This window comes from Chrysemys picta, chromosome 9 (assembly GCF_011386835.1).
Source record: "Chrysemys picta bellii isolate R12L10 chromosome 9, ASM1138683v2, whole genome shotgun sequence".
In the NCBI taxonomy this organism is placed as follows: Eukaryota; Metazoa; Chordata; order Testudines; family Emydidae; genus Chrysemys; species Chrysemys picta.
Window position 1 is genome coordinate 4,569,440 of NC_088799.1, and position 143,719 is coordinate 4,713,158.

The following is a 143,719-nucleotide window of genomic DNA, read 5'->3' on the forward strand; positions in this document are numbered from 1 at the left end:
CTCGAGGTCAACCCCAGGCTCCCTAGTAGGCTTTAACGTGAGCTGCTAGGGTGAGCTCAAAGCTGAACCGCCATGTCTTCACTGCTGTTCTAACCTGAGGTAGCTAACCTGGTCTTCTGCAATGAAGACAGACCCATCGTGTAAATCCGCACTGTAGCCAAGGGACCTCACTGAGATCAGAATCTGTCCCTTGGTCTTTGATTGTGAGTGTTCAAGGCGGCAACATGCTAAATCATTTCACGTGGCTCAACTGATCATCAGCCATGCTAGCCCAATTCTGTGTGGCTCACATGTTCTAGGACTACAGAAGGGATGCTGTCAATCAACTAAAGGACAAGGAAGGGACAGTGGATTCACAGGACTGAGCCAGATCTGGGAACTCCACTACACAATGCCTGGTGTGACGGCATCAGCCGTGACCACGCAGGCTGGCGTTACAATCCTCAGTAGGCTAGGCGCGTTTGATGATGTCCCATCAGGGGTTAGTGTAGAGTAGTTTCCCTAGAATACTGCGTATACTCCAGCACTTTTGTAGTCCAGTGTCCGACAACTTGTGCAACAGGGCTATTCCAGTGCCTAATAGAACTCATGAGCAGGAATTCTTCGCTGGTATTCGGCCTACATTCCTTTTCATTTTCTGCCCTTGGTTGTTTTCCAGCGTTGCCGTGCATGGTTAAACAGTAGCTGTGTCCTGCTCCAGAAGGGGTTGCTTTCCAGTGGGTGCCTGTGTGATCCCTCTCAATGGCTTGTCAAGTGCTTGGAAAATCACTGGGAGAAGGGGCACTGAATAAATGTCAGTCTTTAGTATTACTCGAATAAAATGAACCCAGGCATAGACTTCCATAGGGGTGCATCTGCCAGGAAAATCGCTGGGCTTTGATGGATGGCTGGGGCTTGGGTTTCTCGAGTCCTGGGGGCAGGGGGAGGCCAGGTAGGAAAATAGCTTCTGGAAGATCAGGTGAAGCAGGCTCAAAATGTTTACTCTCAGTCCCAGTGGCTGCATCCACGGTCCCTAAGAGAGAGAGAGCGATTGGGGGTGCTAGGAACCTATTCTTCAATGCTGCTTATTGCGTGGTCAGAGGTAAGTATGGATTGATGCAGGTTACTCCAGATTGACGCTGTTACTGGGAGCAGTGTGACCAGCTTCACATTGCTAGCGAGGCCTTCACGGGACAGGAAGGCGTGGGAAACAGGGGAGGGCCAGGACAGACGCGCGGCATCATAACAGTGATGACTGAAAACAATATGTCTCACCTCTGGCTACAGAGTGATAGTGTGGTGGGGCCACAGCTCGGTCCTCGCTCTGCCTTGGGGGCTGCCGACAAGGGGAGGGAGGAGGTGGCTTGGCTGGGACCTGGGTTTCACTTCCTGCCGTGTGTGGGGAGAGATCATTATAAATATCTGTCTAAGGCAGCTGGTGCACTCTTCTTTTTTCTTGGTATTAGTACAACCCCCCCACACACCCCCCGCAACAAGAGAGACGTGGCCAGAGCTAGTTCACTTTCCCCGGTTCACGTGGGGGTGTTGTGGAGGCAGCCAGGTGCAGAGACGCACGGGGGAGGGGGGTGAATTGTGCTTCAGAGCCTCACCCTCCCTGGAGCGACCTACAGTAGGATCTTTGCTCCCAGAGGCACAGTTACAAGGGCCACATTCTTTCACCCTGATGCAGGCTGAGGAGTAAATTACGGACCCTTACTTCACAGCTAGTGGGCCAGATCTTCAGCTCGGGTTGCTCCACTGCGACTGATTTACACCCGCTGAGGATCTGACCCAAGGACTCCACACACGGCTTAAGGTGCTGCTCTGACAGACTCAGCCCCTGATTCACTGATCAGTCCTGGGTCCAGCTGTATTCAAGGTCACCGATTCCAAGGCCAGAAGGGACCATGGTGATCATCTAGTCTGGCCTCCTGCATAACGCAGGCCGGAGACCTGCCCCCGGATAGTTTGAACTACAGCATCTCTTAGAACAAACAGCCGGTCCCTATTCCAAGGTCAGAGCCCTTTCAGTTGGTTTCTCTAGGATGACAAGCACCGCCGCAGAAAAAAGAAACCTTTCAATATCCGCCTCTGTGTCTCTGATACTGCCGGGTGCCTGGGTTTAATGATAATGCTGGCAGAGTGCTACACTAGGAAGCAGGATTCCTGCCCCGAGGTGCTTCCAGTCTCATTCAGATACGGACAATGCAGCTCGGACACACACGCAGTGGAATGGTGTTTAATAATCTAAGTCAGTGGCTCTCAAACTTTTGTACTGGTGATCCCTTTCACATAGCAAGCTTCTGAGTGTGACCCCCCTTCCAAATGAAAAACGCTTTTAAATATATTTAACACCATTATAAATGCTGGAGGCAAAGCGGGGTTTGGGGTGGAGGCTGACAGCTCGCGACCCCCCCCATGTAATACCCTTGCGACCCCCTGAGGGTCCCAACCCCCAGTTTGAGAACCCCTGATCTAATGGATCCCATTGAGACTCATCAAGCCCTGTGGTGCAATTAGACGCTCTCTCTCCTAAAAAGCTTCTCCAATAGTCTGGACAGTGGGAACGGGGCAGGGCATGAGGGGTGAGTCCAGGTAAGGTCACAGTGGGTTGCTGAGTGGTTCTCTCCGTTCCGATCAATAACTCACACACTATAACAGCGCTCGGCCGAGTGACACAACAGGTCAGCCGGAAAGACTTTTTTTTTTTTTTTTCATTCTTGCCTTTCTAAACCTTTTATTGATTTCACTGCAAACAACAGAATAACCACCCCAGAATGCCACTGGGCTTCCATATGCACAACCCGGCTTCATGTTTCAGGCTGGGTTCCAGGTTCTATATCTATGTTTTAAAGATCATGAGTTTGGCGTTTGCTGTCGGTTGGTTTTTTTATTTTTATTTTATTCTCTGCATTTCAATCCCTTTCCTTCCCGCACCCAAATGAAGCCATGCAGACGGTCTCTAAAGAACCCATCAGACACTGGATCAAATTCCCTGGGGGGTAACATCCATCCCTGACAGAGGCTCTAGGCACCACTTGCATCTCATTTAAGCCCCATCAGGATTTAAGTGGTGCTTTGGCTTTGCACATTGACAAACTTGTGTGGACGGGTGATAACTTTGGCCGCTTGGTCCTTTGGCCACAGGACTGGAGGGCAGTGGGAAGCACTGCTCTCAGGAGCCCATTTGCAGGGCTGTGCAACAGCAAGTTTCTTGAACCCTGCAGACTCTCAGTTCCACAAGCCCCAGGGCGGGGAGCCAGAGTCCATCCCCAAAGTATGGGTGGCAGGGACAGGCGTATAGGAGGGTAGCTAAGCAGAAAGACCCATGTGCAGATCAACCGACGTTTCCTCACGGTGAGATCTATGACAGCATGGAACTGTCTCCCATGGGTCAGGTGAACCTACTGTAGGAGAACAGTCCTACTTTGGCAGATGGGGGATGGATTGCATGTCCCAAGACAACTGTTCCATCTCTAGCTTCTGTGGGAACATGGTGGTATGTGTGTGAGGGGGGTCTGGAAAGCTGAGCCCTGCAATCAGGGCAGTTTGTGGTTTTGTTTTCCCCTACACAGAGGCTGCATGATGGGAAAAGAAACTGATGAATATGTGTGGAGGTTACGTGTGGGGGCGTTGAGAACAAACTCACTGTGGGGGTAGAGGAGATGTTTCATTTTTAGGCTGGAAGAACTTGCAAACTCAACCTTTCTTTTTCCTCACGTGAGTGATGAGAATACTAGCGGAGACAGGGTTTTGTCCACCGGGTTGTCTGTCCCTGCTCGGAACAGGTCTAGGCAGTTAAAATCCCATTGGCGGCCTGTCTTAGAATCATAGAATCATAGAATCATAGAATATCAGAGTTGGAAGGGACCTCAAGAGGTCATCTAGTCCAACCCCCTGCTCAAAGCAGGACCAATTCCCAGCTAAATCATCCCAGCCAGGGCTTTGTCAAGCCGGGCCTTAAAAACCTCCAAGGAAGGAGACTCCACCACCTCCCTAGGTAACGCATTCCAGTGTTTCACCACCCTCCTAGTGAAGTAGTTTTTCCTGATATCCAACCTGGACTTCCCCCACCGCAACTTGAGACCATTGCTCCTTGTTCTGTCATCTGCCACCACTGAGAACAGCCGAGCTCCATCCTCTTTGGAACCCCCCTTCAGGTAGTTGAAGGCTGCTATCAAATCCCCCCTCATTCTTCTCTTCTGGAGACTAAACAATCCCAGTTCTCTCAGCCTCTCCTCATAAGTCATATGCTCCAGACCCCTAATCATTTTTGTTGCCCTCCGCTGGACTCTTTCCAATTTTTCCACATCCTTCTTGTAGTGTGGGGCCCAAAACTGGACACAGTATTCCAGATGAGGCCTCACCAATGTCGAATAAAGGGGAACGATCACGTTCCTCGATCTGCTGGCAATGCTCCTACTTATACAGCCCAAAATGCCGTTAGCCTTCTTGGCAACAAGAGCACACTGTTGACTCATATCCAGCTTCTCGTCCACTGTGACCCCTAGGTCCTTTTCAGCAGAACTGCTACCTAGCCATTCGGTCCCTAGTCTGTAGCAGTGCATGGGATTCTTCCGTCCTAAGTGCAGGACTCTGCACTTGTCCTTGTTGAACCTCATCAGGTTTTTTTCTGCCCAATCCTCTAATTTGTCTAGGTCCCTCTGTATCCGATCCCTACCCTCTAGTGTATCTACCACGCCTCCTAGTTTAGTGTCATCTGCAAACTTGCTGAGAGTGCAGTCCACACCATCCTCCAGATCATTAATAAAGATATTAAACAAAACCGGCCCCAGGACCGACCCTTGGGGCACTCCACTTGAAACCGGCTGCCAACTAGACATGGAGCCATTGATCACTACCCGTTGAGCCCGACGATCTAGCCAGCTTTCTATCCACCTTACAGTCCATTCATCCAGCCCATACTTCTTTAACTTGGTGGCAAGAATACTGTGGGAGACAGTATCAAAAGCTTTGCTAAAGTCAAGAAATAACACATCCACTGCTTTCCCCTCATCCACAGAGCCAGTTATCTCATCATAGAAGGCAATTAGGTTAGTCAGGCACGACTTCCCCTTCGTGAATCCATGCTGACTGTTCCTGATCACTTTCCTTTCCTCTAAATGTTTCATAATTGATTCCTTGAGGACCTGCTCCATAATTTTTCCAGGGACTGAGGTGAGGCTGACTGGCCTGTAGTTCCCCGGATCCTCCTTCTTCCCTTTTTTAAAGATGGGCACTACATTAGCCTTTTTCCAGTCATCTGGGACCTCCCCCGATCGCCATGAGTTTTCAAAAATAATGGCTAATGGCTCTGCAATCTCACCCGCCAACTCCTTAAGCACCCTCGGATGCAGCGCATCCGGCCCCATGGACTTGTGCACGTCCAGTTTTTCTAAATAGTCCCGAACCACTTCTTTCTCCACAGAGGGCTGGTCACCTTCTCCCCATGGTGTACTGCCCAGTGCAGCAATCTGGGAGCTGACCTTGTGCGTGAAGACAGAGGCAAAAAAATCATTGAGTACATTAGCTTTTTCCACATCCTCGGTCACTAGGTTGCCTCCCTCATTCAGTAAGGGGCCCACACTTTCCTTGATTTTCTTCTTGTTGCTAACATACCTGAAGAAACCCTTCTTGTTACTCTTAACATCTCTTGCTAACTGCAACTCCAAGTGTGATTTGGCCTTCCTGATTTCACTCCTGCACGCCTGAGCAATATTTTTATACTCCTCCCTGGTCATTTGTCCAATCTTCCACTTCTTATAAGCCTCTTTTTTGCGTTTAAGATCAGCAAGGATTTCACTGTTTAGCCAAGCTGGTCGCCTGCCATATTTACTATTCTTTCTACACATCGGGATGGTTTGTTCCTGCAACCTCAATAAGGATTCTTTAAAATACAGCCAGCTCTCCTGGACCCCTTTGCCCTTCATGTTATTCTCCCAGGGGATCCTGCCCATCTGTTCCCTGAGGGAGTCAAAGTCTGCTTTTCTGAAGTCCAGGGTCCATATTCTGCTGCTCTCCTTTCTTCCTTGTGTCAGGATCCTGAACTCGACCATCTCATGGTCACTGCCTCCCAGGTTCCCATCCACTTTTGCTTCCCCTACTAGTTCTTCCCTGTTTGTGAGCAGCAGGTCAAGAAAAGCTTTGCCCCTAGTTGGTTCCTCCAGCACTTGCACCAGGAAATTGTCCCCTACGCTTTCCAAAAATTTCCTGGATTGCCTGTGCACCGCTGTATTGCTCTCCCAGCAGATATCAGGGTGATTAAAGTCTCCCATGAGAACCAGGGCCTGCGATCTAGCAACTTCTGCTAGTTGCCAGAAGAAAGCCTCGTCCACCTCATCCCCCTGGTCTGGTGGTCTATAGCAGACTCCAACCACGACATCACCCTTGTTGCTCCCACTTCTCAACTTTATCCAGAGACTCTCAGGTTTTTCTGCAGTATCATACCGGAGCTCTGAGCAGTCATACTCCTCTCTTACATACAATGCAACTCCCCCACCTTTTCTGCCCTGCCTATCCTTCCTGAACAGTTTATATCCATCCATGACAGTACTCCAGTCATGTGAGTTATCCCACCAAGTCTCTGTTATTCCAATCACATCATAGTTCCCTGACTGTGCCAGGACTTCCAGTTCTCCCTGCTTGTTTCCCAGGCTTCTTGCATTTGTGTATAGGCACTTAAGATAACTCAATGATCGTCCCTCTTTCTCAGCATGAGACAGGAGTCCTCCCCTCTTGCGCTCTCCTGCTTCTGCTTCCTCCCAGGATCCCATTTCCCCACTTACCTCAGGGCTTTGGTCTCCTTCCCCCGGTGAACCTAGTTTAAAGCCCTCCTCACTAGGTTAGCCAGCCTGCTGGCGAAGATGCTCTTCCCTCTCTTCGTTAGGTGGAGCCTGTCTCTGCCTAGCACTCCTTCTTCTTGGAACACCATCCCATGGTCGAAGAATCCAAAGCCTTCTCTCCGACACCACCTGCGTAGCCATTCGTTGACTTCCACGATTCGACGGTCTCTACCCCGGCCTTTTCCTTGCACAGGGAGGATGGACGAGAACACCACTTGCGCCTCAAACTCCTTTATCCTTCTTCCCAGAGCCACGTAGTCTGCAGTGATCCGCTCAAGGTCATTCTTGGCAGTATCATTGGTGCCCACGTGGAGAAGCAGGAAGGGGTAGCGATCCGAGGGCTTGATGAGTCTCGGCAGTCTCTCCGTCACATCGTGTATCCTAGCTCCTGGCAAGCAGCAGACCTCTCGGTTTTCCCGGTCAGGGCGGCAGATAGATGACTCAGTCCCCCTGAGGAGGGAGTCCCCGACCACCACCACCCTCCTCCTCCTCTTGGGAGTGGTGGTCGTGGAACCCCCATCCCTAGGACAGTGCATCTTTTGCCTTCCAATCGGTGGAGTCTCCTTCTGCTCCCTTCCCTCAGATGGGCCATCTAGTCCACTCTCCGCATTAGCACCTGTAGAGAGAACATGGAAACGATTGCTCACCTGTATCTCCATTGCTGGTGCATGGACGCTCCTCTTTCTTCTTCTGGAGGTCACATGCTGCCAAACCTCCTCACAATCCTTCTGTCCCTGCTGCGCCTGCTCTGAATCTTCAGAACATTGTGGCCGTAGAAGCATCTCCTGACGTCTGTCCAGGAAATCTTCATTTTCCCTTATGCAACGCAGAGTCGATACTTGTTTCTCCAGCCCTCGAACCTTCTCCTCCAATATGGAGACCAGCTTGCACTTTGTACAGACAAAGTCGCTTCTGTCCTGCGGAAGAAAGACAAACATGGCACAACCTGTGCAGGTTACAACAGCTGATCGCTCACCTTCCATATCACCGTCCTCTTAGGAGCTTCCTCAGCTCTTGCAGGAACTACTCAGAGAAACCTGCAGATGAAAGCCTCAGTGCGCTCTCCCCACGCGAACTCCCAGGCAAACTCCTGCTGTTAGCCTCTGCTGTTCGCCGCTCAGCTGGTTCGCTGCTGACTGCCCTTATATACCAGTCAGGCCCACTCAAGGCCCACCTGGAACAAAGCACTCCCAATTCACACTTTTCAAACAAACAAGCAAGCAATCAAGCACACGGTCAAACTGACCAACTGTCCCAGCAGCAGGCACTCAGATACTCACCTACACAGCCCCCCTAATGCAGCACTTAGCGTACCTCCTCTTGGACAGCTCCCAGGCAAACTCCTGCTGTTAGCCTCTGCTGTTCGCCGCTCGTCTTGGGGGGAAACTGAAATAATGGCTAGTCTAGAGAAGGCCTTTCATGGTGAACGGGTCTCAGATGCTTCACCATCAACTCAATACCGATCGAGCAGTGCCTGGGGAGGCAAATGAAGAGGCCTTTCTGTATTCCGCCATAGTCCACACATGTAGCGTTGGGTGGAGAACCTCTTCTCCCAAGGTCAGAGGATTGGGCTTATCCCCCACTCTGGGCAGAAAATAATTTGGGATTAGGGCTGATGGAAAATTTTCAAAACTTCATCCAAAAATGGGGGTGGGGGAATTTTCAGCCTCTACAGTAATTTTGTAACGCTGGGAAGGTTCTTTCACTTCGACGTCAATGGACACTTAGGGTGCGTGAGGACACGTGCGTGTCTCTTTAAATCTGTAGCAGGCAGGCAAGCTGAAGCAGCAGGGTTGGGAGTAGGTGGAAGAAGTGTTTAGGAAATTCTGCGATGATGCAGAGAGAGAGAGAGGCAGGGCTGCTTTAGAGATAATCCTGTTCTTCAGCCCATAAAGCTCCTTGTCCCGTGCTAGAAGAGGGCAGCTCATTGTGTGAGTCTTTGCCATGGTCATGTGACAGAAGGCACCTGGGTTTCCATCTCATCTGAAGGAATTGCACTGCTGCAAGGCACGCATGGAGAATTTCCTCCGCAGTTTGGATCAGCGACCTTACAACCTTTGCCCCCTGCTCTACACTGGTCCTAAGTAGCATGGGACCTTCCTGTGTCACTTTCCCAGGCCAGCCGCCCCTCTCATCCAAGCGCCTTTCAAATCATACTTCAGAGCAGCATCAGGTTTGGGTAGGCGCCGGTGCAATCAGAACCCACAGCCTCCTGGCCGAGCACTGAGAATGCCACTTCCAAAACCATAGATGATTTCTGTTATTGTCTAAGGGGCGTGTGTTGTGAAACCCCAATAATAGATTCAGAGGACAGTGCTCTCGACAGGAAACTCCTGGCCTGATCCTGTGATGGACTGAGCACCCCCGAAGAGGCACTGAGCACCCCTAACCTGTCTTGAGGTCAACAGGAGCTGAGTGCACTCAGTGTTTGGTAGGGCCAGGGTGCCCGTCTGTGCTGAGATCATGATGGGCTTGGCGTGGAATAGCAGACTCCTACTTTTGACACCACCTCCAGATTTTCCAGGGCAGTGGGTGTTGGAAAGGGCGTGTATGTGGAGGACAATGTAGGTAGCAGAGGTGCCGGGTGGGGAGAGAAATAATGTATGGGGGGGGGGGCGGGGGGTGGAGGGGAAGGTGGAGGCTGGGCAAGGGAAAAAAATGATTTAATCACAAGACAAAACTCTTCTACCTCTTTTTCTCATAAATTGATCTGAGGATGTTTCTGCTAAAGCATTCTCCTTTCACAGCAGCCGCATTATGAAATGACTTTTTTAACAAATCCATCTGCTTGCTTTTTAATAAGCAGGGCTTCGCACCAGTGTACATGTACGCGCTCTGACCTTTTCATAGGAAAAAACATTCATAACCAAAACCTATATATAGCAGTCTTCAGACTGGAGCAGATAAAGATGTAGGTCATATGACTTTTTTTTTTTTGAAAGCATAATGTGGGAGTGAAAGGAGCAGGCTGCTTAAAAAAGTCATAAAGTTCTTTTATTGCCTTGAGCCTTCTTAATATTTACTCAAGCACTTCAGGAATGACTTAAAAGAGTAGGGCTTACAAGACAAACACATATGTCTAGACAGGTACTTTTTATACATGGAAGGAGAAAGGGAGCAGAAGAAATACATTTTGTTTAGAATAAGGATATTTCCTCCCCTCTCCCCCCATGAAATGAAAAGTTTATAAAAGGGTTTATTCCTGGGATGACTATACCTTTATATTTGTTAGGTCCTGGTCATACGACTCCTTAGATACATGAGTGACTTTGCTCCTATGAATAGATCTCTTCGGTTTCAGGGGGACTACACATGTAAGACAAGTGACACAGTGTTGCCAGTTCTCACCATATCTGCTTTTTTTCCTTACAGCTCCAGCTCCTTGAGTCAGGTGATTACACGAGACACTCAGCTTTCATGAGAAAAAAACCTGCTAGGCCTTGTGCTTGTAGAGAAAAGCTGGAAAACACGATGCGCAAAGGCCCAAAGGCAAATTACAAAAAGACGCTCCCCCAAATGTATTATTTTAAAATGTTCATGATTTTTAGGCGAATCTCATGATTTTCGGGAGCCTGAATTGTGATTTTTGAAGGCACGGAGTTGATCACGTGCATGATTCCAGGACTGGGCTCTACATTTGTTGATTTCATTGTAATGGCATTATGAGGATGGGAATAAATGAAGACTGGATTCATGTTATTGTGGCTTATGTGAGCCCCTTTTCCGAAAATCACTTTGTCACATGCTTTGTGCACTTAAATTGATCCCTATTTAGGAACTCTCTTAGCACGTGCTTAACACAAGCACCCGTTTAAGTTCCACTGAAGTCAATAATAAGCACGTACTTAAAGTTAAGCATGTGATTAAGTGCTCCACTGAATCCCATGTCTTAGACCCCCTCCAATATGTAAAACAATACAAAAAAAAATCAACTTGCTCGGTGATGCCTGCATGGAAATAAAGACAGGCCCTTAGCTACAGCAACACAAGCATGACACAATACAGTAATACAAACACAATACAGTAATCAAACCTCCAGCCAAGTTCTTCTTAATGCACTTCACCATAATAAGAAACGGTTACCTGATCCCCTAGCATATTTGATCAATATAATAGGCGGAGCATCTTTTTTTTTACAGCTCAAATAAACGTGTCAGTCTCTAAGGTGCCACAAGGACTCCTGTTCTTTTTGCGGATACAGACTAACACGGCCGCTACTCTGAAAGTTGTGGTGACGATTCTCAGGGGTTGGGTTAGGCTACCTTTAGAAAGACGTCTGTGTTCTGTAACGGCAGTGTGCTGCGCTCCCTTCCGATTAGATCTGACTCCCTGTCAGAGAGGTAGCAAAATAGAGTGGAGCCAGCAATCCCTTGCCTGCCTGCTTAACCCAGTCCAGGAACCCCTGTGTAGTGACACTAGGAAGCACCTATAAGTGTTTATAAATACCAATGTATGAATGTTTCCTTCATCTCCAGCAGCTGCAGAGCTGCTAAGGGATAATGAGAGAGTAGAATGACACAGCTGTACACACACACACACACACACAGTCACAGTGACCTTATCTGCTCCCAGACATTGGCCTGTGTATCTAAAGCCTGCTGAGTTGGAGTGTTTGAAATGATTTTCAGAAACTGAAATTGCTGCTGAGATACCAGCCTCGAAAGACACGGGTGTGAAACAGAAATAAAGGGGGGCGGTTGACAGAGTATCTTTAATTCCGCGTTGGTGGCTTGGGGAGAGGAGACCCCCACCGTCCTTACCCATGTAAATGTGAAGGTCATGGTCTTTAGGCCCTGGTGTCTGACCGATCTCTATTCCCAGGCCTGGCAGGTGGGGAAGACGTGAGGGAGTGTGGAAAAGAACTGGAGGGGTGGAGTGGGCGTGGAGGGAGGTGCTATCTGTTTGGGGGAATGTCTTTTTCTTGCATTCTGTGCAAATACTGTGCATTTGAATAAGTGATACACATTTATTTCCTTATGTTTGTACTTTTAATGTTTATTCCACAGACGCTTACAGGGTGAAATCCTGGCCCCAATGAGATAAGTGGCAACACTTCCACTGACGTCAGTGGATGCTGGATTTCACCTATAGGCTTGGACTTAAGAGATACATGGGCTGTCTGCCCGATGGTGAATTTCCTTCATGAGAGGCACAGTTTAAATCTAACAAATAAAATTAATGCAATTAAATGATACAAGGGTGTTTGAGTCGTGATTTTCATCAGCGTTTCCTTTTCACTGAGTTTGGAGTCTATTTTGAATGTAGCCTACTATTTCAGTCTGCAAAAAGGCTACTGTGAGAATTGGTTTTGAATCAGATGCTTTACATAAACCATAGATTTTACTAAAAACTGAGCCATCCTTCTCTTTTTCACTCCCACAGTGGCAACTCAGCAGGAAGGCATTAGAAGTTTCAGTACTTTCATCTTGTCTCAGAACATCTTAAGGTGGGCAAAGCAGGTTCCAATAATAATAATAATAATAGTTCCAGATAAATCATTCATAACAAATCAGTCATGTGAGGAATTTTACCGCAATTTAATTTGATAAATCATCCAGGAATAGGTTGAGATTTCCCTAAATGTATCTCTGGAGTTCAAAATTATTTGCCACATAATTGATGCAAATCATTCTTTGTCACTGTGAGTTCTAAGTTTGAGCTGTTTTGATTGAATCGCGTGGTAAATTTCTCTTCCCTGATCGGGATCCCAATTCAGTCACTCACTTAAGCACATGCTTAACTTTAACCAAGCACTTGGGTCCGATTGACTTACATGGGATTTAAATATCTGCTTAAAATTAAGAGGCTCACTGGGAATGGAGTGACATCAGCGAGATGTCTGCTAAGGGATTGGACCTTGCTGGGTGGTTAAAACGTGCCCTGATACCCTGAACTCTATCTGAGGCAGGGAATCAGGGAACATGTCTCCCTCTTCCCCAGAGGTTAAAGTTGATTCAGATGGGATGGAGGAGCCTCCTGTATCAACCAAGGTGGTAGGGGAGTAGTGGGGGTACACTGCTCCCTCAAGTCAGGGAGAGGAAGAGGAGTTCTCCCTGCTTTTAGTAGAGCTTGTCTCCCCTTTGCTCGAACCCCTGCTGTACTTGGGTGCCCTACATTCTGTGGTGTATTGAAAAAGATGTTAAAATACCAAGCAGTCACTTTAAGAGTAAGGGATTTCCTGGTCCTGCTTGCTGGCTAGGGGGCTCTGTGGGAAAGAATGCGATCATCTGGCTCTCAGCAGTCAGGCAGCAGACAGGCAGCCTAGAGCAAGGTGGGGTGAGTTGTGCCTCTCTGTTTTAAGGAGCAGCCTGCTTTGTCTCTTTTCTGGTGTGTGTCTGTGGGGGTTCTTGTGTGTTCTGGATTCTAAGAAATAAAGTTGTGTTACGTTGCAGCCTCCCAGCAAGAGTATCCTATATTTCTAACTTTGTGTATGTGTGCTCTGTGAAATATAACACATTCAAATCCTTCCTTTGAGACTGCACCTTCCCTTACACTTAGGAGATCTACAGTGTGGGTAATCTAAAGACAGCATGTCCTTCAGCCCTGGCTTACCTTAGAAGTCAAGTCAAAAGCATAGCATTTCTGGTTTTATTCTTTATTCTGCACCAGCAAGGTTGTTAGTACCTTACAATTGAAGGAGACAAGATTCCACGTCCCAAGGAGTGTGCAAAGTAGTGCAGCCAGAAAAAACCCTCCAAACCACCAAACACCCAGATCAGACACAAGTATTACATGGTGAGCTGTTAGCAGGAGGTCCGATAAAGATCTGGCAGGAGTGCATTTCAGCGTGTGATGTTCTTAGCCTGGTGGGTGTCTCTGGCTGTATTCATAGGCATATTCATGTCCATGGGCCACTTCCCAAATTAGAGTTTAGTGGTACGGATTAGTGTAACCTGCTCTGAGGCAGTGTGGCAATACCAGAGCCCACTGAAGCCAATTGAAAGACTCCCATTGACTACCGTGCTCTCCAATCATCAGACCAAGATGAGATTGCAAGGGCTGGCACAGAGGCGGAATTGGTGGAGACAGTCAAAATTCAGGGAATAAGTGAAATCAGCAGATCAGTCCCTTTCTTTTGACCTCATCCCATAACAAGGCGACATTCGCTGACAGTTGAGGAGGGCGGGCCTGAGTCTCACTTACACCAAGGCCTGGACTTCAAGACAACGTTGTATCGCTGGAACTATCCTGGCATAGTTAAAACAGCACAACCCCCTCTGTGAATGCAGTGTTACCTGTACAATAGGTGTTCATACAGGATAGCTTATTTCTGTATGAGAAGGGGAATACGTTATACCGGCAACAGGCATCTTTATAACTGTGCTCACACTAGTGGTTTTATTGGTGTAACTATAGGTGTGTATGTGCATATTATATATATAAAAATCACACCCTTAACTAACAGTAAGACCAGTTCAAAAACAATGTATAAGCCAGGCCTACAGCTGCTTTATATGACTTTGTCTGTAGGGTGACCAGATGTCCCAATTTTATAGGGACAGTCCCGATTTTTGGGTCTTTTTCTTATATAGGCTCCTATTACCCCCCCACCCCCCGTCCCGATTTTTCACACTTGCTGTCTGGTCACCCTATTGGCAGTATAAAGCGATCTTAAACTGGGCATGAATTACATTTACACTTGCTTTTACTGCCAGAGCAGTGTAACATAGCTGTAGTGTAACGAAGAAGGAGGCCTAGTACATTTCAGTGGCTATACTTCTTCACACAGTCTATAATCCTCCTGAAGAATCCACCATCAAAGGAGATGGTTGAAACAAATACCCAAATGGATCCTTTAGGCTCATTTCCAAAACTTGTAGCTATACTAACTCAAGGCCTAAAACTCATCGAAGCCAGTGGGAAGATTCCCATTGATTCCAAGGCGCTTTAGATCAGACCCTAAGAGCATGAAATAACCTAAACATAATCATAAGGTGATTGCTGGAAAGCAGCCATGGATGAACTATCTTCCCCTCCATGCATAGCATTGCACAGCTGGCAAGGTGCATGATGGACTCTCTCTTTCTTCTGGAGCCTAAGGTGGCAGTGACAAATCTGTGGTCTACGAGACCTCTCTGGTAGTCTCCAGAATGAAATCATTTGAGAGCCGGGTTTGGGGGGATGTTGCCCAAAGAATTGGATTCACGAGAAGATCTCTCTACTCTCAGAATGGAAAGAGTTGGAGAACGATGGGAGGTTCTAGCCGGGCTAAGAGTCTGATGTGGTATGGGAAAGCCGATGTTCCTGCAAACTCTTCCGTTTTTCCCCAGTGCCCTCAAGGAAGTTACTGGAGGCTAGTGTCTCTCCAGAAAAGAAGGAAGGGAATTAAGGGTGTGATAAACTCTTAGAATGTTTCTTGCTTCATTTGCTGAATAAACATCTCTCACACTGCAGAACAGGTACCTTTTAATTCCGTATTAACCTGACCAAATGTTGAGAAGGCCGAGTGACTTCAGTGAGTGAAACCTGTGTCTTATCCCAGGGGCGCTATTGCTGATTTGAGTCTAGAGTGAGATCTGAAGTGAAATGAATTGATGGTTTCAGTTCCGGATCTGGTGGGCAAATTAAAAAAAAAAACAAATAAAAATCAGTCTTTTGTAATTTGATGCTTGCTTTCAGGAAGCCGCACATAACTGAAGCTGAGCATGGAAACTGACTCATCTCACTCACTCTTCGAGATTAATTTCTCTGGCCCCAGAGTATAGGACTGGATGGCAAAACTTCTGCTGCAGCTGTCTGTGCCATACCTGGAGAGCAGCAAGAACTCAGTATCCCCTGGGATTTCCTGACTCTCTGTCCTTCCCTTGCTAGGAAAGAGCCAAGTGGGAACAGAGTGAAAAGTTCAGCAGAAAAATGAACCTCAGATTCTTGCGGATTCCATCCACCGTGAGATCTTTTAAAAATTATGAATATTACTCTGCAGTTCTCTGGCACATTCATCCAAGGATAGCAAAGCAACCAGCATTAACTAAGTCTCCTGGTACCTGAGAAGTAGGAGAGTAATAGATCTTCATTGCACAGCTGGGTAAACTGAGGCAACAAGAGGTTATGATTAATTATTATGATAATTACCAATACTTTGCACTTCTCTATCACCGACACGTTACAGTTAATGAGTCATCACCACACCTCTCTGAGGCAGGGAAGAATTATCCGCATTTTATAGACAGGAAAAGAAAGCATAGAAAAGTAAAACATGACTTAGTGGCAGAGCGTTGGAGAGAATCCAGAGATTCGCTTGACACATAGTCCCTAGTTCTAAGTGGTTGCCTTGAAAATGCAGCCAACAGCAGGCAGTACTGAGCTAAGCCGTACAATGGAAATAACTGTGTGTTGCTGTGTTCCATGAGTGCTGTTATCGCACCATTCGTTTGGGGAACAGAGGGGGGAAAACACAAGGGACAAGAAGCATACGCAAAGCCATACGGTGTATTCGAGCCAAAAGAGACAGTGCCCTGCAAATTAGCTGCCGAGTTGTTCCATATAATTTGTTTAGGCTTACGGTGTTCCACAAAATGTTCTCTCACCTCATCCAGGCTCTGATCCTGTAAGTGGAGCCACGTTAGAAGATCCTCACCCAGCACAGAGCTCCATAGACTTCAGTGGGAGCAAGGGGCTGACCAAGAAGATCCTAACACAGGAGCGTGGCCCAAAGATGGACAGCACCTTGTTCTGAAGGGCCCAAAGCAACGTTTGCTCTACCCTAGGTTTCCACAATGAATCTTGGGATCCTTCACGTGTGTGTGTGTGTGTGTGTGTGTCCCCAAATCAGTAGCCATTTTTAAAGCCAGATCTCCTGGTTTCCATTAGTTTTTAAACCATGAAATTCACTCTGAAATCAAGAATGAAAAAGATATGAGTAGCAAGTTTAAATCCAGAGCACTTTTTTTTTTTTGCATAGCTTTGGTGACAATCATCATTGACTCTAATTTTTCCCACCCATGTGTGGAATTAATTTTGTTATGTGCACCAATATGGAGGTGATGTGTGACATATCACCTCCATATTGGTGCACATAACAAAATTCATGTGGTGGGGGTGGGGCTGAGGGGTTCGGAATGTGGAAGGGGGAGGGCTCCGGCTGGGGGTGCGGGCTCTGGGGTGGGGCTGGGGATGAGGGGGTCAGGGCTGGGGCAGAGGGTTGGGGTGCAGGGGTGTGATGGCTCCAGCTAGGGGTGCAGGCTCTGGGGTGGGGCTGAGGATGAGGGGATCAGGACTGGGGCAGAGGGTTGGGGTGCAGGGGGGTGATGGCTCCAGCTAGGGGTGCAGGCTCTGAGGTGGTGCCAGGGATGAGGGGTTTGGGGTGCAGGGTGCCCCAGGGACTCCCCCCAGAGAGGACTCCCCACAGCTCTCTCTCCCTGCAGCAGTGCCTGGGCTGGGGGGAGGGGCACCTCTCCCCCGGCCGTGGCAGGTCCAGGCCGGGGCTGGGTTAGGTTGGGTTGGGGCTGGGGGAGAGGCATCTCTCCCTGCCGCAGCCCTGAGCACCTGCACGGTGCTTAATGAGCTGCTGCGCACCCGCACAGCTTAGAGGGAACGTAGGTGACAATGTCCCAGACTCAGACTTTAAGGTCAGAAGGGACCATCATGATCCACTAGTCTGACCTCCTGCACATCACAGGCCACAGAACCTCACCCACCCACTCCTGTAATAGGCCCCTAACCTCGGGCTGCAGCACTGAAGTCCTCAAATCATGGTTTAAAGACTTCAAGTTACAGAGAATCCACCCTTCACGCAAGTGTAAACCCGCAAATGACCCATGGGGCAGAGGAAGGCAAAATGAACAAAAAGCAAAACTTAGGACCCCTGCCAATCTGACGTAGGGGAAAATTCCTTCCTGACTCAAATATGGCAATTAGTAGCCCCTGAACTAGGGGGTAAGACACCCCCCCCAGCCAGACCCCTGGGAAGCAATTCTCTGGACCTTGGCTAATGCCCCTTTGCCCCTGCTCCTTGGGTAATGCCACATCGTTTGTGTTTGTGTTGTCTGCTCTATAATCCGGACACATTGAAGGTAAGTACGGACAATTGCACAACCTTTGTTTTCCTAGCAGCCCAGGCCACACCCTAACTAAACAAGGAAAAGCTTCACATTACCTTGATATCCATATCTGACTAGGGCCTTTGTCCGGGAGAGCCCCGATCCTTCTGTCATCAAAGTCAATGGCAAAGTAATTTGAGGCACCCACTGAAAACAAAACAATCTCCATCTAACAAGTCCAGCAGGAATAATATCTATGGGTCAGAACTTCTGCGGCTGTAAATCAGTGTCGCTCTATATCTGGACCTGAACCTTTCATTTTGCTTTGGAAGATCATTGTTGGGGTGGGGGGTGGGGGGGGTTAAGCAACACTTTCCCCTTAATGTGCCAGCTTCTCCTTTGTTTGTGAGCTGCGCCCGTTACTTCGCTCTGATTCCAGAGGCACCAGTTCCTAGAACAGCCGCAGGAAGGTGAAATGGTGAGACAAGCAAGGACTGAGAAGTTCAGCTGGCTTGACAGCAAAGGAAAACAAACTGCACTTGAACCTGGAAATTTACAGGAATGCATTTGAAGTGTTGCTAAGCTGGCTGCAAACCGGCTTTGCTTGGGGCTCTTCCCTTCGTATGTCTGATGGAACGATGTGAGCACTGCCAAGTAGGACATCAGTACTACAAACAAATGGAAAGTTGTTATCCCACCAGCAATCCAGTCATAGTACAGGGCAGGCAGCTAGAATGACAAGAACCCTAGGAAAGGAGAGGCACTATGACACAGGTTATAATTAGAGGTGGTTCAGAGCCTAAACACTCCAATCCTAACCCCCTTTGCAAACTTTGGTAGAGTTAGCAATGTGAACCTGGGTCCCACTGTTGCAAATGGTCCCTATATTTACAAGGGGCTGATCTAGAAACCTGGTTCCAAATGCCGACCCAGATTCAGATATAAATTTCCATGTTTCCAGCTCACCTACAGTTTAAAATAAGTTAACCCACTTCAATATCTGGAAATGAAGGGGCCAGAGAATAGGAATATGTATAAACAGTTGTCCTGAATTTTCCAAAGCTTTAAAAGATTCGCTTCAGGTCTCAAGGGAAGATCGTACTTGATTTGTATTTTATTTATTGTTAATTTCTTTAGATTTATACAAAACTAGAAATGTTATAATTGTGCCTGAAATGGCTCACCCCCATCTACAACTTTTAGCAGCAGGAAAAAATAATTCTGTGTAGAGCATCTCTTAGCAGGTGCACGGTGCTTTTCCAGCGTTAATTTGCACATCCCTCATGTGTGGGAAGCATAATTAACCCCAACCTATAGATGGGGAAACAGAGATGGGAAATGGACTTGGGGCAGTTCAGAGCCATGATTAGAACTCAGAAACTCCCGGCTTCAGGCTCTATCCGTTACAATAAGCTGCCCCTCTTGCTGCCCCATCTAGGCCAAATTAAAGATGCAGAAACCATCCCCAAAGACGAGCTGATGCAATGTGTCACAGGCTACCGCCATCACCCAGCAATGGTCTAGTAGTGTGTAGCACAAGGCAAAGGTGGTGACTGTTGTCGCTACGTCTACACGGCGGCTGGACGGTGGAATTCCCAGCTCGGCAAGACATCCGCACGCTAGCTGTGATCAAGGCAGTGACTCAGATTAGTTGCAAGGCCACAGCAGCGCAGTACGAGTACAAACCCACACACCCGTCCGGGGACGTACATTTGCAGCTAGCCTGAACGGCCCCCACACTGCTATTTCTACCCGTGGGCGAGCACCCCGGTTTGACTCAGTCCTTAGCGACTGCACAAGAACAAGCTAGTCCGGACTGGCAGGTGGGCCTGGGGACATGGCAGAGCGTGGACACCAGGGCACAAAAAGACAGCCTCTTTGCACTGTGGCATCGTTTAATCTGAGTGGGATTCCCACCCCGGCGGCTCAGTGCGAGGAAGACGACTGAGAAAGGGCCTCAATGCGGCTGGATATTCCTCAGGAGAAATTCGGGCTGCCAAGCAGCGAGCCCCCTTTCTCTGAAGCAAGTGCCTCTGATTGGCCCCTCCACGCCTGGCTAGCTCTGCTAGGTGGGGGTGAGGGAGGGATCGAGCCCTGGCCCTGCCCCTCTCCTCCTGCTTTCAGACACCTCCCGCCCATGGAGTGCTGAGAAGCAGGCCCTGGCCAGTCCTTGTGTAGAGGCATTGTGGGGGGGAGGGCTCCTGGGAGCGGTACATGAGGGTCCACAGTGTTTTTCATCCTAAACTGTTGTACAGACAGGCTGTACAGGAACACCTAGCTCAAGCAGCCAATGAGAGACCAGGAAAACTCCAGTCATCTGACAGGGGTTGCCTTGAGCTAAAGTTTGAACACAACATACTGGAGACCTTAGGGCACCTCACAGTGGTCACATAAATCAGGGCATAGATGCTGACTCCATGGGTGCTCAGCACCCACCAGCCACCCGCTGATCAGCACCTCCCCCTCCCCCCCAGCGTCTCCTGCCCTCTGCTGATCAGCTGTTTGGCGGCGGGCGGGAGGCTCTGGGAGGGGATAGGGCGGGAGCAGGGAGAGGTGGAGTGAGGGCAGGGCGCACTTGGGGAAGGGGGCGGAACGGGGATGGGAAGAGGTGGGGCGGGGTGGAGCCTCAGGGAGGGGTGGAACAGGGGTGGGAAGAGGCAGAGTGATGGTGGGAACTTGGGGGAAGAGGGCAGGGCCTCGGGACAGAGAGCGGGTGGAGCACCCCCGGGGAAAGCAGAAAGTCAGCGCCTGTGAATCAGGGTGATACCTAACAGAGGTGGGGCCCTCAGCTGCTGTTTTGCTGTATAAGGCTCGTTCAGTGTCATCATTGCAAGGTGTTTTCCTTAGAGCCCCAGCTCCTGGAATCCTGTGATTGTGTGAGTACCCTCAGCTTCCATTTTAATCTTTTTTTTTTTTTAAGTGTGTGTTTCTAGCCCTTGTGGTGGTGGAGAAAAGCTTGAAAATGTGTCCCGACTGCATTCTCAAGGCACCTGAAAAACAAAAGGCAAATAAAAAGCACCCACCATTTCTTATGTTTTTAATGTTTCATGATTTTCAAGATAATTTCCTGAATTTGGGGGCCTTCCTTGTGATTTTGGAGTGACTGGGGTTGACAACCCCAATTGTGTGTCCATTACTGAAATCCAACCACCTCTGGGGAGGATCATGGTAAGTATTCTGTGCCAGGGAAAGTATAGGTCAGTTTTGCAGGTGGGAAGAAAAGAATATCTTGCCATCCGACGTTATGAAGGGTTTTTGTTCAGGTTGGCAGAATATAATTACCCAAGTTATGAATGGGTTTGGGGGGGGGGAGGGGCATTGTACTTTATAAGGGCTTTGAACTGTGCATGTGAGTTGCTGGGATGACCCTTCAAGAAAGCACCTGAAAACTGGTTTTGCTTTTTCTGAAAGCATCAACATTTTCAGGAGTCATTAATTCCCGCTCTTGTAGTAACAGGGACGGGGCAGCAAGCAAGCAAGGAAAACAAACAGAATTGTATTCTTCTTTAAAGGGTTCCCTTCAAAAATAGCTCCTCGATCCAGCGCACAGAACGTAGACAGGTCTATTTGAAGTGGAGAGCACGTGCTGTGTTACACAATGGCTACTGACTTGGTTGAGAACTGGACCTGACTAACGAGCGTCTCTCATTTGTACCAGGGATGCACTTGGGTAAGTCAGAGGTGACGTAGTTTTAAAAGCTCATTAGACATGTTCAAAGCAGCAAACAGCAGAATGTGAGCTGACAGCTTTGACTGTACAAGCCATTCACTTCCGAAGCCCAGGAATTCCCAGAGGAACGGATTTCTAAATTCACAGATTGTCTAGTGATGATTGTCTAGTCTGACCCCCTGCATCGCACCGGCCAAAGCCGTCCACTCAGTGATTCCTGCATCTAGCCCAGAACTTCTGGCTGAGTCAGAGCAGTTCTTTTAGACAGAGACGCCCCATCTTGGTGTAGACGCCAACCGACAGAGAATCCACCATGTCTCGAGGTAAGCTGTTTCCGTGGTTAGTTACTGCGAGGGGGTTCACTCGCTGCAGGTGGCGCCTCCTTGTGGCTGCTCTAGGGAAAAGCGCACGCTTGGTCTGGCGCCCTCTTCTGTTGGTAACTCCAGCTGTGACCCGTCTCACCTCATGACTCCGGGTGCTCCTCGTTGGTGGCTGGGCTCTCTGACCAGGTCACTCTTCCTTCCGGGGTAACAAAGTCTTTCCGGACCAGCTGTCTCATAGGCATCTCCAACACCCCAGTGCCACTTCCCAGTGGCTGGTAGGGGGACCCAGACTCACCCTCTACATTCAGTTTCAGCCCAGGGACCCTATAACAGGCAGCTAAGGTCTGCACAAGTCCTACCCCTTGCTGCTGTTGCCCTGGGGTTCTTCCTACCTACCCCCCTCAGGGCTTCCTTTCCTCTCAACTCCCCTGTGGTCGCCCCTTCTTCCAGATCTAGAACCCCAGGGCTAATTCTCCCTCTTGGGCTTTCTCCTCCCCTCCTCTCTGCTCTCAAACCGTGACTGCAGACTCTTTGTAATCCAGCCCACTCCTACCCAGCTGGGCTTCTTGTTCAGTTAGGCCTGGCTCTCCCTCCAGGTGCAGCCAGGTGCCCTACCTGGCCCCTCAGTCCCACAATATCTCCTTCCCGGCCTGTGAGGGGTAAACACCCCCCATCACAATTATCCTTCCTGTTAAAAATGCATATTCAGCCAAATCAACAGCCTGTAAATAGTGTGCTAGATGAAAAGAGATATTATTATTTATCACAGCCATCGGTCGACTCACTGCTATGCAAAACATAGAGGAATTCAACGTAGGGTTACATTTTCAAAAGTGTCTCATGGTACACCCACACTAAACCTTGCAGCAGCAAGTCTCAGAGCCCAGGGCTTGTGGGGCTCATGCCGTGGGGGTGGGTCTCAGAGCTCAAGCTGCAGCCCAAATGGGAACATCTACACTGCTAGTTTTAGCCCCGTAGCACCAGCACAAGTCAGTTGATTTTGGGCTCTGGGACTCACTGCTGTGGGTTGGTTTTTTTGCAGGGTTAGGGGTTTGGAACGGGTCCCATATGAGAAGAGATTAAAGAGGCTAGGACTTTTCAGCCTGGAAAAGAGGAGACTAAGGGGGGATATGATAGAGGTCTATAAAATCATGAGTGGTGTGGAGAAAGTGAAGAAGGAAAAGTTATCTACTTGTTCCCATAATATAAGAACTAGGGGCCACCAAATGAAATTAACGGGCAGCAGGTTTAAAACAAACAAAAGGAAGTATTTCTTCACACAACACACAGTCAACCTGTGGAACTCCTTGCCTAAGGAGGTTGTGAAGGCTAGGACTATAACAGGGTTTAAAAGAGAACTGGATAAATTCATGGAGGTTAAGTCCATTAATGGCTATTAGCCAGGATGGGTAAGGAATGGTGTCCCTAGCCTCTGTTTGTCAGAGGGTGGAGATGGATGGCAGGAGAGAGATCACTTGATCATTACCTATTAGGTTCACTCCCTCTGGGGCACCTGGCATTGGCCACTGTCAGTAGACAGGATACTGGGCTAGATGGACCTTTGGTCTGACCCGGTGCCGCCGTTTTTATGGTAGACATACCGTTAGTGATTTAGGAACCATGTCTCTGCCACACGGGACATTCTGATGGTGCGGAAGGACAGAGATCTTTTGGGAGAACTGGACTCAGGACTGGAACATCAGGAGGGGCAATCAGTCAGGACCGAGGGGCGTCAACAGAGTTGTGTGTGGGGACCGCAGGACTGGAACAGCAGGATGGCCAAATACAGAGTGCATTAGCCGAGATGCTAATGGAAGTAACTTGCTCAGGTCATTTCTCTTAGGGTATGTCTGCACTCTGACTAGCACTAAATCAATTGACAACTGGAAATATTGGTAAAAGAATAGGGACCCCAGTATGGTGCTGGGACGCCTTACCCTCCAAGCCCCACTGTGAAATGCTCTCGCTCACGGGGAAGCTGCCAGCATTGGCCCAAAGGACGAGGGAATTACCCTGTCACTAGTCTGCTCTGCCACAGTCCTCTTAGCAGAAGATTCATAGCACAAACCCAGGCAGGCTGGTGCCCCAGTAGCACCCTTCTGCAATGGGGATGTCCATGGACGTAGCCGTCATTAATGATATGACCAGGTCAGTGAGGTGATAAACCACTGATACCAGCTGTTGTTAGGAAATTGTCTTCTATACCGGCAGCTAATCACTCGGGAGAGACAGGTAGTGCGCCAAAGGCACTCCTGTTGTATGCAGCTGCTGCTTGGTTGGAGTTGCCTTCATAACCTATGAGCGAAGATTGAAAAAATTGGGTTTGTTTAGTCTGGAAAAGAGAAGATTGAGAGGGGACATGAGAACAGTTTTCAAGTACATAAAAGGTTGGTACAAGGAAGAAGGAGAAGAATTGTTCTTCTTAACCTCTGAGGACAGGACAAGAAGCAATGGGCTTAAATTGCAGCAAGGGAGGTTTAGGTTGAACATCAGGAAAAACTTCCTAACTGTCAGGGTGGTTAAGCACTGGAATAAACTGCCGAGGGAGGTTGTGGAATCTCCATCATTGGGGATTTTTAAGAGCAGGTTGGACAAACACTGTCAGGGATGGTCTAGATCGGGGTAGGCAACCTCTTGCACGCGTGCCAAAGGTGGCACACGAGCTGATTTTCAGTGGCACTCACACTGCTCGGGTCCTGGCCACCGGTCCGGGGGACTCTGCATTTTAATTTAATTTTAAATGAAGCTTCTTAAACATTTTAAAAACCTTATTTACTTTACATACAACAATAGTTTAGTTATAGATTATAGACTTATAGAAAGAGACCTTCTAAAAACGTTAAAATGTATGACTGGCACGCGAAATCTTAAATTAGAGTGAATAAATGAAGACCCAGCACACCCCTTCTGAAAGGTTGCTGACCCTTGGTCAGGGCCGGCTCCAGGGCTTTGGCCGCCCTAAGCAGCCAAAACAAAAACAAAACAAAACAAAACAAAAGCCGCGATCGCGATCTGCGGCGGCAATTTGGCGGGAGGTCCTTCACTCCCAGGCGGAGTGAGGGACCGTCCGCCGAATTGCCGCCGAATACCTGGACGTGCCGCCCCGCTCCGGAGTGGCCGCCCCAAGCACCTGCTTGAGAAGCTGGTGCCTGGAGCCGGCCCTGCCCCTGGTCTAGATAATACTTAGTCCTGCCCTGAGTGCAGGGGACTAGACTAGACGACCTCTCGAGGTCCTTCCAATTCTATGCTTCTATGATTTACTCCAGGACTGCCTGTGGAGCATTCTGATTAATATGCTGGTGGTGCGTGTGCTGGGAAAGGAAGCAGTAAATAGAGCTCAGCCTTAAATAAGGGCATTGGTGGTGTCCTGTTGTGTAACATCCATCATCCCTCCTGCTGAGAAGAGCTTCTTGGTATCTGTGCTATGCCCAGTTGGGAGTGGGAGGTTGCCAACCTGCAGGTTCTCTTTCGAGGCCGGAGAAAACAAGCCAGTTCCTCAGTGGGTGTGAACTGGCCTGGCTACATTCCATTGCCTTCAGTGGTGTTATACCGGATTTACACCGGCATAAGCGGGCAGAGAATCAGGTCCACTGTCCAGGTGGAGCGTGGAACTACCTGACCGCTAGGAATTGTGAGTGGTTACCGCACTGGAGCATTCGGGGTGGCAGCGCTCTCAAAGAGTTGCCAATCACAGCTGGAGCTGAGTTGGAAACCTAACCGGGGGGGACGAAGCTCGTGAAACACGAGACCTCTCTCCGTGTGCTGACCTGATTCTTTTGCTGTTATTTATTGTTCTTGTTGTTATTCTGAACCCGTTAAAGCCCTAAAAAGGGACATCGGCCTCGCTGGATCTGAAGGTCTGACAGTCCGTGCCCCGGGGAGCTTTCAGCTTAGAGCTTTCAGCCTTCCACATGCCATTGTGCAGGGAAAGGAGGCATCAGGCAAGGAGGAGTATAATGGGTGTGGTGCAAGACAAAGGAGATAGAAGGGCAGCATCTGTAATTATCCAGTATCTGGGTCTCAAATATAGTTTCAAGATTCAGTTTCCTCAAGGCAATCGGCTCCTGGATGTTGCAAATACCCAGACACCAGCTCTTCCATTCCTTTGACATTATAAATTCCTCCTCTGATGCAGAAAGGCTTATACTAGGGTGACCAGACAGAAAGTGTGAAAAATCAGGATGGGTGTGGGGGTAATGGGCACCTATAGAAGACAAAGCCCCGAATATCAGGACTGTCCCTGTAAAATCGGGACATCTGGTCATCCTGCTTATGACAAATGTAAACATGAATACAAATATCAGCTTGGCGAGAGAATACATCCCTATAGATGGCATGTAAATGCTCGTCATGGGAGTCAATTGATAAAGTTCTTCTGCCTCCTACATGGCTGGGTTGATGTCTGCACCATCCAAACTCGCCGGTTGGTCAATTTCACGCTGAACTCTCGTCTGGAGACTGGTATACGAGATGGTACCTTTAATAAACATTTGCTCAACACAAGTTCAAGAAAAGCAGAGATCTGCCCTAACCAACGTGCCTGGGCCAAACGACCCTGAGCTTGCGGGAAGCTGGGTCCGGATACCGATGAAGATGTAGAACTGAACTTCATGGCTTGGGCCATCTCTAGAAGCTAAAGGTGGTGCCCCCTTGTGGTAGGGAAGAGACAGCTCTAGTGGTTGGTTGTAGGGAGGGTTCTTATTCAGGCTGCTGGACACAGAGAGACCTGTAGTTCTTCTTGGATGTCTCACTACTAGGCTGACTAAACACATCCTGTGCTACCTAATGTCACCACATAGAGGCTTCATAATTCCTGGCCTGGACTTTGCAGTTATGGAAGGGACTGCTGGATAAGTTGCACGGTCCAGAACCCAGAACCATTTATCTGATATTCCTAGAAAATGGGACCTGGATTTGAATCACCCTGAGTTTGGTTTTGAAAAACTAAGATTCCTCCTAAGAGTCTTAATAAACCATCTCCATGTCCCACCTAAAAAGTGACTCCCAGCTGAGATACGCTACTGAATTCATCCAGAGGGGGCTCATTTTTGGCTCACTTGGTAGCGCGGCAAGAGCCCAATTCCCTCTCACTAATCCCAGTCAATGTAGCACCACTGACTTCCTGGATTTGCGAAGGTATATACGGGATCAAAACTGGGGTCTGTGGTGGTTCCGGTTGGCACCTCTTGCACGATATCCCTTGGGAGGCACACATAGTGCATCTGCAGCTACCGGCCAGGAGCTAGCAGTCGGTTAATTTCTCTTGACTATTTCATCACCCAGCAACAGTGGGCCAAATATATCCCCCAGTGGGCCTCCAACTGACTTCAGCGGTGTTACACCACGGACAAATTTGATCCCTTCAGTCACCAGACACAGTCAGAAGCAAGACAGCATCCTGCTGGCCATCCTGCTAGGAGTAAGAAGAAAAAGGACTAAAAGTGATTTATCAGTGATCAGAATTCACTCGTGCTCCTTGGCCTTATTACTAGCCATCTCACATGAGACTAAATGGACACCTCTGTGCCTTCCAGCTGATGGTTGAGATACATGGGTGAGGCACCCGAGGGGAAGCGTGAGCTGCACTAGAGATACATAGAGGAACAATAACACACGGCCTTCCTGTAGCACCGTCCATCTGATATTACCCTGGTGAGCAAAACCTCATTCCTTGTCACAAGGTAGAGGAGGGTTATCGTTCCATTGTTACAGATGAAGGCACTGAAGAAGAAAGACGTTACATGAAGAGCTGGTTGGGAATTTCTCGATAACATTTTTTTCCCATCGATAATGCCAGTGGGTGAAATGAGACAGTCACCACGCTCTTGAAGGCATTCACACAAACATGATACAAGGCAAAAACACCCTATTCCCCATCGGCAAACACTTTTCACAAAGCGATCACTCCGTATCTGACCTCTCAGTCCTTGTCCTCAAAGGAAACATGCACAACACCTTCCAAAGATGAGTCTGGGAGCTTAAATTCATAACTTTGCGAGACACTAAAAATCATTATTACAACAATCTGTAACCTACTAACCTTCCTTTGTCCTTTGACTGCAGAGGAGTTATCTGCCCACTTCACGTGGATTGGTCTCTTGCAACATGCATTAATTGCTTTGCTTAACAATCTGTTCCACCTCGTTTGACACTCTGAATACCTTTCCCAGACCTCAAGAAGAGCTCTGTGTAAGCTCGAAAAGCTTGTCTCTTTCACTAACAGAAGCTGGTCCAATAAAAAATATTACCTCACCCACCTTGTCTCTCAGTTCATTTAAACGGAAACTTTTCATGGGACAGGGTCGGTTTGATTAATTTCACAACGCGAAAAAAATGTTGGGAAAAAGTTTCAGACTTGTCCAACTGTCCTGCGTTGACATTTTGTAAACAAAAGTTTTCAGTTTAAAAATGATTTTTCATTCAGAAATTTAAGCTAATTATACCACTTTTTAAAAAAATAAATAGTTGAAACTGGAAAAAAAAAACCACAGACTTTCAGCTCACAATTTTTTTTTTTTTTGAAATTTTGAGTTTTCAGCCTGATTCAGGACAGGAAACATTTCCAAAAAATCTCAAAATTGTTCCCAGGAGGGGGAAAGCCCTCCTAGCCCACTCTCTTTACAAATGCCAGAGCCAAGGTCCCATAACAAGGCTGTGCCCGAGTCAAGAACAGAGTCCTGATCTTTTGTTCCAGAGTCTAGTGCCTGCTCCTTCATTCTGCAGGTATCTCACTCTGGTACTTTCATTAAACAGAACACAAGCGCTGACTTTTGATTTTGCCCATGGGTGCTCCTCTTTACTCCCTGTCCCCCATGCGTGTGGCTGGCCGGGATTCGGGGGATAAAGGCTGAGTGGGAGCGGGCCTCAGGACAGAGCGCAGGCAGAGCGGGGTTCAGGCCACAGTTTGGATGCCAGGGCCCACAAAAGATTAATTTGGCCCAATGAGCACCCCCTATTTTTTTCGGTGGATGCATGAGCCCTGGAGCAACCATGGAGTTGGTGCCTATGAAACAGAAACTCAATAATTTATAAGCACAAGCAGAAAGACCCTCTTTACAAGCAGCTGTTCCCCTCAATGCCTGCCCCCAATACAGCTGGAAAAGCAAAGAGCTCAGACAGAACAAAACCCTCTCAGCAAAACTTGTCAGGTGTTCAAGCCCTACACAGCAAGAGCTAATTACGAAACTGCGCTCCACTGGTCACTACCCAGGGCCTAGGACCCAAGAACCAGCAAACGCAATATACTGTTGGTCATTAGCGTTACCTAAAATCCACCCTGACCTGGTTCGGGCAGCCATTCCCTGACACTGGAAATTGGTGAGCGTCTTGTTGCTTTGGTGTTTCATTGTCTGAGCCAGAGCAGCCAGCCGCTTTGATTGAATTATAGAACCTTATGCAAGCAGGAGGGAGGAAGGGATAGCTCAGTGGTTTGAGCATGGGCCTACTAAACCCAGGGTTGTGAGTTCAATCCTTGAGGAGGCCATTTAGGGATCTGGGGCAAAAATGTGTCTGGGGACTGGTCCTCCTTTGAGCAGTAGGTTAGACTAGATGACCTCCTGAGGTCCTTTCTAACCCTGATGTTCTATGAACATGAGTCAAGTGACACAGGGGCATCCCTTTGAGTCGGCTTTTTGTGGCAGACCCAGACATCAGCAAAACAGTAACTCTGTGTGTACGCTTGTGTGTGTGGCTTCTTTTGAAAAACATAAAGCACAGTGGCCCTTTTTATAGACACGGGGGCTAAAATTGACCTTTACAAGAAAATCAGGCCCGAGGCTGGATTTCAAAGTCTCTGACTGGGTGAAAAGTGGTGAAAGGAAAAGCAAAATTCCCATGCGACTTCCACCTCTGCTTGTAAATAGCCGCGTCATCGCTTTAGCTTTTTTCTGCTAATGACTGTAAAATATGTGGCCCGCGTCTTCAGAAGCAACTAGTGATTTGAAGCACCCAGCTTGAGGGCCTGGCTTCCAGAAGGTGCCGACCGCTTGCCTTCTGAGAAACAGACTCTTTCAGGTCTGAAAGGTGTGGAGTCAGAAAATCGCAAGTCACTTTGGGAAAGATTGGCCTAGTTTTGTAACAAAAAGGCACTGTGTAACGGGGTGGAATGAGAACGGGTCACCGAGGAAGAAAGTCCTAGTCCCTAACGTGGGGAGAAGTCGCCAGGAAAAGTCTTGTTGCCTCTCAGAATGGAAGCAAGGGTAAAACATTGCGTGAAAGAGACCGGGGTGTTCTTGAGGGTTCTCAGTGTGTGTGTGTGTGTGTGTGTGTGTGTGTGTGTGTGTGTGTATAGGAGTCCCCCTTATCACTCACGATTGGAGTGAGAGACAGAGAGTGAAACAGCCAAAGGAGTTTATGAAGGCGCCTCAGGGTATGTGCACACTTTGAGCTGGAGGTAGAAAATCCTGTCCTAGCTCTAATTGAGCCAGCAAGCTAAAAACGAGGAATTTAGCCACGACGGCCCAAGCAACAGGAGGGTGTCCAGGTACGTATCTAGCATCGTACTGCATGGTCATTCTCCTCTCTTGTGGGAATGAGCCCTGTGACCTAGGTGCAACACCTGAGAAAGTTTGGTCTCCTCCTCTATCAAGCACTCTTGGTCTACTTCGCTACACTGGCAGCCCATTCCACTGAGGATCAAGGGCCGGATCTTGGAAGTCAATGGGAGCTGCACATGCCCGGCACATCTGAAAATTCGGCCACTTACTGAGGTGCCTATAGCAAAGGAGTTGGAAATCACTGACCTAACTGACATGCCTAAGATCACATGGCAAGTCCATGTGGGAATATTCCTGAGTTCTCACCTGTGGCTCTAACCACGAGCAGCTAGTAAAAGCAGGTTCCAGTGAGGAGCCAAATGAAAATAGAGTGAAAAAACACTCAAGGCATGAATAAGTTAGATGCTGAAGGATATAGGCAGTTCTATACTATGGGGGACGTTTTAATCTCGACACGTCAGTAAATCATCGTTAATTTCCTCTCCATAAGAGTTCAATAATTTTAGTGAACATTTAATTTATCTAACGTTATTAAGGAGCTGATCATTTTAAGGGGAAATTGTGTCTATTGGATCAATTCAATCCCAGAGATCATTATTATTTGCCTGTGGTTTTCAATATTGGGCCAAAATTAATCCCTTGGTGTAATTCCCCCTGACTTCAGAGGAGCTACGCTAGAGAGCAGCTTGGCTTTAAGGCCTAGGAGCCTATGCCAAAGGGATATTTTCTGACTTTGAATGTAATGAGTCTGGGCAGTGTGATTCTAGTTTTGCAACCTGGAAACATTCCTGCATATTTTAAGGAAGCTTTGGTAGTTTCAGTGCTGAAGAAACCATCTGTGGCAGTAGATGACATGGCTAATTTTCATCCAGTTTGTGTGTGTGTGTGCACATGCGTGTGTGTGCTTGTTTGCTTGCTGCACCTGCTCTGTAGAGGAAAAGAGAGGCTTCCGTCTTCAGTGTTGTCAGTCAGGTATCTTTCATATGAAGAGCCACAAACTTGGAGGCAGGAAAAATGCCCTGTCTGAAAAATTTGGATCAGGATTTAGAGTGTGTCGAAGCTGCATTGCGAAACATATATATAATCATTCACTAAACACTGCTAATAATCTTAGACCAGCAGTGCACCAATGTCCTCCCCTTCCTGAAGCCTGTGACAACCCAACACTATATAACTTTGCAAAGGAAGCAAATATGGCCTGGAGCTGACAAAATATAAATTCCCAGTATCCCGTCTCCCAGCATACAATAAACAAAGGCTCGGTGTTAAGGACAGCCCATGCCGTTTTAGTATCCCTGGCGTTTTCCAAAGAGTCATTAGTCTAAGCCACTGACCTCAATCCATTGCTGCATTACATGCCATGCTCCACTGCAGAGAGGACTGCATTTCAACGATCATTGAAATGATTACTGAATATGGGCTGGATCCAAAGCCCACTGACATTTGAACCAAAGGGCTAATTCTTGGAGCTGGGAGCCGGAACACATTTGTGTCATCTGTGGATTGGACACAGCAAGGGACATCCAACACACCTGGAACGGACAGAGGATTACACATAGTTAACACTCTGGGGAGCTCTAGATCAAATTCATCCCTAATGTAACCTAGTAGATTTTGTACTAGGAACAAACCTGGCTCTGTGGGCTTAATGTGCTTACTGCAAAAACATTTCATCATCCGGTTCATTTAGACATGACCGAATAAGAAATCAAAAGGTTAATAGCTGCAAATCTGGCTCAGGGCTGCTGTTGGGTGAGGTGGGCGTCTCAGGACGTTTTTCTTAACAGGCTTTGCATTTGCTTTTCTTAATCAAAAGAGATTTCAACCTCGCACATGTCATATTGGAGTGATGACCTCTAATTGATAGAGTGTGCCCAGGGAACACCCTTTGCATTGACCTAATGTTACTTGCCGTTGTCCTGGCATATTACCAAGCTCTGTGCTCGTCTCCTCCTGTGGACCAATAAATCACGAAGCACCTGCTTAAATCTATCTCACAAAAATGCTTTGGTTTTATTAAATAAAGCCAAAGTTTCCAAGGAATGATAGAGATTAAAAAAGCTTAAAAGCAAGCAGTCTTATTTGGAAGCGAACCTAACAGGTAATGATCAAGTGATCTCTCTCCTGCCACCCATCTACACCCTCTGACAAACAGAGGCTAGGGACCCCATTCCTTACCCATCCTGGCTAATAGCCACTAATGGACTTAACCTCCATGAATTTATTCAGTTCTCTTTTAAATGCTGTTCTAGTCCTAGCCTTCACAACCTCCTCAGGTAAGGAGTTCCACAAGTTAACTGTGCACTGTGTGAAGAAGAACTTCCTTTTATTTGTTTTAAACCTGCTGCCTATTAATTTCATTTGGTGACCCCTAGTTCTTGTATTATGGGAATAAGTAAATAACTTTTCCTTATCTACTTTCTCTACATCACTCATAATTTTATATATCTCTATCATATCCCCCCTTAGTCTCCTCTTTTGCAAGCTGAAAAGTCCTAGCCTCTTTAATCTCTCCTCATATGGGACCCTCTCCAAACCCCTAATCATTTTAGTTGCCCTTCTCTGAACCTTTTCTAGTGCCAGTATATCTTTTTTGAGATGAGGAGACCACATCTGTACGCAGTATTCAAGATGTGGGCATACCATGGATTTATAGAAGGGCAATAATATATTCTCCGTCTTATTCTCTATCCCCTTTTTAATGATTCCTAACATCCTGTTTGCTTTTTTGACCGCCTCTGCACACTGTGTGGACATCTTCCGAGAACTATCCACGATGACTCCAAGATCTTTTTCCTGATTCGTTGTATCTAAATTAGCTCCCATCATATTGTATGTATAGTTGGGGTTATTTTTTCCAATGTGTATTACTTTACATTTATCCACATTAAATTTCATTTGCCATTTTGTTGCCCAATCACTTAGTTTTGTGAGATCTTTTTGAAGTTCTTCACAGTCTGCTTTGGTCTTAACTATCTTGAGCAGTTTAGTATCATCTACAAACTTTGCCATCTCACTTTCTACCCCTTTCTCCAGATCATTTATGAATAAGTTGAATAGGATTGGTCCGAGGACTGACCCTTGGGGAACACCACTAGTTACCCCTCTCCTTTCTAAGAATTTACCATTAATTCCTACCCTTTGTTCCCTGTCTTTTAACCAGTTCTCAATCCATGAAAGGACCTTCCCTTTTATCCCATGACAACTTAATTTACATACGAGCCTTTGGTGAGGGACCTCGTCAAAGGCTTTCTGGAAATCTAAGTACACTATGTCCACTGGATCCCCCTTGTCCACATGTTTGTTGACCCCTTCAAAGAACTCTAATAGATTAGTAAGACACGATTTCTCTTTAGAGAAACCATGTTGATTTTTGCCCAACAATTTATGTTCTTCTATGTGTCTGACAATTTTATTCTTTACTATTATTTCGACTAATTTGCCCGGTACCGATGTTAGACTTACTCGTCTGTAATTGCCGGGATCACCTCTAGAGCCCTTTTTAAATATTGGCGTAACATTAGCTATCTTCCAGTCGTTGGGTACAGAAGCAGATTTAAAGGACAGGTTACAAACCCTAGTTAATAGTTCTGCAATTTCACATTTGAGTTCTTTGAGAACTCTTGGGTGAATGCCATCTGGTTCCGGTGACTTGTTAATGTTAAGTTTATCAATTAATTCCAAAATCTCCTCTAATGACACTTCAATCTGTGACAGTTCCTCAGATTTGTCACCTACAAAAGCCGGCTCAGGTTTGGGAATCTCTCTAACATCCTCAGCCGTGAAGACTGAAGCAAAGAATTCGTTTAGTTTTTCTGCAATGACTTTATCGTCTTTAAGCGCTCCTTTTCTATCTCTATCATCGAGGGGCCCCCTGGTTGTTTAGCAGGCTTCCTGCTTCTGATGTACTTAAAAAGCATTTTGTTATTACCTTTGGAGTTTTTGGCTAGCCGTTCTTCAAACTCCTCTTTGGCTTTTCTTATTACGTTTTTACACTTAATTTGGCAGTGTTTATGCTCCTTTCTATTTACCTTGCTAGGATTTGACTTCCACTTTTTAAAGGAAGTCTTTTTATCTCTCACTGCTTCTTTTACATGGTTGTTAAGCCACGGTGGCTCTTTTTTAGTTTTTTTACCATGTTCCTTAATTTGGGGTATACATTTAAGTTGGGCCTCTGTTATGGTGTCTTTAAAAAGCGCCCATGCAGTTTGCAGGGATTTCACTCCTCTGTGGCACCAGGTTTTCTACACAGCTCTGTCTCCTGAATAATCACTTAAACACAGTTGATGGCTAGAATGTCAGCTGCAACAATGCATCATCTTTTACTGTGCTCAGGGTCTTCCGGCCAGTAAAAACACAGCCGCACTCATGGATTTCAGCTTTGCCTTTGCCCCGTGCATGTGTGTGTATGTATGTACGTGTGCTGTAAGAGATTTCAACCGTTAGTTACCGCAAACAACATATCCACCTTCTTCAGCGCTGTCCTTATTCAGTAAGGTTTCACCTGCTGGAGTTACATGCAGACAAGGAAGCCATACACCTGGACACAGCATGCTGGGTATTTTTCAGCATTAGCTGTATGAGCTATTTGCTTGTCCACATGTATATGTTCAGCAGGGACTCAGTATACACTACGGTATATTTGGTGGGGAGAAGCAGAATTTCTGCACTGTCTTTCCTTCTTGGGCCTGGAAAGGACCCAAACTGGACAAGACAGTCCTTCTGGCTGAGCGGCATTGACTGACGCTCCCTCTAAGACCTCCCATTCTGGGTCAGCTATGCCAGATGCCAGGTGCTTTCTCATTTCTCAGTTTGGGTGTCTCTGCAGTGCCTCTAAGCTTCTCCAGCCAAGTAGAAAGGGACTTGAATTCAGCTCCTCCTTTGGATATGGACTGCCAGGTGAGAGATGAGCTCAGATTCACTGTGTGAAGAGCACATTGACATTAAAGCAGAGCGTGAACTCCACTGTGTGGTGACACATTGATTATCTGGTGGAATCTGAGCTCAGAACCCAATAAGTGGGCGACTTTATATACCTCAAATTTCACTCCTGTAACCTTAAAATCCCTTCTTTGAGAGCGTTGCCACTCCATGCTGCCAGATCTGCTCCATCTCCCTCCAGGTTTCCAATCCAAACTTCCACCTCCCGTGTGCTGGTTTCTGATGTGATTTTATGGGCGGCAGTAGGTGGAGATAAGGACACCAAGTCCTGAAATGATCCATCTGTCTTTGCCTTTGTGTTGCAATCTCAGCAATGGCAAATATTAGTTTACATGAGTTTTGCTGTCCAACTTGTCTGACTGCTCTGAATGATGGCCTTTGCGGAGTTCAAAGGCCATCCGCGTACTGAGGAATATCCAGATGGTCCCTGAGAAATATACTGGCCAGCAGCCCCCCATCCTCCCTCCCTGGCATCTCTCAAACACCCCAACACCATATTTGTTTAGAGGTGTCCTTCTCACCTCTTCTGTCTAGATCCTCCCCGGCAGTGGATCCATGACAAAATAAGGCCGTGTGCACCGATGCAAGGATCAAAGGTGTCAAAACAGGCAGTTCAAGCAGTGGAAGGTCAGGGATTTTTTGGCTTTGATGGTCAGTTGTCTAAAAAAATCACAAACATGCACCTCAAAAACAAAGTGCAATGGATGGAACCTTCAGGATCTTTCTCTCTCTCTTTTCTCTCACACACACACATTCTTGTATGTTCAAGAATTACTTCGGGTCTGACAAATGTTTTATTAGCCGCACAGTTCTCTGGAGGGGAAGTTCCCCCAAGATCCCCCCCACATTTATCTTCCCTGTTTCCCAGCTACCCCCCAAGCCATGCTGAGTTTCTTCCCCTCCTGCACATGGCTCCCTCCGGAATGAAAAATGCCCCAGCGGCCGGTAAAAGTCTATTGCAGGTGGGTTTTCAATGAAAAGCCAAATGCAAAGGTGCTGGAACCCCTGACATTATTTTAAAGTAGAGATGGGTCTGAGCTGCATAGTGTAACGAATGGGACCCCGACTTTCTCACAGCTTTGGAGGAGTTCTTCCGATTGGGGGTTTTGGTTCCAGATATAACATTTGGATCTGGACCTGACCTCGCTCAGATTTCAAGGATGTTTGGATCCAGGGTTCTGATTCGGGCTCATCTCTGCTCTCAAGTGATTGCTGGGAACACAGAGCAGCCTATTGGCTTTGCTGGAGGTTCAATTGTATTTGTGCTTTTAATAAGGGCTTCCTTTCCCCCCATTCCAGTGTCTCCTTCTGCACTGGTTGGGCAGTGAAGCCATGATCCTGTGTGTATTACATCACAGCTGGATCCTAGGGAGATGATAGGTCACAAATTCATCAATATGGGGGAGGGATAGCTCAGTGGTTTGAGCATTGGCCTGCTAAACCCAGGGCTATGAGTTCAATCCTTGAGGGGGCCACTGAGGGATCTGGGGCAAAATCAGTATTTGGTCCTGCTAGTGAAGGCAGGGGGCTGGACTCAATGACCTTTCAAGGTCCCTTCCAGTTCTAGGAGATGGGATATCTCCATTAATTTACTATTTATTTATTAGGACTCCCAGACAAGGCCAAGCCATAGTGAAAACACGCAGCACTATTATTCCATATATTTATTGAGATGCATTCTTCTTTCTTTGCTGGATTCTCAGCTAAAGGCCTTGCAGAGGGAGTGTGTTTTAAGGTTCAGTTTGAATGAACAGAGGGTGTTAGTTTGGAGTGGAGGGGGATGCAACCAGAAAAGGTACCATGGAAGAATTTATGAAGACATGGGTGGGAGAAGGAGACAAGAGGAATGTTCTGAAGTGTGGCTTATGTGGAGCAAAGCCAGCAGGTGGTGGAGTAGGAGGAAATAGAGAGCAGAGACATAGGTTGGTTATGCCAAACTTGGATATGATGTGGAAGGTGAGAATGGTTAAAAATCAATGGCTTCAGCAGCAAACATAATAGAACTATGAAAGCACACGTAAAAAGATGAATGGATCTTTGCTTAAGTTGGAGATCCAATAGGTGAAGCAGCAGATTGGGAGTCGAGATTTCTGGTCCCAGGCCTAGTTCTGCCACAGACTGACTGCATGCCCTTGGACAAATCACTCACACTCAAGCACCTACTAATTTTGGGTGCCAACTTGAGACACCTGGGGACTAATTTTCAGAGGTTCTGAAGACCCATTGACTACAAGAGGAGCTCAGCACCTCTGCAAATCAAGCCCAGAGTCTCTCAGGTGGACAGCCCCAAATTAGTGAACACACTGGAAAATTTGGCTCTTAATTTCTCCGTCTATTTATTTACCCATCTGTAAAATAGGTAAAATGTCACTTAACTCAGAGGCTGTAATGAGGCGTAACCATGATATTAACCTCTGAAAAGTGCTTTGAGATCCTCAGGTGGAGAGAGGCTACATAGTGCAAATTATTATTATACTGTAAAGCCAAAATCCGCTCCACTCTACCCCCCAAATGTGTATTAGTGTTGTCTGCATTTCATTTTCAATCCACTGAAAATGCTTTAAAAATATCTCTAGCCATGCAAGTGTGCCCAGAACTCCTCCGAATCAGGCAGATTATAGTATGTTGTTAAAGATTCTGGCAGCCGTGTGCTGGGAGAATGATTCAGCTCCGTTCCTGGAAACTGCAGTGATGGGAAGTGCTCCTGGCTGATTTTACTGTTACTCTGTATTGCAGGGGAAAGTTTTCTATATTTCCAGCCAATTTCATCACCCGGAGCTTTGCCAGGCCCTTCCTCCCTACAGTATGCTGCTCCTCCTCCTCTATCCATTTGGTCTTGCTTTTTGCGGAAGGCCTAGGATTGGGTGCTGGGTGCTTTAATAAATTCATAGATTTTTAAGGCCACAGGAGACTATTGTGATCCCCTAGTCTGAGCTGATGTATAACACAGGCCAGAGAACTTATTAATTCCAGCTTCAAGGCTAATAGTTGTGGTTGAACTCGAGCAGATCGATTAGAAAACGTCCAGTCTTGATTTAAAAATTTGCAGTGTTGGAGAGTCCACCATGGCCTTTGGTAAGTTGTTCCAAAGATTGATGACCTAATTGTTAAAAGTGTACGCCTCATTTCGAGTTTGAATCTGTCTACCTTCAACTTCTGGCCAGGCCTTGATCCAGCCTGGTATTTGCAGCACCCTCCAGCCTATTTTTAGTTCACAGATTGTTCCTGAGGAAGAATTCCTGGTCAGAACTATGGCCTGCCTACAGCAAGAAGCTGAGTACCTCCAGCTCCCGTTAACTTCAATGGACGTCCTCGCATGAGTTACCGCTCATCAGTACGAGCAAGGGATTCACAATCTGGCCTGTGGCTTAGCTAGGCAATGTAGATGAGACCAAATTATGTTAAGAGAATTATGTCAGAACTTAGGCTGGGATTCTGTGGTGAGGCTCATTTACTTTCTAAGCATGTATTTATTGCTGAGTGCCATCCGTGCACATGACCCCGTACAGAAAACATTCTAGCAAAGTTCTAGCATTCAAAACCTGGTCCACCATAGGCTGAAACATCATTTCTGGACATGGGTCTGTGAGGATTTGGTCCTGTAAATAAAAAAATAATAATATATGGAGATATACCTATCTCCTAGAACTGGAAGGGACCCCAAAAGGTCATTGAGTCCAGCCCCCTGCCTTCACTAGCAGGACCAAGTACTGATTTTGCCCAAGATCCCTAAATGGCCCCCTCAAGGATCAAACTCGCAACCCTGGGTTTAGAAGGCTAATGCTCAAACCACTGAGCTATTCCTCCATCCAGTATATGCTAGGTTGGGCAAACTCAGCTAGATGATGACCAGAGCACTGTTTATACATGAGCCCTATCGCCACTTGAGCCAGGCTTGGGTTGGGCCTTAGAGTCTATTTCAGGTGACACGTTGCTCTATTAGCAGCTTTAAGCAGCAGCTTCCTCGTTCTCTTTGTTCCCTCCTGCCATTTCTTCTCTCTGGTTTATTTGAATGAATTCCCATTTTTAAAAGCCTCATTGTTCTAGAGTTCATGAAGTTAAGCAACTGGCAGCATTGGTTAAACCCAGGCTTAATGCCAGGAGGTGCGGTGTGAATTTCCCTACAATAGCTTTTATGAGTACACCTCACTACTGGCTTCATGCCTGGTCCCTCCAGTCCTGAGCATCTCCTGAGTTCAAAAGGTCCAGTTATGGTGAACACCGTGGTGCGTTAACGCCGGTGGGACTTTTCAAGACCACCAAAAGTTCGTATCTCATTGCAACCTAAGCCAAAATTTGATCCCAGCTGTCCAGAGAGAATAGGTCATTGCATTAATTAATTATAGGGTGACCAGATGTCCCAATTTTATAGGGACAGTCCCGATTTTGGGGTCTTTTCTTATATAGGCTCCTATTACCCCTCACCCCCATCCCAGTTTTTTGACATTTGCTGTCTGGTCACCCTAACTAATTAGGCCACCAACACCTTATATTAACAATGTTTCTCAGTTCTGACCAGGAAGAAGAACCACAGTCCATCCTTGGCCCAGTCAAACCTTTCCCTCTCTGTTGGCCTGCCTGCCAGAATATTGGTTGTGATGTAGATACAAGGAATGTGACTAAGACAGCAGACTCATTTCACATAGGCCACCCAGAAGCCATCAGATAGTAACAACCTTTAGTCACTGCTGCTGTTAGCTAGATTTTAATCGCTCACCTAGAAGCAAAAGTATCCCATTGCAAATCTCGTGAGTCATCCAAACTCCCCTGTTCATTGGTTGGTTTATAACATTCTGATCTGGAAAGTTTCACCCATTGTCTTTCCTCACCAGGGAACTGAATGTTCTGGTTGAAAAGAAACACCCGATCTATAAACCTGCCTCCTCTTGCTCTACCCTCACGCTCCTTGAGAGGGAAGGTGGTATTGTGGTGAAGACATCTATGTTGACACCTTGTCTGAAAGCAAGTAGAAACAGTTCCCCACTTGTGAAGTGGGGACAATAGGTCTTCTTTTCTGTTTAGTGTATATGTTGTGTGGGGCGGGTCTGTCACTATGTGTTTTCACGGTGCCTATAACAACGCGGTCCGTTTCCTAGGTCATACCCAGTGGAAGATCACAGATTTGTCAGCACCCTGGGTTTAATAATAATAATAATACTGTGCATCTCTGTGGTATCTTTCAGATGAGGATAATCAAGACCCTTAACAAAGGTGGGTAAAGTACCATTATCCTCATTGAGAGATGGGGAAACTGAGGCACAGACACTGCAGCATTCAGCCAGTGCTGGATTCAGGCCTCCGAGCTTCCTAACACCTATGCCTGAGACCAAATGTGTGTTATTGCCCCTTCTTCTCCAGTCATTAAAACACATCACCATACACTAAAAAGAATTTAAATGTTTTGAAACTAGGCTGGGAAAGGCAAAGGGCATTCAAAGTGACGGGAGCATTGGCAGGCTGCCTTCAGCTCATACAGCCAAGCCTTCCTGTGTACAGCCAGCACGCACCGTCCATTATGTAAGGTCTCACAGGACCGTCAGACCGCTGCAGTACCCAGGAATGAAGCTATGATTCACAGATAGCGCACAAGCCTGTACTCAGAAAGCCCTGGCTTCTCCGGGGTATGTATCACAGCCCCTCGCTTACAACCTGCTGCCAGTCTCTTTTGCTGATCTTTTTCGTTAAAGCCCCTGTTCTTTTGGAAGCCGATGAGGGCTGTTAATGTAACAAATTCTCCAGCGTCTAACTGGCTAGCGGAATGCCACCGCTACAGCTGTGATGCAGTGCTTCACCCCTTGGGGGACCGGGTGGCTGAGGATCTCCAGGGTAGCAGAGAGATATTAACAGGACCCTGTTTGAGTGTAGGAATGGGGCCAGGCTACGCTGCCCGAATGGCAGGGTCACTAAAGCCAATGGGGTTGCATAGGTATAAATGAGAGCAGAACTTACCCCCAAGGGTCTGTCTGTATTTCGCTCTTCCATCAGTCAGTTGATAAAAAGTCCATAACGACGGCCAGACTGGGTCAGACCAGTGGTCCATCTAGCCCAAGATCCTGTCTTCCAACAGTGGCCAGTGCCAGATGCTTCAGAGGGGATGAACAGACCAGGGCAATTATCGAGTGATCCATCCCCTGTTGTCCAGCCCCAGCTTTTGGCCATCAGAGGTTTATAGACACCAAGAGCAGGGGCTCAGTCCCTGACCATCTTGGCTAACAGCCACTGATGGACCTATGTTCCATGAACTTATCAGAATATGAAGGACTGAAAGCTAACTCCCAAATCTACTCCTGCAACATGGATTCCTAAAACCAGACCATCAACCATAGTCTAGAATGGAAACAAAGAGATCATCTGGAGATCATCAGACAAAGTGACTTATGAGGGGAGGCTGAGAGAACTGGGATTGTTTAGTCTGCAGAAGAGAAGAGTGAGGGGGGATTTGATAGCTGCTTTCAACTACCTGAAAGGGGGTTCCAAAGAGGATGGAGCTCGGCTGTTCTCAGTGGTAGCAGATGACAGAACAAGGAGTTATGGTCTCAAGTTGCAGTGGAGGTGGTTTAGGTTGGATATTATGAAAAACGTTTTCACTAGGAGGGTGGTGAAGCACTGGAATGGGTTACCTAGGGAGGTGGTGGAATCTCCTTCCTTAGAGGTTTTTAAGGTCATGCTTGACAAAGTCCTGGCTGGGATGATTTAGTTGGGGATTGGTCCTGCTTTGAGCAGGGGGTTGGACTAGATGACCTCCTGAGGTCCCTTCCAACCCTGATAGTCTATGATTCTATGATTCTATGAAAGTGGGGAGAGGATACAGGATGGGAGCAATTTGTTCACTTTGGACCATTACAGCTGTCCAAATAGAAGGGCTAAAGAAACAGTGATTGATAGTTTGGGGGCAGGGGAAAGGGGAGATTATGGTTTGTAGGTGGATCCTACAGAGAGGGGACCTTACCTTTATCAGGCATTTGTCTTAAATGCCTCTGAAAGAAGGAGTAGGATACAGTACATACAACCTACATTGTTACTGTTATTATTTATCATTTATATTGTGGTAGCACCTAGAAGAGTAAACCACCTGCGGCCTCACTGTGTTAGGTGCTGTAAAAACATATAGTAAAATGTTCTTCCTGCCCCAAAGAACTAACACTCTAGGAGCCTGATCTTTAAGGGACGGAACTATATGCGCAATTACTGTGATTGCAAGAGACATAATTATCGTTGCATGTAAAGGGCACAGTTATCTGTGTGCACACACAATTCCCTAATTTGTGGCAATTGCATGGGGAAGTTGGGCACATAAACATATGTGTGCAGTTGCACACCCAACTTACTTAAAAACCAGGCCCCAAATGCTCTTTTGCCCGTGACACTGCTCAGGATGGATGTATCCACAGAGGTTAAACTCTGTGAGGCTCAGACAGAGGGCCAACTCCTTGGTCATAAATATTCAGTCCAACAGCCACAGGGGCCCATTTGCATCATGTTCCAGTCTCCTCTGCCTTGACTGTCTAAACCATCTTTGCTTCCCTCACTCTCTTAACCCTTCTTTCATCAGAGTTTCTGATAAACCTGATCAGATTTTTACATTAATAAAATGCCGGTGATAAAGCACAGAAAGTAGATCAGCCGAATGTAAATGGCTTTTTTGACCAAATGGATTTTTCTCTCATTTTCAAATTAACAACAACCAAAAAAAAACCTCTCGAAATGTTTGTTTTCTCCAAAATTGTTCATGGGAATTTTTTCCCCAGCCACCTCTAATTATTATCCCCATTTGATAGATGGGGAAACTCAAGAATAGAGCGGTTGGGTGATATGCCCAGAGAGACACAGTGGCAGAAACAGGAATAAAGCCAATCTCTCGATGCCCAGATCTGTAGTTAAATCCTCTTCCCCAGTCCAATGATACTGACAACAGTGGTGATGATCAGTCATCAAGAGGTAATAGGTGACAACCAAAGGTTCCTAGATCAAATTCTTCTCCAATTTAGCTCCATCGATTTCAGTTGTATATATCAAGGAGGAAATTGTCCTAGCTTGTTTATCTGTACTTCAGCTGAACTCTTTGACCCTACAAAATCCTGCTGGCACTCTTGACAGGACATCTTTTCTCATGAAAAGTCCAGTGGTTTCTGCTCTGGGATGAGGCAGACGTTACCCCAAGAACAGCCGGGTTTTACTGATTGCTGCTCTCAACCTTAGTTCTATCTCAATGCATTTTGCTATGGTCATTTAAATGGTTATGATCCCCGCCGGAACCCAAAAGTGCTGAGTTAATGAATAATAATTCACCTTAAAGTTAATCAAACAAATTAGGACCTCAATAATTGTCTCATTTGGGTTCAGTGCAAGCACTGGGTGAAAATCTGGGTCAGTTTTTATTTGGTCTGCACCTGTTTGCCAGCGCTAGACAAGCCGTTCTAACAAGAAGTTCTAACAAAAGGGAACATCATGAGGACAAAACAAGACAAACTAGGGCAGTCTGAGACAAACCGAGACAGGACACGAGAGAGAGAGACACCACAACAGACTGGTACACTATAAAACTTCCCTGAGCGAGAGAGAGATCGGCAACCCCTGTCAGTGGTCCATCCGGTTCTTCTTCTTCATGTGTCTGTGTGAAAGGCTGCACCTGGACCCCAGAGTATTGTAGTTTTGACATACAGCACCCCAGACCACTTGTGGTTTCCTCTCCTAGTCTCACCTCTGCCCGCAGTGACACACAGAAAGCAATGGTATTGAGATGAGATATGACTGCAGCTTCCTGAGACCACATGCCAAGCACCTCCATCCACGCTTTGACTAGTTTAGCCGAGTTGTGCAGTTGGGAAAGAAGGAAGAGTCTTGCCGTTTTGTGTCCCTTCCTGCTCACTGCCCCTTCCGAGTGGGGAATCGTCTGATGCACCCCTCTTCTTCCTCAGTGCTGTGGGGCTTGAGCATGAAATTCTTCTACGGTGGATTAAACCATCTCCCTTCCCCCTCCAGGAAATAACATGAGCAAGAATTAAAATGACTCATGCACACACATACACACATACATTGTGGGCATAGATTAGAATTTCAGCAAAGTTCTCAGCTCTGGTTCACACAGTCCAGTGAACTTAATAAAAAAGCTAGTTAGAGAAAGCAGAATGGTGCCAAATTTCCCCCAGAAGCAGCAAAAGTGAAAATTAAGTGCTGTCACCACCTTTCCAAAGCGAAATGAAAGCATCCTCCCCACAGCCACTTTGGCATTCATTTCCCCTCAGAACAGGGCAACTAAATTAAATCAGCAGGGGACTGGGTCATCCAGGGGATTCTTAATGGTATACGGATTCTTTGGTACACAGCTAACTGGTTCAGTCCAGGTGGGGTTAGTGGAGACGGTAAGCTTCCTAGCGGACCGGTGACTGCATCACTAGAACTAGCTTCCTTCCTCCCCCTCCCCCGAAAGTCTCCACAGAGAGATGAAAAACTATGTTAGTCATGGCTACTGACGCACCCCCTCAATCCTAGAATTGGCTTGGGGTTGAGGCACCGTGTGGAGAAGCTTGCTAGTTCCTGCTCTGCAGGGGACGCCAGACTCTGTGAATCCATCATCTTCTGCTGGCACTAACGTCCCTAGGAACATGGGTAAAAAGCAACGTTCAAGCAAATGCAGCGTGGAGCCATTGTGAAGTCTTGCCACTGTGTCTGGTACTGTCTTGTCTTCATCTTGACCATGAGTCTCCATACTGGTTAAAGTCATTCATCCATCTAGAGGGGTCTCCTTCTTCTAGCAGTACACACAAACAACTATGCAACACCACACCTGGGGAATTAGTTCCTGGCACCATTCCCCTTCCAGCAGGCAATCAACGTAGGCCTTGTCGTGTGTGGTTTTATATCCCCTCCCTTCTGCGGGCAGAGGAAAATAAAATATTATTCCTGGTCCCAAAGTTACAAAGCTCTTTAAAAATCCACCCACGATGGTTGAGCTGATGGATGGCCTCTCTCTGCACAATGCGGCAATTGCATTGGCATGTGCAGCAGGGAAGGGGAATTAATTAGTCTATTTGAGACTGGCACGACAAACATCCCGAGGTGGTTGTGCCTGGCGCAGAGTCATCCATTTACTTTTCCTTGTGAGCACAGCTGCTTCCATCCCATGTCATCAAAGCCTTTTCTCCCACATCCAGTACTGGTGGCAGGTGGTGGAGGTGTGAAGATGACCTTTATTATTCATTCGGAGGAGGCTATGCTCAGTGATGCCCCCTACTGTCTGTGCTCCCCACCCCATGTTCCCCAGCCAGGCTCTCTTCCTTAACACAAATGACGGTGATAGCTTGTACCAGTTGCATGCTGAGTTTATTGTTTGATGTCCAGCAGCTGCACGCTTTGACCACCCCCTCCTTTGCCATTCCTTCTCTCTCTCCTAGGGTTACCAATCCTCCAGGATGGTCCTGGAATTTCCAGAAATTAAAGAATAATCTTAATTAAAGATTATATCGTATGATGAAACCGCCAGGAATACAGCCAACCAAAATTGGCAGCCCTACTCTCTCCACCTGCAGCCATGTCACCACAAACTGTTATCTTGTCAGCTTTCTCAGGATAAGTAAGGCAAGGCACGGCCAGTATGGGGATGGCGAAATCTTCCAGGAAGACTCAAATGCTGCAGGAAGTGGTGTTGCTTATTCAGCAGAATGCAGTGTTCCCTCTGAACAATACCTCATTGAGTGGCTAGAGCAGGGATGTGGCCAAGGCAGGGTGTTGGGTGAAGGAGTCAGAAGGGTGTCTGTTTGCTTTTATCTTATCTCCCCAAATAGGTGGAACTGTTGCACCATATGGATTGTAACAAATCAAACAGATCTTAAAGTCCAATTAAAATCCTTAGACTCAGAGCATGGAAGATCTCAATCTATCTAGATGCTTATATGACCCTGTCATTGTGTTGTCTGAGCTCACACAACGAAGAGTCACAGACAGCATTCCTGTTCCTAGAATGCAAAAGGAAGCCAGATGCACTATTGCTAAATGGCTGGTTCAAGAGGTTACTTGATCCAACTGGTATCTCTCAGGTAATGGAAATCCAGCCTGAATTCAGTAGAGATTCATTTAAACAGTGGCACGTGAAATGTAAGAAGGAAATGAGGATGGGGAAGAAATTTGTTGAGCACATAGCCAAAGTGAGAAAAACAAATAACCAGAAATTCCTTCAGTGTATCACAGATTCAGATTCAGATATTCTAAGGGGAGAAGAGACCACCGTGATCATCTAGTCTGACCTCCTGTATAACACACACTTAGAGCAGACCTGTTAGAAAAACCTCCAATCCATCATGACCCGTGTTCCGATGGTTAATTACACGCGTCGTAAAATATGTACGCCTTCTTTCCGGTCTGAATTTTTCTAGCTTCAACTTCTAACCACTGGATTGTGTTATATCTTTGTCTGCTAGACTGAGGAGCGCATTATCAAATCTTTGTTCCTCGGGTAGGTACTATAATCAAGTCAACCCTTAGTTTTTCTAATCCTTTAATCATTCTCGTGGTTCTTCTCTGAACCCTCTGCAATTTATCAACATCCTTCTTGAATTGTGGACTCCAGGACTGTACACAGTGTTCCAGTGGGTAGAGAGGTAAAATAACCTCTTCACTCCTACTTCAGGTTCCCCTGTTTATGCATCCAAGTATTGCATGAACCCTTTTGGTTATAGCATTGCATGGGGAGCTCATGTTCAACTCGTTATCCATCCCAACCCCCAAATCTTTTCAGAGTCACTGCTTCCCAGGATAGAGTGCCCCATCCTGTAAGTATAGTCTACATTCCTTGTTCCTAGACGTGTACATTTATACTTAGCCATATTAAAACACACATTGTTTGCTTGTGCCCAGTTTACCAAGCAATCCAGAGCTCACTGCATCAATGACCTGTCCTCTTCATTATTTACCAGCCCCCAAGTTTTGTGTTACCTGCAAACTTTATTAGGGTTGATTTTGTGTTTTCTTCCAGGTCATTGATTAAAATGTTAAAAGCATAGGGCCAAGAATTGATCCCAGGGGGACTCCACGAGAAACACACATGCTCAATGAAGATTTCATGTTTACAGTTACATTTTGAGACCTATCAGTTAGCCAGTTTTTATTTAATCAGTTAGCCATTTAATATTTACCATGTTAATTTTATATCATTCTCATTTTAATCAAAATGTTGTGCAGTACCAAGTCAAATGTCTTACAAAAGTCTAAATATGTTACACCAACACTATTACCTTTATCATCCAAGCTTGTAATCTCATCCAAAAAAAGATGCCAAGTTAGTTTGACAGGATCTGCTTCACATAAACCCTTGATGAATGTCATTCATTTATATTACCCTCCTTTAATTCTTTATTAACTGAGTTACATATCATTTTGCCCAGAAACGATGGCAGACTGCCAGGCCTATAATTACCTGGGTCTTGTTTAGCCTTTTAAAATATTGTCAAACATTAGCTTTCTTCCATTCTTCTGGAACTTCCCCAGTGTTCAAAGACTTGTTGAAAATCAACATTAACAGTCCAGTGAGCTCCTCAGCCAGTTCTTCTAAAACTCTTGGAAGCAAGTTATCTGGACCTGCGGATTTAAAAATGTCAGACTTTATTAGCTGCTGCTTAACATCCTCCTGAGATACTAGTGGAATACAAAGAGTGTTATCATCATATGAGATAATCTTTCCCCCCCAAAAAAAATAGATACAAATATTTATTGAACACTTCTGTCTTTTCTGTATGATTATTGATAATTCCACCATTTCCATCTATTAATGGACCAATACCATTGTCAGGAGTCTTTTTTATTCCTAATATAGTTAAAAAACATCTTTTTATTATCCTGAACTCTGCTGTCCATAGATTTCTCCTTGTGTCTCTTTACTTCTCTTATCAAATTTCTACAATTCCCAGGTCTGGATTTACATTCATCACTATCAACTTCCCCTTTCTTCCATTTGTTATTTATTTATTTATTATAGCTAAATTCATTTCCCCTTTAAAGCAGTTTGTTTTTTTTAACCAGTACAGACTTATTTCTCAATTGTGGGATTGGGGTTTATAGGGCCTTAAACAATTCCCAATGATCATTTACATTTTTCTGATTACATTCTTTCTCCCAGCTGATCTGGCTCATAAGTGTTTTCAGCTTTGTGAAATTAGCCCTGTTAAAGCACCAAGTATATACATCTGAGCTGGTCTTTATTTTGTTTGCACATAATAAATGTGATCCCTGGGACCTAAGCTACCATTATTTGTTTGTTCTGTTGCAGTTGACACGCTAACAATTGCCCTCCTTGCTACCCCCTAACGCCAGCCCTCACTTTTATATGCAGAAAGCCAGTTATTGTGGCACAGGTGGGCTGTGGAGTTTTTATAGCCTGTTTGGGGGGCCTCAGAAAGAAAAAGGTTGAGAACCCCTGACGTACACCATTTTCCACCCTAGTTTATTGCAGAATCCCTGTCAGAAGCAAACAGCCTGTGAGAAGACTTGTGGGTTGGCTGGAGATAAAAAGAACAGTTAAGGAAGATAAAGGCATTGCAGAGAAGCTAAATTATTCCCTTACTTCAATTGTCACCGGGGAGAATACTGAGGAGATACCTGCCATTTACAGGTGGAATGATGAGATGCTGTCAGATTAAAGGGAAAAGGAAGAAATGTTGGAAACAACCTAATAACCTTAGGAGCGAGAGTCACCAGGGCCTGGTGGCACATGCAGGAATTCAGAACCGATTTAAGAATGAAGTAGCTGAGTTGCTTAAAAAATATATAATTTCCCATTAAAATACCAAAGGCCTGGAGGGTAGCAAATGTTGTACCTATCTCACCTGCTTTGGGGGAGTGACAGAAACATGAAACGCAGCCTTAAATTGAAAACTGTCGTGAGGGTTTCCTAGAGCCCGTGGGCCCAGCGTGGAGCAAATCTGCACCATCTCCGCTTGTGTGGCAGTTCCGCTTATTTCACTTTCAATATTTGGATTTGTTGGAACCCTAAACTGAAAGCAAAACCTCAGGGGGCACAAAAGTGAGTGAGCGGAAAGTGACTGCACAAACCACTATGAACTGAAACTGCCTGTGTCGCACAGTTCAGGCATCACAATGCCATTGCATTGGAGTTGCAACATCTCGATGCAACAACTCTGGCCTGGGGTCCACAAGCCAGAATGGGCTTCTTTACTAATTCCGGAAAGCAACCCCTGGGGCTCTTCCTCTCCCCACCAGGACAATGCCTCCTGTCCCAGAGGTATTGTTATTAGCAAAGTTGGACCAGGGTAGTATTGGGCCCCCAGGGGTCTCTCAAACCTCCAACAGCCTCTATACCCCTTTATAGGCCCCAACTTGTCTGGGGCAGTGTAGCCCAGGGACTAGTGCACTGGCCTGGGACTCAGGAGTTCTGGGTTCTGCTGCTGGCCTGCTAGGCAACCTTGAGCAAATCACTTCTCCATATGTAAAATGGGGACTCTGCTCTGTATAGGTTCTTGTACAGTGCCCATCACCATAGTATCTGGGCACCTTCCAGCCACGCATTAAGCGACATGACTAATATGTGACTTATTCTTTTTCTCACCCTCTCCCGAGGGTTGTGTGCACAGTGGAGTGTTTGTTTTGGTACCTTTCTGTCGTTGGTTGTTTCCTTGTGGACGCGTTGCTCTGTGTTGACGTTAGAGGAGGCAGGTTGGAGAAGTGGGAGCTCATTTCCACAGTCTCGTCTTGACATAGTTACAGGCTGATGTGGGTGGCCTCGATCTGCAAGGGGCTACGGCCCATTGGGAATGCCTTGATGATGATGATGATGATGATTGATTACACAGTCTGGGACCGGCCTGCGAGAAAGCTCTGCTCCATATACACATGAGCTTTACTCTTATTGTAGGAGGCTCCAGTGTGCTGGAGGAGCAGAGCTGTCAAACATGGTCTTCATTCTTGAGCTTTAGGCTATTTTAAATATCCTGGGCACAGGCCACTGGGTTCCTTGAAGATAAAGGTCTGAGACGTTGAACTTGATTCGATAACCTACCCTCCTTTGGAAAGTGTTTTGAGTTCTGTGCATGAAAAATGCTGCCTAAGAAATTAGGTATTCTTATTCTGCAGACCCGCTCCGGAAATATAATAGCTAGTTCTGAGGCTATGTCTACACTACCGCCAGATCGACGGTCCCGTGATCGATGCACCAGGGGTCGATTTAGCGGGTCTAGTGAAGACCCGCAAAATCGACTGCAGATTGCTTTCCGGTTGACCCCGGTACTCCACCTCGAATGAGAACAGTGAGAGTGTCTCCTGTCGACCCAGCATGGTGTAGTCAACCTAAGTTACATCAACTCCAACTACGTTATTCACATAGCTGGAGCTGCATAACTTAGGTTGACTTACGCAGTAGTGTAGACATAGCCTGAGATAGGCTATTCCTAGGGTAATTTAAAATAAAGAATCACCATCCCAGAGCTGAACCTTGTGGTACGTACATGGTTACCTTTCTTCACTCCCAGTTCTTTCCTGCTGAACCCCCTCGACCCCGATTCTGCTTCTTAACCATTTTAAAAACAAATGTAGCATCCCTTCCCCTTTTGGTAGCTGTTCTTTTGCAGCATTGTGGGTTTGGGGCTTTTTAAAACCAAAGCGGGCGTGAGCCTATTTGTATGTGTCATTCCCCTCAGCCCGCTGCCCTAGGCTAGCAAGTCTGGAACAGAGCTCGGCCAGAAAGTCATAATGAAAAAGGAGATATTGCAAAAGAGAAAGCTGACCACAGCTGCTTCTGTGAGTCTCACACCCACAAGGCTCTGCAGATTCTGGAAGGATCAACCTGTAAGGTTGTGATTCCAATAGACAAAAACGCGGCTTTAAAGAGATGCTGCCTGATGAACATAAGCCCCCAAAATGTAGGGTTTTCCTTCACAACGTCTACTAGTCACAGGTTAAAAGAAAAAACGCAGTGAAACCAACTCCCTCCCCTCAGGTCCTGTTGTGAACCCAGACACAACAGCCTTGTGCTAATACGTAAGATCCAGAAAGTAACTTTATGCAAAGTGGGACACGCTCGTTGACCAACATGAGCAAATATCAATTATATCTTTCAAACTCTCTGTTTTTAATCATCTACAGTTTTCTTCTGAGAGCAGGGAGAAGCATATCCCTCCCCCCTCCTTCTCTCTCTCGCTCTCTCTCTCTCGGATTTTTTTCCTTGAGTGTCCATTTAAAATAAAAACTCCTTTACTTTGGAAGTCATCACGCCTAGCTAGACCCATCTATTGACTTGAAGAGTCAGTGCCAGGGTGTTCACCTAGGGGTCAAAATGTTGGCCAGCTGGTGGGTGTTGGTCTATAGCTAGGAACTGGAGATGACCGCACCAGGATAAATTCACAAGTGCAGGGGACTGAACACTCTTAATGGCCATGGAACTCTTTTTCAGCAGAGATCAGAATTCCTACAGATTTTACCAACTTCAGAATAAAATATATGAGCCTGTCAAACTAGGACCCCTGCAGTTGGATTCTGCAGAGGTCTATTTGGGTCCAGCACTATTCAGTAATGCCTTGGATAATAGTGTGGAGATTGTGCTTATCAAATTTGCTGATGACAGCAAAGTGGGAGGGGTTGCAAGCACTTTGAATTCAAAACAACCGTATCAAATTAGAGAATTGGTCTGAAATCAGAAAGATGAAATTCAAAGACGAATGGAAAGTACTTCACTGAGGAAGGAAAAATCAAATGCACAACTACAAAATGGGGACTAACTTGGGTAGATGGTAGCACTGCTGAAAAAGATCTGGGGGTTACCGTGGATCACAAATTGAATATGAGCTAACAATGTGAGGCAGTTGCAAAGGTTAATATCATTCTGGAGTGTAGTAGCAGGACTGTTATATGTCCAGTTCTGGTCACCATACTTTAAGAAAGATGTGGACAAATTGGAAAGAGTCCAGGGGCAAGAAACAAAAATGATAAAAATTTCAGAAAACCTGGCCTGTGAGGAGAGGCTAAAAAAACTGGCCATATTAGGTCTTGAGAAAAGCAGATGGAGGGGGGACCCAATAACAGTCATCGAATATGTTAAAGGCTGTTCTAACGAGGGCAACGATCAATTATTCTCCATCTCCACTGAAGGTAGGACAAGAAGAAATGGGCTTAATCTTCAGCAAGGCAGATTTAGGTTGGATACTAGGAAAGATTTTCTAACTCTCCGGGTAGTTAAGCTCCGGAACAGGCTTCCAAGGGTGGTTGTGGAATCCCCATCCTTGGAGGTTGTTAAGAACAGGTTGGACAGACACCTGTCGGGGATGGTCTACGTTTATTTGGTCCTGCCTCAGCGCAGGGGGCTGGACTTGGTGACTTCTTGAGGTCCCTTCCAGCTCGACATTTCTAGGACGCTATGATAACATGAAGCTAGATGGAGAATACCATCTTTCAAATGGATTAATTGCTTTGAATTATACTCTGATACCCTGGATCAGCATTCGGTAGGCTGGCAGGCAGGCCACGCCTCTTTTGGCACTTGGGAGGCTGTGGAAGCAGAACTCTGGATTGGAACAATGAACAACACAGCACAGTCCATGCCTCAGTCAGACGAAGCTGATGGTGCTGATATCTTCCCTGAGGCAACGAGGAACTGTCCAGCAAAAGAACAGCTCCTTAGTGCTGCAGGGCAACAGGAAAAATCCAGATATGCTGTTGAACAACTGGAGGCAGGCTGGGCTGACTCTGGGGGGGACGCTGTGGTAGTCGTCCCCCCAACTCTGGGCCAGCACCAGCAGTGGCACCAATGGACTCCAACAGAAGTAGCATAAGAGGAAGCTCCCACGTGGGGGGCTTGAGTAAGGGAAAGAGAGAAAGAGACCAGAGAGTTCCCCTGGCTCCCTGCAAAGTAAAGACAAATGATTGTAGAAATAACAGGAACCAAAAGGCCACCCCTTAGCAGCAGTTCCCAGACTCTGCCCGTCTACAGAACGTGGTATATTCCAGACCGTGATCCTTAGCAGACTGAGGCGTGAAGGGGGATAAGGGAAGAGAAGGGAATGGAGTATGCTGAGCTACCCCAAGGAAAAGGAAATAGAGAGACGGAAGGAAAAGCAAAGGGGAGGTGTATCAGGGCGGCATTCTGCCTGTTAGCACAGAAACCGGCTCAGACTCTGCCAGGTAGGTAGCAACATTGTGGTGTTTATTTATGTTCCCTCCACCCACACCTTTACAGTCCCGTGCAGCCATGCTATTTTCCCCTGTACCTCCAGCCCTTTCCCCAGGGCCTGGGAGGAGCAGAGAGCTCCCTTGCCTGAGGACTCCGTCGGTCTGGGCTCAGCTGGCCCTGTTCTCCCCCAGCACTTCCTTCCTGTCTCTCTTTATCAGTCTCCAGCGGGGCTAATTAGTTCTTGAGCTCCGCACAGCCTCCCAATGTGATTAGATAGCTCCCTTCCATTCCCCACTCTACGAGATGCCACAGTGATCAGAGTGCTGGCTCATAGCACTCTGTCACACACCTCTCCCCCGCCCCCCTCCCCCGGCTTAACAGGGAGGTTTTTCTTTCCCCACACCCTCCCTTCTTCAGGTGGGGGCGGGCGCGGAACTGTTTTAGTTCACACTCAACCATCTTCCCCCTGCAAAAGTCACATTTCGTGGGCGGGGAATGTCCTGATGCTTCTGTTTCTACCCCTCCATGGACAACTTGTTGGTTTATTCTCCTTACTCTAAGTCTGTTGCTGTCCCCCATTTTTTCTTATTAACTAGTGGTTCTGAGTCTCCCAGCCCTATAAACTGTTCCCGGGGCTCTTCTTTCCACCGTTCTGTTTTTTGTTCAACTCCTATCAATAATCTAGAGTTACTCTCTTCCCTTAAGTCTTGCTCTGAATTACCTTCTCCTCCACTCCTTTTCCCGAGGGAGGTTCCATTTTCCTCCTGGCTTGTTTCCTTTGGTTTATGGGTTTCTAATTGGTCTAATTCTTGCCCTTTTTCCTCATTCCCTGTTGACCCAGATTTCTGCTGCGCGTGACCCTGAGCCCTGTTTTCCTTTTATAAAGGCTGGGGCTCCAGTCTCTCCCTATAATGACTGGATGAGGCAGTCTATCTACTACCCCCATCTGCTTCCATCTGAACTTCCCCTTAACTTCTAGGGGTATCTCAGCCATTGGGCAGAGTCTCACCATGGCTGCTTTCTAACACTGAACTTCGACCTGACAGCATCCAGTGGGGCTTCACCAAGTCCTTCCTAGCTGCGAGCATCCCAAGATGGTGTCCACCAGTCCCTGCTGGAGTTTCTTCCTGATCTTACAGAGGTGCTGGGGGTTTTCTTTATTCATCCTTGACAGTCACCGTCCAACCACAGAATTCCATGAATCCCACATTCCATAACAAGCCAGTCTCACTTTATATGCCCCATGCTGTCCCAGACAGGTCATGGGTAGCCAGGCCTAATAGTCAGAGCCAGAGGCCATGGTCATGAGACAGCTGGGTCGGGACATCAGGAGGTCAGAAGCAGGAGACAAACTGGAGATGAGAACCACAAGTCAGGAACCAGGATCAGGCCGGGTCAGGATACCAGGGGGTCAAAGGCAGGAGACAAATTGGAGGTTGGGAACCACAGGTCAGATGCCAGGAGTCAAGTTGGGTCAGGAGGCCAAGAAATCAAGCCAAGGAAGCAGGGGCTGGAAGCAGGAGGAGATGGCAGCATCAGCAGGAAGCACAAGGCACAGTTATTCAGACAGTTTCCTGTTACTACTGCTGGCTTAAGTAGGGCCAGCGGGCCAACCAGCCGCTTTGGGACTCTACCAGTTAGACCTGAAGGGGTGGAGCCTCATACGGGGTCAGGGCTTCCTGGGTCTTAGATAAGCTCTTGCCAGCAGGCTACCAGGAGCATGGTGACTCCCATGGTCCAGGTTCGAGACCCCTGGGTCATGCCATGGAGCCCCACGCTAGTAGCAAACCAGTCCCCAGTTCCTTGAAGTTCTTCTAGTCTCAGCCTTTTTTTTCCCCTCTGTCCTTCTTGATGAGAGCAAGTTGCCCCCTTTCTTCCCCTGAAATGATCGCACCTCTCTCTTGGGAAAGTCCACTCCCACAAACTCTTCTGAGAGTTTGATCGCTGCTTCCAGGGTCATTGGCTGGTGGCTCTGGACCCAGACACGGGTGTTTGTCGGGGCAGCACTGGAGAAGTTGTTGCAGTATTGTCACATTTATTATTTCCCCCACACTTTGGGGGTGTGGCCTTAGCCAGCAGGTAGCCTACTCAGTTAACTTTTGCACTAATGCCCTGGGCCATACCTCTCCAGTCCCTTTAGTGGCCTGAAATTTCTGTCTATATTGTTCCACCAGGTGGCCTACCTGATCCAGGATGGACGTTTTTACAACCTCATAGTCCGGGTCTGGTCCTTGATCAGGACCATGTAGGCTGCCTAGCCTTCCTCTTACAAATCGGGTGCTACCCAGAGGGCACAAAATCCCTTAAAATCCTGTCTGGCTCCCATTACTACTCTCTCAGAAGTCTCTCCAAAGACATGTCTGGGTCACCCGCTGGGCCCATCTTGCATAGGTTAACCCCCTGTGTCCTACTGCTGTTCCCCATTGTGAGACTCACTTTAGCAGTTGGTGCTCCACCTGCGTCTGTTCCTTTCTGAATTCTTGCAAGTTCTTCTGCCATTCAGCCTGCCGAGTGAAGAGGGGCTGATTTTCCCTGTGATGGGACTGCCTTGTGGACTGTGATTGTGGTTTGTTCAGACTTACTGATTTAACTGGTTCATGGCTACTACATATTTTGATTGACCACCTGCCCGTTCATTTTGCTTCGATTTCCTTGTGTTTTGGGATTGCTGTTCTGGAGTGCCTCAGAGTGTAACAGTCCCACAATACATGACATTAGCCATCCTGGAGCCACTGATGGCTGTCCAGATACCCAGGCATCCTGGCGATCAAATTCAGGATTGAGCAATTTAAATGACCCAAGTGATGGCGCTTCCGGCACTTGCCTTGGGAGGATGCCCCCTAGAGCTCACTGTCAGAAAATATTTCCTGATCCTTATTCCAGGTGTCTCCCCTCCCTGTTCATTTTTGTCCAGTTGTTTCTAGTTATACCCCCTTTGTGTGGCAGCACAGTTTTTGCCCACTCCCCCTGCAGCTTGCGGAAACACTGAGTCCTTCTGGATGTGTTAACGTGACTCTGTTGCCAGGCCTAGTCTTCATAAGAAGACAGTGCATCCAGCAGTTAGAGCCACTGACAGTCAGAACGACTGGGTTCTAGTCGCAGCTGTGCCATTGGATTGCTGTATGACCTTTGCTAAATTCGCTCTCTGTGCCTCAGTTTGCCCATCCTTCAGGCGGACAATTCTTAAGTACCTCACTGGCCTGGTTGTGAGGCTTCATTCATGAGTTTGCGGTAAAGCCGTTGCAGATTCTTTGACACAAGAAGCAATGAGAGTGCAAAGTCTCCTACTAGGCATGGTCCCAAAGGGACTCTTTGAGGCCTCCATCACAGAGAATCTGAAACGCATCCTCGACACTAGTTTTAGGAGTTGGGGGGATGGGGATAGAAGGCTTCCACCACTCTCTGCCTCTAGCTTTAGCTTTTCTCTCTGATATCGATGAGGGGCAATTGCCAGGATTTGACTTTGTTTGGACACATAGGACATGTGGTGTTTTACAATGCTCCATATCAGGGGTCGGCAACCTTTCAGAAAGGGTGTGCCGAGTCTTCATTTATTCACTCTAATTTATGGTTTCGTGTGCCAGTAATATATTTTAATGTTTTTAGAAGGTCTCTTTCTATAAGTCTATAATATATAACTAAACTATTGTTGTATGTAAAGTAAATAAGGTTTTTAAAATGGTTAAGAAGCTTTATTTAAAATTAAATTAAAATGCAGAGCCCCCCCGACTGGTGGCCAGGACCCAGGCAGTTGAGTGCCACTGAAAATCAGCTCGTGTGCCGCCTTTGGCGCACGTGCCATAGGTTGCCTACCCCTGCTCCATATCATCCATTGCTATCTACAGCATGCCTTTGATATATTCTATACATTTATTATATGCTGAAAGCTTGTTTATTATATGCACATTTTTGTGCCGATATGGAATATTTATGATAGCTAACGGAGCCAAATCTGGCCTCAGTTACACTTTGGTCCAAATTCTGGTCTGGGAAAAGCAAGTGCAAGCTCCCATAAAGTCAATAACGTTTGCATCCACCTGCACCAGATCTGATTTTAGCCACTGGACTTCAATGAAGTTGCACCACTTTACAGGCCAACATCTCATCCTACTTCCTGTGTTTCACCACTGGAGATTTTCAGTAGAAGTATTGTAGAAAGGAACATAGTGCAAACACTTCATCATCGTGACAAATCCAAAAGCCCAGGGACTCCTTGCAAGTTTGAGCACCATCCAGATCAAACTCTGGAAAGGTGCTTCAGGTGCTCTGGTTGTATATTCAGTTTATGTCCATCACTGGTAATCTTGTTGGGCCACCAAAGCTTTTGATGCCCACATGATCGCTGGCCATGTCTCAGCATTCCTTGGTACACACGCTTTGGAATTCATTGGTCTTCCATTCTAATAACATGTCCATACCAAGAAAGCAGGCGAAACTGACCAAGTGCTGATGGAGGTGGTTGTTGAGTTTGGCTTTGAATATCCTCATTTCTGATCTTGTACCGATCCCGGAGGTCCAGTACAAACAAAATGGGTCCTTTTCCAGATCTGAAGTTAGACACTGCAGTGCTGGGAACCTGAGGGGCATTGTGGGTATTGATATGCAAAGAAATGCACTGAGCTCCTGGCTTTCCTGGGCCTGATTCTGATCTGATTGACACTATGTCAGGAGTCACTCCATTGAACTCAGGGGAGTTAAACACGTGTAAACAGGAAGATATAGGAACACTATATCTAACTGCCAGAAACCCACAGTGAAGTGGGTCATTCTCCAGCCAGGTAGGTCCTGTTCTGTTGCTCTCAGAGTCCAATTGCAAACGTATGCGTATTGTCACATATTTTTCACAATCGCTTAGGGCAGATCTACACAAGAAACATTTGCTGGTATAATAATGCTGGGTTCAAGTGTGATTTTTCTGACATTTGTACACTGGCAAAAAGCCCTTGTGTAGATGCAGTTATACAGGGCAAAGTGCTTTTGCTGGCATAACTTATTTGGTTTGCGGAACTGATAGGCATATTGGCAAACTAACTCTGCATCTCCACTAATCGGTTTGGCTGGTATAGTTATACCTGCAAACCCTTTGTAGTGTAGACGTCTCCTTAGAGAATCATTACAGAAGTTAGAAATGGAAATTATTACTGTTATATATTAGGTGTATTTCGATAGTGCCTAGGAGCCCGAATCATGGTCCAGCGCCTCATTGTGTTTGGCACTGTACAAACACAGAACTAAAAAAGCTTATCATCTATTGGGTCCTTTTGCAGTCCGTCTGGTGCCAGGCAGAGTTCTTCCCTGGAGTAAATTGTTCAGTGCTTTGTCCAGTCTTCCTGTAAATAACTTGCGCAATGGGACTTGCGCACCCAGGCAAAACCGCAGCATTTTGCAGTACAGGAGACAATCAGTACCTGTGTATCTAAGATCAGAATTGAGCCCTGTAGTTATACTACGTGTATTTAGACACGTTCAATGAATCCTGTAGCAAAATGCATTTAATTTCTATATGTACTTGTCTTCCAAGAATTTTTAAGAGCTTGCAATAAACACAGCCAAAGCCATCACTCAACAAATTGAAATCACAGCTGTGTTAATGGGGCTACTATATTTGGATGAAATTTAACCCTAATGACTTTGTCTTGTAATCCGGCAAAGTGAATGGGTCAACAGAAGTTATGCTCAGAGAGCTGAGTGGACATTTCTCCAGTGACATCACCCCTGCTGCTCTCTTGATTTAATGCTCGTCCTTGGTTAACGACTCATCTATCCAAACACCCACAAACTAACACATTACTGTAGATTTCCCCTGCCCCTCCCCAGCAGGTCAGTTTATTCTGGGTTTAATAAGCATAATGAATTCAATGTAATTTTCTAGAGTTTGCTTATTAATCCCTTCCTTTGCTGCAGTGGGCTGCTTTGAAAAGGGTTAATATCCCACCTCATGCAAATGAAGGGCTGCTGGTGCCAGGTTTGAATACCAGAGATGTACTGTTATCTTCTTTCTGCTACCCTGGCCTGTTCCACTAAAGGCAGAAAGCAAGGAGCTGTGACAGACTGATGAGAATGTGAGTGGGATGTCTCACCCTAGTGACTGGGCCCACGGAGGGTATAAGGGACCTATGGGCAGAGACTTGTAGGTTTGAAGCTGAAAGGCCCAGGTTGTAAGTGATGTATCTTTATCTAGTAGTTGGGTCTGTGGTGATCAGCACATGGGTTTTCTAACACTGCCCCTGCAGGCTGCCTGGGGATCTGGAGCCAAATGCAGCAACAGAAAAGGCGTGTGTAAGGCAGAGATTTCCAAAGGCATACAGAGCAGTTAGACACACGGCTCCCATTGAAAATCAGTGGGCGTGGGGGCCCAGTTCCTATGTACGATTTTGAAAATCTCCCCAGAGATACATGGCCAGAGATACACAGCCTAAGCAGATACACCAGGTCTGGTCAATAAGCATCCATGTATCCCCACCATGATCATTAGATGTTATCCCAGGTCTCAGCCCACAGGTGGACACTATACATCACTGCCAGAATTTTCATACCCCGGAATACATCCATCCCTGTGGCAACTCCAGCGGAGTTACATTAGCGGTGAATCTGGCCCAGTGAAACCAGGCATGATGACTGAATCTCACATCAGTTCGGAAGAGCACCCAAAAGTGGGGATGCTTCTCTCAATTATTCGAGTCTCTTGGAAATCTCAAGAAACGCAGCCCTTCAGTCAGATTTCCAGCAGCCACTATTTTGGGTTGGGCTGAAAATACTTATGTTGAAAGCCTCGTTGAAAGTTTTTGGGCACGTTTACTTATGGTCCTGGTCACCCTGGGGAAATACAGAGGCATCAGCAAATATGTTGCCAAAAAAAAAGTCATCTGAATATTTTCAAACTTGCAAAAAGTTTTCATTCTAGTTCAGTTCAAGTGTGGGGTTGAGGTTTGGGTCAGTTTTAAGTGTTATCCAAACTTATATTCACACCTCCCTAGGAGAAACATTCAGCGAAATTCTGAACAATGGGCCCAGATTTGTGCACGGTCCAGGAGCCATCTTGGTGGCACAGGGGGAAAGGCCTCAGAGTGGGTGGGCTGGGAATGCAGTACCAGGCTCATTTTGCTGCTCCTTTAAAATCTATTTGTAACTCTTCCCCCACGTCCCCTTTCCCGACTGGCACAGTCTACTGACGGTAACTAGACAAGGTGGAGGACAGGCCACGCCCTCTAGCAGACCACACCCCTTATAGACTCATAGACTTTAGGGTCAGAAGGGACCATTATGATCATCTGGTCTGACCCCCTGCATGCTGCAGGCCATAAAACCGTCCCTACCCCTTCCCTGGACTCTGCTGTTGAAGTCTCCAATCCTGTTTTTAGTGACTGCAATCGGCAGAGACCCTCCTGCTAGAGATCCCTGCCCCATGCTGCGGAGGAAGGCGAAAAACCTCCAGAGGCTCAGCCAATCTGCCCTGGAGGAAAATTCCTTCCCGACCCCAAATGTGGCGATCAGTAAGACCCCGAGCATATAGGCAAGAGTCTCCAGCCCGGCCCCGTTAGCCATTATACTATTTACCCACCATTGCTTGGCTTTCCTTGACTACTATGTTTTACCATTAAACCATTCCCTCCATAAACTTATCTAACTTTATCTTAAAACCAGACAGGTCCGTCGCCCCCACCGTTTCCCTCGGTAGGCCGTTCCAATATTTCACCCCTCTGACAGTCAGAAACCTTCGTCTAATTTCAAGTCTGAACTTCCCCACGGCCAGTTTGTATCCATTCGTTCTGGTATCCACGTTAGTACTAAGCTGGAATAATTCTTCTCCCTCCCTTGTATTAATCCCTCTAATATATTTAAAGATAGCAATCATATCCCCTCTCAGCCTTCGCTTTGTCAGACTAAACAACCCAAGCTCCTCTAGTCTCCTTTCGTACGACAGCTTTTCCATTCCTCTGATCATCCTAGTCGCCCTTCTCTGCACCCGTTCCAGTTTGAGTTCATCTTTTTTAAACATGGGAGACCAGAACTGCACACAGTACTCCAAATGAGGTCTCACCAGCGCCTTGTACAACGGAAGCAGGACCTCCTTATCCCTACTAGATATACCTCGCCTAATGCATCCCAAGACAGCATTGGCTTTTTTCACCGCCACGTCACATTGTCGACTCATAGTCATCCTGCGGTCTACAAGAACCCCTAGGTCCTTCTCCTCTTCCGTTACTTCTAACCAATGCGTCCCCATCTTGTAACTAAAATTGTTATTAGTCATCCCCAAATGCATCACCTTACACTTTTCACTATTAAATTTCATCTTATTTCTGATACTCCAATTCACAAGCTCATTCAAGTCTCCCTGCAGGATATCCCTGTCCTCCTCCGAATTTACAACGCCTCCCACCTTCGTATCATCCGCAAATTTTATCAGCCCACTCCTGCAATCGGTTCCGAGGTCAGTTATAAATAGATTAAATAAAATGGGTCCCAAAACCGAACCTTGAGGCACTCCACTAGTAACCTCCCTCCAACCCGACAGTTCACCCTTTAATACAACCCGCTGCATTCTCCCCAGTAACCAATTCCTTATCCACTTCTGGATTTTCATATCGATCCCCATGTTTTTCAGTTTAACCAATAATTCCTCATGGGGTACAGTATCAAACGCTTTACTGAAATCCAGGTATATTAGGTCCACCGCATTTCCCTTATCTAATAAATCCGTTACTTTCTCAAAGAAGGAGATCAGATTCGTTTGGCACGATCTGCCCTTCGTAAAACCATGTTGTAATTTATCGCAATTGCCACTACCCTCCAGGTCCTCAACTAGTTTCTCTTTCAGAATTTTCTCTAACACCTTGCACACTACAGATGTTAGACTAACAGGCCTGTAGTTACCCAGATCACTTTTTTTCCCTTTCTTGAAAATAGGAACCACATTAGCTATTCTCCAGTCTAACGGGACCACCCCCGAGTTTACAGATTCATTAAATATTATCGCTAACGGGCCTGCTATTTCCCGCGCCAATTCCTTCAATATTCTCGGATGTAGATCGTCCGGTCCTCCCGACTTAGCCCCATTAAGGCGTTCAAGTTTTGTTTCTACCTCGGATACGGTGATCCCCAATCCCGAATGCCCCTCTATAGTGGTGCTAGTATCCCTAATACCTTCATTGGCCTCATTAAACACCGATGCAAAATATTCATTAAGATATTGCGCCATGCCTAGATTGTCTTTAATCTCCTCTCCGGCAATAGACTTCAGCGGTCCCACTTCTTCTTTTTTTGCTTTCTTCCTATTTATGTGGCTGTAAAACCTCTTACTATTGCTTTTAATTCCCCTCGCTAGGTCCAACTCTACACGGCCTTTGGCCTTTCTCACTCTATCTCTACATTCTCTGACTTCACTTAGGTACATTTCCTTACTGATCCCTCCCCTCTTCCACTCTTTATACGCTTTCTGTTTTTTCCTAATCGCCCCTTTGAGTCGGTCGCTCATCCAGCTCAGTCTAAATCTCTTGCTTAGTAATCTTTTCCCCTTTTTTGGAATACAGGCCTCCGACAGCTCATGCATCTTTAACTTAAAGTAATCCCAGGCTTCTTCTGCTTTTAAATCCATTAATACGTTTGCCCAGTCCACTTCCCTTACCAGTCCCCTTAGTTTGTTAAAATTGGCCTTTTTAAAATTATAAACCCTAGTCTTTGATTTAACTCTGTTACTCCTTCCATGTATTTTAAACCGAATTAGCTCATGATCACTGGAGCCCAAATTGTCCCCTACTACCACTTCCTCAACAAGGTCCTCACTACTTGCTAGAATCAAATCTAAAATGGCCTCCCCCCTCGTCGGTTCAGTTACCACTTGATGGAGGAATTGATCAGCAAGCACTTCTAGGAACATCTGAGCCCTGTTATTGCTACTAGCGTTTGTTCCCCAATCTATATCCGGGAAGTTAAAGTCCCCCATAATTACACAGTTTCTGTTAGTAATTACTTCTCTAAACACATTAAATAGTTCCTTATCCATATCCTGGGTCGATCCCGGCGGTCTATAGCACACTCCAAGCACTATCCCCGGAGAGGCTCTAGTAGTCCTATTACCCAGTGTGAGTATTGCCCAGACAGACTCTGTGTTATCTAATCCATCCACTATTATTTCTTTACAGTTTATTTCACTATTGACATACAAGGCCACCCCCCCCACCTTTACCTTTGTTCCGGTCTTTCCTAAACAGCGCATACCCCTCCATATCTGTGTTCCAGTCTTGACTGCCATTCCACCACGTTCCCGTTATTCCTACGATATCCGGTTTCAGTTCCTGGACCAAGAGCTCCAATTCCTCCATTTTATTACCTAGGCTTCTGGCATTGGTGTATAAACACCCTAATGTATGTCGTTTAGCCCGTCTCCCATTAGCAGCACTATATGTTGCGGGCCTCCTTGTGTCCGTCCCCCCTGTCCTTCCTATGTCCAATCTCATCTCCCCGGCTATGTCTCCTCTCCTTTTACTCACCTTTTCCATACTGGAATCTTATGGACTAGGGTGGGCTAATCCTCTTGCTATTTAGAGTGAACCTGAGCCTGTGCAAAGAGCCAGCGAAAGGCCCATTTACGATGATGGGATGCAAGTGGTGCATTGACTTTGGCCTGTTCCTCCAGGCTTACATGAGCTGGAGTGGGGGGTTTAAATGGCCTGAATTCTACCCTCTGTACTTTAGCCCATCCCCCTACCTGGTGCTCTCTTGAGCATGAGGCTGCAATTCTGTGTAGCTGCTGTGACGGGGGTGCGGCTACACCTTTGCTTCCAGCACCTATGGTCAGGGAGGAATCTGCACCCCTCTCTCCCCACTAATATACCTGTCTGGCAGAAGCATGACCTGGCCCCATCCCTGTTGCTAACTCATACATCCCGTGACATATATTCTATTCTTCCTATTAAAAAAACAAAAACAAACCCCCAGTGCAGAAAGAGAACTGACCACACGTGTTTCTGCCCACTAAAGGGAATCCTTTTGAATGCTGTTTCAAACAAGCCAGAGCTGGGGTGGATTACATCATATAACACCCTCCGCACCTCTTCTCCCCACCCCCACCCCCCAAACAGGAACTTTTAAATTCTGGGACTCTGACAAAGGAAGAGGGGGGCGTTGGAAGTAGCTCCATTGCCTCACGTTGTCTCGGAGTTGCGGAGTTCACAAACACAAGGTACGCAGTCAGAACAGCCCGGGGCAAAGTTTGTACTTTTGCTTGAATCCGAACTTTTGTTTACCAAGGTAATAAACCAGTCTCCTCTTCCAGGTGTAAAAGCTATTCTGAAAAGGCATATTTGTGTTGTGCCCCGCCTCAGCTGTATGGTATGTACTCCGTGTGTGCGCTGCCTGGACTGCTTCTGAGCCGGGGGGGAAAAAACAAAAACCCACAATCTCCGTAAACACATAGGGAGGAATGCGGCTGCTGTCCCAGTGGAATTAGGAGCCTGGGAAACAAATTAGGAGCCCCAAGAAACCCTAGTGCACCACTTATCTAGCTCCTGTACTCCCACCTGGATTCTTTGAAGCCCAGCCCTTCCCTCCTCCACAGTATTTGTTGCATTTGCCATTAGCTTTGCTGTGTAAACCCTAGTGCAGGATCCCAGGCGGGTGCCCTGCCAGCCTGTTTGACAACTCTGTTTAGGCAAGTTGAGCTGCAAACACTTATACCGTATTCAGTTCTCCACCAAGTTATGTACTCACTTTGCCTCCCCTCACAAATTGCCCCAACAAGCCCCACGCATTAAATAACATGAAGGATTAGGTTCGTTCTCACGAAGGTTGAAAAACTGTCAGCGTTGCGGTTTCTTACTCCTCACCTTTTACTCTTGGGGTCGGGCCGTGATGGTAAATATGGTCAGCTCCTGATGGGATATACGGTAAAGTTTAGGGAGAGCAGACTAAACAGATTAAACAGGAAACAATTTCGGATTAAACAGGAAACAATCCAAATGCTTGCCCATCCCTTGCAACCTGTTCAGTGGCCCCTGAGCTTCCAACCCGTTGGCAGTTGGGCCTGGACACTTGGGCTAACATCTGAGCGCTAGAGAAAAAATGGTGTTTGTTTTTTTAATGCGTGGAAGTGGAGAGGACCTTATCCAAAAGATGGCATTTCCTGCCCCACACTCACCCCAGGCCAACGCGTTGGGATCAGGGCTGTCTCAGAGAGATGAGTGCCATCTACTGAATAACCGGCTCCACTTCCTGTAGCACTTTTGGATTTTCCTTGGATATCTCCCATTCAGCCACTGCCCCCACTTAGCTTATCCAATTTTATGGGATGGCATCTGGAATTGCTAAGTGTTAAATGCGGGGCTTGCGTAGACACTTGCATGAGTACACACCAGCTGCCGGTCAGCAGCAAACTCTCCTCTATTACCTGCTATTCCTTTAGGGACAGACTTAAGGGAGCTGCTGCCAGCCAATAATATTTAAGTTGCACCGTTCATGCTATAAAAACCTGCCCACCACGCCAGTGCCTAACATCAAGGCTGAAGTGTTAGGAACTCAGCTGGCTCTGGGCGCTGTTGCCTAGCAACCCAATGAGCTTGGCTGGGCCCAATACACCCTCACTAAGTGACTGTGCTCCTTGACTGGACTGAAGGCCCAACAGATCCCTATTACGGCCGGGTAGCAACAGCAGCCCAGTGGCTGATCAATGCTTTCTGCTCCCCGCAGATGCGCCAGGCCTGCTTCCAGCTTCCTGTCCAGCCCATGCACTGCCCCTTACCTGCTCCGCTCCGGGCCTAGTCCCTGCCTGCCTCTGAACTCCTGATTCCTGGCTCTGACCACCGACTTGCCTCCTGACCACGATGCTGGCTCCGCCCTTTGGCTCTGCCTACACCTCGCTATGTGCCAGGACTGACACTGTGTGTGGCATACAGGAGAAAGGGAATAAACTCAGAACATGAACAGCCTGGGAATGGCGACAGTCATTAAAAGTCAGGGATTCACTTTGCTTAAGCATTCAGAACGCCTTTGGTCAAGAAATCAGAACCCCAATCGCAAGCTGAACCAAATTGGACTCAAAATCTTTTTTTAACATTTAAAAATGTTGGTAGAAATTCCTCTTATCATTTTGTTTTATCTTTTGGTGCCATAATGTTCACCCATGCACCCATGCAACCTCCTTCGTGCTGTCCTAAATTGGATGGGAAGAGGAAATGCCCAGAGTAAGACTATTCTTCTTGTCTCTCAAGCCCAGGCGGTTCCAGGACTTCACTGTTATAAGAGGACCCATTCTCAGGAGAGTTACAACCCACGTGCACTCCAGAGCCAAGCGGTTGAGCGGCAGCTCTGGATACGAATGCAGAGTGAATAAGTTCTCCATTGGTAGGTTAAGGCAGGATCACTGGAGCAACAGGGTCCATGTTTGGAGGGAGTTTCTGAGAACATTACCATGGACCATCGGACTTTAAGGATCCTATCTATAAAGTGGGAACAGCAGCTCACCCTTCAGCTTTGTCTGCTCCAGGTCAGAGTGAACTTCCTGGCGCTCAGATCCTTGGACAATGAGCAGGCACTGGGAACTGAGCACAGATTGGCTAGCTTGCTGCAAACATCTGGTGGTGGTTTGGAACTGCAGAGATCCCCTCAGACATACGTGAAAGACTACGGGATTGATACCCCTGGAGTGTGGATGTGTGCCCACTTCCTGAGCTGGGAAAGATGGACCCAGCCTGGTACCTCCCAAGAAGAAACAAAATGTTGTCCCACTTTGGGTACAGGTCCATTCAGCAGCCAGACCAATTAGAATGGTGCGAGGTTTGGAACTTGCTCTGTATGAGTTATTATTTCATGTCAGCTTGATGAATACATTCCACATCTTCCTTAACCACTCCAACAAGGCAGTGGCTGAGCCTTGTGTTCTTGTAACACATTAATTTGATCTTCCAGAAGTGGCTGGGAGTGGCATCTTATGCAGTGTTATGTCAGAGGCAGAGTAGATTGCATACATTTTTTGATTGCACAGGTCTGAGGCAGATTTTACCGATACTGATTAGAGCTGGGTGAAAAAATATTTCTGCAAATATTGATGCACATTTTCAGTGCATTTGCTCCAGCCAGGTTGTTATGCCCATTTTGCATCCTCTTTCTGCTAAGTTCCACTGCCACCAATGTTCACCCAAAGGGTGAAATTTGCCCCTCTGCAGAAGGCCAGTGAAGGACTGTGGGCATCACTTAAGTGGAATCACATAATGGGCCTGAGTGGGACTTAAAGGATACCTTCTGCTGGCCCTCAGAAATTTGTTTTCAGTTAAAGTCACCCCCGTGCAAAGTCACATGGACACGTGGAGTAACACAGTATGGGTTGATTTCTTCCTACTTCATGCCCGGATGCAGAGCTGGGCCTGGAATGGTTCTCAGCTCTAGAGGGTATGGTCTGTCCCTCACCCCATGTTTTGAAAGCCCATTAATTCAGTTTGTTCAAACAGGAATTATTGTGGGGAAGTTCTATGTCCTATGTTATACGGAAGGTTGAACTAGATGATCACAGAGTTCCCTTCTGACCTTGGAATCTATACCTCTCTTCATGGAATCTCAACTGGAAATGGATACAGGTGCAGAAGTCTTTGTATTGGGACTACTTGTGTAGTCATCCAGTCAGAGAACAGCAACAGTCCCACGCGACATAGTGGACAAACTGCAACTAAGCAACACAGCTTTTCCAATATTTGTGATCGAACCATAGAGTCAAAAGGTTGGTTTCTTTTAAAAGATCCAAAGAAGGAATAAAATCTGAGGAAATAGAGAACTGTTTGGGGATAATTCCATACGCAGAAAAAGCAGTTGCTGTTCAAATCACCAAACCTGGGTGCCTAAGGTTAAGGACCTAATGGCCTGGTTTTCAGAAGTACTGAACACCAAGGGAAGGAGGTTGATTGAGACACAACTGTGGTCAGAATTTGGCCTGTGATGGCTCTGGGGCTGCAGAGACTTACATATGAGTGCTTGACTTTAGGGCACACAAAGCTTCCCATTTAATCGAATCAGCCATGTGAGTCCAACGGGAAGTAGAGCTGGTGTCAGGAGCTAATTCAATAACAAGCACAATCTTTACATCTAGGCAATGGCAGGGCGCCCAGAGCTCTTGGACGGACACCGTCTCTTTATCACTTTTACCAATCTAAAGAAATTAAATGAGTAAATAGATAATAACCAAAGAAATCCCGGATGGAGTAGGGAATTGGCAAACTGCTTCTGACAAAATAAGGATCTCCCCAGCCCTGACCCCAGTGCTTATTTATCCAGGGCTTGCCAGGGCTGATCCTCGGTCCCTCTAGGCTTGGCAGTTCATAGCCCGGGCACCTCTGGGCTTGCCACGTCAGTGACAAAATTAAAATATTGCTTGAGCCCCTAGCACCTAATTGCTTATGCCCTGGCATCTCTTTCATTACAAATTGAACACTGCCTGTATCGTCACCCATTGCAAGAACCAGACCTAAACAGAATCAATTTTTAAGGTTTTGAAGCCTTCAAATAAATGGTGGTTGTTTTTTTTTCTCCCCGTTTGTGGTTGAGACCTGGAATTGGCAAAACACAGCAAGAAATGCTCTTCTGGTGCCGTTTCTACCTCTTACTAGAAGACAGCCACTACCAAAGGTGAATTTGGGAGCAATGGACCCTAGAAGGGGGAGAGGGCCATTCACCCCCAGATGGTGGGTAGGAGTAGTGGGCCTACCTGTGTGGGGGCTGGGAGGGAAAAATGGCTGCTGGGTTTCCCTAGAATAGAATGCTGGAGGCATTAGATGGGACCCCCCCAGGAAAACTTGCAAACTGGGAAGAGGAAGCTGTGGTCTACTGAGGAAATAAGCAATTGAATCAACTGTTTGGATACAATATTACGGTTCTGGGTGTGCTGAGGAGAACCTCGCAACTGGAGAGCAGGGTGCCAAGGGCTGTTGCGGAAAAGGGTTGTGTGAGGATTAGGGAGGGAGCGAGGGTTGTGCTGCTTTCAAGCAGGGAAACCTCAAAAGCCGCGCTACATATACTCTAAATAAACTTCAGCTAACGAGCCAGGGTGAGTTCCTCACCTGACGTAAGTCGAGGCATCTCGGTCGGCTTCCCCTAGACTTTCGACTCCTTACCCAAACCGCAGCCAGATTCGGACATCGGTGAAGTCTGCCCATCCCGAGTCTAGCTCACTTTTACTGGTTTCACGGGAGAGCAACAGGTGTGGGAGGCATTGGTGAGGGGACGTTCCGCTGGAGGCTGTGCATCTCTCATCACGCAGTCCCTCCTCTGAGCTGACCGGCAATCTAACAGGAGTGTTTAAGCTGCAGGAGGAGGGAGGGATCAGGGATAGCCATTCTCCAGGGATAACCCTCTCCAAGTGGGGTAACGTACGATGCTGTAGGTACCATCAGTCACCGCCTCTCAGAGGTCCCCCTCCTCCGTGCCGTGTGAACACACCTGCTGCACCTCTGGGACGGCTGGAAGAAGTGCAGAGACATATTGGGGGGTGCCTCGTTCCATGGGTCATGACCCTGTTCTCCTGGTCATGTCTTTAACTCGTGCCAGCCCCACATACTGAGGGGACAAGATCCTACCATGACAACTCCTCCAAAGCTGTGCAGCACCCACAACTCCCATTGAGATGGCCCACACATATTCTCACTTTCTGGAAGGTTTTTATGTGGGGCAGATTTAGGGTGGCCAACATTGTATTTCAAAAATAAGGGACTGCTTTCTTACCACCCCCGCCTCACCTCTCCTCTCGATATTATTATTAGTGTTATTCTCATAATAATAATTATTGTTAATAATAATTATTATTAATAATAATCAGTAGTCACCTACATTTGCCAGGGGTATTTCTTGCTGCTTTTTGCAGTACTCAAAAACCCTCAGTCTTATTGCACTGAGATGAAGCCCGGGACAGGAAATTTTCTGTTTCAATTAGGGACCGTCCCTTGTAATATGGGATTGTTGGCAACACTAGGCAGACTCGATAGGGCCCATTGAGAGTGAATAAACGAGAACTACATGCGATTCCCATTATGCCCTCTAGAGGATAGGAGGAATTCATATTCAGGCTGAGTACTAAAATTCTTGGCGGACTGAAGATTGAATGGACCAGAGAGTGGACATGCCTCGTGTGTGTTTCTCTCTAGTCAAGGATCAAAGAGACTCCTCAGTAATGCGTTGCGTACAGCTACTCTGAAAGCCAGTTCAGATCCAGCAAGTCGTTCAACAGGACTGACGGATACAACTGTAATGTCAGATGCGTCTCTATCTCACTCAGCATCTAAAACACATTTGGCTGATGTGACAAGCGGTTTCTTTTCAACGCCTTGCATAGAAAAGGTGAGTGTGGAATTAAGCTGTCATCTGCAGCACTTTGTACCCAGTTAGTGCCAACCATGACACAATATCGTTTGATGTCACCATGTCCTCCAGCTGAAATCCAAAACCTCCCATTGCCAGACAGAGTTACTTAGCAGGGGGATCTCCAGGGCTGTTTCCCATTTCGTCTGTTTTCCTAACTTTATACGTGTGTTTGAAAAAGGGGGGGAGGGGGAGAGGACAGAGGGGAATTAACAGAACTAATAGATATATTTTTAAACCCAACTTTTTAATGATAAAAGATTCAAATGATTCTTTAACAAATACCTGACTTTGGAATGTCAAAACATGGATGATGCCATAAAGTATTCAGGGAGTTTGAGATTAGGGCTAACATTTATTAGAGCGATGAAATCTGAGAACCTTAAAAGTATCTACTCTGTCTCTTTGTAACCCAAACACAAGGACTTGGAGAGAGAGGCAAAGGCCATTTATGTAAGATGCTGGGTACCGTTTTTCCCCCGCATGGTAGTATCTTCTAGAAAGTCAGTCTGATCTTCCAAAGTGGGAATAGGAAACATTTTCTAAAAATCCTTTGTAAAATTTTGAACTAGATCTGTTGTAAACCATGCTTGACGCAGGACTCACTGGATGAAATTCAATGGCCTCTCTTATACAGGAGGTCGTGCTAGATGATGACAATGGTCCCTTCTGGCCTTTGAATCGACAAATCTATGAAATAAAGGGACCATGTGAGAGATGGGGACAAAGCATTCTCTGCGGAGAAGCTCTGAGTGTGGTACAATCTTCCAGGGGAGATCAGTTGAATCCGGAGTCTGACCAGCTTCAGGAAATGTTGCAAGGCCTTCCTCCTTGAAAGATCTTTTCCAGCGTATGTGATACTTACAATTCAAATACCCCTTTTATTCCCAACCCACTAAAACCCCTTAACCTACCCCCCAAAACCAACCCCAAACACACTATTGACCCTGTAAAGGGAATAATGCCAGAGACTCCAGGAAATCCATTAGGGACTTTGCCATTGCTATGACTTTCACATGGCAGGTGTTCAGATACCATGGCCACGGGCAGTAGTATATAAAACCCTAAGATATACAAGATAGTTAAAGCAATGGTGCTATCTAAGTTTCATGCTTCATCATCGTTTAGAATTTGTTTGATAGCAACCCCACCCGTCCAGTCAATCCCAAATCAATATCACCAAGGTTTTCCCAATGAGTTTGCTTTTACAAAGGTTGAGGGAGAGAAATACAGACAAAAAATAGCAATTGCTCTAGGTATAGATGCCAGTATACTGGAGTCACCATAGTGACAGTCAAAATGGCAAGGTACTTAACTATTTCACTGCCAAGCATTTTAGCAGAAACATGCAGCTGATATGACCAATGGCTTTAAAACTTCAGATTGGCTTTGGAATATTAAGGATATGCCAGATTTTCCCGTCCAGAAAGCATCTATGGTCAGCTGGAGAACTAGCAAGTTTATGCCACCAACTATACGCAGGCAATGAACCTGATTCAATGGAAGGGGGAAGTAATTTTCATTCAGACTGTTTAAAACTCTTTGGGTTTGGTTGTTTTGGTTAAGAAGGCCTACTGGACTCAGACACATGCTCTTCACCGCCCTGCTCTTGTCATTAAAACTTCAGAAACATTCCATTCCACATCTCTGAGTCATCCAAGAAGTTCTCCAGCAGAAACAGGAAGATGAGACTTGATGTTCCTCATGTCTCTAGGGTCAAAAAAACAAGCAACAAAGGAACTTTTCAAACCAAAAGGTCCCTTGAATTTTCCTTCACGACTTCCCCTGCCTGTAAGAATTCTTCTGAGTGGAGCACAGACCTTAGGTCAAGCTCAGCAGGGGAATGACACATTCCTCCTTGGATGGGAATGGGACATTAGCTGGCAAGGAGAGAGAATGTCGACACTCGGGTGGCTGGGTGACTCCAACCCCCCACAGCAATGCTCTTTCATGGCACAATAATGAAAGCTTATAGTGTTTTCAGAGAATAGTTTCTGATAACTAGAATGACCAGACATTGGGTCTCCAGTGGTACACCCATCTTAACTGCTCTGTTTCTTTCACAGGCTGCTTTTTGGACAGGAGTCAACATATTTTGATTCCCGTATTCATATTCGTCCATGCCAGGTGCAAACAGGGCTGTTTCCCAGACGCCGTAAACGTTACAGCAGTCTCTCCCCTTTATCTATTTATTTATAAATTTTGCCTTTGTTCCAACTTGGTGCAGCTGGTTTAGGTAGCTAGCTACGCCTTGTGCTGGAGGCAAGTTCCTGGGCACGTGCACAGCTTCTGGAGTCAGTCTGCTCATCGCCCTGCGGACAGGGCATGATCCTTTCCACTTCTCAGGAGATAAAGCCCTCATTGACTCCAACTGGAGAATGGCAGGGCCGGACACTACACTAGCAGGGAAGGAGGAGCATGACTCTTGTTGGTGTCCATGCAGTGATGAAAAATGCCCCCACCCCTCAGGACAATTGGCATGCCCTCTCTTTACTCCCTGGAGTTACCAAGTGCGGCCAGCCTCTCTAAAACTGCCTGCCCCTCTCTTCGGGGTCCGCTCTGGCACTTTCAAGACTAATAAAATGTAGCAACTCGGCGGGGAGGGTCACACAGTGGCAGAATCAGGTGTAACCCCTTTGGGGTTTAGAGAGCAAGGTCCTTTAAATCTTTTTCCTAAGGGGGAAGGGGAGAGTAAGAAAAAAGAGGGAAACTCCAGGGGGCAAGGCTGGAGCTCCAAGGAGAGGGGGAGGCAGCCTGCAGGCCCTGGAAAAGTGAAGCAGCAGAGAACCTGCCCGAGGCCTGGGAAGGACAGGGCCGATCGGGGACACCCCAGGACAGGAGCCAGGAGGAGCACTGGGCCAGGGAGGAATCGCCCGAGAAGGACAGGCTGGAGCTGGACCCAGTATCACTAGGGTTACCATATTTTGTGCCTCCAAATGGAGGACACTCCACGGCCCACGGCCCCGCCCCCAGCCCCGCCCATACCCCCTCCCCAACCCCGCCCCCTCCCCAAAGTCTCCGCCCCCTCCCCTGCTTCCCGCGAATATTTAATTCGCGGGAAGCCTGAAGCAGGTAAGGGGGAGTGTGGGGGGGAGGAGGCGCGGCCCAGGCTGGCCCCCCTGGCGTTTCCAGCCTGGGTCGGCTCGGGCCCTGGGGTGCCGGCCCCGGCCGACCACCCCCGGCCCGCCCAGCACTGCCGGCCCCCGGCGGCCCGGCGCACCCCCCGGCTCCCGGCCCCGCGGGCCCGGCTCCCGGCTCCCCGCCCCGCGGGCTCGGCTCCCCGGCTGACCGGCTCCCCGCGGGCCCGTCTCCGCGGGCCCGGCTCCCCGGCCCCGCGGGCCCGGCTCCCGGCCCGGACCCCGGCCCGGCACCGCGCCCCCAGCTCCCCCTCTGGCCCCGCGCCCGGCCCGGCACTGTGACCCTGGCCCGGCACTGCGCCCCTGGTTCCCGGCCCGGCACCATGCCCCCGGCCCCGCACCGCTGGCCCCGGCCGAGCACCACCGAGCCCTCCCGATTTTCCCGGACATGCCGGGCTTTTGGGGATTTCCCCCCGGACGGGGATTTGAGCCCCCAAAAGCCGGACATGTCCGGGAAAATCCGGACGTATGGTAACCCTAGTATCACGGCTGCCCAGAGCTGCACGGGGCTGTGAGTACTGGGGCTTGGGACTCTGCATTGGGGACAGGGAGGGAGGCTGTAGCTAGTTAAGTGGGGAGGGGGTCGCTCTGTGTGGCTTTGCAGAGAGCGGCAGAAGAGGGCACCGGAGGGGTTTGTTGGGGGAAGGTTCACTGGCACCGAAGACGACCAGGAGCACCCAAGACTCACCCCTGGACTGGAACTTTGCTCAGGGCTCCTGAACTCTGTGTGCAGACACATGGCTCAGTGTCTGCCCTTCCAGATTGTGCTACCACTGGGCCTATGGGGCCTTGGCTTAGATGCAGCCCTGTCTTACTGCTTCCCCTATATTTCCCCTTGTTGTTTTCCCCTCTCATCCCTCTGTAAATAAATATTTCCCTTGTTATATCCACTGTACTTTTCCTGTGGGTGGGTGCGTTCACTCTGGGGGCTTTGGAACAGGTGCCCCTGGGGCGGAAGGGATTTCTCCTGCTGCATTCCTGCGCGCGCCTTCTCTTGGCCAGAGCTGCCCGCAGAGCAGACTCCATCTTGGCCACGAGGGCGCTAAAGTTACACAGGTTTAGAATAAAAGCCACCTAATTCTCAGCCCGGTGCTCAATCCTCTAAACCGCAGCCATCACTGGCCAAGCTGAACGGAGCTGCACTGATTTACACGAGCTGAGAACCTGGCCTGGACTCTTTGCCCTGAAGGGTTCCAATCTGGATTTCAGACCTGACACAAGAAGTTATCATTTATGGGTAGTATTTTGATAGAGCATAGAGACGCCAATCTAGATCAGGGCCCCAAGGTTCTAGCTGCTGCACAACCATGCAGTAAGAGGTGAACTGGGCTCCAAAATACCTACAGTCTAATTCAAGGCAAGATGCCACAAGTGCGTGTGACAATCAAAAGGAAGGCGGGATGTAGGTAAAAGGAAAAAGTGAGAGTATAAACAAACAGGAGGTGAGCAAAGGAGCATTTCCTTACCCAGTGTGATGCTGCTTTGTTGATTAACTCACTTCTTCCACGTGACATGGCAGGAATGGATTTGTGGATAGGACTGGTTGGGAAATGGAGTTTTTTTCCCCCTAAAAAATGTAACCAAAGCAATTGGTTTTTTTCCATCAAAAGTTTTCAACACTTTTGGGGGGAGAGGGGTTGGAGTGTTGTTGAAAAACCAAAACTTCTTGAAATGTTTTTAGTTTTTGACAATTGGAACATTCCATTCAGTGGGGTGAACATTTTTCAGGAAAAACAAACACTTTAACCCAACGGGCTGATATTCTTGAGTTTTCAGTTGCTGAAAACAGAAAAAAAATCAGTTTGGGGTTGTTGGGGTTTTTTTTAAAAGGAAAACCCCAAAAGAGGTGTTGCAAATGGATATTTCCCAGAGAAAATTTCATCTTGACCAAAAAAGGATATTTTTCACCAGAAAAACATTTCCAACAAAAAATGCCAACCAGCTCCATTTGTAGTTTGGATTTGTGTGAGGAAGAGAAGGTGTTGCAGAGAACAGGGGGATAAGAAGGGGCAGTGTGGAAGACACAGGCATTTGGGGAAAGAAATGAAGGTACCATAAGTCTGGGGTCACTGGCAGAAAGAAGGTTCCTGGGGAGAAGGGGATAGGAGATGGGGCTGGGACAATCCACAAAGACCTTCAGCCTCCTGTGTCGCAGACCTGGCACCTATCACTGTCATTTAAAAAAAAATACAGTATCCTTGGTGTTACAAAGGGAGCCGTGGTTGAGGCTGAGACAGAATGAGGAGATAATGATGAATCTTTATTACAAAGATCAGTTTTCTGGTGGGAATGTATCTTAGTATTTCCAGTCTTAAAACACCGATTGCTTCTGGTTTCACTTATGTGTTGGATGCTAGCACATTGATTTGTTTTTTATCCACTGAATCTAATGGTTTGAGTCATAAAAGGGCCTTGATCCAGTTTCCAATTTTGTGGGAACACCTTATTGTATTTAAATATCCTACTAGCTGATTCACCACAGTGCTTAGATTTTGCAATCACAAAATCAGAAGACACTTCTCAAAATCAGCCTAAATGTATCTGGTTTGGGAAATTCTGCCTTAATTTGTGCACCTACACCCCATAGGCACACACTCACACATACAGACATCCATGTGCAGATGGGCACACACAAATACACTCTATGTTGGTGCTAGGTACATTGATCAACATAACTGTGCCATGATCAAATAAGATAAAATGTGTATTGCCAGCCTCCCGGTGCAACATACTAATTTTCAAGGCACTCTAGATTGGAACAGTCCTGGCTCCAGATTGAAGGTATCCAGCTTCACTTCTATCAGCTAGTCCATGATCCAGATTCATAAGAAGTCACTGTCTAATAACTAGCACAGAGATCCAGGATCATTTGCCCACCATCCACACTTCTGTAGGGTTTGCCCTTTTGACATCCCCCAGATTACACCTACCATCTCTCCCTCTCATTGGCCAGATGGGACCTCTTCCCACCCCTTAAAGAGATGAAATTGGGATCCATCCCAACACATTCCAATCTCCAATACCCCGAATCCCCTCCTCTCACGACTCTCAGAGACAGTGAGACAAATTAGCCGCTGGCATGACTTCACTGGATTTACAGGAGCAGAAAATCTGGTTCCTTATCTGAATCTATGTATACAAGGATTACGTTGTCTACCACCAAAATGCAGCTGCTTCTGGTGTAGAACATAGCAGTTGTTTTCCAGCCCTCCAGCAATACTGCACAAAAGTTTAGGGCAGGAAGTGAAGAATAGAATATTAAATAGTGATGGTAGGTGGTAAGGATATAAATATCTCATGTGGAATATGGCCGTGGCATATCTCATTCAAATATTGACTGGCTCTTGATGTTTCAGTCAAAATGAATTGTCTTGAAGTCTAAACAAAGGCGCCAACAATGGTTTATAAAGCCAGAAGGCCAAGGTTAGGAGCATGATTGTTCTCTGGAGGTCAGTTGTTTAACCAAGAGGAAATAGTTTTCCATTAGAAATAACTTCAAAGCCAATTCAATAGCTGCTTGTATTAACCCTTTAGGAGTTGAAAGGTTTTGTGGTGCCTCTGATGGTTTCTGTTAATCCTTTGGAAGAGATTTCAGAGTAGCAGCCGTGTTAGTCTGTATCCGCAAAAAGTACACCACCACAAGTACTCCTGTTCTTTCTTTGGAAGAGAGCAGCTTTGTAGATGGCACATATTTTCATGCCTGAGTTAATGAGGCAACATTAGGGTAGTTTAAGCCTGCTGTATACCTAAAATTTAGGTTGGTTTTTACATCGCTCAGGGAGGGTGAAAAACTCACCCCGAGAGCCATAGTTGAGCCAACCTAAGCACCGCTATAGATACTGCTTTGTTTCTTCCATTGACCTAGCTAACGTCTTTCAAAAACAGAAAAATCCCATCTGTGGCTATAGCAAGTGTCTACACTGTGGTGGCTTAGCTGCTGTGCTCCTTGTAGTGTAGACACCCCCTAAAATTGGCTACATTTTAAAAAACATTAATAAAAAGAAACATTAATAGAATTTTCTTTACAAAATCAGCAAAAACAGCTTTTTCTTTGACTTCAACCATTTTCAAGACAAACCCTGCCGCCGTGCTAGGGCCTGAGACCTATTCATTAATATTTATAAGCCACTTAGATAACACAGTAATGAGCACCAGAGAAAGGAGTATAAATAAATAACACAAGCAACACATTCTGTTCAATGGGATTACTTGTGGTTTTAAAGCCAAGCAGGTGCCCAAGTCTTTATAGACTTGGGACCTTTAATCTGGTGCAAAAAGATGTGCAAATCATCTTAACTGTTTGACCAGTTGTGCTTATTCTCCATCAGTGTAGTGTCCCAGCATAGCAATGGTGGAAGCTGTACGGCATACAGGAATCAGGCATTATCAAAATCCCATCTAAGGAGCACTACGTGATACAGTGGAAGGTTAGACATTCAAGTACTAGGATGGCGAATACCACGTAAGTGGATGGCGCGGTATACCAAGTAAGTCAAAAGATAGACGGCAACAGCATACGGCATTAATAGTGAATATTGATTTAGAAAATGTAAACATTCTTTCCATTCCAATGATCGCAGGTGCTCTTAGTAACAAAGGCCACAGTTGTTGCTTTTGAAATCTACAACTACTTCTTCGAAACTAAAAACAGATCTCGATCCCATGACAACCACTAGCAGAAGAATGTGTTCTCTTGCAGCCAGACAATTCACAATCAATCCCTGCTACACGCTGAACCACTCCTTATGGCTAAACTCCCTCTGAAAGATGCACAAGATATCTTTCATCTAGCAGATTTGGCCGGAACAATGGGATTCAGCTTCTTCACGATATCATCAAAGATAGCAAGATAAAGTCCCTGGAGAAGAGTTTACAGTTAAGTCTGTATTATATGTTCTAAGGTGTACAGCCTTGTACGTTTCATTAATGATCTGGACGATGGGATGGATTGCACCCTCAGCAAGTTCACAGATGACACTAAGATGGGGGGAGAGGTAGATATGTTTAGATATGTTTGAGGGTAGGGATAGGGTCCAGACTGACATAGACAAATTGGGCCAAAAGAAATCTGATGAGCTTCAGCAAGGACAAGTGCAGAGTCCTGCACTTAGGACAGAAGAATCCCATGCACCGCTACAGGCTGGGGACCAACTGGCTAAGCGGCAGTTCTGCAGAAAAGGGCCTGGGGATTACAGTGGATGAGAAGCTGGATATGAGTCAACAATGTGACCTTGTTGCCAAGAAGGCTAACGGCATATTGGGCTGTATTAGTAAGAGCTTTGCCAGCAGATCAAGGGAAGTGATTATTCCCCTCTATTCGGCACTGGTGAGACCACATCTGGAGTATTGAATCCAGTTTTGGGCCCCCCACTTCAGAAGGGATGTGGACAAATTGGAGTCAGTCCAGTGGCGGGCAACAAAAATGATTAGGGGGCTGGGGCACATGACTTATGAGGAGAGGCTGAAGGAACTGGGATTATTTAGTCTGCAGAAGAGACGAATGAGGGGGGATTTGATAGCGGCCTTCAACTACCTGAAGGGGGGTTCCAAAGAGGATGGAGCTCGGCTGTTCTCAGTGGTGGCAGATGACAGAACAAGGAGCAATGGTCTCAAGTTGCAGTGGGGGAGGTCTAAGTTGGATATTAGGCAAAACTATTGTGATGTTGCACGCCATATGTTTTATGGAAATATGCTAATGAGTGTGAATATAATGTAACTGGAATATGCTTTATGCAAAAGGTCTCTTGTAAGGTATTATTACAAAGCTTATGATCTACTGAGTGTGTTCATCCTATTTGTTTGGATGTATTATTTCTATGTCTGGAGTTAGGAGAATAAGATATAAACTTGTATTACTGATGTAAACATGTTAAGTGGAAGCCATTAAGGGTGCTTCAGAATCAATGAACTGTGAATGGGTTTGTTTACTTGTAAGCCTTCTTATGTTCCTGTGAGTCAGGACCGGAAGAATGGAGGCTTAGGGTCTCACAGGACATGTGAACATGTCACCTGGTACTGGAATCCATCTTAAACCTGGTGCTTTTCCATTTAGAAGGAGAGGTGGGGACCCGAGAGACAAAACATTCCTGCCTTGTGCCAAAGCTATAAAAGGGGGCGGAACAGAACAAAGGGGGCAGCCAGTCAGCCAGAAAAATCCCCTAGTTACCACCTGAGCTGGAACTAACAAAGACTGTACCGGGGAAAGGATTGGGCCCAGACTAGGAAGGAGTCTAGTCTGTGAAAGAAGCTTATTGGAACATCTCTGAGGGTGAGATTTACCTGTATTCAGTTTCTTAATGTATTAGGCTTAGACTTGCGTGTTTTGTTTTATTTTGCTGGTTAATTTACTTTGTTCTGTCTGTTATTACTTGAAACCACTTAAATCCTACTTTTTATACTTAATAAAATCACTTTTGTTTATTAATTAACCCAGAGTAAGTAATTAATACCTGGGGGAGCAAACAGCTGAGCATATCTCTCTATCAGTGTTATAGAGGGCGGACAATTTATGAGTTTACCCTGTATAAGTTTATACAGAGTAAAACGAATTCATTTGGGGTTTGGATTTTATTGGGAGCTGGGTGTCTGGGTGCTGGAGACAGGAGTACTTGCTGAGCTGTTTTCAGTTAAGTCTGAAGCTTTCGGGGCATGGTTCAGACCCTGGGTCTGTGTTGCAGCAGACTAGCATGTCTGACTCAACACGACAGGGTTCTGGAGTCCCAAGCCATCAGAGAAAACGGGCTCAGAGGTAGCTTCAGCACATCATGTGAAAGTCTCTGACCAAACCCATCACAACTATTTCACTAGGAGGGTGGTGAAGCACTGGAATGGGTTACCTAGGGAGGTGGTGGAATCTCCATCCTTAGAGATTTTTAAGGCCCAGCTTGACAAAGCCCTGGCTGGGATGATTTAGTTGGGGTTGGTCCTGCTTTGAGCAGGGGGTTGGACTAAATGACCTCCTGAGGTCTCTTCCAACCCTAATCTTCTACGATTCTATGAGTCCTCTCCTGGGCTGACTTTCTACCTTTTACAGAGGGATCAGCAACTTTGCAGCCCATTAGACCCAGGTGTTCATCTTACATAGGAGCATAGAGCTGCTATGCTAGATGAGACCTGTGATCTGCCCTCATCAGGCCAATTGTGCAGCACACATTCCCCTTCTGTCCTCCGTTCTGCAGTACACAGGGAGTGCAGGGGCATTCTTGCTTAGCTACCTTGCCGACGGGCACCCCATGGCAGCAATCTTGGAGCGTAGACCCTCTACACGAAAGCCTCAGTTCATCTCTCCATCCCTGTTCAGTTTACGCACATTCTTAAAGCCTTTGACTTGAATGGGACTTGAGCACATGCTTACAGTTAAGCCTCTGCTTACACGCTTTGCTGGGTAAGGATGGAATTCAGCGTGTGCTACGTGCTGAGCCGAGGCCTCGGTGGGCAAATGGATCCCTGTGCCAAGGGCCAGCAAAGGCCCAGTCTTGAGGGCTCCAGGGGATCGTGCGTAGGCCTCATGCTGGGGTAAATTCCACTCTGGGAGCCAGGCGTTTCCACTCCTGAGTCAGTGAGTGGGTCAGTCGCACTGTGCCCACCAGCCAGGTGGGCTCTGACCACCAGACGTAGAAGCACAGCCAGCGGGGACTGGACGTCATTATTTTGTCTGTGGGGATTTTTTCATTGTCGGTATCTATTTATGTTTTATAATAAACTTCCCCCAAACACCTACTAGCCGACTCAACCCTTCCTCTTCTACCTTCCTCTCCCTGCCGCCACCGCTGCCCAGCAAAGAAAATTACCCAACGCCAGGCAATGCCAACTGGGTTTCTGCATCCCTACCAGGGAGAGGTTACTTTGGATTCCAGCTGCAGCTGCATCGCTGCTGAGGCTGCTTTCAAAGGGTTTCATTTCACGCCAGGCGTGGTGGGCGGTGGGGTGGATGTTCTGCTGTGGTGTCCATTGCCCAGACCTCTGCAGTGGCCTACATTTCAAGGGACAACCCTCATTGTCTTCTTAACGCTCCGTGCACATCTGGTTTCCCCCATGCTTCTCCTGCTGGAAATTATTTGCATCCAAAATGCAGACTCCCAGAGCTCAGGTCACAAGGAGGGCCAAGGCTGAGCCCCCACTGGGTTCTAAGTTTCCTGCCTGAATATTTTTTTGGGTGCCCCCAGTGTGAAGCCTTTGTCCTGCATTTGGGTCATGGTGGTTAGAGAGATAACCACCAGGGGGGAGGGATAGCTCAGTGGTTTGAGCATTGGCCTGCTAAACCCAGGATTGTGAGTTTGGTCCTTGAGGGGGCCACTTGGGGATCTGGGGCAAAAATCAGTACTTGGTCCTGCTAGTGAAGGCAGGGGGCTGGACTTGATGACCTTTCAAGGTCCCTTCCAGTTCTAGGAGATGGGATATCTCCATTAAATACACACTTGCCCACTAGGAAATGGGCTGAGAACCACCAAACTCACCGCACCTGACAGCTGCCAGTTATTTTTAAAGCCTCCCAGTCACTACGGACTAGAGTTGGATTTGAACCAGTGTTCTAATAGCAGCAGACCTGACTTTGATCTGAAGATAACATCTGAATCATGCAACATAAACGTCAGTGTCAGCCTGATGACTCCACCACTCCACCTGCACCCTGGACAAATCCTGTCTCATCCTCCCACCCACTGAGTGCCCTGGGCATCGTAAATACTATGGTGTCACTGTGCTAGTCAGAGAGGCAAGATTTGCAGGGGCCGCTAAGGGGGGTTGCCCCCTCCCATAAAGCCCAGATAACCCATTGCACGACATCATGTAGGGATGGCCCGGGACAAGGATCCATTGCATATTTTTTCCTCCTGTCCATTCTCCCCATGGCAAGGGCAGGGTAAATCTGCAGTAGAATCTATAGAGTAGATCTGCAGCTTGCTGGAGGAGGATTCCCTACCCATTCGCCCCACCCATCCATGGAGATACCCACTGCACGGCCTACTATTGGGGCTGGGCAGGGCATGGGAAAATAGGTGCCCATGTGCTTCATTAGCTGAATTCTTCCTGCCTGGGAGAAGGCTAATTACTCAGCTCTGATATTCTGGCATCACCCAAAAGTGAAAATATTTTTTGGCAGGGGAGGCAGGCACAAAATTAGTTGCTGTATTAAACTGCCAAATCCCCTTTACACCTTTATTAGCTGCGCTTGGTCATGAGAAGTGAGGCATTAACCAGTCCACAATGGATCAAAAAACTATTACGCTGCTTTCTCTTGGTGGCAGGGAGAAGGAAATATATTTTATTCCTGAGATTCCCTTGAAGGTATTCGCTTGACTTTGAGGCACCGGAGATAGAAATGAAATAAAACATAGAGATCTTGGCACAATAGATGAGAATCTGGTCAATTGCTAGCCTGAAATATACCTAAGTCAGTGGTTCTCAAACTTTTTGTATTGGTGACCCCTTTCACATAGCAAGCCTCTAACTGCGACCCCCACCTTATACATTAAAACCACACTTTTTATATTTAACACCATTTTAAATGCTAACTTTATAACCCTATTGTTTAAAGGGAATTTACCTTTTCTCACCACTTTTTAATTAAGACTAAAACACATTGTTATCGAATTATTGTTATAAGCAGAAAAGTTATTTTTTAAAATAGTTATTGTTTAATACTGGGACGAGGCTGCGAAAAAACGTTGCCAATATCACTTTTCACAGCAGACTTAGTGGCCTACTGCCACCCTTAATTCAGAGCTGGACGGCCGGAGAGCGGCGGCTGCTGGCTGTGTGCCCAGCTCTGAAGGTAGCGCCGCCACCAGCATCAGCACAGAACTGCAGAAATAAGGGTGGCAATGCCATACCATGCCACCCTCACTTCTGTGTATTGTTTGACCTTTGCGCTGGGAGTGTTGGCTATGGGGAAGAGGGGGCTAAGGCAAATTTTGGGGTATCTATAGCTCCCGCAAGCCCCCCCCCAGTATCACCCCGCCTGTGTGTCCGACTGTTAAATTATAAATTACTTTTTTTTTTTGTCGATCTCAGTGTTCAGATTGGTCTGTGATTTAATGCAGTTCTTCAACTGCTGAACAACCAACCCCTTCAATGTTGCCTCAGTCCCAGGGCCGGCCTTAGGGAAAATAGCACCCTGAGCGAACTTCTATTTTGGCCCCCTTTCTTTGGAGATGCAGTGGGGCTAGGGGTGGAGCTGGGCTGGAGGGGCTCAAGCACTCAGCTAGAGCCCCACCGCCCGGTGGCTAACAGCTCGTGACCCCCATGTAATAACCTCGCAACCCCCCAGTTTGAGAATCCCGGATCTAGGAGATTGAATCCTTGTATTGGGGTCGAGTGATCTAATGGGTTGTAACAATGTCAATATCACAGCCGGAAAATCAAGGGTGAGGGAGGGCATCTATATCTAGACTTATAACCTGGCTGTGACGTACAATTATGAATCTTCTTAATATAATAACAATACTGTTTTCTTCTTTTTAAAATCACACATGGACACATTTACCTTCCTCCTGGTCGCAGGTCAAGATTTTTAACTGGTAGAAAGTGGTGTAATTCCACCAAAATCAGAGCAGGGCCAATTTATACCAGCAGAGGATCTGGCCCAGTGTTTGTCTGGCTTTCACCCTGATAAATAACAATTTGCTACAACATCTCAGAGCACTCAGAAGCTGCAGGGCTGTCTGACCAGCCCAGGGAGGAACGATGCCCTCCCAGGCTGTTTCAGTGCCTTACAAAGCAATTCCCCCAACTAAAGCAGGGTGTAGCCCCAGAGACTTTCCCCCCTGCTTCTCTCAGCTTTTCCCAGTTCCTTCCCTAACCCCCAAACCTTCCTACACCTTACAAATCTCCAGCCCAGCTCAGCTGTAGCTGGCCTTTGCAAGGACGAGATGCTCACCTGAGCCCTAACCCCAGAGCCTCGGTTGGGAAGCGAGTCACAGCTGGGGCTGACCCAGTCATCTGTGAGTCAAGAATGCCGGATCAGGCCCCTAATTTTTGTATAACTCCAGTTCACAAAGCATCCAGATTTGGTGCCCCTCAGTGGAAGTTTAGCCTGAATAGGTCCTGCCTCATTGGACCTTACATTAACTTACTGTTTCTACTCTGGGCTAACCTCAGATAACAGATCTTCACTTCTGCACTGCTACACAGGGTGAAGAGTCTCATTAGTCAGCAGAGCACGATAATAGTCATTAGCAATTCTTAATAAAAACTCAGGTTCATGCAGGTGAAATACTGAGGGCAGCTAACATTGGAAACTTAAGGTCAAGTCCTGCAAACACAGAGTCATGCGAGTCACTTTACTCTGCCGAAGTGTCCCACTGATTACTGTCTCTTTTCCTGCCTCTTCCTGTATTTTATTTAGCAATATGATGTAACTCATTTCATGTTTCTACAAAAAATAGATTCTATTCCCACAGTTCTGCACTTCTCTCCGAGAGGTCAACATTTGAAGGCAATACATAAAGGTCTTGTTTTTGGGAACAGGGAGGTCAATTAGATTGTGTGGCAATGAGCATTTTAGAAGTAGCTAAAACAGGGCAGAAACCTACACACACTAGGCAGTGCAGATCATAGAATCATAGAATATCAGGGTTGGAAGAAACCTCAGGAGGTCATCTAGTCCCACCCCCTGCTCAAAGCTGGACCAACCCCAACTAAATCATCCCAGCCAGGGCTTTGTCAAGCCTGACCTTAAAAACCTCTAAGGATGGAGATTCCACCACCTCCCTAGGTAACCCATTCCAGTACTTCATCACCCTCCTAGTGAAATAGTTTTTCCTAATATCCAACCTAGACCTCCCCCACTGCAACTTGAGACCATTGCTCCTTCTTCTGTCATCTACCATCACTGAGAATAGCCGAGCTCCATGCTCTTTGGAATCCCCCTTCAGGTAGTTGAAAGCAGCTATCAAATCCTCGTCACTCTTCTCTTCTGCAGACTACATAAGCCCAGGTCCCTCAGCCTCTCCTCATAAGTCATGTGCCCCAGTCCCCTAATCATTGTTGTTGCCCTCCGCTGGACTCTCTCCAATTTGTCCACATCCTTTCTGTAGTGGGGGACCCAAAACTGGATGCAGTACTCCAGATGAGGCCTCACCAGTGCCAAATAAAGGGGAATAATCACTTCCCTCGATCTGCTGGCAATGCTCCTACTAATGCAGCCCAAAATGCTGTTAGCCTTCTTGGCAACAGAGGCGCACTGTTGAGTCATATCCAGCTTCTCACCCACTGTAATTTGCAGGTCCTTTTCTGCAGAACTGCTGCTTAGCCAGTCGGTCCCTAGTCTGTAGCAGTGCATGGGATTCTTCCATCCTAAGTGCAGGACTCTGCACTTGTCCTTGTTGAAGCTCATCAGATTTCTTTTGGCCCAATCCTCCAATTTGTCTAGGTCACTCTGGACCCTATCCCTACCCTCCAGCGTATCTACCTCTCCCCCCAGCTTAGTGTCATCCGCGAACTTTCTGAGGGTGCAATCCATCCCATCGTCCAGATCATTAATAAAGATGTTGAACAAAACCGGCTCCAGGACCGACCCCTGAGGCACTCCGCTGCCAGCTAGACACTTAGCCGTTGCTCACTACCCATTGAACCTGATGATCTAACCAGCTTTCTATCCATTTTATAGTCCATTCATCCAATCTATACTTTTTTAACTTGCTGGCAAGAATACTGTGGGAGGCCGTATCAAAAGCTTTGCTAAAGTCAAGATATATTACGTCCACTGCTTTCCTCATATCCACAGAGCCACTTATCTCATCATAGAAGGCAATCGGATTGGTCAGGCATGACTTGCCCTTGGTGAATCCATGTTGACTGTTCCTGAACACCTTCCTGTCCTCCAAGTGCTTCAAAATAGATCCTTGAGGACCTGCTCCATGATTTTTCCAGGGTCTGAGGTGACGCAGACCGGTCTGTAGTTACCCGGATCCTCCTTCTTCCCTTCTTTAAAGATGGGCACTATATTTGCCTTTTTCCAATTGTCTGTGACCTCCTCCGATTGCCATGAATTTTCAAAGATAATGGCTCTGCAATCACATCAGCCAACTCCCTCAGCATCCTCAAATGCATTAGATCCAGCCCCGTGGACTTGTGCATGTCCAGCTTTTCTAAATAGTCCTTAACCTGTTCTTTCACCACTGAAGGCTGCTCACCTCTCCCCATACTGTGCTGCCCAGTGCAGCAGTCTGGGAGCTGACCTTGTCTGTGAAGACAGAGGCAAAAAAGCATTGAGTACTTCAGCTTTTTCCACATCCTCTGTCACTAGGTTGCCTCCCCCATTCAATGAGGGTCCCACACTTTCCCTGACCTTCTTCTGGTTGCTAACATACCTTTAGAAACCCTTCTTGTTACCCTTCACATTCCTTGCTAGCTGCAACTCCAATTGTGCTTTGGCCTTCCTGATTACATCCCGGCATGCTCGAGCAATATTTTTATACTCCTCCCTAGTCATCTGTCCAAATTTCCACTTCTTGTAAGCTTCCTTTTTGTGTTTCAGCTCCCTGAAGATCTCACTCCGGTGAGAAAGGCTATGGCCTGGAATAACACTGCTAAACCTACCTAATGGAAAAAGAGACTTCTAATCCAGCAGTTAATGTAATGGGCTTAAAAATAGCCCAGGCATCATGTGGTTCAAAATCACCAACAGCAAACCCAAATAGAGCCTGATGATTGTAAGCTGGCAAATTAAATGCTGGCCTAGTAGCTTCAGGGATGCTCTGGGATCTGGGTTCTTTCTTGCCTGCCATTATCCACTCCTTGTCTCGGTCTAGCTGGGGTCTCATAGGGTGCCTATCGTTGCAGTATCTGGGCTCCTACCAAAATTATAAAAGGTGCTCAGAGCCATCTCTCGCAGCCCTCCTGTCAGCAGGGACTGTACGTTGGGAATTTGAAATGTATGTATTTACATTTTAAAAGAAGCCTCCTCCAACACCGAATAACCTAATCAACCCTTTCCCTTAATGTCGGGCTGGAATGGAGCTCAAGAGGTCATCAAATCCAGCCCCCTCTGCTGAGTCAGGACCAAGTGACCCTAGATCATCCCTGACAGATGTTTGTCCAACTTGTTCTTATAACCTTCCAATGATGGGGATTCCACAACCTCCTTTGCAAGCCTATTCCGGAGCTTAACTACTTAGCGAACTGCTATAGTTAGAAAGTTTTTCCTAATATCTAACCTACATCTCCCTTGCTACAGATTAAGCCCATTACTTCTTGTCCTACCTTCAGTGGACATGGAGAACATTTGATCACCGTTCCCTTTATAACGGCCCTAAACATATTTGAAGCCTGTTATCAGGTCCCCCCTCAGTCTTCTTTTCTCAACACTAAACATGCCCAGTTTTTTTAACCTTTCCCCAGAGCTCAGGTTTTCCAAACCTTTGATCATTTTTGTTGCTCTCCTCTGGCCTCTCTCCAACTTCTCCACATCTTTCTGAAAGTGAGGTGCCCTGAACTGGGCACAGTATGCCAGCTGATCCCTCATCAGTGCTGAGCAGAGCACAACAATTACCTCCTTTGTCTTACCTCCTGTGACACTCCTGTTAATACACCTCAGGACTATACAGTATTAGCTTGTTTAGCAACTGCATCATATTGTTGACTCATATTCAATGTGTGATCTGCTATAACCCCTAGCCAGTTATTCTTTTCTGCAGTACGACCGCCTAGCCAGTTTATTCCCCATTTTGTAGTTGTGAATTTGATTTTTCCTTCCTCAGCATAGAGGTTTGCACTTATCTTTATTGAATTTCATGATGTTGGTTTCCGACCAATTCTCCAGTTTGTCAAGGTCATTTATTCCTGTCCCCTAAAGTGCTCGAAACCTCGTCCAGTTTGGTGGCATCATCCATATATTTTATAAGCATAATCTCCATGCCATTATCCAAGTTATTAATGAAAATATTGAGTAGTCCTGGATCCAGGCCTGACTCGTCCAGGACCCCACGGGAACCTCCCACTTTGAGGGTGAACCATTGCTAACTACTCTTTGAGTCCACTCTTTCTGCCAGTTGTGCACCGACCTTGTAGTAATTTAATCTTGTAGTTTGTTGATGAGAATGTCATGTAGGACTGTGTCCAAAATTTTCTTCTCCCTGACACCAATACTGCCTACAAAATAAAAATACACCATTCAAGGCACTGCTAGCTGCGGGATTTGGTGGCTGATGTCAGCAGATGTGAGCAGAAAGTGGAATACACCTCCGTTCCATAGTATTTAGATTCCTTCTTCTTTTACATTGCACCAAAAAGCTGATGGGTGTGTAAACAACCCAGAAGCAGGAGGGATTTCTTAGAGTGGTACATGGAGGTAGAGAGAGGAGTGAAATTAATCTGTGGAATAATTTTACTTGCAGTAGGTGGCATTTAGCTACCATACTTATATGAGTCCCGTTATGAACTGTCTGAGCATCTCATAACCTTTAATGCAGTTTTCCTCCCAACACCCCTGGGAGGTAGGACAGTGCTTCTAAACCCATTTTACAGATATGGAACTGAGGCACAGAGAGACCAAGGCCCAGAGCCTTAAAGGTACTTAGGTGCCTAACTCCCATAGATGTTACGCATCTACATATCTTTGAGAATCTAGATCAAAATGACCTGCCTGAGGTCAGCTAGAGGGGTGTGTAGCTCAGCAAGGAATTAAACCCAGGTCTCCTGAATACTAAACACCCTAATCACTGGACCATCTTTCTCTGTTGTGTATGAGCAGTTCAGGTACAAACCTGAGATATTTGAAACTAGACTGGGAAGAATACCAGAAAACATCATGTCCGGAACCTTCCTGCTTGGCAGCTCGGGATATGCCAGATGACCTTTCCCATCTCTAACCTCTATCAGCCTATGATGCTATCACTTCTGCTCCCTGAAGCCAGTGACATGCCAACACTGGGTGCTGCTGGCACCCCTCATGGATCACTTGGCTCCCAAGAGGGGAAGATTTCATGGACGAAGCTGCTGGTGTGAGCCTATAGATTGGGCTAATCCAGCATACGCATTGCTCTCCATGGGCAGTATTCTATATTCCTGGGGGAAACACCATAGAGACACCCATGGAAACTCCCCATAGGGAAGGGAAGGAGGGAGCTGTGACATGCAGAGCCTGAACAAGCAAGGAGAAGGCAGGCAAACTGCAGCACTTCACTCGAGCTACTTCCTCTGCCTTGGGGATAAAAGAGGCCATTTATTAAAAGGACCAGGCCTAGTTCTCCTCTCCCTTACATTGGTGTAAATCAGGAATAACTCATGTGATGTCTGTGGAGCACAGTGGTTTAAGGGAGATCAGAATCAGGCCCCTTTATTCCAGTGTGGTCAGGATAAAATGAGTCCCAAGCACAGCCCAATATTTAATGCCATCCTACTGTTTTTACTGCACATATTGTCCTGACTCTGCGATCCTTAGTTATATAGAACACTCCGCATTCATGCAAGCGGGGCGGGGGGGGGGGGGAGATTCTGAAGCCCATGGAACTGTTGTTGTGCATAAGGGTAGCAAGGGGAACCCAGAAGTACTGCAATCAAGGGTAAAGAGTTTACCCACTTCTCTTTTGGGGAATATAAAGTTTAGTTAGGTTCATTTATCCATCTCTCTTTTTACCACTACACCACTGGAATCTGGGAAGAGATGGCTTTCCTTGCCCAGGAGAGAGTGTGTGAACTGTCTCTTTAACTGAAACCTGCAGACATATACTTCACCTCGTTTAATGATTCACCTCCCAACCAGCCCACTTGCACCTTTGTAATCTTTTTGAAGGTTAACTTGTTGATCCAGCCTTGGTGTCTTGCAAGAGGCAGCAGCTTCTCAGAGAAGTTTGGAAGCCCAAGTGGCACATTCTCTGGCAGAAGTCACTTTACTCGACTCTCAGGATCTGGGGGAATAGATGGGAGGCTTGGAAAGGGAATGAAAAAAGGGACCAAAGAAAGGGGAGAAAAAACTCTTAGATTTTGCTTCTTACTCTTTGGAGACAGATGGATTTTTAATTCTGTTTTAGAGGAATAATTGGTTAAAAATAATCCTATAGGGAAATAATTTTTTTAGGACATATGGAGTTAAAATATGATTGATAACAATCTATGTAACCATGCCCTGGATTATAGGTTACTCAATACAGCTCACAGACAGGGAAGAATGTAGTTACCATACACTTGATGCAGATAAATATCCCATGGAATTCTTCCTCATGACTGTAAGATCCAACTGACTGTTGCTTGCTGCTGCTTTTATTTATTTTTTAATTATTTAAAACACAGAGAACCCCTACTGGAATATTCATCTCGAAATCAGCTTCAATTACCCCAGCCATTTTACATTCCATCATGAAAAAGGAGAGAAAATTCAATTCTTTATCACGCACTTAAAAAAAACCCCTCCAAATAAAATAAAATAAATCCCTCCCCACTTACTAGTATCCTGACAAATAATGTTGCTATCCATTTACTGTATCTAAATATATAGTCTGTAATTCAGTCTACCTGGTATTATTTAACTCTATCTCTACTAATAGAATATGTGTAAAATACTTTGTAAACATACAGACACAAATGAAGCTTTCCCAAATAAAGTTTGCTAGCACCATCCATCCTTTTAAAAAGGATACACAGAGCTAAAGGATTTCAGGAGACAATTAAACAACTTATTGACATTTCCCCCTTTATTTATTGATCTCTTCCAATTAATTAACTGCATTCTTTTTTAAGTATAGTCACAAACATTTCATGAACCAAAATTGTACTGATCACTTAAAGAACTGTATAGACAAAGCATTACCATTTTATTTGAAGAAAGAAAATGAAATGCAGATAACATTAACCACTTAGATGTCTAACAAAACAATTAATAAAACAAAAACTATCAAAATAGTATTGGTTTAAAGTAAGAATTAAGGGTCGTATGCAAATCCATTGAAGTCAGTGGGAGTCTTTCCATTTTTGGATCAGGCCCTTTGTCAAATATTGTTGGAGAAACTTCCTAGCTCACAAAGTTCTTCTTATGAAATCAAAATGTTTTCCACGGCTGACTTTTGTTACCCTGGATTTGGCTGGGCCTTCTATAGATAGTAATAATGAATAAGACTCTGATTCAAAGACTGCCCTTGATCAATTTTTTTCAGGCAAACCAAACACTTATGTAACGGGAGGCTTGAATCATCTCAGGGATTTTGTCTGTTTGTTTTGGTTTTAATCTCATTAGTTGATTGTTAAGAGAGGTGCTAAAAAAAGCCATTTCTAGCACAGCTTAAAATACATGGTGAGTTTTAAATTTCCAGAAGTCTCATGCTTAATATTTTCAAATGAGACAAATTCTAACAAGAAGCAGCAGGAAAAAAAAAAAAACGAGTAAGGCATTGGCAAGGGAGTATGGAATGTATGTTTATATTTGAAAATGTTAAAATGATCAGTGGTACAAGGTCTTCGTAAATTTCCCTTACTACACGTGGATCACTTAATTTTGCTCTACTTAATCACTAACAAACTCAGCAGAAAAGGACAAAACCAAACCAAGCCCCAGAGACTTTGGTCTGTAATTGGTTAAAAATTGATTGGGGGCAGAGAGGAGGATGGATAATTTTCTGTGATTGGCTGGATGCTCACTAGTACTTGGGCTTGAAATTTACCTTTTAAACCAAAGATCAGGTACGCGTGGCATAGAATTGTGATGCTTACTTGCATGGTGATGGGAACAATAGATACCCTTACATACATACTGTGTAATTACTGTTCCTGGATGTAAGTATTTGCAGGGATAGATAGATAGATAGATAGATAGATAGATAGATAGATAGATAGATAGATAGATAGATAGATAGATAGATAGATAGAAAAACTGCAAACATTCTACTCTTACACTTACCTGGGGAAAGTAATTTCTGACAGACAAGTTTCACTATGACTCTCACAGTAATGATGGGAAAGTAGATCTGTCAATTATCAGGACAATTTCTCAATAAGATCTGAATGCCAATTTTAGTGATAAAATATGATTATCCAGTTCTCCAAGCCTCATTATCTGAACTGTCCTGTTGTGTGACACAGGGCCATGTGCCCTCACTGTCTTGTAATTACATTGACAATTGCTTTGATTATCCAAACCCTTGGTAATCTAGATTTAGTCTCCAGGATATCTGAAAATTGAGGTTGTATTTAGAAAGAGAGAGAGAGAGAGTGTGTGTGTGTGATAACATGTGTGAAACCAGTAACACAACTGTTGTGTGGTTTCTTTTTAGGTGAATGAGTGAATAATAACTTCTCCAGTTGACAGTACAGGGAGGTTTTTAGGCAGATAGGCTGAAAATCTCTTTCCCTCCCCTTCTGCAGCTTGTCCCTTTGTTGACTTCATGGAAGAGTGTGATGATGACTGGTATCTAAGTCAAAAGGTTTCTGCATGAAGGATGAAATAAACAAGACACTCCACTGTGGGCATGTGAATGGAAAAGTACCAGTGTAGTCCCCATGCACATTCTTGGACTGTGAGCGAGCTGCAGCAGCCTTCAGAGCTGGGTTAGTATGGTCCGGTGTACAGAGGGTGTGTACAAAAAGCCAGGCCCTACCATGCAAATCAAGTTTTTCCACTTCCAGTCCTTTCCCCAGAAGGAAGGATCCTGCCAGATCATGAATACTCCAATAAAAACACTATTTAACATAATAATATCCTCCCCCCTCCTGTAGTTTACAAACATTAGGGTGTTTCCCCCTCTTCCTTTCACAACTCCAGCTGCTGCCTCCTCTGATACCAGGGCTGCGGGGAAAAATTGTTTTAGGCAGAAGGAGCTGAACTTAACAAATGATCAGCAACAGGGGCAGTTTGTTTAGCTCTTGGAGTTTATTTTAATTGCAGGATTGTTTTGTAATGAACACAGCAGTCGCAGGGCAAGTCTTCTGGGATCAGACAGAGTGTTCTGTGGGTTTTCCGTGTAAATAAAAACAAAGAGATCTATATTTAAAACAATAAACTAAAACAGAATGAGATGCAAGAACCTGGAGTGTTGGGCTGTTTGGTTTGGAAGTTAAACCATGACACTTATTAAAGAGCTTGTCTGTTGTCACAGACATGATGGCAGAAGTGCTCATCCTTTCGAAAGTGCTACATTAATAGATCCAGAAAGCTCCTAGTCCAGATGCAAAGAAAAGGGGAAAACATGCATTCATGCTGACAGGCAGCGAGCAAAAGCAAGCTGGTAATCTCGAGTAGTTTGTTATGATGATGCCAAAAAATTATGACTGTGTGATTTTATGCAAATCAAGGGAATGGACGGTTAAAAAACTAAATGTCAGGTAGATAAGATCGCATACACCTAGAGTAGTGTCATGATATTCTTTCAATGTTACATTCATACTGGAAACCAAAACATGTTACAGAAATCAGACACCCACAAAAGGGCTCACAGATTGCACCGAAGACAGGCTCCTGCAAAGCACCAACCTCGGACAGAAAAGTAGGTTAGATTAGAAAACAAGATAATGCAATTGAATCAGGGAATACACTGCTCTATGCAGTGTGCAATCCATCCTTATTTTATAAAATCACATGCACAAAACTGCCTTTAAATAATGTTATGTTATGACACAAAGCTGATAAAAAAGGTTGGATTTCCACAGCTCAGCTGACAATCCGACTGTAACTGCCATAGGAAAGGTGTCAAAGATGGAGTGTTCTTTCTTAAGGGTCACTTTTCTGTCTCTGGCCCTTTTTTTTTTAAAGACTTGGTGGTTCTGTCTGTATTTAGGTAGGTAGGATTTATTGTCTGAAGGGAGTCATTTAAAAAAAATGAAAATAATTTTAAATTGAGATTTATTTAAAAATATATATTTATCAAAAGATCAAGCCCTCCTTCTTAAATGTGTTGCCTACCTGAGAACATGAAATACTTGCATATCAAAACATATTCTATATCCCAGCAGGACTGACTAATTCCGTATTAAGGGCCATCTACCATCCTTGATCAATATACCCCACTCCTATGGCCTTAAATTTAGAACTGTAATTGTAGAGGGGTGAGTATTATTATTAATAATCATTTATATGTATGTGGTGCTTTTCATCCCAAAGTGGTTTAGAAAGGGGAAACAACCAAGGCACTTGTGACATGCCTCTCAGGTGTCTAGTAACTCAGCAGTTCTACTACACCTGCAAAACTACTGTGCAGTTCTGCAGGAGGGGAAAGTGAAGAATAAACTTTTCCCAACCATAGGAGGGTTTTTAAGTAGGCAGAATTACCTCCATTGCAATTTTGACTAGAATACTAGGGTTAATATAATCAATTATAGCCTGTATCAGAAGCAGTGGTACCAATCTGATGGGTGTCCATGTCTTCATCACTGGTTTGAAACCTAGGTCTGACTGATCTGACACACCGCAAAAGGAGCTGTCCTGGTCCTTCATGTAAATCTAATGTTTAGTATTGTATTGATGTGGCGTATGGACAAAATATGTAGGTTGATATAGTGAGGACTGCTCCTACAGTCCTTATATGTGTGTAAGGTCCAAAAAGGAAATATGGGGGGAACGGAGGGTTGCATGCATCAGATCTGAAGCACTGGATCCAGATTATGCAAGAAATTAAAGCATGTGCCTATCAGATCAATGTTAACAACTTGGTTGTTTACATGTTTTTATATCCACTCCACTCCCTGCCTATTTTCCAGTTAACTTCCCCCTTCAAGGGCCAGTTTCATCTTAAAAAGCAGCCAGTTTTTGCGCTACAGGAATGACATCATATAGTCAACATTAGTAAACTTCCTTGCCGTTTTGCAAGATGTGGCTAAAAACCTGGCCCGGAACTCTGACCTCACTCCCAGGCCCAGCAGGGGCTAGATGTGCTGTGAAGAAAGCAAAGGGACTCCACTACAAGACAGCAAGGGCGGACTTACTCTGCGGTGACCCCTCTGGCCAATGTAGGAGTGGCACCCATGGGATTTGAAGGGTATTGGATGTAGCCTTTCCTATGCCCCTATGTATTCAAAACTCCCATTTCAGAGTATGGGGAAGAAGCTTCACGGAAATTTAATGGGGGGGGGGTTCAGTGCACAAGGAATGCATGTTCAAGGTACACTAATTGGGTGGGGGTGAAGGGGAACCACAAGAAGGCAAGGGCGAAATGGAGAGGAGGGAGAGAATACGGGACACCCAGGAAAAATTAATAAAATCTAGTATTTGCTTCCAGGCTAAGAACCTATATACCAAGTTCCCAACCCAAAGGGAATGCTCATAGCTGATTTATAATTCCTTGTAAACAGGGGGCTGATAATGGAAACTCTGATGCAACCGTACATTTGGCAGCATAAATGCATGACAAGATTTCAACTCTGTAAAATGCCAGTTGGAACAGCAATCATGATAAATCTTCAATCTTAGGACTTTTTTTTTTAGCTCCTTCCTAACTTTCTGCAAACATTGCATTCAGCCAGCCGATCAATACATGCAGAACAAAAGATCAGACTGCAGAGAGGGACAAACAGAACAGAGATTTTCTTCATAAATTCCATCTAGTAGGGGAACAAAAGCCTAGTTATTATCATCACTATATTATTTGTTATTAAGTCCGTTTATATAGCACCATTTGTTTACACTGCTCTTTGCAAACACAGATAAACAAGATAAATGCAGATAAACTCATCTTCCCTGTCCCTGAGATCTTACAATCTAAGTAAAGCTATGCTTGTTCACGTTGAATTACATATTACTTTTTAACTACAGGGAAGACGTCTTTAAAGCATGTCTGTATCATCTCAAGTGTCTTAGTATGAGACCTGACTTGCTACTGGGCTATTTTAAATGTTAGACATGTAGTATTAGTAGTAAGGCTCTCCTTCTTTTTTTCTACTTTAAAGCAGATCTGAGCATTTCGGTTCAGGAACTTTGCTGCAAAATAAAAAATGCAGCATAGAATGTACAATAATATCTTTGTATTAGGGTTGCAGCCTTTGCGGAATTCATTTGTAATTTAATAAGTTGCTCTAAGCAATTGCATTAGCGGGAGCTAGGGCGCAGTGACCCTGTGATGGTTATTCTCGTGAACAAATTTCTATGAATTGTTATAAACATGAAATACCATCACTCGGACACACATACGGCCGTCCACCCCTTCCTCTCTGTTCTGTGGAAAGCAGCCGCTAGAAATAGTGGCTCTTTTAGATATCAGCTGAGATGTACACACTCAGACCAGGCCTGAGTGGATTAACAGTGAAAATAAATATGCAATACATTTGCTTATATATATGACTAGAGGCTCCACATCATAATACGTTTGCAATCTGCCCCTGCCCCCTCCCCCGCCGCACTACCCACCACACACACCAGTCACATCGATTCGGAAGGTCTTTACGTTTTCACGGCTGGCTGAAGTCTCCCCCAATGGCAAAAGCAGGCCTTCACAGGTCCCTCCTGACACAAACAGTCTACAGCCACTTTAAACAACAAAAATAATCAAAACAAGTGCACACGACCGTAGCTAGACATTTACAACACAGAGGCAGCGATCTATGGACACACTGTTTACAATCTATTTCGAAAGAATCAGCAACAATGACAACAACTGCGAAGAATCAACCCACCACTTCAGAGTCCTGGAAAGGGAAGGGGGGGGGGGGGGAAGGACCAAACGAAAACAGAATCCTTTGAGTATATTTCTTTGCAAAAGCAAGGATATTCCTCACATTGAAAAAGCCATGCCAAAAACATCATTAAAAAATAGATCTGCCTGGGGGGAAAAAAATAAGCTTCTTTCATCAAAAGTAAATCCCTTGTACGATCATGAGAGGCAAAAAGAGGCGGACAGAATACAAATCTATCTCTCTATAAAAGACGGATCATTATTTTTTTAAAAGAGTCCAAGGTAGCAAGGTCCCGGGATCTTTTTAAAGGTGAAACTTGCTCAAGCAGATGCAAAAATAACGTTAAACAATCCTGTGCCTCGCCTCCCTCCTGACTGCCTGAGACTCTGTCTGCCTCCTCCTCCTGCATTTTTTATTCGGGTTTTTCCCCCCTCTCCTCCTGCGTTATGAAAACCTCACCCCCCCCCTCCCTTTCCTAGGTCCCTACATTGCAAAGCCTTTTGCTGGGGGGTGGAGGGGGGGATCTGGTGTGTTGCGAGGAGGCCGGCGGTGTTTGTGGGGCTTTCACGACCGAGAACGGGGTGGCCTCAGCCCCGGATCTCTCTTATGTCACCGAATAGCAAATTAGTTCTCAGAATTCCAGGGGCCGAACTCTGCAACATTGAAGCCGCCCCGACGTCACAGAAGGCAGGCGGCCACGTGACTCCGGAGCCCGGCGCCTACCACTGGCCGCGGGGGGAGCCCCCCGGCCCCGGCTGCAAGCCCCCGCTCGTGGCGCCGCGGCCGGTGGGGGGCCCGGCCGGGAAGGCTCCCCGGGGCTCCCGGCGGCGGGCGGCAGGGGGCGGGCAGGGCGGCTTGGGGAGGAGCGAGCGGGGAGGTAGCGGGGTGGCCGGTGGCCTCCCCTGGGCTGGGCGCAGTGGTAGAGTCGGCAGCTCAAATTCCGAGAATCGAGCTGTGTTGATTCTTAGAACGGGGGTTCTTAGAAGTGGTGATGCAAGGAGTTTCTAGGAAAGCCCGGAGACCAGGTGATTGCTGCCGCTGCCGCTTCTAGTGCCGCCGCCGCTGCGTTTTTACCCTTTAATGCTGCCGGGGCTGGAGGTTGCCAGCAGGCGCCTCTGTCCCTTGGCTCCCGGGCGCCTCTGTCCCCATCCCCGTGTCCGCCCGCCCTCCCTCCCCGCTCGCGCGTGGCAGGTGTTCGGGGCGCAGAGCCGGGCCAGGGGCCTCGCGTGGTTTTTATTTCGGGTGGGGGAGCGGAGCGAGCCCGGGCTGTTGGCCGGAGGGGGACAGGCGGCGAGCGCAGGCTCGGCTCTGCGCGCAGGGTCTCGGCGGGCTCCTGCGCCGAGCCAGGGGGGGCGAGGAGGATGATTTGGTGGCTTGCTCAGGGCCGGCTGCGTTTCCTGCTCCTGCCTCCCCTCGGGCTGCCTTTCCCCTGCCCCTCCGGACAGGGAGCGGAGTCTCGCTGCCCGGGCGGCTGCTTCCCTCGCCTTTCTTGGCTGAGGCTTCCCTCGCCTGGCGCCCGGCCACCCCCAGCCTCCCCGAGCCGAGTCAGTGACAGCGGGCAGCGAGCAGAGATTTGCAACAACAAATGTTCCCAGCAAACTCGGCCGCTTTGCAGCGGCCCCACGGCCTCGCCCCCCTGCCGTTGGTTGACCACCCCCGTTGGGCTTGAATTGTGTGTGTGTGTGTGTTGGTGGACAGGCGATTTGTGGTGGTGGTGTTGTTTTTGCATTGGAAACATGTTAGCATCCACTGTCTTGGTTGGGGAAGAACCTTCCTCCGGGGGCAGGGGGCTCTGCACCTGCAGCCGCATCTGGATGTGGGGTCTTCGGGGCGATGGGGAGGTGTTGACAGGACGGTGGGAGCGAGATCGCTTGGGGCGGGGGGGAGGTGGCAGTACATGTTGTGGTGTTTTGGGCGCTGCGTGATTTAAGGCTGTTTCCCAATGGCTGCATTGTTGTTGTGTATTTTTTTCTCTTGTTTTGTTTGGGTTTTTTTTTTTCTCCACGGTGCAACATCCGTGGGGCTGATAATCAAAGGCACATGCACCGGGACTCAGACTAGACAGGGTGACTGCAGAGGGCAGGAACGGCGGGGCACAAACACTCCCGATTTTATTTCTGGATTGTGCTAAGGGAGGCGTTGACAACACAACTTGGTTGCGTGTGTGGTGGTGTGTGTTTGTTTTTTCTCTCCCCCAAGCCAATGCAAATAGATGACTTTGCAAAAGGGCTAGTGAATTCTGCAACCTGTGGCCGTCTAGTCCTGCCAACCCAAGCGATCAAAAAGTCGTGATTGCTGGATAAGACTCGCGGGAGATTTTGAGGGGGATCCCAAAGTCCTTGTGCGAAGCGACTGTTGCTTGGATCGACTAACTCTTACCTGCCTGAGCTGACCACGTCCGTGTTTTGCTTTTTTTTTTTTTTAGTAATTATTTAGGAAACACGTTTGTATTTCATAGAATAATTCATCCATCCTGGGTTTGAGTTTTGTTGTTGACAGAGAAATAAAAGCATTTTTGACCAAGACATAAGTGCTTTAAGGAAACTTAAAAAAACCCTGGCTACTGAATTACTATCTCTGTAAAAGATTTGGATGATCACCAGCTTGAGTGTGTGTGGGGGGGAGGGGGGAGGGGAAGTCCATCAAACCAGCGTCGACGAAATAATTCTGGGCTCGGGACTCAGGTGGAAAGGGAGCGAAACCTCCCAGGGCTCGTGTCCCAGAGGGCGAGCGTCCTACAGGAAACCCGTGTAATCTTTTAATGGATTTCCAATTAGTTTATGGTCTCCTTGAGTGCAGCTGAAGTCCTCAAAACGCCCAGGACACGGGCTGCTGCGGAATGCAAACACGATCCGCGGATGGCTTCGGAGCAGGGTTGCTGGTTGCAGCGCCGGGGGGGGGAGTGTGTGTGTGTCTGTGTGTGTACACACACACACCACATCGCGCTTGGCGTGGAGACAGGCGCTCGTAAACCTGCAGTCCCAGCTGGCCCCTTTCCACACGCTATTCCTGGAGGTAGCAACCAGCAAAGAGAAGCAGGCGGGTTTGTTTGAAAAAGGAAGGGGGGGGGGATTGGAAATCTCAGAGTTTTGCAAAAGTGCACGCAACCCCCCCCCCCCCCATGCAAGGTGCAAAGTATCAAACTTTATGGGGGGGGGAGGAGGAGAAAGGAGGGGGCTGACTCTTTAGACATCTCTACTTCAGCCAGCCAGGGTTGAAATCCGATCCCTGTTGACATATGGGATCATGTCAAGGGGTTGCTGATGAGTTTTTAAAACTCATGAGGTGAGCAGGGTGGTGAAAACCCCTCTGTATTTCTCTACAAGGACAAGCAGGGGGAGAAAGTCAATCAAACTCCAGTGCCAACAGGGCCAAGGGTTCATTTTCCTCACACCTAACCTTGTTAATTTCTTTAAGGGATTTTTTTTTTAAATGGCAGGAGTGCCTCCTCCATAGGAATGTGTCCAAGCAAATTGCTTCTGCTTGGGGGGGGGGGGGGGAGGAATAGGAAAAAGTGATCTGTACAGTCTGTGTGATTGCTTTTTATTGGAGAGTTCCAGTTAGTTTGTTGTGTAAATGACAGATGTGACTTGATGTCAAAATACTTCCCCTCCCCCTCCCCAAAGGGGGAGAAACTTTGTTGTGAAAACTTAGTGGTTTAAGTAATGGTGTGTGGAGTAGCAGCGACCTCGCTCTGTTCGAAAGGGAATCGCCTTCTGGATGTATCTGGGGTTTGGTTTGTTGTCACAATATTTTGAAATATTATGAAATAGCCTTGATGGCCTAGAAGGAAGAGTAGGGAAATAAAAACATCCTACGGTTTTTTTTCAAATTTGTGGCTTCTCGTCCCTCTTTGAATCTGGCTTTTAAAGGCATCCAACCCAGGATCTGGCTATGTTTATACCCCAGGTAAATCTGATTTGATTTAAAAATCAAGTACCCCCCCCCCCCCCAAAAAAAGCCCGTATCAATGAGAGTTTTGCCATTGACTTCACTGGATGCAAGGTCAGCACTAAACTGGCTTGGGAATGGAGATCTACACTGATAAGCAGAAAAGGACCCTGCAGCCTCTAACTGGTGCAAAATTCTCATTGACTCCAGAAGATGTTTTACTTGACTCCTGACTCCAGGACTGGGCTTTGAGTCTGTCATCAGACCCATCTTACTTCTTGTCCTGAGGTTTTTAAAATGTAATGATTATTCACAATATTGTATTAAAGGCTTATGGGATAAGTGCTCTCAGAATAAATACAGACTTCCTTCCAGCAGGCCTTAAGGGCTTGTTTTACAGCTAGGAAATCCCTTCAAAAATATTTTAAGACAAAACTTTTTCTCATGGGGCAAGAACTGCAGTTTGCATTACAACTGTGTGTTTTAAACCAGCAATCCATCATTTTTAAAAAAGCCCTCAATTTTTCTGTCTTTGTCAAGTAATCAGTGATTAAAATATTCAAAGGCTGTGTAAGGATCTTCCAGAAGAATGGATTTTCATTGTTCCAAGAAGAATAGACTCCATTTCTAGGGAAATCCTCAATGTTGAGGGGCAAAATAGATCAAAGATCTCTTGGGATCTGTTTCAAATCCATTTTCCCCCACCTCCCACCCTCTGTTTTGACTGTCTGAGTCAATAATCAGAGAAGAAATGGCATTTCATTGGTTATTTATTATCCTAAAGAGAAGGAACTCTGAATGAGAGTTGATTCTCAAAAAACAAGTCAAAAGCATGTATTACTCTTTTTTTAATTGCTAGTGTTCCCAGCTAGTCTAAATGCTGGATAGTGAGGACTTAAGACTTCAGTCTGAGTCTAAAATAAGCCTAGCAGAAACATTTAAGTTGTGAAAAGCAAGGATGAAAAAGCTTGTAAAAAATAATAATGTTGCTCAGACGTGTTTTAAGAGAAACAGAATTACATGGACAAAATTATATGTTTTCCAGCCTTAGCTGTGGGGTTTTATTTTCCAAGGGAAATAGTAGATCTCTACAACAAAGCTAAAGGGTACCATCTAGTGGTTTGTTTTTAAATTTCCTTTTGGTGACTGGTTGCAGCTAATCTTTCAAGCTTGGGAAATCAAAAACATGTTGAATACAGTACTTCAAAAAAAAATTGCTAGCTAGCTAAAAGTCAGCAATGAAGAATACAGAGCCGCATCTAGTGCCACAGAAATTGACTAGCCTAACTGAAAACAACCAAGTACATATTAAAATGTTATTGATACTTACATGTGGAGCTCTGTCTGAATGTTTTCATGAAATCACATGTTAAAATATTTCCTACTTGTGGTGTTCATCTGCTGTTCCTGAATCATTGTCTAATACAGGTTGTCTTGTATTGCAGAATTATGCATTCATTTAAAAAAGGTTTCAGTCTCCCCACATGGCAGCAACCTATTTGTTTATAAGGAAGTCTTAAGAAATATACTATATTGGATAACACATTGACAAACACCAATGTAAATGCAGGTGGCAAAACTTAATTACGATAATGTCAAGTTGTTGTTTCTTTAAATCCTATTTCAAGCAACATTTTCTTAATGTGCTACAAGGACTTTAGATGAGCAAGATTAAAGTAATTTAAATAGCCAAGTTAATATTTCTCCTCTTGAACCAAAAAAAAAAAAATCAAGGTAAAGTAAGTTTCAGCTTCTAGTACTGCAATATTTTGGATGCAAACACTGCCTGGGGCGGTATTTACAATTTTAGTTGGAACTTTAAAAAATAGTGGGTCCTGCATTTTGGAAAAGTTTGTTTAAAAACCTCATTTTGGGGGAAATTTGACTTGACTGAGTCCCTCCTTTTAACCTTTCATTCAGACTTGTAGTGAAGTACAGGGTCTGTAAACAAGAATCTCCCCTATGAAGAACTCCCATATTTTGGTACTAGATTTATTTTTAAACAATTCTTGTGATTAGTAGAATTACAGAAAAAACAGTAACTTCCATGTGGAAATTTTATTTGTAAGGGGGGAGGGAAATAGTGGTTGGCTTTCTCCCTCATCCCTGTGTTATAGGCTAGTCTTTTCACCTCCAATTACATTTATTATCAGTCAGACACAATGAAGACCTGAATTTTACTCACCACAGAGGGAGGCTATTGACTAATGCACTGTAGATCTGTTTGTAGAGGAGAGACCTTTCTCCCTGAGTCACAGGACTGGCCATTCTGTAGGATAACTTACATGGCTAATTCCCAAATCCACCATGCTGTGCTATTTTAAAAAATGTAGTGTGTGCTAATGGCCACTGGGAGCAGCTATGTGGGCTAAATTTATTTGCCGAGTCTGAGCTGGAGTATACCTGAGTGTGTGTCCACACTCCAAACTTGCAGTTATGATGATGTATTCTTTTAAGCTACTTTAAACAGTACCTGATATTTGAGATAATGGGCCACATTTCCCCTGGCGTCACTCCATTGACTTCCATTGAAATAACATTTCTGTATTCATTTTAAAAATTAAGGTGTGGACTTTCTTATTTATTGGGAAGCCCTGAGAAAAAGTTGACTCATCGCTTTCCAAGGACGCTTATTGGCTTTACATCTTCATTAATGCTAAGCAAGATTTTGGCAAGATCAATAGGATTTTGAAATGGTATTTCCCCCCCCCCCCCTCTTTATTTTTAAATGAAGAGTAAAGTAATGTGCAGACTAGAAACTGGGCCATTTCCAAGCATTCAAACGTGCAACCCGTTTAAAATCTTCTTCAAAGGAAGACATTAAAATGCGCTGGAGCACCTTGCAGTGCCAGAGGACAGGTGCAGTTTTCCTGGTTACAAATGCTGATCATAAAGCCATCCTTGTAATAGATTGCATTTCCTAGAAACATTTGTTTGCTGGCAGGAAACTAGACCAGCCCGAGAGTGCAGAATGCTGGATACGCTGCTAGGGACCGAGTCGCCAGAGGGAACAAGGGATGGGGCAGAGTGGCTAAAGCTTCTTTGATTTCCGCTGACACAGTATTTAAGTCTTTGAGCTTTTTTCTCTCTCTCTAGTTTTTATATTAATCGAAACAGTTGTTGGCCTGGCCCCAGGAGGCTACTAAATGAATAAAATCCTCCTCTTACAACCCCCTGGTCTCATGCCATTCTGTAACCAATGAACGCTTCTCCGAGCCAGGGAGCTTGCAAGGAGGTCCCTGTGACCGGAGCAGCCTCTCACCACAGGTGACTTTCCCTCTAGACTGGGGACCCCGGCGGTGCCCGCTGGGCTCTGCTTCTCGGGCAGGGGCGAAGGGGATGACACACCCTGAGGTTCCTGCTTTGGGTCACTTGCCCCCAGACAATAAAACCAGCCCCGTGGCAGGGACCCCTGCAGCTGTCTCTCCTGCTGATAGTATGTATCCAGTCGGGGGGGGCTCTTCACTGCCTGGTGGCGGAGCGCCGCCTAGCGGGCAAAGGGGCCCCGCGGGATCCGCCCGCCCTGGCTGGCAGAGCGTCTCCCGGCGTGGGGGAGATGGGGCGAGCCGCTGCCAGGCGCAGGCTGGCCCTGGCTGGGGGGGGGGGGGGGGGGCGAGGGACCGCTGCATTCCCCGGTGTTGGGTGGATTTGTTTGCAGCTGGATGGGATCCACCCGGCTCCTGCCAAGGACGTGCAGGGAGGGTGCAGGGGGGGGGGAGCTGCCCGGACCCCTAGGCGGCAGACCCCCCCCCCCCCGCACTTCTCCTGTCTCCAGCCCCCTTGCCCACGTGGGGGAGCCGGGCGGGTTGGAAAGGGGGGCCGGCCCGTTCCAGGAATGACAGCGCCCCTCTCCTCCCCCATCGCGTTGCAAAGGGCCGCAGCCTGGCCCGCAGAGGGGGCGGGCTCCCCGGGCTCGCCATGCCCCGGGCTCGGCTCCCGCCCGGCTTCCTAGAACGGGGCTGCCGAGAGCCGGAGCCCGGCGCGTTCCCGGAATGACAGCGCGGTGCCCTTCCCCGGCGCCCGCCGGCCATGGGGGCGCATTTCCTCCCCGGCTAAACGCGGCGCTCACACCGCACCGGCGGGGCTGGGGCCGGCAGCTGGCGGCAAGGTACCGTGGGAAAGAGAAGCTCCGGTGGAGGTCTCAAGGGGTGGGGGGGTTGCTGCTGGGTTTCCCCCCCCCCTTACATGAGCAGGGCTAGAGGGTGACCTGGGGGGGGGGATTATTTGGAAGCAGGTCCCCTCCCTCCCACCCACCCCCCACGTGCAGAAAAGGTGGCCTTTGGTGGGGTGAACCCTGGAGCGTGAGAAATTGGCTTGTGGGGGGGGGGATTTTTCATATCGGAATTCCCCCCCCCTCCTCCCCACTATCAGCCATCAAATCTTGACAGTCTTTCTTTATTGTTGCTGAACTGCACCGTCTTATGATCAGGTGGGTGCAAAGGCCAAACTGTGTGGGGTGGGGGGACTCATTTGCACCTGGCTTGATTAATATGGGGTGGGTGGGTCAAGGGTGTGTCTGGGGAGGGGGGAGGAGCGCCTTCCTCTTTCTCAATCCCAGCAGCAGACTGAAGGCAGACCTTGCGGCGCAGCGCAATGCGAGGGACCCTTGTTGGAAAAGGCCGCTTGGCTGGCAGGAGCCCAGATTGGTCTGCTTTCTGTGGCAGGACAGCAGTGGGTTTGCAGAGGGGCACCCGTGTGGACCAAGGATGAGCTGGGCAGCGAGACTGGCTGGGTGCTGTGGATGTGCTAGAGGGCAGCAGCAGGATGGTACAAAGGACCAGGTAGCGCCCAGGGCAGGTTGTCCCCCTGCCGCATCCCTGTAAAAGAATTCTACCGTTGCGGGAACTGCTTGCATTCCGTGGAACGGGATGGAGTTCATGGTGAGCTTTGTAATTCTCAGACCCATGTGGTAGCCTATAAGTGGGCCCTGTTCTGATCGCTGGGACAGCTCTTGTGACTCCGGTAGCTCGTAGATGTGCCTGGCATTTACGCTGAAATGACTGAGCTCAGACTCTGACCCGGTTGTACATCACTTACACGTTCCACTGGGTGGGAACTTGGAAGCGAGGCCAGTTGCTAGCACAATCTGTAAATCTCTTGGCTTTCGTGTGAACATTGAAAGTGGCTGGCACAGAGGGCTATGCAAAAAGGTCAGAGTCTGCAGTATTTGGGAAATGAGTCACCTTTTTTGAGTTTCAAGATCGGGAGACTCGGAGGCGCTCTGAAAACTCACGTCATTTGAGTGTATGAAATGGATTTTAATGTTATGCATTTGTCTTAGCATATTAAAAATCACACTAATTCCTCTTCCTCCCCAGGCCCCATAAATCTCTGGGTACACATCTTTGTGGGCATGGAAAGGATTATGGTTATATCTGAAAAGCCAAATAACAGTTATGATGCTCTTTCCCCCTCTTTTAAATGTAACAACCAACTATGGGGGGAGGGGGAGTATTTGTCCTCATGTAGGTAAGAAGAAAAATAAAATTCTCTTCGCATGGAATGGAAAGGGGAGAAATTCTTCTCTGTCCCAACTGTATTAACTCCCCAAAGCCAGCAGGTGGAGACAATGAGCATCTTCTGGCATTCAGAGAAGGGACTAGTTCTGGTTCTAGCTTTGCCACTGACTTGCGGTGTGACCTCGATCAAGTTACTTAACCTCTCAGTGCCTCAGTTTCCCAATCTTTAGCAATTTCTAGTGTTTCATATTTCCAAAGTGCTGTGAAATCTTCAGAAGAATGGTGGCTACTAAGGAGAACGATTCCTGGCCCCTTTTTAGTTTCTGGGGGAAATGAAAGCGGGGAGGGAAGAGAGTCTTGCAACCCTGTGTGATGCAATGAGACGAAAGAAGTGGGAATATTGGGGATGGGGAGAGGCATCTCTAAAAGAAGTGGTAAATGAATTCTTGTTTGACTCCTCCTGTACCCTCCCCAGCTACCCTCGAGTCCCTGACTCATAGATATGAAAGGCTCTTTGGCATACACCCATGGTTTGGGGTAGAGGGTGTGGAAGAGTCTCTGATTAGATTCCCAAAGCCTGTGGTTGCAATAAGAACATACTGTACTGGGAGAAACAAATTAACTTTATTGGAGAGTGGAAGTGCTATTAGCTTCAGCTCGCATCCTGCTGATGTTACATCAAAACAACAAGCTTGCATCCTACCACAGCCCATTTACATTTCTGAACTAATCTGGTGTTTGTTTTCTTGTGCTTGCTTTGTAGGTTTGAAAGAAACTTTTGGGCTGTGAATTGAGGCATTGGGTATGTAAATTTAATTTCATGCCTTTTTAAATGTGTTGAATGAAATGTTTCATTAGGCCCAGCCAGAATCTGTATTCAGGAGAGTGGCTGCTCTGAACAAAATTACACATTCATATCCCACCACCGGCAGAGGAACCGTGGCTGGAACTAATCCTGTCATTGAGGAATTTGGCATTTAAGATTCAAATTCCAGTGTGGAATTTCAGGTGCTGGATGGTAGCTTCTTGGGAAAGGGCTGGGGCAGACCCTCCAACTTTGATAAAAGAGAACATGTGTTTTGGAAGAACTGGCGAGGGAAGAGGAATAGAGTTGTGGAATTAAGAATCCTTGGTGATCTAGATTCTAGGGAATTGGGTATCGGGAGACTTGGGTTTTCTGTTCCTGATGCAGCCACTGATTTGTGACCCTGGGCACATTATCTTCCGAAGTAGCCACTGATTTTTGGATGTCCAACTTGAGACCCTTAGGGCTGGATTTTCAGAAGCGCTGAACGCCTGTAGCTTTGTATGGGATCTTTATGACTCGCTCTAATTTCCATGGCTGGATTCTGTAGTTTGGCTGCCCTGATGTCCATGGGAATGATGCACGTATCAGAGCTGCGGGACCAAACCATAAAGTGTGTAATCTAATAACTACCGCAGCGTAGCGTCCAGGGTTTGCTTTGCTTTGTCTGCTCTTCCGCTGAGATCTTCAGAGAGCAGCTTCCAATGGAGCTGAGCTAAGGACAGATCCTGCTGGCTTGGCCACAGTGGGAGCAGGCCTGGGGTGTGATATACCTTGCCCACCTATTCCCCAGGAAGGTCCTGTTGCGGTCCCCTATCAGCTAGGAGGATGGGACTCCTGCTGAAGCCCCTCCAGTTCTTGCCCCCTTTTTGGAACATTTAGCAGAACAATCTGGTGCTCATGGCCAGTACAGATGGAAGCTGAAATGTGGCTGCGTCCTAGATTCTGCGTCCTAGATTATTATTTCTTCTCTAGCTGAGGGTCTGTTGCTGCCGTAAGCAAACACTGCCTTGCAGGGGAGCCCCTGCTGGAGTAGATCAATAGCAGCCTCTTGGCCCTGCTTTGTTGCTTTCTGAGTCTCTTCATGGTCCTATTTTTTTTCTCTTTTTCAGGCAGAGTCGAGATGGCCTCTCCGGCAGACAGCTGCATCCAGTTCACCCGCCACGCAAGTGACGTACTTCTCAATCTCAACCGCCTTCGGAGCCGGGATATCCTCACCGATGTCGTTATCATCGTGAACCGGGAACAGTTCAGAGCCCACAAAACTGTCCTCATGGCCTGCAGGTGAGGAGGGGCTAATGACACAGTAGCTTTCTGCCCCCGCCCCCGCCAAGCCCCCTTTCCTTCCTCTGTGTGCACACGCTGTTCCATTAGATAAATAGCACGTCTGACTTCCCAGGGTCCAGCTCTGCCTTTCCGAGCCCTGTGTTCACATCCACGAGTAGCAGATGCTTGGCAGGGATTGGAGTCCGTCGTGCTCAACTCTTCGGTTTAGCTGGTTTGCATACCGATGTGCAGCTAAAAGTGTGTTTTGTGCAATGCAGCATTGCACGGGATCATCCAAACCAAAACCCTCTCCGACCTTGGGGAAGATAGCAGTATTTAGCTCTAGAGACCATGTGCGCCCATCTCTAGAGTCACCCGGCTCTGGTGGCTTTGGTTATCGCCTCAGAGGTCAAGGGCTACATCTCAATGAATTTTAAAAGTGTAGTAGTATTGCTCCTTTGAAATGATAGAACCATAGGGTGAGAAGGGACCGCAAGAGTCATCTAGTCCAAATCCTGCATCTTGGCAGGGATTATTGTGGTTAAACCATTCAAGACAGTTGGCGATCCAGCCTCCTTTTGAAACCCTCCAGTGAAGGAGTTTCCACCGCCTCCCTGGGCGTCTGTTCCATTGTCCTCCTGTTCTTACCCTTAGGAGGTTTTTCCTGAGATTTAATCTAACTCTGCTGTGCTGTAGTTTGAACCCATTGCCTCTTGCCCTGCCCTTTATGGCAAGAGAGAGCAACTTCTCTACTTTTTTTTTTTTTATGGCAGCCTTTCAAGAATTTGAAGACCCCAATCCTATTCCCCCTTCATCTCCTCTTTTCCAGAACTTGCCCTTGCTGCTTTCCCCACGGACTGAGAGATCCATTCGCTATTGTACCCTGTAAATAAAACACCCGCCACCTCTACAGGCATTGTCACTGGGCCTCGTCTTATCAGGTGGCGCTAATGTGGAGGAAATGAGAGGCCGTTGGTGTGGAAAAATGCATAAACAAATCATCGACAATTTGTATTTTGCATAAACGTCTTCTGACAGTGCAGTATTTAGTGTGCATTTGACACAAACCGTGTTTTCCCATGCGGCTTCAGAGATCAATAACTCACCGAGGGAGGAAAAACAGACAGTGCGGGGCGGGAGGGAGGAATTAAGAGAAGTAGGCAAGGGAGAAAAGACATTTAAGTGGAGAGTTGGTGAGCAGTTGAGATGCAGGGAGGCTGCTCCGGATGGCAGGAGCTGCATAGGAGAAGGCGCTTGCACCCAGCGGTGTAATTTGGGGGACCAACGGAAGAATTTAATGCTAGATCAGAGGAGGCAGGAGACATAGGGAGGAGTGAGAGGATTAAATCTACGGAGGGTCTTTAAATTAACTAAGGTTAGAGTTCTCAACCTTTTCCATAACAGGACCTCGCTGGGGCCGGCCTCCCATCCGTCTTCCAGCGTCGCAATGTAGGAAGGGTGGAGGTTGAGAGTTCATGATGTCCCGATGGAGAACCCCTGTAATAAGTTCTCTCCCCCCCTCTCTTCTTCCGATATCTTGGAACGTTGGGTTCACTCTCCCCTCCCACCCCTTCTCCCCTTTGCAGCGGCCTCTTCTACAGCATATTCACCGACCAGCTAAAGTGCAATCTGAACATCATCACTCTGGCCCCAGACATCAACCCCGAGGGATTCTGCATCCTGCTGGACTTCATGTACACCTCCCGCCTCAACCTGAGGGAAAGCAACATCATGGCCGTCATGGCCACCGCACTCTACCTGCAGATGGAGCACGTCGTCGATACTTGCCGAAGGTTTGTCAAGTCTAGGTGAGACACCCGTGGCTGAGTTGGAGAGCCTGTTTTTTTGGGGGGGGGGGGGGGCAGAGGGTGGAATTGCCAACGCATCTGACAGCTCGTTTCAAAGGCTGGGAATAAAGCGTAACGCCCTTCCTTTTGTCTCCATGCAGCGAAGCCGAAATGGTCTCCGCAATGAAGACGCCAAGGGAAGAGTTCTTGACGGGCCGGATGCTGAGTCATCCGGAGGTGATGGCGTACAGGAGCCGGGAAGTCTCCGAGAACAACATGCCTCTCCGAAACACGCCTCTCTGCGATGGGAGGGCCTTTGCCTCCAGTTTGTACAGTGGCCTGTCCGGATCGCCCCTTTCCTACGCTGGATACAACCCCATTCCAGTCAACGGTTTCCTCTTGGACGACGAGCTGCGAGAGACGAGGATGCCCCTGCAGGATGTCTCGAGGGTCAACTCTTTTCCAAAGGAGAGAACGCTGCCATGTGACAGCTCCAGGACAATCCCTACAGACTATACCAGAGCCGTCACTGATCTTTCAGCCAACACGTGCCATGCCACCATCTATTCTCCAAACGAGGCTGCTGCCGAAGAGGCCAGAAGTGACATGCACTACAGCATAGCCGCTGGTCCTAAGCCCGTCACACCTTCGGTCCGAAACAATCCCTACTTCGCCTGTGACAAAGTGGCCAAAGAAGAAGAGCGGACCTCTTCGGAAGACGAGATAAGCCAACACTTCGAACCAACCAATACACCAATGAACCGAAAGGGTCTCATCAGCCCCCAGAGCCCCCAGAAATCAGACTGCCAACCCAACTCGCCAACCGAGTCCAGCAGCAGCAAGAACGCCCGCATCGCTCAAAGCTCTGGATCTCTGGGTACCAAGAGCCCGACCGACCCCAAAGCCTGCAACTGGAAGAAGTACAAATTCATCGTCCTCAACAACCTCAACCAGAGCACCAAGCAAGACGGCGCCGACCAGAACGAAGTGGGGACCCTCTCCCCTCGCTCCTACGTGTCTACGTCGGCTTGCCAGCAGTCCATGGAACCTGAGAATCTAGACGTCCAGTCCCCAACCAAGCTGAGCTTGAATGGGGAAGACTCGACAATCCCACAAGCAAGCAGGCTCAACAACATTGTGAACAGGTAAGGCAGATCCCCGTGGAGGAGACAGGACTCCTTGCAGCGCTTCTAGGTTTTATTCATGTTTTGGGTAGATGCCCAGCATTGGTGAACTAGCCTCCTGCCTCAGTTCCTTGACAGGTGGAAATCAGAGTTCAGTGGAGCCTCGCCAGCTGATAATTGAGGATCTAGCCAGTAATGTACATTTCCCAAATGTGTAACCACACCCAGCGTAGGCTGATGGTTACATTAGGGACTAGGCGTCCTGGTTCACTCTGTGGCTATGGCCAATTCACTTAAACCTTGTGCCTCGGTTTACTCTTCTGTTACCTACCCAAGTGGGATGTTTATAAAGTGCGTTGAGGTCCTTGTGGGATGGGCACTATAAAAGAATGAAGTGTGATTGCTGAATGCCCCATGGGGCCCTGATCCTGACTAGGGCTTCTTTAAGGGTCCGCTTAGCAATGCGTGTATATTCTTTATGCCTGGGCTGACGGAGGCGCTGTGGTCTGGTGTCACTAAAGCCTTCCAACAGGTGTTGCTCTTCTTCCACAGATCTCTGGATGGGTCCCCTCGGAGCAGCGAGGGGCAGTCCCCTCTGTACCTGCATTCCTCAAAATGCAGCACCTGCGGCTCCCAGTCCCCCCAGCATTCTGAGATGTGCCTTCACACCCCTGGCTCGACCTTCGGAGAGGAAATGGGCGAAACCCACTCCGAATACTCCGACTCCAGTTGTGGTATGTCCAATCTCCGTCCTCCCGCCCTTCCAGACCGGCAGAGGGGGGCGCCATGGAATCTGTGGGCTGATGCTCCCACAATGCCATTCCACCACATGAGAGAGGGGCCCGGCCGCAGCACCCCCAGAACTCTGGGCATGTTTGAGCCTGCGGCCGTACTAGCAGGCCGGTGTCGGTCTCTACAATGGGCTAAACCCAAATCCTGAACCTGAACTTCAATGGTTCAGGCCATCTCTTTTCCAAGCGGATCTCAAAGTGCTTTCCAAACCCTCTAACTAGCTGAATGAAGCGTGCATGGAAATTGGTTTCTGCTTTTAACAAGGCAGCTTGGGCTAGTTGAGAGTAATTAGAGTCTCCCAACAGCTTAAGACAGGAAGTGAAGAATGCCACAGCCACTCAAAATTGCCAGGGGGGGACTGAGTTAGGCAGAAAGAAATGATCCCACACTTGGCCATGGCCATGTTATCTGCCTCACTCATCAGTTCTCGGAGCTGTCTCCAGGCTAGAGGAGCAATTGTGGATAAAGAGGGCTAGACTGTAAAAGGAACTAGATAAGTTCATGGAGGATACGTCTATCAATGGCTATTAGCCAGGATGGGCAGGGATGGTGTCCTTAGCCTCTGTTTGCCAGAAGCTGGGAATGGGCGACAGGGGATGGATCACTTGATGATTCCCTGTTCTGTTCATTTCCTCTGGGGCACCTGGCCACTGGCAGTAGACTGGACTAGATGGACCTTTGGTCTGACCCAATATGGCCATTCTTAAGAGGCTTACAGAACCCTGTTTTGTAAAAATCTGTTTGTCCCCATCCTCCAACTCAATGGGGGGGAAATGGAAGCGGCTCAAAACCCAAGTTCCCTCAGTGAGTAGAACTCTGAATTCATATACAGTGAAACCACCATCATGAGGCGGCTTCCCACCTTCTGCTTCCTGTTTGCTAAGACACTCCCTCGGATTGGTTTGTTTATTGGCTAGGCCCATGGGTGATTTTTGCTGTGTATGGATGACAGAGAGGGTAACGGACGCTGTGGAAGTGCTACTGATTTCATTCTCCCGGGCTGCTTCCCCCAACTCCATCGAACCCTCGTGAAACAGACTTTAGCTTGGACACATTGACTTCGCCTCCCCATCGGCTCCTTGGCCCTGTCAAAAGCCCCGGTCCATGCAGGCGATGACCCGTGTGCTGCTGTGCTTGCTGATCTCATGCATTCTCCCCGCCTCTCTCTCCCTCTCTCTCTGTCCCCGACAGAAAACGGAGCCTTCTTCTGCAATGAGTGTGACTGTAGGTTCTCTGAAGAGGCTTCCCTCAAGAGACACTCCCTGCAAGCGCACAGTGATAAGCCCTACAAGTGTGACCGTTGCCAGGCCTCCTTCCGCTACAAGGGAAACCTAGCCAGCCACAAAACCGTTCACACAGGTACAGCTCCCGGCGCCAGCCCGTGGCAATGCGTCGAAGCAGGTCCTGAAAGGCACGCGAGTGCCAGAGCAGCAGATTCAGGGCACAGCTCCGTTCTGCCTTGCGCGCAGGCCTAATCCCTACCCTGCACTTGGGTCATTGTGACTGGGTCTGCGGGGAAGGGCAGAGCACCCCAGCGCCTGATAAGGGAGGGTCCCAGCCGTGTCCTGGGAGCCCGAACTCCTGGGTTCTGCTTCTTTGGAAATGGCTTAACCCCTGTGTGCTTCAGCGATCCATGGGGAAATACTTGTTTTCCTCCCTGGGGGGCTGTGAAGCTTAATATCTGCAAAGTACTTTGGGATCCTTGACTATGAGGTGTTGCCTAGCATTTGGGTCTCTCTCCACATGTGAGCTGTATTGGCTGTCCCGTTCAGAGTGTTTGGGGCGGGGGATGGGCCCTGTGGGTTTTTTTTATGTTGGATCAAGAGGTTGAGAGAGGTTCTCTTACCAAAAATAAATAGTCTGGTTGGTTTTTTTCCATTAGAAAGTCGGGTGCCAGCTAATCTGGCAAAATCCCTGGTGACTGGCGAACGGATGAAATGGTCCAAGCCAGCCCAGTGAAAGATGAGACAGGAAGGGATCAGGGGGGGTTGGCTTGGTTCTGTAAACGCTCAGAACATCAATGCCCAACTAACACTTCGGGGAAAGGAAGTTTGGGTTAAAGACCCAGCCTCTCTTCCCCCTTCAGTTGGGCTGAATTGCACATGGCCTGACTTTACGGCACATAAAGTTAAACACGTGCAGGATCGGAGCCGTAAGGTACAAGAGCTCACAATATACGTCCCCGGAGATTCTCAACACGTCCTCCAGCAAAATCAGGGGAAAGCAGATTTGATGTTCAGACTATTCTTCATTTAAAAACAAAGGCAGGAGGGGGAAAAAATAAACCTCCCATGAACCTTTCAGGCCATCTGTATCCATCCCAAGGATGCCACAGAGGGCAGAGAACCCATGACGATTCCCTTTGTGTAGATGGCAGGTGGGAATAATTGAGGCTGAATGGTTTGGAGCACAGTTACTACTGGCTCCATAGCTATGAATCATCCTCGATCTCTCTCAGCCTTGCTCACTTTGCCAAAGGAACAACCAACAATTGGACCAAATGTATTTGAAACCATTCAGAGACCAACGGAGCCAGGCAGATCTCATCTGCTTTGCTTTGCTCACCCAGCTACAGTATAAAGTTGGATGATACAGCTTGTCGCTGGACTAGGAGGGGCTGAATTGTTAATCCCCGTCTGGCAAAGCAGACAGACTTGCCTGGTAGCCCTGATTTCTAGGGCTGTGCTTCACAATCTGAGCCGGACAGTAGTTCTTCGAATAACTTTCTGGGAGAAGGAGGAGAGGGTCACATCTGGCTAGGGTTGCCTGCCAAAAATACCAGTGCGCAGTGGGTGTGCCACACAGGCAGTGAGCAGATTCTCTGCTGCACCCAAATGTTGTAGGCAGTAGGTTCCCTGACTCTTAACCCGGCTCTGCATGTAGGTTGGAGCAGCCTGAGGGTTGCTCTAACATGCACTGGTCCCCCAAGGGACTGCCTGCCAGCTGAGGATAGCTGGAGCATGCCATACCGTGGGGAGGTTGGCATAGGACCGGACTATGATGGCTGTACCCCCACTGGGGACTCCCATCACAAAGACACTGGGTGATTCCCAGCTAGGGGGAGCGAAGCCGAACAAAGGGATTGGAACACAGCAGGGAGTCTGCCCTGGGCTTTGCAGGGACAGCGCTTGCAGGGTGTTTCTAGGTGTCTTTTCCATTCTCTTGTGGACTATATAGCGATTTAGTGACTGTAGTGGAAGCTTTGGGGAGCTCGGGACACTGTGCGCTAACCTGGCGTCTCTCTGTTTCTGGCGGGGTGACAGGCGAGAAGCCATATCGTTGCACTATCTGCGGAGCGCAGTTCAACCGGCCGGCCAACCTGAAGACCCACACGCGCATCCACTCCGGAGAGAAGCCCTACAAGTGTGAGACCTGCGGGGCCAGATTTGTCCAGGTGGGGATCCCACTTTATACGCTACAATTCCCCTGGAGAGTGGGAGGCGTCTTTCTGCCCAGAGCATGGGTTCTGGGCCTGGGGCTCTGCTGCGTGTCTGTGACATGGGAAATGCCCTGAAGGGGGCACTGTTCCTTGCTTAGTGCCTGTTGAGGAGCAAATACAGGCCTCTTGAACTTTACCCTTGGCAGGTCAATGAAGCTAGTCCATTGTTTTTCAATTAAACAGATCTGTGCCTCTTACATTTCTCCGTGTGCTGTCAGCCGTTTGGGATCTCAAAGGGTTTTGCTGCAAACATTCATTAGCTTATGCCCATGGAGTCTGATCTAGGATTCCATACTCTAGGAAGATGGCCCTTCGGATGGTCACTTGAGTCATAAGGATTGGGCTCGTGGTTACAGTCTCTGTCCATAGAGATGGCAGCTTTTCAAACTCCTTTTGATGAAGCTGGTTTATTAGAAGAATCCATTAGGTTTAGAATCTGCCTTTAATATCAGACCTGCCGTACCGAATGGTCAGTCCAATCCAGTGTCTCCTCTCGTGGCCAGTGGATGGGAGGAGGATTTCTTCCTGACCCCAGCTGTTGTCTAGCTAATGCCCTGAAGCATGAGGATTGATAGGACTGGCTTGGGAAGCTTGGTCTGAATGGGAAGTGCGTGTGACAAGCATGCCTATGGGACCCGTTTTCTGACACTGTCTCCTCTGCGACAGGTTGCCCATCTCCGAGCTCATGTGCTAATCCACACTGGTGAAAAACCCTACCCCTGTGAAATCTGTGGCACGCGCTTCCGGCACCTGCAGACGCTCAAAAGTCACCTTCGAATCCACACCGGAGAGAAACCGTACCATGTAAGTGACCTCCCCATGTTATCAGTGCTAGTGACCAAGAGCCAGAACTCCCTAGCAGCCATAAGGGCCACGTACCATGGTGGGGAGAAGTTGTCTGGCACTGACCTCTGGCATCGCCCTGGCATGGCTCAGTCCTGACCACCAGTTCAGTCTTCGCTGTGGTGCATCCTTACCAGGACTGTCCCCAAGGACACCTCCATTTCCCCTCCCCGTCTACCCTCCAGCACACCGTAAATTAGAGGCCTGCTGCTGAGACAGCATTTTGACGGGTTGAGCTGTATTTGGAACACAGCCCTGACCCCTTTTCTCTTCCTCCCCTTCCCCAACCGAAGAAGGTCCCGTTCCTTCGAAGGGCCGCGGCTCATGTTACAGTAGAGGACAAAGGACATTGCTCCTCTACTGTACGGAGGATCATAGACGCTAGAGATGAGAGGTTTGTCAAGACGTCCTCTCCAGGCTCAACTCATCCCTGGCATAATTCTATTGAGTGAGGGCTATTCACTGGTTGGGGTAAGCTGCCACCAACTGCACAGCATTACCCCAGCGGTGAGCTTGGCCCAGCATGCTTTTTGAACCCCGAGGTCCATAACATGGGGGCTTAACCTCAAATCCAAATAGCTGGAGCTAACCATGAGTAGATGCTAGTAGTCAGAGGGACTGGGGCTTGGAGTGGCCCCATACCACGTAGCACCCCCTTCCCATGCATCGTCTTGGGAGCCCCCATCTGACCCATAGGGAGATTGCTATATAAGATCTCCTGCGCAATCTCAGCAGGTGGGAATAGTTAGGATGGAAAGGGACAGAAAAAAGCCACTTTGACTTTTACACGAGGCAGAACTGTGGTTTAGAGGCTAAAGCAATCCAGCCAGGACCCCTGGGCTCTACTTCTAGCTTTGGCACTGACTTGCTGCGTGGCCTCCGGCAGGTCACTTAACCTCGCTGATGCTGTTTTCCCACTCTGAAGAAAGGGGATGTCCAGGGTGCTGTGAGTCCGGAGCAATCCTTAATTAGGACAAGAGTTAGAGTTCCCAGACAGAGGCACTGCAGACCTGCCAAGTGCTTCATATTAATCGTACTCACTGTGTTTGAAGTGACTAGCTGGGAGATGGTGTCCGTCTTTTCTTTAGCGTCTTGGCAACGATGATATTTTAAAATTGAGGCGGAAGAGGGCTGGCGGTTCAGGCGCTGGCCCTGGGTTCAGATCCTGGCTCTGCCACAGATGCCTTGCGTGGCTTTGGGCAAGTCACTTAGCCTCTCTGCGCCTCAGTTGCTCATCTGTAAAATACGCTCCCATGCCATGTTGTGAGGCCACATTAATGAATGATTGGGAGGCGACTGGGGCGGGGTTTGGGGGGACATGTATGTGGCTAGATTACATATGGCTCTGTAAACTTCCGAGCTAACAGCGCCTCCCCCATCCTTTCGGTTTTAGTGTGAGAAGTGTAACCTGCATTTCCGCCACAAAAGCCAGCTACGGCTTCACCTCCGGCAGAAACACGGCGCCATCACCAACACCAAGGTGCAATACCGCGTCTCGACGACAGAGCTGCCACCAGAACTGCCCAAGGCGTGCTGAAAGCCAGGTGGATTTCTCTGCAGGGAGAGAGAGGAAGAGGTGTTTGAGGGAGAGGGGGAAAGATATCCAAAGGATACTTGTAACACTTGTAACACTTTAAAACTTTCATCACACGATGGAGTGCCTCTAAGCCCATAGTGCAGATAGGTGGGAAAAAATATTTAAAATTACACGGGTTTTATTTTTATTTTTCCCAGTTATGTGAAACTATATAAAAAAAAACTTATTCAGATTTAAATGTGTATAAAAAATGTCTGTGCAGTGGAGTGTTTAACCTTCACAGTCTGAAGATGAGGAATGTAATGTTGATTTACGGGAACAGTTGGTTTTTTGTTTATTTTTTTGTGTTGTTGGGGTTTTTTTGCTTTCTCTTTGTATGCAAAATGTGTGTTCTTTTAAAGAGAAGAAAAGAATTGTGTACTATTGAAGAGAGGGCTTTAACTTTTTTAACCAAAGGTGAAGGAATCTATGGCAGAGTTGTAAATATATATATAAATATAAATATATATATATAAAATAAATATATATAGACCTTAAAGATATATTAAAAATATATAAAATGCATTAAAGGCTTGATTTAGCGTCTGCTGGCAGACGCTGATTTGAGACTCTTTAGTGTGATAGAGCACTTAACAAGATATTTTAAAGTATTGCATCTGTATAAGTAAGAAAATATTTTGTCTAAATGCATCAGTGTATTTGTATTTTTTTGCAAGTGAAGGTTTACAATTTACAAAAAAAAGTGTATTAAACCAACAAAGCTGCAGAAGGAATTTTAAAATAATAATAAAGTGTAATTTTTTTGGTTTTGTTTTCAGTCTGTATATATGTAAAATGTGGTTCGCACGGTGCCTTTCTTTTCAATGGACGTTTTCAATGTATGAACTGTATGAGCCCAATTTCCTTTTTAAGGTACAGCCTGATGTTGCAAAAGGAGTCCTCTGGCAGAACTGTTTATTGGGGAATGTTTTTTTTGTTTTTTGGGTCTTTTTTTTTTTTTTTTGTCTTATTTTACATGCTTGTGTTATGAACAATCTCGGGAGACAGGGTTTGGGCTGTGTCTAAACTGCATTAATACGTTCTGTAAAATATAGCTGTACAAATACAAGAATAAAACGATGAAAAGTAAAGTAGAGTGGAGTGAGGGGTATTTTCTTCTGTCTGTTTGGCTTAAAATATCTTTAACTGAAATTCTCTCACTTGGAAGGGTCCAGACTTAGGGTATGTATTCAGTACTCGCGGGATGAGCGGGCAGCAATCGATCCAGCAGGGATCGATTTATCGTGTCTAGTCTAGACGCAATAAATCAACCCCCGAGCGCTCTCTCGTCGACTCCTGTACTCCAGCTCGGCGAGAGACGCAGGCAGAGTCGATGGGGGAGCGGCAGCAGTCGACTCACTGCAGTGAAAACACTGCCGTAAGTCGATCTAAGTACGTCGACTTCGGTGTAGACCAGGGCTTAGTCACTAAGGGTCTGATCCAAAATGCCCTGAAGTCAATAGGAAAGACGCCCTAATCCCGACTGAGGCACGTGGCCCCAACCCAGCAAAGCGTGCACCCAAGTAGTGCCGTTGACTTCAAGGGCCTATGCTACTTGTGTACAATGAAGCATGATCTCAAGTATTTGCTAGATCATGACCAAGGAGTAGCCTGCAGTTCCCATTGACTCCAGTGGGTCTTTTGTGAAAGCTCACCACCTTTGAAAATCAGACCACTGTTACTAATGTGCCTAGCCAGGAAGTCAACGTTTTTCCAAATTTGGGGGCCTGATGCTCAGCACTGAAGGGCTAGATCGCTGATGAGTTAGAGTCTGTAATCTCAAGCTCAGGAGCTCAGCTGAAGATGTGGTCTAGGCCATATAGATTCTCTTGTGACTCTCCACCCTTCCCGTCTGCAACCAGAGGAACCCACCTTCTTCCATTCAGGACTACATAACACCCCAGTGGCAACACCAGTCATTTGGCTGGTGAAGTCTGACTGGGGATATATTTTAGAAGCTGCAAAGAAGGAGACACCAGTAATCATGTGACTCCCCAAAAATTGTTCCTGGACCACAGTTCCAGAACCTCTGCTCCGCTTTGTTGTTCGAGCAGGCTATTTGGCTTAACGAAGAGAAGGTCAGAGGTAACTTGTTTACAGTCTGTGAGTTCCTACAGGGGGAACAAATATTTAATCATGGGCTCTTCAGTCTAGCAGAGAAAAATGTAACAGTTCAATGGCTGGATGTCGAAGTGAGACAAATTCAGACTGGAAATAAGGTGCACGTTCTTAACGGTGAGAGTAACCAACCCTTGGAACAATCTGTCAAGGGTTGTGGCGGATTCTCCGTCGCTGTCCATTTTTAAATCAAGGTGGGATGTTTTTCTAAAATATCTGCCCTAGGAATTATGTTGGGGACATTCTCTGGCCTGCGCTAGGCAGGAGATCAGATGAAATGAGCACAATGGTCCCTTCTGGCCTTGGAATCTATGGGCTGAGAAATTTAACAGAATAGCTTGTGACTTGGTGGTTGCTATTTTTGCTCTGGTGCGCAAGCAGCACTAGCTAATAAAAGCCAGGTTCAATTTCAGTTCCACTGGAAGCACTGCCCTCTGGGGAGGTAAAAGTCCAGTGTCTGTCTGGAAAAGGACAATATTTGTGTAGGGGGAAAACTAACTGCATCCATTTATAAATCATGCCAAGCGGCCTAAGTAATAGACCAAAATACTGCACTGTCCAAGAGCACAGTTTTGCTACGAGCTCCACTCTTATCAGCTACACTCCACTCTGCTTGCCCTGCTCCTCGACTCTCCACTCAGGCTGATGAAGCCTGGAGCGTATTTTGAACTAAGGAGAGCAGCCCTGCTGCCGCTCAAGCATTGTAAGTGCGGCTCAAAGGCCACTGGGCTTTTGCTACCCGCCACCCTGCTAGCGTCTGCTGCATTGCGCAACAGTGAAACTGAGCTGGGTCTGTAGCCTGTCCAGGAAATGAACAATCCCTAGCATGGCGATGGGTTACACGATTGCACTGTCTGGGCTGCTGGCCAAAGGTGGGACAGTCCAACCGGTCTGGACCCTAGTGCAACATGTTGAAAGAAACTCGCGTCCTCTGTTGATAAAACACTGGGCAAGGCTCCTGTTTGTTAATTTAAAGCCAGGGTTTCCAAACCTGGGTGCGTAAATAAAAACTAGGCAGCACCCATAAATTCCACAGGCGTCAATTCCACACAGCAACAGTTTTGTTGTTTGTTTTTTACAAAAAATACCTTTCTGGCAAAGCCGGCATTTCCAGAAGTTAATTCCGGATATGGTCAAAATTTGGGGAGGTTTCATCTAAAACTCCCAAAACCTGAAAAGTGTTTGTTTTTCACATTTTCAGCATTTCTCCCCCCCACACACACACACAACATTTGTGTAAGTGCAGTAGGATCTGGCTCAGCATGTGGCGCTGAAGTAAACGCACCAAACACTTTTAAAGGTAAAACAGAAGCAAAACTCTCCTTGTTTGAAATGTAAGGAATGTTTACACACAAGAATTATCTTTGCAACTTTCCAAATACATGGAAATTGACCTCAATATATGGATGGATTTGATAATTCCAACACCTGTATTTTTATTTATTTTTAGCAAATAAAAAATAGCTTCTTCAGGCTTTAAGGTGCAGAGTTTCTCTGAGTCTTTGAGACCTCGGATAATATCATCTATGATTTATCACTATTATCATTAATAATACATAGCTCTTTTCACCAGTAGATCTCAAAGCACTATACAAAGGAGGTCAGTATCATTCTCCCCATTTTACAGATGGGTAAATTGATGCACACAACAGGGAAGTAACTTGCTCAAGGTCATCCAGCTGGCCAGACTATCACAACTTGTATCCAGGTCACCTATATTCTAGTCCCATGTTTCTATCCACTAGGCAACACTGCCTTAATATACAGAAGTTGTTTGATAATGATGTTGCCTGGAGGTTAGTGAGAGAGAAATATATATCATAATTCTGGATACCATATAAGACTTTATATAGATAGATTACAAAGAATAATAATGATGATGCATATGGACTAATCCAATTTTTATTTTAATAATTTTCCCATGAATTAATTGGAAGTCTTAAACACATACATCAGCTGCTGACAATTGCATGTACAGAATTTAGTATAACATGCCTTCAGTGATGGAGGAACTTTATTATTATGTAGACAGTGTGAAGTGTGACTTTGGCCTGGTCTACACTAGGCGTTTATGTCGAAGTTAGCGCCATTACATCGAATTAACCCTGCACCCGTCCACACTGCGATGCTATTTAGTTCGACATAGAGGTCTCTTTAATTCGACTTCTGTACTCCTCCCCGACGAGGGGAGTAGCGCCAAATTCGACATGGCCATGTCGAATTAGGCTAGGTGTGGATGGAAATCGACGCTAATAGCTCCGGGAGCTATCCCACAGTGCACCACTCTGTTGACGCTCTGGACAGCAGTCCGAGCTCGGATGCTCTGACCAGCCACACAGGAAAAGCCCTGGGAAAATTTGAATTGGAATTCCTTTTCCTGTCTGGCCAGTTTGAATCTCATTTCCTGTCTGGACATCGTGGCGATCACAGCAGCACTGGCAACGATGCAGAGCTCTCCAGCAGTGATGGCCGTGCAGTCTGTGAATAGAAAGAGGGCCCCATCATGGACTGATCGGGAAGTCTTGGATCTCATCGCTGTGTGGGGCGATGAGTCCGTGCTTTCTGAGCTGCGCTCCAAGAAACGGAATGCAAAGATCTACGAGAAGATCTCAAAAGACATGTCAGAGAGAGGATACAGCCGGGATGCAACGCAGTGCCGCGTGAAAATCAAGGAGCTGAGACAAGGCTACCAGAAGACCAAAGAGGCAAACGGACGCTCCGGATCCCATCCCCAGACATCCCGTTTCTACGAGGCACTGCATTCCATCCTCGGTGCGGCCGCCACCACTACCCCACCACTGACCGTGGACTCTGAGGATGGGATAGTGTCCACGGCCGGTTCCTCGGACATGTTAGGGGACGGGGAAGATGAGGAAGGAGATGAGGAGGGCGAGGCAGTCGGCAGCGCTCACAACGCTGATTTCCCCGACAGCCAGGATCTCTTCATCACCCTTACAGAGATCCCCTACGAAGCGTCCCCAGCCGTTAACCCAGACACAGAATCTGGGGACGGATCAGCCAGTAAGTGTTGTAAACATCTAAACATTTATTTTTAACAGAACAGGAATATTAACAATTAAAAGAATGGGTTGTTCATGATTACTGTGCCCTAGGCGCTTAACGGTTTAGTCATGGTCAGTGCAAGTTTTGAAAAGAAATCTAGCAATGTCCGGTTTTCCGTGATTGTCCAGCACAAGCCGCTCTACTGTTTATTCCCTGCTACTGCAGCTACAGTAAAATGCGGTCTATATGTGCGGGGATAGAGCAGTAATCCTCCTGGGACATCTCGATGAAGCTCTCCTGGAGGTAATTGGAAAGCCGTTGCATGAGGTTCCTGGGGAGAGCGGCCTTATTGGGTCCTCCGAAGTACGACACGTTGCCGCGCCACGAGACTATCAAGTACTCGGGAATCATTGCTCTGCACAGCAGGGCGGCATACGGCCCTGGTCTTTGGAGGCTTTCCCGGAGCATTCTCTCTCTCTCGCTCTCAGAGATCCTCATCAGGGTGATGTCGCCCATGGTGACCTGCTTTGAATTAGGTAGGGGAATGTTAGTGTTGGGACTGCTTGCTCGTTCCTTTACAGAACTGTAACCGCTGGTTTGCAGCCACGCGGTGGAGGCGGGAGAGGGGCAGCCGAAAGGGATCGTTCCCGGGGACAGCCGCGAGGGGGTGGGACAGGGGCAGAGTTCCCGCTTGCCGGATTGCTGGCAGCAGGGACTGACATTGCTTTAAATGTGAAATGAGGCCAGTGGTAATATAAAAGTTTTAAACTGCCACAAGTCTACGGCTTACCATGTCTGCCTGCAACAGAAATTCCGTTGTGCTGCCCCGCTTCTCAAATGTGCTGTGCAAGACCCCAGGCACTGAATGCGAAGGCCGAGAATTCGACCTTGTGCTGAGTGCGCATGTGAAAGGTGCTGTGCATGGTCTTGTTCACAGAGAAAGACTATGTTCTTTGTTCACAACTACATTTATCTTTCTGAGGAATTCACTCCCTTTTTCCCATTTCCACAGCCCCATCTGCGACTGTCTCAGAAGCTAGCCTGGCATCACACTCCCAGAGGCTAGCGCGGATTAGGCGTAGGAAGAAGAGGACACGGGAGGACATGTTCTCTGAACTTATGGCCTGTTCCCAAGCCCAGGCAGCACAGCAGACCCAGTGGCGGGAGAAATTGACCCAAATGCACCAAGCAAACATGGATCGGGAGGAGAGGTGGCGGCAGGAAGACCAGCAGGCGACTCAAACGCTGCTTGGACTACTGAGGGAGCAAACAGACACGCTCCGGCGCCTTGTGGATGTTCTGCAGGAACGGAGGCAGGAGGACAGAGCCCCGCTGCAGTCCATCTCTAACCGCCCTCCCCCGCCACCAAGTCCCATACCCACCTCACCCAAAGTGCAAAGAAGGAGAGGCGGCAGAGTCCCTGCTAACTCTCACTCCACCCCTGCAGAGAGCTCTAGTAGCAGAAGGCTCTCATTCCCCAAAATTTGAAAAGTTCTTTCCTTCCCGCCTGACACAAGCCCCCGTCCAAGTTTCACCTCCCAGTTCCATGTGTAGTTGATAATAAAAAATACGTTTCTGTTAACTACTGTTTCAATCATGTTCTTTTGGAGGAGGAGGGGAAAGGGGGTTGGTAATTGGACAGGACAGTCACCTTTGGCAGGGTACATAGGCGGGGGCAGGTACAGCAGCAGGGCACATACACAGTGCAGTGATGCAGTGACTAGTTACCCTGGTTAGTCTGGGAGGTTGTTTTCATGTTATGTAGTGGGTGGTGGGTTGCTCTGTGACTTTGTGGCGGGGGAGGGCAGTTACAGATCTTAAGCGGCGGTCCTTATGCAGGATCACAGAGCCACGCAGCAGGGGATCTGTAACCGTCCTCCCCCTGCCACAAAGTCACATAGCCCCCCCATACACACAGTCCCGATCAGGAGGGGTGACAGGCTCCGTTGAAACAACCATCCCACCGCAGCGGAGCCCGTCAATCCTTGAGTTTAGAAGCTTCATTCGCGTCACTACACTACACCCGCTCCGCACCACAGTCTGCGTCCCAGTTTTAAAAAATTCCCGCGAAAACAGTATTAAAGAAAACGGTGTGCATTAACAAAGTAGAACTATTTTTATTTCGAAACGTGTGTTGGAAGGGGGGTGAAGGGGGTATGTAACTGGATAGGATAGTCAACATTACCTGGGTAAAGAAACGGGGGCAGGTTTAGCTTCTCAGTACACAAACTTTAAAGTCACAGGTTACCCTGCTCACTCAGGAACTTTGCTTTCAAAGCCTCCCGGATGCACAGCGCTTCCCGCTGGTCTCTTCTAATCGCCCGGCTGTCTGGCTGTGCGTAATCAGCAGCCAGGCTATTTTCCTCAACCTCCCACCCCGCCATAAAGGTCTCCCCCTTGCTCTCACAGAGATTGTGGAGCACACAGCAAGCTGCTATAACAATGGGGATATTGGTTTCGCTGAGATCACAGCGAGTCAGTAAGCTTCTCCATCTCCCCTTGAGACGGCCAAAAGCACACTCCACCACCATTCTGCACTTGCTCAGCCGGTAGTTGAAGAGTTCTTTTTCAGTGTCCAGGGCGCCAGTATAGGGCTTCATGAGCCAGGGCATTAGCGGGTAGGCTGGGTCCCCGAGGATGACTATAGGCATCTCCACATCCCCAACAGTTATTTTGCGGTCCGGGAAGTAAATACCTTGTTGCAGCCGTCTAAACAGACCAGAGTTCCTGAAAACACGAGCGTCATGAACCTTGCCCGGCCATCCCACGTAGATGTTGGTAAAACGTCCCCTGTGGTCCACCAGTGCTTGCAGCACCATGGAAAAGTAGCCCTTTCGGTTAATGTACTGGGTGGCCTGGTGGTCCGGTGCCAGGATAGGGATGTGAGTTCCATCTATGGCCCCACCGCAGTTTGGGAATCCCATCGCTGCGAAGCCATCTATGATCGCCTCCACGTTTCCCAGGGTCACTACCTTTGGCAGCAGTACATCAACGATTGCCTTCGCTACTTGCATCACAACAACCCCCACGGTAGATTTGCCCACCCCAAACTGGTTCGCGACTGACCGGTAGCTGTCTGGCGTTGCAAGCTTCCACAGGGCTATGGCCACTCGCTTCTGTACACTCAGTGCAGCTCGCAACCGGGTGTCATTGCGCTTCAGGGCAGGGGACAGCAACTCACAAAGTTCCAGGAAAGTTCCCTTCCGCATGTGAAAGTTTCGCAGCCACTGGGATTCATCCCAGACCTGCAGCACTATGCGGTCCCACCACTCAGTGCTTGTTTCCCGTGCCCAGAATCGCCGTTCCACGGCATCAACATGACCCATTGCCATCGTGATGTCCTCGGCGCTGGGTCCCCTGCTTTCTGAGAGGTCTGTGCTACTCTCAGACTTCAGGACATCACCGCGGTGCCGTAGCCTCCTCGCCTGACTTTTCTGCATCTGCCTCAGGGAAACCTGTATGATAAGCTGCGAGGAGTTGAGAGCGGCCACAACTGCAGCGATGGTCGCAGCGTGCTCCATGCTCGCAGTGCTGTGGCATCCGCGCTGTCAATGACTGGAAAAGTGCGCGAACTGATTTCCCGCCGGCGCTTTCAGGGAGGGAGGGCGGGAGTGATGGATGGATGACGACAGTTACCCAAAAGCACCCTCGACACATTTTGTTACCCAGAAGGCATTGCCGGCTACACCCAGAATTCCAATGGGCAGAGGGGACTGCGGGAACTGTGGGATAGCTGACCACAGTGCACCGCTTCGAATGTCGACGCTTTCACCGTTAGTGTGGACTCACAAAGTCGAATTACTGTCCTTAGTGTGGACACACACGTTCGACTTTGCAATATCGATTCCAAAAATTCGATGCAAGTAAATTCGAACTACTCTCGTAGTGTAGACAAGGCCTTTGGGGAATGCTGTTGTAATCTGTCAAATTGCCACAAGGTGACAGTGTAGGACAAAGTTTGAGTGTACTGTACAACAGCTGTAGACTGAGAGCTTGAATGTGGGGTGTGTATGTGTGTGTATGTAATATATCTATATATACACAGAGAGTGATTAGGTCTAGACTGTAAAAGAGGCCTGTACCTTTCAGTGTATTTTCTAGTTAAAATAGTGTTTAAGTTTTAAAAAATAAGCAAAACAGTGCACTCAGTAGGATTTGTTGACCTCTCACTCTTAATAAAAGCCAGTTATTTATTTTCATTCACCTCTGGCCTCCCAGATCCTTTTATCTGTCAGGAAGGCAAAATTCATGGTCAACCTCACTGTTTACCCTTTTTTCCAGATCATTTTTGAACAGCATTAATCCCAGTACAGATCCTTGGGAGACCCCAGTATTCACCCCTCTCCATTGTGAAAACTGACCATTTATTCCTACCTTTTGTTTCCTGTCTTTTAATCAGCTACTGGTCCATGAGAGGACCTTCTCTCTTATCCCAAGACTGCTACTTTGCTTACGAGCCTTGAGTGAGGGACCTGGTATTACCACGCTCAGGCATTCACAAATCATGAGCTTGCCCCATCTTCCCCCCAGATAATGAGGTTGGTTTAAAAATCATTAGAAGTTAAGCCAATAAATTAGGGGTTCTGTTTCTTCACCTTCTGACAACGGAGTCGTTAGGGGTCATGGTTTCAAACTTTGTTCTGCAACCATGTGGGCTGGCAGCTGACTTGTTTTAAATAATGAAAGCTGAACTTCTCACCTTTAAGTGATTACAAGAGGCCTTTAAGAAAAACACCAAATATCACATGACTTGTGATATAAATCATGAAAGTTGGTAACACTGAAACTAGGGGAGTTTACGTTATTATTTACAGTGGAGAGATTTAAACATTCCCCTAGCAGGATAAGTAAGACCACCCCAGATGTTAAAGGGCCCATCTCACCAGATGTTTCCACAGTTTGCTGGGATTGCCTGATTAATATGATTTAACATACTGGATGTAGTGTATGAGCTGAAAAAAGTCTTCTATTCCATTTTTTGTGACAAGAACAAGGAAACCTATATTTCCAAACCTTGTTACCATCTTCACTAGGAACCGTCTTTCCACTCAAGTAATATATTTTGGGTTTTTCCACCCCTTTGGTCTCTGAATTATACATTTTAGACAAGAAAGAGTTTTAATTAGAGAGGATTTGGGATCTCAGATGAATTGTTCCTGCCAAGATGCATTGGAGAAATAACACATCAATAGCGTACTGTAGAACATTGATTTTGTGAGACTCTGAACTCCGAGGTCCATCAATGGCTATTAGCCAGGATGGGCAGGGATGTGTCCCTAGCCTTTGTTTGCCAGAAGCTGGGAATGGGCGACAGGGGATGGATCACTTGATGATTCCCTGTTCTGTTCATTCCCTCTGGGGCACCTGGCATTGGCCACTGTCAGAGACAGGATACTGGGCTAGATGGACCTTTGGTCTGACCCAGTCTGGCTGTTCTTATGTTTCTTTTCTCGAAAAGCTGAGAGTCACTTGCATTTTTATTATCTCCTAATTTCTTAATGACATTGGGATTGCTAAATAAAAACTTTTTAAAACGGAGGCAGTGTTGTCTAGTGGACAGCACATAGGCCTGAGATTCAGGAGCTTTGGGGTCTAGTCCAGGCTCTTCTACTTGGTGACCCTGGACAGGTCACTTAACCTCTCCGAGTTTCCAGTTTTTTACAAATGGGAATAAAGAAAGTGCTTTGAGATCTACTATGGAAAAGTGCTGTGTTCTGAGCAGTAAAACTTTTGTTTAGTATTTGTACTGTGGTTGTAACTAGTAGCCCCAGTCAAGGATCAGGGCTCTATTGTGCTAAGCACCCTGCACACACAATCGGTGAAGAAACGGCCCTACCCCAGGGAGTGTACAATCTAAGTGTGAAGCCAGAATGCAGAGGAATTTTATCTTGACAGTATCCCTTTAAGACTCTCGTTTTCTTAGGGGAGGCACATGCTAATTTCCCATTAATAAGAATTTATTGTCCGGAATATTTCAAATGACACTCTGGTAACCAAAAATAAATGGCTAGGAGTGGCCGTGTGATCTAAACCATTCATTTGAGAGCAGGCTGGTTCTGTAGCCAGAGACTCCCCAAGGGGAACCCCTTCCATTCTTATAGTAATTACACACATTGGCACACAGCTCGGGTTCACGCAGAGCCCATTCTGTGAACAGCCCTCTCCCAGGGATACGCCAAATACCAACCAGAAGGGGGTTTCTAGCTCTTTTTTGAGCTCGGCCTGCTCATTATCTTTCAGGCGTAACCAAGAGCTCCTCTAATGCCAGCATGCGCGTCTCCTCCCAGGCACAGTCACACGGCTGCTCAAACAGGAGGCTTGTTGTGTTTTAAAGGTAAGCTGGCAAGAGATGTGGTGTTCCAGCTGGCTGCCTCTCTCCTCCCCAGAGCTGGCTGCATTTCAAGGGGGTTGTAAGCTTCTATAACGAATCTGTGGCCACTTAGGAATTCATCGTTATCATCTTGCTGCACGCTGGGGCTAATTGGAATTTCATGGCGACAGCACTCATATTTCACTCCTTCAAAAGCACCAGCTGCTGACAGTTGAGCTGAAGGAGAATCTCCATTCACTGCTAGCAGTATAGGGTCTATGAGAAACAATTGAACAGTTCTGATTAGTGGGCAGCGGTGCAGATACAACCACGGGAGTTCATTACTGTAGATAGTCTGTGAAACTTGAGATGAAAGGCAACAAACACATTCAAGATCTGATCATTTTCACATCCCCCCAACAAATGCACACTTGCACCGACACAACAGGGGAGGGCAGTGAACTTTGCACACGTTGGGTGGTCTGGCTAATAGCCCTGCTCCATCGGAGGTCACAACTAGAGCCAGTAAAAAAAAAAATGTTTTCAGATTTTTTTTTCCCTGATGTTTTGGGATTTCTTTAATGTTGACATTTTAAAAGTTACAATCAGTTCTGTGGTGTGTGAGAAAAGTGTGTGTCAAGGGGGGATTTTTGTCCCCCTGCCCAAAAAAAGTAATTGAAAATGTTCCTGTTCTTTATTTCATTTGTTTATTTTTGAAATTTCAAACTTCAAAACTTGGTCACGATTTTGAAGTCGGCACCATTTCAGGCACTGGGGAGAGGGCCTGGCTCGCTGTGGGAGCACCCTAGCACTTCACGGATGTCCTGAGATCTATGGAACTTCCTGGGTAGAGATTCAGGCCCTAAGTTGGCAAACTCCACGCACCAGAGGGGAAGATGCAGCAGCCTCAGAGTTAACCACTTAATTTGGCCATCGTGAGGCTTGCTTACAAGGCGAGGGCACAATCAGGGTATCTGTCCCTTCACATAGCACTGAAATGCAGCCATCTCTGGGGTGGAACATGGCAGCAGTTCAACACAGCTCGATAACACCTGATAACATAACCTACAATGACCTCCCAAGGTCTCTTTCAACCCTAATATTCTATTATTCTGTGAACACTGCCCAACTGAATTAAGGCAGGATCCAGATTAACTCTATGCAAATTCAGGTTTAAGCAAGGCATTGAGCCTGGGTCACGCAGCTGGAAAACGCTGTTCATGTCCCTGCTGTGACAGCAGAGGGCAAACTTCCCCAGCCTGAGATCTACACTTGCGGCCACGACTGACTGGTTTCAATGATTAATTGCTCTAAGGATCAGCGGAATAACCTGTAAACCTAGGGGTGATCATGGGAACAGGGGCAAGAGGCTGTCACCTAGATTGTCTCCAAAACCACATGCCCAACAGGGCTGCAGAAATAACGGAATAAAACAACAGCAACCCAAAGCGAAATGGCCCTTCAGTTAACTTAATTTCACTCCTTTAAAGAGCTATAGCTTTGCTTGGGCAAACCTTGCAGACTCTGTAAGGCTGTGTCCCTAAAGCCGGTGGCTCTTGCCAGCTGGATATCCTCCGGTTCATCTCCCTACACTCCACCCCTGCAAGCCGAGGCCTACCAGGCATATCCGGGGAAAAGAAAGATGGCTAGCACCTCTCCCCTCCAGCTACTCCCAGCTGCGAGAATGGGTGATTCAAGGCATGAGAAGCCAGGTGTAAGTTACACCCTCCCGGAGGCTGATCTAACATACTCCAGCTCCTGGCTGCCCCAGAACATAGAATCTGTGCAGGGGGCATAAAGCCACCTCTGTCGTTTCCCCCCCCTCCACCCACTCACTTGGGTCCTATGCCAAGCACAGCTCTGCTGGGTGTGGGAATTGGACCTTTATGGTTAAATGGTGCCTTCACACTCATGCACACGGAGCCCATTGACTGCAGCAGAGCTGGGCATGGGGCGGGGAGAGGCTGAGGACAGAATCCGGACTGGTTTGTTTTGCATTCAGTTGTCAACTCCTGTCTCTGTGTTACTTATCTTTACCCCCCAACTGATTATCGGCAGGAGCTCCCCTCTGGGAATTTAGGAATGATGGGGAGTAGCAGAGAGTGCTGGGAGTTAGTTGAGTGGTGAAGACATACCCACCTTGGACACTACCAGGCCCCTGCACAGGCAAGATAAGGAGTCATGCTGTCACTCAGGTCACTGTGAGCACAGGGATCATGTGGAATGGGACGGAGATTCAGCAGGTGCCTTTAAACAGACACTAACGAGCCCATTCTCAAGGCACCGACTTTAATGGGAGTTGTGTGACTAAGGCCTGATGCACGACTCGGGAAGCGGAGGGACAAGCACGTCATTATGAGAACAAGGGAGCAATAGATCGACTCCCTCTCTGACGAACGGCAGGAGAATCAAAGCCCCTTCTGAACTGTGATTGCAGAGGGATGGGAACCTGGGAAGACCTGAATGGCACGAACATTCATCGTAATGCTCTAACGTGGGCTGGGAACGGAACCACGACAAAGAAAGAATCGCCTCCAGCTATTGTTTTCTAGGAAGGAGGCTTTTAACTGCTAGATTGCAGGGAATCACTTCCAGGCCATGTTCCGGTGGAGCATACCTGTTAAGCTGCTGAATGCAACAACATACTGGGGGTGGAAGTCACCGCTTGTCAAACACCAGGACAAGGCCCAGGCAATGGTGAACCCCTCAACATCGGGCCTAGGTGGGACTTAAGGGAGGCACCAGCCCCCTGCACTAGGATGAATTTGTAACCATGGCCACTGAATGATGCGGTGTTGTCATTAGGGTGTGTTCAGCATTTGGACAGAACACAGAGGAAGATGCGGAACGGACCTTTTAGGGGCCTGATTTTGACCTCGCACCAGTTTGACACCAGTTTAACTCCACGGACGTCAATGGAGCCACTCCTAATTTCCACCAGTGCAAGTGAGGGCAGAATCAGGGCCTGCTAAGCAGGCAGGAGACATGGAAGATCGGGGGAATCGGTTGAACAGCTCCATTTTGAACTGTGCCCCCTCCCCAGTCTAACCAGATGATGTGCATACACACCAGGCATCTGAGCACTGATTTCCAGAGAGCAAGAGCAAGACCTAACCGATTCTCCCACCTCTGGGCTAAAGCGCATATAAATGCAGCGCTGCTACCGGCCATGGTTTCCTTCCATGAATGAATTTAAGGCTAGAGCCCCAGGTGCACCAGAAGCACTTTATGCTTCTTTTCCTTCCTTCCCCAGTGCTGGGGCATGCTGGGGGTTGAACTGCAAGTTAGAGCAGCCTCAGGGTAGCTCTAAGTTGTGCGGCAACCGCCACCAGCCGGAATTAGTAGGGTGCCCCTGACATGCCCACTCTCTGCCCTCAGCCCACCCTGGAAAGTTCCCTGTGCTGGGGGAACCCTCAGCAGACGTTTTAAGGCCGCTTTAGTTCCCTTTGTACAAAGGACACACGAGGGACCCAGGACGTACCCCTTTGTTTCCATCTCCCACCCCATGTTTTCCGGCTGAAAGACTCATTTGTACAGTGCTGGCAAGTTCCCTTGCATTTCGAATGCAAAGTCAACGTCATCAGCCCTTTGATTCCTGAACCAAACATCAGTGAGGAAGAGGTGGAGGGTGTGGGAGGGAAGGGACTCCAGTGAGCTTCCGGAGGCCTCTGCAAAGCTTCCCATCAGTCAGGCCAATGAAATAACAACACTTCCCCCACCCCATCCTGCTACATCATCTGCTTTGCTGCTCAGCTAGGCCGGACTTGGAAACCTCACCTGCTGGCTGGAAAACGGGGGGCCCAGACTCCTGGGTTACATTGTTTGCTGTAGAAAGAAGTATTGCCTAGTGATTAGAGCAGAAGGCTGCCAGGCAGGACTTCTGCATCCTATTCCTGATTCAGGGGGGCAATGTGTTCTAGAGGCTAAATCAAAGGATGGGGGCCAATTTCCCCCTCCTATAGGGACAAGGGATCCCCACTGGCTTCAGTGGGAATTGGATTCTGCTGCAGAGGAAGAACAATTCAGAGGATACTACAAGGGAGTTCAGACATCTCCTGGCTACCTGGGTGTGTAAATTATACCAGGTGTTAGACTCAGTTAGGCACGCCGAGACTTGCATCCATTCGTGACCCTATTGCTTACATTCCCATAAACACCACCGTGGACATGGTCCAGGGAGCCAAAGAGGTTAGAACCGTGGCTGCTAGAGCCGGATGTAGAAAGAAAAGCAACTGACAAGAGGGTATAAGAAAGCTTAAGTTGAAAAATGGGGGTGGCCTGCGGTGTAACCCTGGGCAAGTCACGTCACCACCCCGGGCCTCAGTTTCCCCATCTGCAAAATGAGGCAAATGAGCCTTATCTCCCGGGGGTGCTATTCATTTGTGTTGTCAAAATCAGTTGTGATCTTCAGCTAAAAGCAAATCATTGATCCCGATGCATGCTCTCAGGAAGACAAGGCTTGGAACTGTCCCTCGCCACTGGCTGAGTAGATCTTAGTTCTGTGCCAGTAGTGATAGTAGGGCTAGACCCTGCGGTCCTTCCTTTGGCCAGACTTGCACGGAAGGAGGGCATCCCTTGGGACACTGCAGATGGGCCCTGATCCCACAAAGCACTTAAGCACCTTAAGCACGTGAGAAGTCCCATTGACTTCCAGGGATGAGGCGCGTGTTTAACTTCCCACACACTTTGCTTTGCTCGCTCAGGCCCTTCGTGAGAAGGATTATGCCGAGTTGTGGATTCCATATCTGTAGAGGGGGGGGGGGGACCCAATGCATGGAGATTTTGCTCTTTTTGAAGAAGCAAGCTGAGAAATCCGCAATTACCTCATATTTTCCCAGCACAAATGATTCATGCAAGTGGCTTCATCATTATCTAAACAACTGCCTTTATCTCGAAGACCCCGTTCTGCAATGCTCACCCATTCAGGCATGGAACAGAGGTTCATTTCCTGTCTGGTAACTGCACCCCCATCAAGCAGAAGAAACTCACCAGCTGGAAGGCAGGGCCGGATCAAAGAGCCTTTGTACAGTCTTATGGACCAGGTTTTCTTGGACGCTAATGAAGTGATGTTGCTGCTTTAGACCAGCTAAGATCTGGTCCTGTGTCAGGACAACACAGAGGTGATGCCAGACAAATCACAGACTAGAAACATTTTGTGGCACTTTCTCCAGAATTCCAGATCACTCCTGTGGCAACTTCCCAAGAGCCCTCCAGCTGCTAGTGCCCCACAGAAACTCATCAGATCATAAATTAATGGAGATATCCCATCTCCTAGAACTGGAAGGGACCTTGAAAGGTCATCGAGTCCAGCCCCCTGCCTTCACTAGCAGGACCAAGTACTGATTTTGCCCCAGATCCCCAAGTGGCCCCCTCAAGGATTGAACTCACAACCCTGGGTTTAGCAGGCCAATGCTCAAACCACTGAGCTATCCCTCATCAGACAAAGGTAGCAGGAATATTGTATCGGGGATGCTGAAAGTGACTGAGGGAATATTTAATGAGGGCAAAACAGGTGCCAGTTTACCAAATGAACTGAGCCAAAGGGACTAGTCTGTTCTTGTGAAAATCAGGTGATCCTGCTATCAGAGACACTGTTTGCTATTACATCGAGGAGAGGCTGAGGGAACTGGGATTGTTTAGTCTGAAGAAGAGAGGAGTCAGGGGGGATTTGATAGCTGCTTTCAACTACCTGAAAGGGGGTTCCAAAGAGGATGGATCTAGACTGTTCTCAGTGTTGGCAGATGACAGAACAAGGAGTAACAGTTTTAAGTTGCAGTGGGGGAGGTTTAGGTTGGACATTAGGAAAAACTTTTTCACTAGGAGGATGGTGAAGCACTGGAATGGGTTACCTAGGGAGGTGGTGGAATCTCCTTCCTTAAAGGTTGTTAAGGTCAGGCTTGACAAAGCCCTGGCTGGGATGATTTAGTTGGGAATTGGTCCTGCTTTGAGCAGGGGGTGGGACTAGATGACCTCCTGAGGTCCCTTCCAACCCTGATATTCTATGATTCTATCCAGGTGCCTGATAATCAGGATAAGAAAGGATGGGAGATAGACAGACAGACCAGGATATAAGGATGGATGGATAGACAGATTTATCTTCTGATGTTATAATTGGGTCAAATCTAGACACCCTTTGCTTCGGTGAAATCCACCGTTGACTTCAGTGAGAGGTTGTCCTTAACTGAGGATTATTAATGATTGATTCTAGGATAATTTCTACAGTGCGGAGGTGATTTATGACAAACATGAATAACAGTGAAACAAAACACGAATTAATCACCAATGCTCTTTTTCACTGCTACTAACTAGCCCCCCACCCCCGGAGAACAGACGCGTTTGCACATTCCAGCTGTTGAAGGCACAGGGCAGAACTCTGCCACCTGCATCAGGACCAGATGGCTGGCACTGAAGCTTATTACCAACAGGGAAGCGACCTAGGTCGGGTTGCCAAGCCGCCAGGAGTGTTCCTGGAGTCTCCAGGAATCAAAGCTCGAACTTCCATGAACGATTATGCCGTGGGATGAAACCTCCAGGAATGTGCCCAACCAAAACTGGCAACCCTGGGTGTATACCAACTGGATCGCTTGTGGGACCTGCCTGGCGCCCAGGGCAGAGTGCCTGGTCTGAGCCGAGGTGGCCCCACATCGGGTCAGATTCCTCCCTGCTGTGACTCAGGGGTGGACTTGGCCCACGATCCAGGCTGGAGAAGGCAGGACTCCGGTGGCGTTCGCGCTAGTCCCTCTGTCGCACAGTCTGAACAGTGGCGACCTGGGCCCCACCTAGAGCAGTCGCTCCCGGGTGGGACGGGAACAGCCCCTTTGCTGCTCAGTAAAGAGGACCGTCTCTGGCTCCGTGGCACTTAAACTCCCAAGTTTCCCCTGCACGTACTACCCATCACCAGCCACCCCCGCGTTCCCTTGACCCTGAGTTTACCGTTGCCAGTAGGGGAATGAAAATGCAGCCCCGCAAACCCTCCTGTATCCCTGCCAAAGAAAGAAGCTCAGAGAGACGCTTCCAGGAGGGGTGTGAACTCCATCGGGAGAGATGGGGGCCCAGGCATGATAAGCAAAGCGTGTCTTTGGGAGATCAGTGTGTGCATTTCATCCCCTGGCTTGTCTCATAATCACCCCAGACTGGAGTTGTGTGGGGCTGGGGGGGTTTGAGCTGGAAGCTGACGCTCTTCTCTCGGGAAAGGGAAGTCTCCTGGTTAGCAAACATCCACTGGGTATTCCCGGCCCCGATTCGTGCAGCGCTCAGGAAAGAAGTGCCGTCCGACGGGCTGGTTTCAACGGGTTTAATGAAAGATGCAAATCCGAGCCCAGCCCCGAAGCAGAAATAAATACACGGAGCCAAGTCTGCGCGGTATTGAAAGTCCGGGAAGGGAAATGCACGGCCCAATCCATAGATAGTACAGCGAGACGGAACGATCTTGAAATGAGCCGAACAGGGCTTGGGAATCTCATTAATGAACCATCGAGCGGGGAAGGGATAAAGGGGAAAGGAGAGCTGTGGTTACACGGCGGCTTGAAGGGTGGGGAACGAACAGTCGCTGTAGGGAAGCTGATGCTAATCAAAGGAATTAAAAACCCAATTCCTTATTTGCCTGGTTCCGACAACGCGGAGCAAGCCGCGCCTTGGCTCCCGGGAAGTGGCAGATTTGGGGCCGATTTCTTCTAACCAATAACCCGAATCATTCCGGCCGGTTCCAGTTCTTTACACAGACAAACCTACGCGAGCCCGGGGGAATATTTCACACCTCTGTGGGCTCTACGGGTGGGCACAATTGTAACAACAAAAGCCTGGTGTTGTTTCTGTTCAGCCCGTTAAACGGAAATCTGAACAAATCTGAACATTTCCTCTAAGCGCGCTAAGGTCATTGATGAGCAAAGATGCATCTCCCAGAGGTGAAATCTGCCCGTGGCCAGCACAAGGCGTTATGAAGACTCTTCATATCATACAGCCATTAGGCTCAGGGGCCAAACGATCTCCCTGGGAATGATAAGCCTTTGAAAACCAACTGGTGCTGTCGGTTTCATCAAGTTGTCTCTCTCAGATAGTTGCAATTGTGTCTAATATTTCATAGCACCTTCGGGGCTAAACAGATTCATTGAAGGCAGGTTTTAAAAGGTGGAAATAAGTTTAGCGACTTTTGGAAAAAACAGAGGCACCTGAAATTTGGCCCAGGTCAATAGCCAGACGGACTGACAGACCGAGAGTCGGTGTTCACGGTGCTTGGAAATGCATGATAGTTACACGGTATATGCGCGGTGTTTTACTTTTAAATTCATCTCCCTTTCACACCAACACCGTTCTGCTCAAAACAGCCTTCTTTTGCAGCAGGGATTTCGCGCCTCGTGGAGCTCATTTGAGTTTCTTTGATAAAAGTAGCCAGATGCACCGGTGCTGGAAGTAGGGGGGCTGCCAGCCCCTGGCTGGAAGTGGTTTCCATTATACACAGGGGTTACAGTTTGGTTCAATGGCTCTCAGCACCCTCCTCCCCCACACACAGTATATAGAAATTGTTCCAGGACCCCTGGCAAGAGGCGAAACAAACGATCCAATATGGAGCGGAGAGAAAAACGTTTGACAAGTTCAATGAGAAGTGATGCGCCGGATTGATTCATCGGCCAAGTGACTGTGAAAACAAGCCACCGGCCGGATGTTCAAAAGTCGCAGCAGCGAGGGGGCCTGACTCCAAAGACAACTTGGCCACTAAAATGTAACGGGCGCATTGAGAGTCCCAGTCAATGTCCTAGTTCTCCCTCCCTGAGTCTCCCCAATGGGTTAATGAAATGTCTCAAGGAGCATTAGCGAGCCCCCGAGAAGGAATCAAGAGAGCCCCCCTCCCCCATGGATCTTCCCCCAGAGTTACTTTGGAGACGCAGCTGTTCCTCGGGAAAGCCCCCCTTTCTCCCCCCGGCCCCCGGTACAACGAGGCCCGCTCCGAACCAGTTTGGCAGGGGGAAGGAAGCGCCTTGTGTCAGCGCCAGCACCTGGGGTGATTGATCTGCGCGCCTAATGGTGCGTAAAAGTGGTGGTTAGGTTTGGCGAGGGGGGCGCCTCCGCCTTGACGTCAGGAGATGGGTTTAAAAAGGGGGTCGGGCGCGGAGGAGATCCCAGAAGCAGCCACCGCCTGAGAAGTGGAGACACTGAGACACCCCGGTCGGAAAGATGCTGTCCTGCCGTCTCCAGTGCGCCCTAGCCCTGCTCTCCGTCGCCTTGGCGGTGAGTAGCGTCTCCGCGGCGCCCTCGGACCCGAGACTCCGGCAGTTCCTGCAGAAGTCACTGGCTGCGGCAGCGGGCAAACAGGTAAGTCCCCCCCAACCCCGCACCTTCTCCCGGAGTGTGCCGCAGGGATCCGAGCGAGCTGCGGGCAGCCCGGGGCCGTTTGCGGGTTCGTACCAGGTTCTCTCCCGGCTGTGTCGGGCATGGCTCTGCAGCGCGTTCGCTTGGGCTGCTGCCGGGGCGGGGCGAGTTTCTCAGGGGCAGCAGGTCCATGCACAGGTGCGTTTCACCTGCACGGAAGCGAGGGGAGGGTTTTTCCAGGGCTGCTTTGACACGAAACTAGCCAGCAGGAGCGCAGGGGGTTAACACGCGCCCGCCTGCACTTTTCAAACGGAATCTAGCGGGGGGCGGGGGGCAATCCAGCTGTGCCCAGAGCTCCCTCCAGCTGGGTCGCAGCCCCAGGAACGGATGGGCCAGGGTCGTTCCGCGGGAACCGTCCTGAGGCTGGTTAGGGACAGGTGCACGGGGCAGCCCGGGGCTAGCGTTCCCATTAGGCGTTTCAAAGGAACGCAGGGTTAATGTGGCCCTGCCAAGAAAGCGGTTACGCCTCCAGCCGGACTAGGGGAGAACTCTCCAGGGTGCTAGGGAGAAACCCGGGGGAAGGGGTCGCTCCCAGGTGGTGGTGGTGGGATTTCTCCAGGGTGCTGAAACCAGCCCCCCTGCCAAAGCCTCCAGCTCCGGGCGCGGGTTCCAGGCGGGCTGGAGCTAGCCAAGGCGCACGGGGGTGGCTGGATGTGTGTGTTGGCTCCCGGGGAACAACGAGATAGCGGATAGGTCCCATCCACCCCACGGGGACCAGGCGTCTCCGGGTGCATCTGCCTGGATCCACCGCTTTCTATGCGTGTCTGGAGAGAGACCCGACAGTGACCTTTGATCAGCAATGTTCTAGTCACCCCAACCCACCCCCCGCGAGTTGCGGGGTTACAAACCGGAGAAGCTCAGCCCGTCTCGGGGCTTTGGTAGACTAGAGGAGAATTCAGGGAGAATAAGAAAAGCTGAGGGGGTTGGGGGTGGGGGTTCTTCTCAACCTTCTGTACCCGTGTAACACGGCCCCGCTCCACACTGGGTCTCTCTGCTGGGGGGCGCTGGGTTGACGCTCTCCTGGCTCAGGCTGGGTTGATATGCAAACCGCTGCAGCTGCCCAGGTGGGTTGGAGCTGGCTTTGGAGAGCTGGGCCTTGCACTCTGTGATGCTCTGGGGATGGGAGCAATGCTGTCAGGCAGATAACCGAGCTGCGCCCAGCTTTTCACGGTCTCTCTGTCTCTCCCCCTTCCCCCCCAAGGAACTGGCGAAGTACTTTTTGGCAGAATTGCTCTCAGAACCCAACCAGCCGGAAAATGAAGCCCTGGAGCCCGAGGACCTGTCCCGAGGCGCAGAGCAGGATGAAGTGAGGCTGGAGTTGGAGCGATCGGCTAACCCCAACCCCGCCTTGGCGCCCCGAGAACGCAAAGCCGGTTGCAAGAATTTCTTCTGGAAAACATTCACATCCTGTTAGCTTTCGAAGCCAGCCGCCGCCCCGCCAAGCCTGGTCCCCCCATCCCCAGCAAGACCTTCACGACAGGAGCCGAAGACTGTAAATATACAATCCACGGTTATGGTGAAATTTAAACAACCACCGAAATAATTGCGTTGATTTCCACTTGTTTTAATAAAACTTTCCGTTCGATTGTACCTGAGTTGTGATTTCTGACTAGTTCTTTCTGACAGGCGCTCTGCAGTCCGCCCCCATGTACGACTTTTAGTTCTTTGTCGCAATAAAGTTTAAGTTTCAAACGGTGCCGCTTAGAGTTGTTGGTTTACTGGGGGGAAAAAAACCCACCAAGTCTCCTCTTTGAGATCGGCTTTCCCTTTAACAGCCCCTCCCGTGGAGGGCAGCCACAGACAACCACAGTGCAGAAAAAACCATGTGTTATAACACAGCCCTTCAAACGGTGGGTCTTTTGCTTTACTCTCTACATGGCGTATAGGGACAGGTAGCTGTCTTCCAGAACGGAGGGGGAGTTGAATTTCGCACCGCAAAACATATAGGCTGACCTTTCAAAGCAGTCTAGGGGATTTAGACACCTGTCCGGGAATGTGTGTTTAAACCCCGTGACTACTTTGAAAATTGAAACCGTGCATTGTAACAAGACGCCCTGGCTTTACTCGTGAGTAGCAATGTGCACGGATGAGTTACACCCACGGCATCGCAAATAAGCACCAGTAAACCTTTCTACCACACTAGGATGCAATTTAGTTATGCAACATTGTTAACTAAACACTTTGGAATATTTTCGGAGAGTTGGGGGGGAGTGGGGGAGGTGTTAGTTTTTGCATCTCTATAAAGCCAAACTGTTGAACCTAACTGCATCAGCCTCAAAAGAAGAGAAAATATCTTAGTAAATAGCAGACCCCTTTAGCATGAGTTACAGTTGCTTTTCTGTATATGGCATGTCTGGATGGTGGTAGGGGTCACTATTTCATGATATGCCAGGAGTAGGAAGAAGTGAACTCTTTAAGTGGAAAGGAGATTGGGTGCATCTCCAGTGAGGTAAAGTCTCCCCCACACACACAGTCTTGATGGCTTGTGAGATCTTGAGGCACAAACCAGTTCCTGATTCAGGACTGAATATTAGTCCTGCGTTTGAGAGCAGTGTACCTTTGAGGACAAATTGCACCGTTGGGGAAAGGACAAAACACATTCCTATAGCATAGCACCTGATTCTTTAAAAATTGCTGGCTGATTGAAAGCTGTTTTCTTGACACCTTAAATGACTGCTTCTTGGAGCAGCTAATCCTAGAACCCACAAGGACAGAGGGAATTCTTGATTTAGTCCTAAGTGGAGCACGGGATCTGGTCCAAGAGGTGAATATAACCGGACCGCTTGGTAATAGTGACCATAATATAACTAAATTTAATATCCCTCCAGTGGGGAAAACACCACAGCAGTCCAACACTGTAGCATTTAATTTCAGAAAGGAGGACTACACAAACATGCAGAAGTTAGTGGAAACAGAAATTAAAAGGTACAGCGCAACAAGTGAAATCCTTGCAAGCTGCATGAAAACGTTTTAAAGACACCCAGAATAGAGGCTCAACTTAAATGTATCCCCCAAATTAAACAACATAGTACGAGAACCAAAAAAAAGTGCCACCGTGGCAAAACAACTAAGGAGAAGAAGCAGTGAGAGGCAAAAAGGCATCCTTTAAAAAAGGGAAGTTAAATCCTAGTGAGGAAAATAGAAAGGAGCCTAAACGCTGGCACGTGAAGTATAAAAATATAATTAGGATGGCCAAAAAAGAATTTGAAGAACAGCTAGCCAAAGACTCAAAAAGTAATAGCAAATTTTTATTTAAATACATCAAAAGCAGGAAGCCTGCTAAACAACCACTGGGGCACTGGGCGATTGAGTTGCTAAAGGAACACTCAAGGACGATAAGGCCATTCCGGAGAAACTAAATGAATTCTTTGCATCAGTTTTCATGGCTGAGGATGTGAGGGAGATTCCCAAACCTGAGCCATTCTACTTAAGTGACAAATCTGAGGGACTGTCCCAGATTGAGGTGTCATTAGAGGATGTTTTGGAACAAATTGATAAACTAAACAGTAATAAGTCACCAGGACCAGATGGTATCACCCAAGAGTTCTGAAGGAACTCAGATGTGAAATTGCAGGACTACTAACTGTAGTCTGTAACCTATCATTTAAATCTTCTTCAGTACCAAATGACTGGTGGATAGCTAATGTGATGCCAATTTTGAAAAAGGGCTCCGGAGGTGATCCCAGCAATTACAGGCAGGTAAGCCTGACTTCAGTACCAGGCAAACTGGTTGAAACTATAGTAAAGAACAGAATTGTCAGACACATAGATGAACATAAATTTGTTGGGGAAATGTCAATGTGGCTTTTGTAAAGGGAAATCATGCCTCACCAATCTACTAGAATTCTTTGAGAGGGTCAACAAGCATGTGGACAAGGGGGGTCCCTTGGATATAGTGCATTTGGACTTTCAGAAAGCCTTTTACCAGGTCCCTCACTAAAGGCTCTTAAGCAGTCATGGGACTCAGTAAGCAGTCATGGGACAAGAGGGAAGATCTTCTCATGGATCAGTAATTGGTTAAAAGACAGGAAATGAAGGGTAGGAATAAATGGTCAGGTTTTACAATGGAAAGAGGTAAATAGTGGTGCCCCTCCCCCGGGTCTGTACTGGGCCCAGTCTTATTCTATATATTCACAAAGGATCTGGAAAAAGGGGTAAAAAAGTGAGATGGCAACATTTGCAGATGATGCAAAATTACTCAAGATAGTTAAGTCCCTGGCAGACTTTAAAGAGTTATAAAGGGATCTCACAAAACTGGGTGACTGGACAACAAAATGGCAGATGAAATTCAATGTTGATAAATGCAAAGTAATGCACAGTGCAAAACATAGTCCCAACTGTACATCCAAAATGATGGGTCTAAATTAGCTGTTACCACTCAAGAAAGAGATTTTGGAGTCATTGTGGATAGTTCTCTGAAAACATCCACTCAATGTGCAGCAGCAGGCAAAAAAGCAAACAGAATGTTGGGAATCATTAAGAAGGGGAATCATGTTGCCTCTATATAAATCCATGGTACGCCCACATCTTGAATACTGAGTGCAGATGTGGTCGCCCCATCTCAAAAAAAGATATAATTGAATTGCAAAAGGTTCAGAA

General features: G+C 47.4%; 2 protein-coding genes and 1 long non-coding RNA gene across 16 annotated transcripts; 2 read left to right on the forward strand and 1 right to left on the reverse strand.

The window, feature by feature from the left end:
* Window positions 1-47,229: 47,229 nt before the first annotated feature.
* LOC101930782 (uncharacterized) lies at window positions 47,230-99,895 on the reverse strand. 5 transcript variants are annotated; one of them, XR_006172913.2, is made up of 4 exons: window positions 97,085-99,895; window positions 90,526-90,679; window positions 65,167-65,211; window positions 47,230-47,802 (listed from the first exon to the last, which is right to left on the reverse strand). It is a non-coding gene; the product is annotated as an uncharacterized LOC101930782 (long non-coding RNA). The 5 variants fall into 5 exon arrangements; XR_006172911.2 differs by lacking the exons at window positions 47,230-47,802; window positions 65,167-65,211 and adding exons at window positions 65,231-71,365; window positions 75,279-75,379; XR_256907.4 differs by lacking the exons at window positions 47,230-47,802; window positions 65,167-65,211 and adding exons at window positions 65,231-72,385; window positions 75,279-75,379.
* BCL6 (BCL6 transcription repressor) lies at window positions 98,248-119,417 on the forward strand. 10 transcript variants are annotated; one of them, XM_065557522.1, is made up of 11 exons: window positions 98,248-98,366; window positions 107,455-107,493; window positions 108,609-108,780; window positions 110,349-110,570; window positions 110,711-111,694; window positions 112,226-112,407; window positions 113,657-113,824; window positions 115,729-115,859; window positions 116,571-116,708; window positions 117,041-117,218; window positions 118,141-119,417. In XM_065557522.1, exons 3-10 carry the CDS (start codon window positions 108,620-108,622, stop codon window positions 117,197-117,199), a joined length of 2,145 nt encoding a protein of 714 aa, XP_065413594.1. In that variant the 5' UTR covers window positions 98,248-98,366; window positions 107,455-107,493; window positions 108,609-108,619; the 3' UTR covers window positions 117,200-117,218; window positions 118,141-119,417. The 10 variants fall into 10 exon arrangements, with proteins under 10 accessions (XP_065413594.1, XP_042699823.2, XP_065413595.1 ...); XM_042843889.2 differs by having other exon boundaries at window positions 117,041-117,141; XM_042843891.2 differs by lacking the exon at window positions 98,248-98,366 and adding an exon at window positions 104,973-105,340 and having other exon boundaries at window positions 117,041-117,141.
* Window positions 119,418-138,478: 19,061 nt separating this feature from the next.
* Window positions 138,479-140,812, forward strand: SST (somatostatin). Its single transcript, XM_005308052.3, has 2 exons — window positions 138,479-139,063; window positions 140,322-140,812. Exons 1-2 carry the CDS (start codon window positions 138,926-138,928, stop codon window positions 140,532-140,534), a joined length of 351 nt encoding a protein of 116 aa, XP_005308109.1. The 5' UTR covers window positions 138,479-138,925; the 3' UTR covers window positions 140,535-140,812.
* The last annotated feature ends 2,907 nt before the right edge of the window (window positions 140,813-143,719 follow it).

Coding starts and splice junctions, on each gene's coding strand:
- BCL6 (XM_042843888.2), top strand. CDS start 98,333: ATGCAAGGAGTTTCTAGGAAAGCCCGGAGACCAG. Junction 111,695..112,225: donor CTCAACAACATTGTGAACAG/GTAAGGCAGATC, acceptor CTTCTTCCACAG/ATCTCTGGATGGGTCCCCTC. Junction 117,142..118,140: donor ATAGACGCTAGAGATGAGAG/GTTTGTCAAGAC, acceptor TTTCGGTTTTAG/TGTGAGAAGTGTAACCTGCA.
- SST (XM_005308052.3), top strand. CDS start 138,926: ATGCTGTCCTGCCGTCTCCAGTGCGCCCTAGCCCTGCTCTCCGTCGCC. Junction 139,064..140,321: donor CTGCGGCAGCGGGCAAACAG/GTAAGTCCCCCC, acceptor TTCCCCCCCAAG/GAACTGGCGAAGTACTTTTT.